At 41.1% G+C, this 135,041-nt stretch overlaps 1 protein-coding gene across 1 annotated transcript; it reads left to right on the top strand.

The window, feature by feature from the left end:
- Positions 1 to 28,003: 28,003 nt before the first annotated feature.
- Positions 28,004 to 114,730, top strand: CDK15 (cyclin dependent kinase 15). Its single transcript, XM_061147946.1, has 14 exons — positions 28,004 to 28,126; positions 28,841 to 28,990; positions 29,192 to 29,286; positions 38,298 to 38,377; positions 43,391 to 43,485; positions 44,656 to 44,718; positions 51,240 to 51,363; positions 53,185 to 53,305; positions 68,589 to 68,682; positions 76,108 to 76,171; positions 97,600 to 97,648; positions 101,530 to 101,669; positions 112,096 to 112,237; positions 114,643 to 114,730. Exons 1-13 carry the CDS (start codon positions 28,004 to 28,006, stop codon positions 112,203 to 112,205), a joined length of 1,308 nt encoding a protein of 435 aa, XP_061003929.1. The 3' UTR covers positions 112,206 to 112,237; positions 114,643 to 114,730.
- The last annotated feature ends 20,311 nt before the right edge of the window (positions 114,731 to 135,041 follow it).

Genomic DNA, 135,041 nt, shown 5'->3' with positions numbered 1-135,041 from the left:
GATGCCATCCAGCCATCTCATCCTCTGTCGTCCCCTTCTCCTCCTGCCCCCAATCCCTCCCAGCATCAGGGCCTCTTCCAATGAGTCAATTCTTCGCAAAACCGTTAGCCTGCAACAATTCAATCAAGCTTGTACACTCTTGCAGCAGTGCTGGAAAAAACATAACCCTGAGGATTCGTACCACTGCGAACCAAGGGTGTCCAACTTCAGTCAGGACTACCATGTGGCCGGGCAACCTTGATGAGCCCCAAACTGTCCTTAATATATTGCTACTCAGAATTTCTCCTGTCCTTATCTCCTGCTATTCCCAATTGTCACACTCTGCTAAGTTCTTACTGAGCTCTACCACCTACCCTTGCTGGTGCAACTTTTAAAAAATAAAAAAAGTTTGCTTCCTACATTTCTGAGGAAACTGAGACCAGTAAGGATGAATTTCCTTAGCTCCCAACTGCTACCTTTACAAAGACTACCTGCAGCCCCAGCCTTCCTTTCCTTCTCTCTCTTTCTCCTTAGAAGTGTTTTGTCCTCTCAAGGTTAATCCCTTCCAATCCCCTTAGAGGCTTGCTCAGTTACTTATCGCTTCCCTTTTGTGTATTTTCAATCTCCCTGTCCCTTGTTACCTTTATTCTTAAGGATATAAGCCTGCTCCTGCATATTCATCTTTAATTTCTTTTTCCTTTGTCCTCTGTTTTTACTTTCTGACCCCTCAATCTTCATCCCAATCTGCAATCTCTACTTTTTCAGGTCTAATGAAATCAGTAATTGCCTTCTAATTTTGAAAACTAAAGATACAGTCAAAGAATGGAACCATTTTATGCAACCATTTGAAAGAAAGAAAATGTTTTGTATGTACTGATGTGGAATGTTCTGGAAGTTAGGTTAAGAGAAAAAATGCTAGAGGCTGAATCATGTGAATTGTATTCTACTAATTGCATACATTAGAAGAGAGAGAGAGAGGATAAATATCCATGTCTTTGTATATTCATATTTTGGCTTTTAAAGGATGCATTAAGGTGACTGACACTGGGAAGGAGAATTGGGAACAAAGGTAGGGAAAAAACTCACTTTTCACTCTATGCCATTTCGCATTGTTTGAACTTGTAACTTTACAAATGTAGATTAAACATGCTTTTTTAAACTTATTTTTAAGGCTTTTAAATCTAAAAAAAAAAACGGAGTATAATTTTCATTCTTATCTTCCTTTCCCTCTTTTCTTAACCTCTGGGACACATTCCTTCTGGGCTTTTCTCCTACCTCTTAGACCTTTCCTTTACCTTTTGAGACTCTCACTTGTCCCTTAAGTACATGGACTAAGTAAATATTTGTTGTACATGTATTATGTGCCAGGCACTGCTCTAGGCACTACAGAGTCAATGAACAAACAGATGAGTCCCTTCTCTCATGGAACTTGCACTCTGTGGTGTGGAAGACAGTTTCCAGCGGTGGCAGCCATCAGTTTCTCCCTTCGTGTATACAAATGCCACTCTTGACATCAAGAGATGGAGTCTGTTTTCTCTTCCCCTGAATATGGGCTAGGCTTATGTTTTCTTCCCCAACTAATGTGACAGAAATGAAGATCTGATTCTTCTGAATGAAGGCCTTCTAAAGAGCTGTATATTTATTTAGTCCATGTATTTAAGGGACAAGTGAAAGAGTCTGAAAAGGTTAAGGAAAGGTCTAAGAAGTAAGAGGAAAGTCCAGAAGGAATGTATCCCAGAAGTTAAGAAAAGAGGGAAAGGAAGATAAGAGTGAAAATTATCCTCCTAAAAATAAGTTTTAAAAAGCATATCTAATCTACATTTGTAAAGTTACAAGTTAAACAGTGTGATATGGCATAAAGAGAAAATTGAATTTTTTCCCTACCTTTGTTCCCAGTTCTCCCCAGTGTCAGGCGCTTTAATGCAACTGAGTGAGTGACACCAGCCACTGTCAAGGGGAGCGTATGTAACAGCCCAGTTAAGCCCTGCATGAGTTTCTGAACCAAAGTTTCCAAGAAATAGTAACATTGCTTCAAGCTGGTAAGCCTGGGATGGTTGATTACACCACAATAACTGAAACATATGGGAAGAGTGAGAGATAATAAATAAATACAGTGGTGACTGGGGCTACAAAGAGGCAAAATAGTGGAGTAGCTAAAAGCACAGGCTGGAGCCAAACAGCCTGGGTTCAAATCTCAGCTCTTTGGACCTCTGTTTCTTCATCCATAAAACAAAGATAGTGGGACTTCGATAGTGGTCCAAATGGTTAAGAATCTGCCTTGCAATGCAAGGGATGCAGGTTCAATCCCTGATCCAGGAAGATCTCATGTGCCCTGGAGCAACTAAACCTGTGGGCCACAACTACCGAGCCTGTGCTCTAGAACCCGAGAGCTGCAACTGCTGAGCCCTCGCGCCACAACTAGACAATCCATGCACGCATGTGTGGTCAGTCATGTCCAACTCTTTGTGACCCATGGACTGTGGCTCCTCTGTTCATGCGATCATCCTAGCAAGAAAACTGGAGTGGGTTGCCATTTCCCCCTTCAGGGGATCTTTCCGACCCAGGACTTGAACCTGCATCTCCTGTGTCTCTTGCATTGGGAGGCAGAAATGGCAACCCACTCCAGTATTTTACCTGGAAAATCCCATGGACAGAGGAGTCTGGCAGGCTAGAGTCCTTGGGGTCTGAAAAGAGGTGGACACAACTGAGCGACTAAACAACAAAAGATGAGACTATGCAAGAATTTGGGCTCATAGAATTCCCTGAAAATTTCTAACTGTGTGAAATCCTGTTCTGCCCCTTTTTCCTAGTGCTGAGTGCTTCATTCCTGATCTCCTCCCTGGACTCCCTTTCAGGGTAGATCGATAAGATCAGGTAAATAATGATCTGAAAGTAGAGGCGGATCCTCTGGGCTGGGGAAACAATGGAAAGGACTTCAGGTTTATCTGAATGAGCAACCACTGTGGCTTTGAGCAGAGGGTGCTGTAATCTGGCGTCTGTTTTAAAGGAATGACTTCCACTCTGTGATCATAGTGATCATGGTATAGTAGTTTAAGAGCAGAAGCAGGAAGAGAGCAGTTAGAGGCTATTGCAACATATAGCCAGTATGCACTAGGCACTGGTTGCAAGACCCCTGTGGGTACCAAAATCTGCAGATACTCAAGCCCCTTATAGAAAGTGATGTATTATTTACATATAACCTATGCACATCCTCCCGTATACTTTAAATCATCTCTAGATTACTTATAATAACTCATACAATGTAAATGTTATGTAAATAATTGCCTGGCACAGCAAATTCAAGTTTTTCTTATTGGGACTTTCTGGATTTTTTTCCCAAATATTTTCAACTTATGGTTGGTTGAATCCATGGATGCAGAGCCCACAGACACAGGAGGATTAAGGCAAACAGTTATGATATCTTGGCTAGATTGGCAGTGGAAGAGAAGGTGAAAAGAAGTTGGATTTTGAAAGTGGAGTCATGACTATTTGCTCATGGATTAGACATGAGCTTTGAGATAAAAAGAGGAGTTAAGGTCTGATTTGGGCTTCCCTCGTAGCTCAGTTGGTAAAGAATCTGCCTGCAAGGCAGGAGACCCAGGTTCAATTCCTGTGTCGGGAAGATCCCCTGGAGAAGGAAATGGCAACCCACTCCAGTATTCTTACCTGGAGAATTCCATGGACAGAGGAGCCTGGGAGGCTCCAGACCATGGTGTCTCAGGCGTCAGACACAATTTAGTGACTAAACCACCACCACGGTCTGAGTTATTGGTAAAAATGCACTATTGTTTACTGAGATGGGAAAGACTGGAGAAAAGAGTATGTCTGGGAATATAGGGAGAAAGTACCAAATATTCTTTTTTTTTTTTTTTTTTACAGATTATATGGCTTATAAACATCTGAATGGAAATGCCAGGTAGACAATTACAGATACAGGTCTTGTGCTGGGAGAAAGATTACGGCTGGAGATAAAATTTAGGAAGCTGTCCATGGAAAAGATAAGCAGCCTTAGGTCCAAACTCTATCTAGAGATTAACAAGATAGGGAGAATCTAGCCCAGAATCCTGTGAGTTTCTTTGAGAGGAGAAATAGAAAGAAGGCAAAAATATCTAGCACAGAGGGATTGTTGTCATTGTCTCTGTTCAGTTGCTCAGTTATCTCTGACTGCTTGCAACCCCGTGGACTGCAGCACACCAGGCTCCTCTGTCCCCCACTATCTCCTGGAGCTTTCTCAAACATGTCCATTGAGTTGGTGATGCCATCCAACCATCTCATCCTCTGTCGTCCCCTTCTCCTCCCACCTTCAATCTTTCCCAGCATCAGGGTCTTTTCCAGTGCGTCAGTACTTCGCATCAGGTGGCCAAAGTATTGGGGTTTCAGCTTCGGCATCAGTCCTTCCAATGAATATTCAGGACTGATTTCCTTTGGGATTGACTGGTTTGAACTTGCTGTCCAAGAGACTCTCAAGACTCTTCTCCAACACCACAATTTGAAAGCATCAGCTCTTCTGCATTCAGCCTTCTTTATGACCCAACTTTCATATACCATACCATACCATACCATATGGAAAAACCATAGCTTTGATTGTATGGACCTTTGTCAGCAAACTAATGTCTCTGTTTTTAATACGCTGTCTAAGTTTGTCATGGGGCTTTCCAGGTTGCTCAGCAGTAAAGAATCCACCTGTGAAGCAGAAGACGCAGGAGGCCCCGAATTCAATCTGTGGGTTGGGAAGGAGGGCATGGCAATCCACTCCAGCACTCTTGCCTAGAGAATCCCATGGACAGAAGAGTCTGGCAGGCTGCAGGCCGTAGGGTCACAAAGAGTGGGACATGGCTGAAGCAGCTGAGCACTAGGTTCGTCATAGCTTTATTTATGTCTATCATAGGTTTTTGTGGTTTTTGAAGATAAAATACACATAGAAAGCACTTTGCAACTTTTACATTCTAAAATATATTTTATTGTAATAGTATTTAAATTAGTCCAAATATCATTACCTTCCAGTGGGCACGTCACCCACCTCATGAACACACACATTCACACACTCATCCATCGATTGCTTCAGGGCAGGTAAACCACTGCCTTCAATCCTTTTGCCCTTTGAGCCCAGAAGGGGCTTATCTTGTATGACTTTTGTTGATAGAAAAATTAATCAATAGCCAATCTAAGAAAGAAATAGAAAATTTTATTTGAGCCAATCTGAGTATTATAACCTGGGAGAGAGTCTTTGAGAAAGTTCTGAAGAGTGTTCCACCCATTCAAGTTGAGACAAAGGATTATATTATATACACCAAATGTTGTTGACAGTTTACACAATCCAGATCTACATGTACAAAGTGAGTAGTGGGTCATAGATTGTCACAGCCCCTTGCAATACTTAGAAGGAAGATTATTTCCTTAGGAGTTGTGACCATTAATGAGATTTAGAAGAAACGGTATCTTCTAAGGAGGTCTGGCTAATGCAGAAGTACAATACATACTAAAGGGGATGGAGGAGGGCCAAATGAGCAAAGAAAAATTTTATATTTTAGTTTTTCTCATCTTGCCATCAAATAGGAATTTTATTTTGTCACTTTTAAAGAGAGGAAAGTAGGAGAATCATGCCTCAATTCTTCCCAGTGGTCAGTCAGAGAACAGGAACAAGAGCCCATGTCAGTCAGGTTAGCTGGCCAAAGAGGCAACCACTTATATCACTTTCAATGAACTTCACTTCAACAAATTGTTAAATTGCTAGATCTCAAGAAACAATATTACTGAACAATTATTAAGTTTAAGGCATTGTAGCTAGTCTCTAGAGAATTAAAAAATAAGAAAAATATTGTCTGGGACCTTGAAATCTAACAAGAGAGACCTATGGGCTTGCAAATTAGTGTAACACATGCCATGCTAAAAGAATTTATGTTTATAAGTAGATTCAACTCAGGTTTTGTATTACAGTACTAAATCTGTGATGATATCTAGAAAGATGTGTTTGGATGTGTTTTCTTTTTTATCCTTATAGGATCAGTTTCTTTCCAATAGGAAATCTGGGTTTGCTATCATATCAACAATTTGCTTTTTTAGTGCTTAGGTTTTGGGTATCTATTCTTTACCTTAATATCACATTCCCTTCCAGCTACTACCCAGTTTTCTATTCCACTTCACAACAAAACTTCTTGAAGGAGATGTACCTGCTACCACATCTCCTATTCTTTCTTTAACTCACCCTTGATAGAACCTCTGTCTATTGTTCCACTGAACCTACTCCTGTCAATGTCTACTGAAAGAAAAATGCACAGCATAAAAGTTGTGAGGTAAGGTTTATTCAGGAACCTTTCTGAGGACAACAGCCTGAAAGTCAGCCTCTCAGATAGCTCTGAGGAACTGCTCTGAAGAGGTAAAGGAGGAGCCAGTATATACATATATTAACTTTTTTTTTTTTTTTTTTTTTGGCTAGGAAAAACATGGAGTCAAGCATCGAAAGACTACTGCCAACCACAAAGAACAGATATCTGAAGTTAATGATTTTATTTAGTGCTTTTCTGTTTATATAGTCATGTATGGGTGTGAGAGTTGGACTGTAAAGAAAGCTGAGTGCCAAAGAATTGATGTTTTTGAACTGTGGTGTTGGGGAAGACTCTTGAAAGTCCCTTGGACTGCAAGGATATCAAACCAGTCAACTCTAAAGGAAATCAACCCTGACTATTCATTGGAAGGAATGATGCTGAAGCTCCAATACTTTTGGCCATCTGATGCAAGAAGCCAATTCATTGGAAAAGACTCTGATGCTGGGAAAGATTGAGGACAGAAGGAGAAGGGGGAGACAGAGGATGAGATTGTTTGATGGCATCACCAACTCAATGGACGTGAGTTTGAGCAAACTCCAGAAGATGGTAAAGGCCAGGGAAGCCTGGCGTGCTGCAGTCCATGGGGTTGCAAGGAGTCAGACAAGATACACATGAAGGAATTGAAGCCCACTGACTTGTCCAAGTGAACCCAACAACTCTAAGTGGCAGAGGGACTCAAACCCACGTCTCCTAATCTAGATCTCCAAACTCCAAGTTCTTTGTTTTGACCCCTACTTCAACTCTTACTGGACCAATATGTTGGATACAGAGTTCTGAACTAAGATTAGAAAGTTGGGTTCTAAAAGAGGATGATAGAGGATGACAGAGAAGAAGTAACAGAGTCAGTGAAGGCCACTATTAGAAACTGAGAAGAACACTCATGGGAGGGCAGGCTGCAGGGACTTGTCTCAGAGTGGGATCAGTATGAACATAAAATAAACCCTGATCTTAGGCTCCCATCCCCTATATGTATGAGAACATGGGTGCGTGTGGCGGTACAGTCACACACATTTGTACATGTTATTAATATAACTACCATTTAATAGGAATCTGAAAGTTCACACCCTCAAGAATATACTTTTAAACTTGTTAGGAAAACATTAAAAATAGTGATTAGAATGTTCAGACAATCAGTGATTCAGGAACTCATCCTTGAAAGAGATGGGAGTTGGGTAGGGAGAATCAAGGAATCAAGGGAAGGTTTAGAGAGAGAAGATAGAACCTCAGCCACGATTTGGAGGATGGGCATGCACAGGGGAAGGAAGAATGTGTCAGATGGGAGACACATGAAAGAAGGTCTGTTGCACATTGAAGCTATAGGTGTGGCTACAGTAGGGGATGACTGGGAAATAGTGATGGGTGGAGCAGGATATGAGTCAGGTTGTCTAAAGCCAAACTGAAGAATTTAGACTTGATTTTATAGGTAACTAAGGGTCTATGGCTTCCCTGGTGGCTCAGACGGTAAAGCGTCTGCCTGCAATGCAGGAGACCCAAGTTCAGTTCCTGCATTGGGAAGATTCCCCTGGAAAAGGAAATGGCAACCCACTCTAGCACTCTTGCCTGGAAAATTCCATGGACAGAGAAGCCTGGTAGGCTACAGTCCATAGGATCGCACACTACTGAGCGACTTCACTTTGTACTTTTGTACTAACAGTCTATGAGGAATTTTAAAAGTATACCACAGGAACATCTACTGAACCTTCAAAGAAAAGTTGTAGCCTGTGTTTCTTACTTTACTTAACCATTAAAATAGAGGGTATGTGTGTGCATGTTATACCTTTTATTCTTACTGAATTATATTACATTTCTCTTCCAGGTCTTCCCAGGTGGTGCTAGTGGTAAAGAACCCACCTGACAATGCAGGAGACATAGGAGATGTGAGTTCGATCCCTGGGTCAGGAAGATCTCCCAGATTAGGGCTTGGCAACCTACTCCAGTATCCTTGCCTGGAAAATCCTGTGGACAGAGGAACCTGGTGGGCTGCAGTCCAGAGGGTCTCAAAGAGCCAGACACGACTGAAGCACTTTAGCATGCACACGTTCTCTCCCAAGTTCCATAGTTTAAAACGACTTGTGTTTAGCTGCTCAGTCGTATTTGACTCTGTGACCCCATGGTCTGTAGCCCACCAGACTCTTCTGTCCACGGGGATTCTCCAGGCAAGAACACTGGAGTGGGTTGCCATGCCCTCCTCCAGGGGATCTTACCCACTCGGGATCGAACCCACGTCTCTCACACTGCAGGTGGATTCTTTGCTGTCTGATCCACCAGGGAAGCCCTAAAACAACTTAGACCTTTGTTTTTTGAAATGCATCCTGAGATTCTAAGTGGCTGAGACTTTAAAGGGTCACCCAACTCTCTTTGACATCTGGGAGCATTTTACTCTATGGCCAAAATGCATGTAAGAAGATAATGACTGAAATGAGGAGCTAAGTCCTGCTGATGACGTACTATAAGTTGGGGGAATGGTTTAAAAAGAAATGCTTCTACTCATCTTGTACCAAAAATAATCAGTGAGTTAAATGACTAACCAGCAGATGTAGGTAAGCAGATGCTAAGTTGTTATTTTTAAAGTGGAAACACATAGCTGTATGAGACTTGTTGAGACATATATTGATAAGTCCCGTATTATGACGTAGAAGTGACCATTAGAACAAACGTAATAAAAAGGAGCTTCCCAGGTGGCACTAGTGGTAAAGAAGTTTCAGTCCCTGAGTTGGGAAGATCTTCTGGAACAGGAAATGGAAATCCACTCCAGTATTCTTGCCTGGAGAATCCCATGGGCAGAGGTGCCTGGAAGGGTATAGCCCTTAGAGTCAAAAAGAGTTAGACAGAACTGAAGTGACTTAGCATACACAGTGCATTGTAATTTAAAGGTATTTATATTTAAATGAAATGTTTTTTCTGGATCTGAGTTATTTTTATGTAATATGTGCCTAATAATGTTATACTTTTCTCTTTTATTCTTCCCTTGTTTCAGATTCTTGACAAAACCCATTCTACTGAGGTATCTGAGTCTTCTGATCTCAAGCTGGGCCGCACAAGTCACTGTTTTTCTTAAAAGTAAAGAGCAGTAGTCTGAGTTAAAAGGCATCCTTTGTTGGTGTGTATTACAAAGTGAAACTTGTAAATTGTTACAAATATTTAAAGAAAGCATTTAGGGCCCAACTTACAAAAAACATCATCTCAAATATTTATTTGCAAGTGAGTTCTTTGAAACTTAGAACTTGGCCTTCTCATAGTCATGGTGAGGTAAATAATGGATTAGTTCCTGGGCTAATCTACAAGTGTTATCTGATCTATGATGTCATTCAAATAATGTGCATTTGCAATTAAAAACGTACCCATAAGCAATACTTCTGCAATGCTTTACAATTTAAAAAATGAGAAAGAAAACCCCTCCGTATTGAGTGAGCAATTTTTCATGAATGCTGGTACTTAAAGAAAGGTGGGTTTTAAGGGTCAAGCATAAAAAGTTGGTTAGAAGTTGTGGAGTTCTGGGGGAGGAGCTAAGATGGTGGAGGAATAGGACAGGGAGACCACTTTCTCTGCTACAAATTCATTGAAAGAACACTTGAATGCTGAGAAAACTCCATAAAACAACTTCTGACCACTAGCAGAGGACATCAGGCGCCCATAAAATCAGCCCATCGCCTTCAAAAGGAGGTAGGACAAAATATAAAAGATAAAAAGAGAGACAAAAGAGCTGGGGACGGAGACCCGTCCCAGGAAGGAAGTCATAATAGAGGAAGTTTCCAAACACCAGGAAACCCCCTCACTGGCGGGTCTGGGGGAAGTTTTCAAATCTCGGAGGGCAACCTACTGGGAGGAAAAATAAATAAAACCCACAGATAACATGCCTAAAAGCAACTCCCAGCAGAAAAGTACCCCAGACGCCCGCATCCACCACCAGCAAGTGGAGGCTGAATGGAGAGGAGCGGGTGGCATTGCTCAGGGTAAGGACCGGGCCTGAGTGCCCTGAGGGCAATTGGAGGGAGCTAACATGAGATAGCAACTTAAACTGTGGGATAGCAAGAGAGAGAGAGAAAATGAACCGGCCCGAACACACTGTGGGCCCATTCGCAGAACAAAGGAAGGACTAAGCAATCCCAGAGAAGAGCTAGCCGGCAGCGGACCAGCCCATCCCCGGCGGAGGCAGGAGGCAGGGGGGAGGGGAAGGGGCAAACTCGGCCCCAGAGACGGCACCCCCTACCAAACTGCAAACAGGCCTCCAGTTTCTAACCAAAGACTTCCTGAGATTCTGGATGGTCAACATCCGCCGGGAGGGTCACGGCTGGAGACCAGCTCCCCAGAACAGACACAAGGCGCACTCACCCAACTGGCACGCAGAAACTGAGGCTGGGACCGCAGAGGGGAGAAGGCGCACCGCACCCGGGGAGAGTGCGCCCATCAAGCTCCTGGCTGCCTGAGCTGCTCGGGCGGGGAAGGCACAAAACGCAGGCTCAACTGAGTCCGCGCTTTTGTGGAGAACCCGAAAACTGGGACCGCACGCCACTCAGGGCCTGCTCCCTGGAGAGCAGCCTGGAGCCTAAGCAGTGTAGACGGGGAAAGCACACACCCATGAGCGGGGGCAAACCCAGTGTGGCCTGAACACTGCGAGTCCTCCCCACAAAGGCCAGTGACATTTGTCTGCAGCACGCCTCCCTCCCTGCAGCACGACTGAACTAGCGAACCTAAACAAGAGACCACCTCTGCCCGCCTGTGTCAGGGCGGAAATTAGACACTGAAGAAACCGGCAAACAGAAGCCAAATAAACAAAGGGAACCGCTTCAGAAGGGACCGGTGCAACAGATTAAACTCCCTGTAGGTAACACCGACTACACTGGAAGGGGCCTATAGATATTGAGACGTGTAATCTGGAACAAGGAGCTATCTGAAACTGAACTGAACCCACACTGACCGCAACAGCTCCAGAGAAATTCCTAGATATATTTTAACTTTTTTGTTTGTTGGTTGGTTTAATTAAAAAAAAAATTTTTTTCTTTTTTTTTTTTAATTTTTTCTCTTTTCTTTTAAAATTCCCTATTACTCCTCTATTACTCCTTAACTTTCATTTTCATTTTCATATATTTTTACTATTTTTTTAATTAAATTTTTTTTCTTTTTTTTCTCTTATTTTCTTTTAAAATCCTCTATTACTCCTCTATTACTCCTTAATTTTCATTTTCATTTCACTATAACCTTGCAAAAAAAAAGAGGCCCTATTTTTAAACCAAACTTCATATATATTTGTTAAATTTTTTGTTTTTGTTTTTGTTTTTAATATTGTATTTTTAAGAGTCTAACCTCTACTCTAGATTTTTAATCTTTGTTTTTCAGTATTTGATATCAATTTTGGACATTTAAGAATCCAATATTCAGTACCCATTTTTACTCAGGAGTGTGTTGATTATTCTCTCCCACTTTTGACTCTCCTTTTTTCTACCTCAGAACACCTCTATTTCCTCCCTCCCCTTCTCTTCCCAATCCAATTCTGTGAATCTCTGTGGGTGTCTGGGCTACGGAGAACACTAGGGAACAGAGAACTGCGTAGATCTGTCTCTCTCCTCTTGAGTCCCCCTTTTTCTCCTCCTGCTCATCTCTATCTCCCTCCTCCCTCTCCTCTTCTTCATGTAACTCTGTGAACCTCTCTGGGTGTCCCTCACTGTGGAGAATCTTTTCACCATTAACCTAGAAGTTTTATTATCAGTGCTGTATAGTTGGAGAAGTCTTGAGGCTACTGGAATAATAAGACTGAAATCCAGAGGCAGGAGACTTAAGCCCAAAACCTGAGAACATCAGAGAACTCCTGACTACAGGGAACATTAAGTAATAAGACAGCATCCAAAAGCCTCCATACCTACACTGAAACCAACCACCACCCAAAAGCCAATAAGATCCAGAGCAAGACATACCATGCAAATTCCCCAACAATGCAGGAACATAGCCCTGAGCATCAACATACAGGCTGCCCGAAGTCACACCTAACACATAGACCCATCTCAAAACTCACTACTGAACACTCCATTGCACTCCAAAGAGAAGAAATCCAGTTCCACGCACCAGAACACTGATGCAAGCTTCCCTAACCAGGAAACCTTGACAAGCCAATCGTCCAACCCCACCCACTGGGAGAAAACTCCACAATAAAAAGGAACCACAGACCACCAGAATACAGAAAGGCCACTCCAGACACAGCAATCTAAACAAGAAGAAAAAGCAGAGAAATACCCCGCGGGTAAAGGAACATGAAAAATGCCCACAAAGTCAAACAAAAGAGTAGGAGATAGGGAATCTACCTGAAAAAGAATTTAGAATAATGATAATAAAAATGATCCAGAATCTTGAAAACAAAACTGAATTACAGATAAACAGCCTGGAGACAAAGATTGAGAAGATGCAAGAAATGTTTAATAAGGACCTAGAAGAAATAAAAAAGAGTCAATTAAAAATGAATAATGCAATAAATGAGATAAAAAATACTCTGGAGGGAGCCAACAGTAGAATAACAGAGGCAGAATATAGGATAAGTGAGGTAGAAGATAAAATGGTGGAAATAAATGAAACAGAGAGGAAAAAATAATCAAATGAAATGAGGACAACCTCAGGGACCTCTGGGACAATGTGAAATGCCTCAACATTCAAATCATAGGAATCCCAGAAGAAGAAGACAAAAAGAAAGGCCATGAGAATATACTCGAGGAGATAATAGCTGAAAACTTCCCTAAAATGGGGAAGGAAATAGTTACACGGGTCCAAGAAACCCAGAGAGTCCCAAACAGAATAAACCCAAGGCAAAACACCCCAAGACACATATTAATCAAATTAACAAAGATCAAACACAAGGAACAAATATTAAAAGCAGCAAGGGAGAAACAACAAATAACACACAAAGGGATTCCCATAAGGATAACAGCTGATCTATCAATAGAAACCCTCCAGGCCAGAAGGGAATGGCAGGACATACTTAAAGTAATGAAAGAGAATAACCTACAACCTAGATTACTGTACCCAGCAAGGATCTCATTCAGATATGAAGGAGAATTCAAAAGCTTTACAGACAAGCAAAAGCTGAGAGAATTCAGCACCACCAAACCAGCTCTTCAACAAATGCTAAAGGAGCTTCTCTAGACAGGAAACACAGAAGGTTGTATAAACGTGAACCCAAAACAACAAAGTAAATGGCAACGGGACCATACCTATCAATAATTACCTTAAATGTAAATGGGTTGAATGCCCCAACCAAAAGACAAAGACTGGCTGAATGGATACAAAAACAAGACCCCTATATATGCTGTCTACAAGAGACCAACCTCAAAACAAGGGACACATACAGACTGAAAGTGAAGGGCTGGAAAAAAATATTTCACGCAAACGGAGACCAAAATAAAGCAGGAGTCGCAATACTCATATCAGATAAAATAGACTTTCAAATAAAGGCTGTGAAAAGAGACAAAGAAGGACACTACATAATGATCAAAGGATCAATCCAAGAAAAAGATATAAAAATTATAAATATATATGCACCCAAAATAGGAACACCGCAATATGTAAGGCAAATGCTAACGAGTATGAAAGGGGAAATTAACAGTAACACAATAATAGTGGGAGACTTTAATACCCCACCCACAACTATGGATAGATCAACTAAACAGAAAATTAACAAGGAAACACAAACTTTAAATGACACAATGGACCAGCTAGACCTAATTGATATCTATAGGACATTTCACCCCAAAACAATCAATTTCACCTTTTTCTCAAGTGCACACGGAACCTTCTCCACAATAGATCACATCCTGGGCCATAAATCTAGCCTTGGTAAATTCAAAAAAATTGAAATCATTCCAGTCATCTTTTCTGACCACAATGCAGTAAGACTAGATCTCAATTGCAGGAAAAAAATTGTTAAAAATTCAAACATATGGAGGCTAAATAACATGCTTCTGAATAACCAACAAATCATAGAAGAAATCAAAAAAGAAATCAAAATATGCATAGAAACAAATGAAAATGAAAACACAACAACCCCAAACCTATGGGACACTGTAAAAGCAGTGCTAAGGGGAAGGTTCATAGCATTACAGGCTTACCTCAAGAAACAAGAAAAAATTCAAATAAATAACCTAACTCTACACCTAAAGAAACCAGAGAAGGAAGAAATGAAGAACCCCAGGATTAGTAGAAGGAAAGAAATCTTAAAAAATTAGGGCAGAAATAAATGCAAAAGAAACTAAAGAGACCATAGCAAAAATCAAAAAAGCTAAAAGCTGTTTTTTTGAAAAAATAAACAAAATTGACAAACCGTTAGCAAGACTCATTAAGAAACAAAGGGATAAGAACCAAATTAACAAAATTAGAAATGAAAATAGAGAGATCACAACAGACAACACTGAAATACAAAGGATCATAAGAGACTACTACCAGCAGCTCTATGCCAATAAAATGGACAAATTCTTAGAAAAGTATAACTTTCCAAAACTGAACCAGGAAGAAATAGAAGATCTTAACAGACCCATCACAAGCACGGAAATCGAAACTGTAATCAGAAATCTTCCAACAAACAAAAGCCCAGGACCAGATGGCTTCACAGCTGAATTCTACCAAAAATTTAGAGAAGAGCTAACACCTATCTTACTCAAACTCTTCCAGAAAATTGCAGAAGAAGTTAAACTTCCAAACTCATTCTATGAGGCCACCATCACCCTAATTCCAAAACCAGACAAAGATGCCACAAAAAAAGAAAACTACAGGCCAATATCACTGATGAACATAGATGCAAAAATCCTTAACAAAATTCTAGCAAACAGAATCCAACAGCATATTAAAAAGATCATACATCATGACCAAGTGGGCTTTATCCCAGGAATGCAAGGATATTAAATATCCCAGGAATGTGGATATTAAATCCGCAAATCAATCAATGTAATACACCACATTAACAAATTGAAGGATAAAAACCATATGATTATCTAAATAGATGCAGAAAAAGCCTTTGACAAAATTCAACATCCATTTATGATTAAAACTCTCCAGAAAGCAGGCATAGAAGGAACATATCTCAACATAATAAAAGCTATATATGACAAACCCACAGCAAGCATTACCCTCAATGATGAAAAATTGAAAGCATTTCCCCTGAAATCAGGAACAAGACAAGGGTGCCCACTCTCACCACTACTATTCAACATAGTTTTGGAAGTTTTGGCCACAGCAATCAGAGCAGAAAAAGAAGTAAAAGGAATCCAGACAGGAAAACAAGAAGTGAAACTCTCACTGTTTGCAGATGACATGATCCTCTACATAGAAAACCCTAAAGACTCTATCAGAAAATTACTAGAGCTAATCAACGAATAGAGTAAAGTTGCAGGATATAAAATTAACACACAGAAATCCCTTGCATTCCTATACACTAACAATGAGAAAACAGAAAGAGAAATTAAGGAAACAATACCATTCACCATTGCAACAAAAAGAATAAAATACTTAGGAGTATATCTACCTAAAGAAACAAAAGACCTATACATAGAAAACTATAAAACACTGATGAAAGAAATCAAAGAGGACACAAACAGATGGAGAAATATACCGTGTTCATGGATTGGAAGAATCAATATTGTCAAAATGACTATACTACCCAAAGCAATCTATAGATTCAATGCAATCCCTATCAAGCTACCAACGGTAGTCTTCACAGAACTAGAACAAATAATTTCACAATTTGTATGGAAATACAAAAAACCTCAAATAGCCAAAGCATACTTGAGAAAGAATGGAACTGGAGGAATCAACCTGCCTGACTTCAGGCTCTACTACAAAGCCATAGTCATCAAGACAGTATGGTACTGACACAAAGACAGAAATATAGATCAATGGAACAAAATAGAAAGCCCAGAGATAAATCCACGTACCTATGGACACCTTATCTTCAACAAAGGAGGCAAGGATATACAATGGAAAAAAGACAACCTCTTTAACAAGTGGTGCTGGGAAAACTGGTCAACCACTTGTAAAAGAATGAAACTAGAACACTTTCTAACACCATACACAAAAATAAACTCAAAATGGATTAAAGATCTAAATGTAAGACCAGAAACTATAAAACTCCTAGAGGACAACATAGGCAAAACCCTCTCCGACATAAATCACAGCAGGATCCTCTATGACCCACCTCCAAGAATATTGGAAATAAAAGCAAAAATAAACAAATGGGACCTGATGAAATTTAAAAGCTTTTGCACACCAAAGGAAACTATAAACAAGGTGAAAAGACAGCCTTCAGAATGGGAGAAAATAATAGCAAATGAAGCAACAGACAAAGGATTAATCTCAAAAATATACAAGCAACTCCTGTAGCTCAATTCCAGAAAAATAAATGACTCAATCAAAAAATGGGCCAAGGAACTAAACAGACATTTCTCCAAAGAAGACATACAGATGGCTAACAAACACATGAAAAGATGCTCAACATCACTCATTATCAGAGAAATGCAAATCAAAACCACAATGAGGTACCATTACACGCCAGTCAGGATGGCTGCTATCCAAAAGTCTACAAGCAATAAATGCTGGAGAGGATGTGGAGAAAAGGGAACCCTCTTCCACTGTTGGTGGGAATGCAAACTAGTACAGCTGCTATGGAGAACAGTGTGGAGATTTCTTAAAAAACTGGAAATAGAACTGCCATATGACCCAGCAATCCCACTTCTGGGCATACACACTGAGGAAACCAGATCTGAAAGAGAGATGTGCACCCCAATGTTCATCGCAGCACTGTTTATAATAGCCAGGACATGAAAGCAACCTAGATGCCCATCAGCAGACGAATGGATAAGGAAGCTATGGTACATATACACTATGGAATATTACTCAGCCATTAAAAAGAATTCATTTGAATCAGTTCTAATGAGATGGATGAAACTGGAGCCCATTATACAGAGTGAAGTAAGCCAGAAAGATAAAGACCAATACAGTATACTAACGCATATATATGGAATTAAAAAGATGGTAACAATAACCGTATATGCAAAACAGAAAAAGAGACACAGATGTACGGCACAGACTTTTAGACTCTGTGGGAGAAGGCGAGGGTGGGATGTTCTGAGAGAACAGCATCAAAACAGGTATATTATCAAGGGTGAAACAGACCACCACAGCCCAGGTTGGATGCATGAGACAAGTGCTTGGGGCTGGTGCACTGGGAAGGCCCAGAGGGATGGGGTGGGGAGGGAGGTGGGAGAGGGGATCGGGATGGGGAATACATGTAAATCCATGGTTGATTCATGTCAATGTATGGCAAAAGCCACTACAGTATTGTAAAGTAATTAGCCTCCAACTAATAAAAATAAATGGGAAAAAAAAGTAAGAAAAAAAAAAAAGAAGAAGTTGTGGAGTTCTAGAATGGGAAGCAGCACCCCTGCCAGCCATATTGGAGCCTGGACAACAGGAAAAACCTGCACTCTTATTCAAACATGAATCAAAATATCCTCCCATATCTTATAATCAATTGGAAAAAGTTAATAAAGCCCTATAGTTTGGAAAAACATATATAGATGATGGATAGATAGATGAATGATAGGTATAAAATCTTGCATTGCCAATCTCTTGCATATCCCTGTCAATCAAACCTCATAAACCCACCCAACCTATTAGGGCTCCTGTTGGAGCCAAATATGGTGTACTCCATCCTAGTAACTGCTGGGCTTATGCATGTAATAAAGGCAGTTGGAAGATTAAGAAAAGCTTATGAACTAACTGGGTGAGGAAAGGAAATAATCTTTTTAAAGAAGGATGTGTACCCTATTGATACTATGCATGAAATAGTAATGAGAACTACTGTTTAGCTCAAGGAACCCTACTCAGTGCTCTGTGGTGACCTTAATGGGAAGGAAATCCAAAAAAAGAGGAAACATATGTGTGTGTATAACTGATTCACTCTACTATAGAGTAGAAACTAACCAATATTGTAAAGCAACTGTACTCCAATAAAAATAATTAATTAAGAAGATTTCTAAGCCTACAGCAAAAACAAAAAAGATGTGTGTAAATTTGAGAGAGATTACGAAAGTGGAATCACCTTGGCTGTGAAATGACAAAGTCCAAAGAAAATTGAGGTGAGTGTGTGGTGGAGGAGAGATTGGGGTTGGGGAGGGGCATTCTCTTGAGGAAAAAAGTTTGGAGGGAAGAAAAGTTCGTTTAACCTGTTTTCCATCCTGGCCACCTAGTGGTGCTGTTGGAACAGGGCTGGTTGCTTTCCAGAAAGAAGGACTAGAGGGGATCAGGCATCCTGGGATGGATGCAGGGAGAGGAAGTCTCAGACTCCGCCACGGAGTTTGTGGGCATCAGAAACTGACCACTCAGGTTTCTGTAAGTTGTGTTTATCTGTATTTACAGAACCATAATATACACATATTTTAAAGCGATAGTAAATTGCAGGAGAGGGTTTCAAGCATTTCTAAAACTAGTAATTTTAGTACTGTGGAGGGTGCTGTGCTTCAGCATGAAAAATGATGGGTTCTAAGGCTAGACCATTCTATTCTGACAGAGCAAGAAACTTTAGGGCAGTGTTAAAGAAGGTTACGAGAACATTTTAATCCATTTCACAGACATTAACAGTGATGAGCTATATAAAATTACCATTATTCTTTAATCAGCAGCATGAGCACTTCTGTAGTGGACTAGTTGTTCTGGTGTTACACTGACATTGTGAGGGGCTACTGGGAGGAGCTGCAGAAGGCTGTGGAGGCTACAGGAGGAAGACATCTCGGGCTCTGCTTTCAAGGGTGCATGTTTCCTGTCAGAGGGGAAGTTCTTTCACCTGGTTTAGGGTACCCTTCTGGATACCAGGAAGCATAATTCCCTCCGTGTACAAGAGAACAGTGTGATGAGTTGATGGGCCCCCTGTGTGTCAGGGAAAAGCATACCCATACCACCTGGGTGCTTACTGTGTGGAGAGGTAATTAAGCGCATGGATCCTAGAATCAATACCAGTGTGTTTAAATTCTAATTCTGACACTTATACTCTAAGAAATTTTGGGAAATTCTCAGTTTTCTCATCTAAAATTGGGAGAATAAATATCTCTGTCACAGAATTAAATGAGATAATGTATATGAAGTGCTTGGTTAGAACAAGTTTTTTAAAAATTGTAGCCATATTTAGCCATTGGGGATCTTCCCAACCCAGGGATCAAACCAGGATCTCCTGCTTTGCAGGCATATTCCTTACCAACTGAGCCACCAGGGAAGCCTGTATTAGGTGGCAGTGCCTAATAAAAAATGGAGACCAAGAGCAGATGTGGAAAGTCTTTGCTGTGACAGTATCTCCCAACTCTTAATTTAGATCAAGAAGGAAAATAGTCAAGTAGATTTAAAATATGGACATCAGAGCTGTGCTTTTTTTATTTAAATCCTGGTTCCATCACAAGCTGAAATCAAGATCGCTGGGAGAAATATCAACAACCTCAGATATGCAGATGACACCACCCTTATGGCAGAAAGTGAGGAGGAACTAAAGAGCCCTCTTGATGAAAGTGAAAGAGGAGAGTGAAAAAGTTGGCTTAAAACTCAACATTCAGAAAACTAAGATCATGGCATCTGGTCCCATCACTTCATGGCAAATAGATGGGGAAACAGTGTAAACTGTGACAGATTTTATTTTGGGGGGCTCCAAAATCACTGCAGATGGTGACTGCAGCCATGAAATTAAAAGACGCTTGCTCCTTGGAGGAAAAGCTATAACCAACCTAGATAGCATATTAAAAAGCAGAGACATTACTTTGCCAACAAATGTCCGTCTAGTCAAAGCTATGGTGTTTTCAGTAGTCATGTAGGGATGTGAGAGGTGGACTTAAAGAAAGCTGAGCACTTTTGATGCTTTTGAACTGTGGTGTTGGAGAAGACCCTTGAGAGTCCCTTGGACTGCAAGGAAATCAAACCAGTCAATGGTAAAGGAAATCAGTCCTGAATATTCATTGGAGGGACTGATGCTGAAGCTGAAATTCCAATACTTTGGCCACCTGATGCGAAGAACTGACCCACTGAAAAGACCCTGATGCTGGGAAAGATTGAAGATGGGATGAGAAGGGGATGACAGAGGACAAGATGTTTGGATGGCATCACTGACTCAATGAACTTGAGTTTGAGCTTGAGTTTGAGCTAGCTCCAGGAGTTGGTGTTGGACAGGGCAGCCTGGCATGCTGCAGTCCATGGGGTTGCAAAGAGTTGGACACGACTGAGCTACTGAACCACCTTCTCTTGTGTGGCCTTGGTCAAATTGTTTAATGCTTCTGACTACAGAATTGTTATGAGTAAATACAAGTAGAGCATGTGTCTGCCTTATTATTGTCATTTTGTCCCCTTCCCTTTAGCCTGAAGACTTAGACTAAATATATGAACAGTTGCCTCTTCATGGAACCTGATTATGGTATGAATACAAATCTGCTGTTTATAAAAAGAACGTGAAATCACTCCTCTTAAAAATTAAATATTGTTGGTGTCCCCCATTTCATTTGGCAGTAAATTATCAGTTCAAGTCATTTCTGGAATTTTCCTTTAATAAATCAAGACTCAAGAAATTAAAACAAGCAATCATAACAAATTCAAATTTGTTATGCATTAGTTATGTATAACAGGGAAACAGGGAAGCATCTAATCTCTAGAAGCAGGATTTTATTTTTTGCTTGTACTGGAAATAGTGTCTTTCTACTTTCCCTTCATCTACAAATATCCCAAGGATTCATGCAGTTTTTTATAAAGGATCCTCTTTAGGTATACCTCTATAGGTAGCCCACCAGGCTCCTCTGTCCATGGGATTCTTCAGGCAAGAATACTGGAGTGGGTTGCCATTCCCCTCTCCAGGGGATCTTCTCCACCCAGGGATTGAATCTGGGTCTCCTGTATTGCAGGCAGATTCTTTAACATCTGAGCCACCAGGAAAGCCCCTTAGGTAAAAAGTTCAGTGTAACTTGGTAGTTTCACAAGCTAAGCCATTCTGTCACAGGAATACCTTACAATTAAATTTTTTTTTTCCTACTTGTGAAATGTCTCTTAACCTGTCATTGCTTTCAGGTGGTTTTAGAATATGGGTCTGCACATATGGAATTGCTCAGCATTCTTCAGTGTTCTATCTGTAGCTCACCATTTTGATCCACAACAGGGAAAGCTGGGATGTGAGGAGAGCCTGAATGTGAGGCAGAGTCCAATAGCGTCAGAGTCAGGAGCACAGAACAGAATTTAAGTCTAGAAAACTGTAACTGGGTCATTGTGCATTACTGAGCTGAAATTCCTGAGCTTCAAAGTCGTCTTCTTAAATCAGTGAGAACTTGTGAAATTTGGAAAATGGCCATCTTGCTCCACAAACTTCCTCATGAATTCATCAGTTTTAAAATTTACTCTTTCTTGAAGAAAGTAGAAATAAAATGTAACACTGGGGTTTACACTATCAGCTTCCTTATGAAAACCGAGCATGAGGAAACAAACAACACTCTTAACAGGCAATGACAGTATGATGTAATTACAGATCACAGATGCACGTGAAGGTGCAAAGGAGACCCAGATGCCACGCGCTTGCAGTTCTGCCTGTTGTCAGCAGACAGCACTCTCAGCATGTGGAAGTGTCAGGTCAAAGAACTCCAGGAAGAACTAAGGCAAGAGATTCCAGAATCGTACTCTAGCTTGTGCCGGGACCAAAGATGATGTCACATGCCTCCTGATAACAAACTAGAGTCACTTACCTATTACTGATTTATTGTACATATAATAACTAATTTAAATATGTGTGTGCACAGTCGCTCAGTCGTACCCGACTCTTTTTGACCCCATGGACTGTAGCCCACCAGGATCTTCTGTCCATGGAATTTTCCAGACAAGAATGCTGCAGTGGGTTGCCATTTCCTGCTCCAGGGGATCGTCCCAAACCCAGGGATCAAACCTGAGTTTCTTGCATCTCCTGCATTGGCAGACGGATTCTTTACCACTGCGCCGCGTGGGAAGCCAATTTAAATGCAGGCCTAATAATTAATAATGAGACCAAACAGAGAGATTTTGTGCTCTTTATGCAAATACAATTATCAGTGTGTCCTCATTAAATAAAACCTGGTGAATTTAGTAGTCTTTGAGCTGCTTTTTAGATATTTTCTACTATTTGCAGTTTAGTAGTCTTGGGAAGGGTACTTCCCTCTTGGCTCAGTAGTAAAGAAGCCACCTGCCAATACAGGAGACTCAGGTTCAGTTCCTGGATGGGGAAGATCCCCTGGAGAAGGAAATGGCAACCCATTCCAGTATTCTTGCCTGGGAAATCCCAGAAGATTTCCTGGTGAGGAGCCTGGTGAGCTACAGTCCATAGGGTCACAAAGACTTGGAAACAGCTTAGTGACTAAACCCAAACCTAATCTTGGGAAAGTTAATTAAACTCTCTAAGATTCAGTTCCCTCATGATTAAGTGAAGATACTACTGGTACCTACTCATTGTCACGGAGTTGGAGGATCAGCCTGGAGTCTGGCATACAGTGAGCCCTGACATGGTAACTGTTGCCATTACTATTACTACTGTACTTTTACCTAAAGCCACCCCCTAGCCCCCACCTTGTTGAAAATAGGCAGGAATATAAGGAAATAAATAAATAATCAAAATGCATGCATTTCATGTGAATGTATTTTCAAAACTGTTATTCTTTTTCTGTCTTGTTTAGAAAATTGTTAAACACACAGAAATGAACCTCCCTATAGCCATCACTCAGCTTAACCAATGATCAACATTTTTACCAATTTTGGGTATTTTATCCTCAACATTATTTTTATGAAATATTTCAAAGCAGGGAAATTAAATCATTCCACCTGCAAATACTTGAGTATTCATCTTTAACCATATAATTGTTTTAAAAACATAATCATCATGCAACACTGAAAATGAATTCTTAATGTCATCTAATACCATATTTATATATCCATATTTGTCTCAGAAATGTCATTTTACAATTGTTAATGGGTTGGGAAGTGGGGGGAATGGGAAAATGTTGGTCAAAGGGTACAAAGTTTCAGATATGCAGGATAAATACATTCTGGAGCTCTAATGTACAGCAGGGTGACTATAGTTAACAACAGTGTATTGTGTACTTGAAATTTGCTAAGAGTAGACCTTAATTGTTCTCACTCAAAAGTTGTGAAGGGATTGATATGTTAATTAGCTTGTTTCTGGTAGACATTTTGCAAAGTATACATATATCAAAACATCACCTTGTACATCTTAATTACATGCAAATTTTTTGTCAATTATACCTCAGTAAAGCTGGAGGGAAAATCTGTTTTACAGTTAATTTATTTTTTAAAAAGAAACTGTTTTACAGTTAGTTTATTCAAATCAGGATCCAAATAAGTTCTACATATTGCATTAGTTTGTCCTGTCTCTTGACTTTTTCTTTTTTTGCCATTGCTGCTTTAAGAGAAATCAGGTTTACTGACATTTCTGATTTAGGGATTTGTTTCCTTGTGGCATTATGTAACTTTTCTGTTCTCTGTGTTTCTTGCAATCTGGTTTTAGATGTAGATATTTTATTGGCTTCAGGTTAGATTTTTTTTCCTTAGTCAAAAATACATCACAAGTGATGCTGTGCAATTTCTATTGTATCATCACATCAGGAGGCACATAATGTCTGGATGTCCCAAATTTAGTGGAGCTAAGATTGATCTGAGGACACAGACGGTGTCTACCTGACCCTTCATTGCAGAATTCCTTATCAATCTTTCACCTAGGGACTGCCCTGGTGGTCCATTGTCTAAGACTCCATGCTCCCAAAGCAGGAGGTCCTGGTCAGGGAAGTGAATCCCACATGCCACAACTAAGAGCTTGCATAGCACAACTAAAGATTCTGCATGCTGCAGCAAAGATCGAAAATCCTGAGTGCACAACTAAGACCTGGTGTGGCTGAACAAACATTATAAAAAAATCTTTCACCTAACTGTTTTAACATCCATTAATGATCGCTGCTTTGAAGTATTATCGCATTGCTGCTGCTGCTGCTGCTAAGTCACATCAGTCGTGTCCGACTCTGTGTGACCCCATAGACGGCAGCCCACCAGGCTCCGCCATCCCTGGGATTCTCCAGGCAAGAATACTGGAGTGGGTTGCCATTTCCTTCTCCAATGCATGAAAGTGAAAAGTGAAAGTGAAGTTGCTCAGTTGTGTCCAACTCTTTGCGACCCCATGACTGCAGCCTACCAGGCTCCTCTGCCCGTGGGATTTTCCAGGCAAGAGTACTGGAGTGGGTTGCCATTGCCTTCTCCATTGTTGCATTTGGGACTGCATAATAGTGAATTTCTTACTTCTGTCATTTCTTCTGGATTTATTAGTTGGAATTCTTCCATGAAGAAGAATTTCCCCCTCGTTAACTACTTGATAACCCCAGAAAAATAATCTGTATAGAAGAGATAAAGAAAGTACTTGATTTTCCCCTTTATTTCTCAATATCCTGAGTAATGAATTGCTGCAGTAGAAACCTTCAAGTGGTCCTTTTTACTTCAAATAACTATAAAGTTATGGGTTTTATGTATTTACTGTGTGCCAATCCTTTGTAGCCATTATTCTTTTTTGGTTTTCAAATCGTCCCCTCTTAAACCAAATGAGACTCTTTCAGGTTGGCTCCTATGTCCTTTTTGACGTGACTTCATTGACTTAAGATTAGCCTTTGATGAATTTCTTGATAACTTTCTAGATTTCACGCTCCAGATATTTAGCCACCACTCCTCCATGGATCTTTGGTTCTTTTTAATAGAAAATGGTATTTAGAGATCACAAATCGAGAACCAGCAGTGCTCATTGCTATTGAGTTGTCATTGTGTCTATATCTTTTTGGTTGAGAGAGGCTATTTTCTAAGAGAAAAAAATCATAATCAAATTCAAAACATTTATACCAATATTTCCAAATCAAATTGAAGATTACATAATTTTTATTTGATATCTTCAATCTGATGTTTATGTTTATTTTCTCGTAAGCTGAAAAGTTTGGTTTCTAATGACATTAAATAATCATTTACATGTTTAATCCTGAAATACACCAGTAACAATTTTAAAATAGTAACAGTAATATTGCAACTATTAGTAAGACTTACTATACTTTATTTCCCCACAAGTCTTTGCCACAAAAGGTAACACACAAAAGCATTTTCCACTTAACAATTTATTTTGATGATCACTGCATTTCATTACATAGAGACTTTTTAAATTATAGCTGCTTTCCATTTTACCTATGTGGATTATTTTAAATTTTTCTGACACAGACTTCATATTATTTCTCATGTTAATATCTGTTGAATGTTTATGATAATCTACATATTCTAGAAATGTTATAATTAGACCAAAATTCCTAATAATCTGGCTAAATGAAATAAAGATAGAATGCAATATTATTAGAAAAAGTACAAACACTCAACTAAACATAGCTGTTTAAATACACACCAATTGAGAGAGAAAAAAGGACTCCAAAATCGTAGGTGGGGGAATCTAGCCTGAAACCTATCATTTTACTGCTAATTTAAAAAATGGCTTCCATTTGTCAACATGGATTCTCTGCAAACAGAACCTCAAGCAAAACCTTATATACAAACACTTAATTTTGATGGGGAGGGGTCACGTGCAATCCCAGGGAAGTGGAAATGAGAGGGGAGGAAGTGAAGCAGGGAAGGGAGAGCATAAATGGGACGTGTTTCTGAGCTGGCTTCCACTCTACAAGGAACACCGCTGGTTTCATCGTGGAAGTCCCTGCATGGGGCGTCCTGTGTTCCTTGATTCTGTCACCTGGCCCTTGCAGAGTTGCCAGAGAAGCCAGAGCCTCTGTTGGTCCATTCAGACTGGTGACCAGACACAGGGGTTCCTCCTTGGCAGCTTCTTGATGGGGACCTCTCTGGACCACGAGGTGGGAGAGTGGCCATGCTTCAAGACAGCAGGGTGGGTTTCTGCCACTAAGGAGCCAACCAGACGCTGTGGTAGGTCCGACCCCCCTGGAGTGGCACATGAACTGGGTCTGATTCACAATTTTAAGTGAAATCATCCAAGTTTTCTATCTATATTCAGAAGTCTTTGGTAGAAAAATAATTTATGACACAGAGCTAGAAAGCATCTTAATGCATCTAATATTTTTTTCCTTGACTTTAAACAAGACCATAAATTATTTTATCTTTTAAAATTCTAAAGGGTATTTCACAATTTCCCTCAGTAGCCCTTTCCAGTTTCTAAACATACCATTTTAAACCTTAAAAAAATCTGACTATTCTAGTTTAGCAACTTGAGACTTTGGTGGATTAACCCCTAGGCTAATAAAAATACTAATCTTTTAAAAATTCTAAAACTTATGATAATTAGAGGGTGATAAAGGATAACTTTCTCAAATTTTGTCTGGGATATAACTTTTGTATAACAAAATTCATGATTTTTTAGGAAGAAATCAGAATTTCTGATAAAATTATTAAGTATTATAAGTGAATTATGTTAGATTCTAAACATTTTGAGAAACTAGCTTCTTTCACTATCTGTTGATTATCACGCAAAGGTTTAATCACTTAACCAAAGGTTTTTTTCTCTGTATTAGTGTAACCAGTCTGCTTTTGTTATTGTTTTCATCTCTAATTTGAGTGACTTGTTGACTTGACCTGTTCTAGGTCTCTTGTGGCATTTTTTAAATAAAGCCTCACACATGCTCATAATTAAATTATCTGAATAATTACAATAATTATAATTATTCTTGTAAGATTCAGATATCAAATATATGTAAATATTGTTGTGATAAAAGAAATGACTCCTATTTTCTCCTCAATGATCATGTGTGTATGTGCATGTGTCTTATTTTCCATCCTACTCTAATTAGCACGCTATAGTGGCAATGACCTTTAGGATTCTATGAGAGAAAAAAGTTCTGTTCAAAGACTGCAAACTAGCTTGAGATCGTGCCCTGACATGTCACTGTATTAATATATTGATAGTAAATGTTAATTACACTTATGTGGACAGAAGGAGGCCGGGAGAGGGAAGGAGAGAGGGAGAGAAAATATTTCTTGCAAACTCCTGTCTCTCCACCATGGGATAACATTGTTAAGAACATCACAGGTGCTCACTAGATAGTTTTTGAATCCCTGAATGAATGGGTACCCCTCTGGGATTATTAGTTACACTGTTACTTGAAGGCAAAGAGAGGAGTAGATATCTTCAGCTTTCTTGCAGGTCCTAGGGTTCTGTGGTTTCTTTGACTACTAAAAGTTGGTTAGGTTGCAAATTTATTCTGAAGTCTTAAAAACAAAATACCTTCACATAAAAGGCAGGGAAAAAATACTCCTCAACATGTCCAGGAAAGTCTAATAAATACTTTCAGTAACATAGAGAAGCAATGCAAATTCATTAAAAAGGTGTATACCAGTGGCACTAACTTGTGGCTGGAAGAACTTGAGTTCTGTCCAAGTCTATTCTATCCAACATTAACTGTCTTGGAGTCCCTTGTGCACCTATGAATGCAGGCGGCTGCCTTTCTGAGATATACTCTCATGCACTGATCAAGAAAAACTGCTGAAGTCATGAGGCTGCTCCAGACAGAGCTCTTATGCGAGTCACATGAAAGCTCCGGCGCTGCTGACCTCTGGCAAACAGGGAGTGAACAAGGACAGGGGAGACAGAGGGAGAGAGGTTCAAGCGCCGGTGTTCTCCTTGGACCTAGAAGATTATGGGTCAAGAGCTGTGTGCAAAGGCTCTGCAGCCTGGATGCAGCTGCCATCGCTGTTGGGAGGGAGGCAACGCACCCAGCTGTCAGAGGAGTGCGCCTGTGACGACGGAGGCTGCAATCGAGGTATTCGTATCCCAGGAGCATCTTCCTCTATTGATAAACAGAGTCCAGAGGCTCCCTTTCTGTAGCAGGGTCTGATTTTCCTGCACTAGAACTAAGGCAATAAGAAGAAAATTCTATTAAAGTCACCAAGAATGTGTGGCTGTTGCTATCAAATTCGGGGATTCTCTTTTAAGCCAAAAGGGAAAAATAACCCTATGCTTTGGGCTACACGAAACTCGCTTGCCTTGCAGTCAAGAAAGTTCTTCTCTTGAAATCCCTGAAGTATTAAATTAGCGAGCTGAACCTCAAAAAACAAGCTGCACTATTTGGTATCCTATGGATTAAAATTTTCAGTAATTAGCTCATGGCTATCAGCAATGCTGTACAAGAAAGTTATTCCCCTAAAGAGATAAATTAAAGGGACAAGAAAAAGAAAAGTCTAGGTTTAACAGAAAAATTGGAACCCATCCATCAGAGAAATTTAGGTTAACCTAAGTGTTTAAAGACAGATTTTTAGGTAAAGAAAGAATTGTGTTTTAGCAGTTGATATCATTATGGGTTTTTTGGTTTGTTTTTTTAAAGGAACTGATGTTCAAGAAAGGTACATTTTGGAAGTGTAGGAAGCTTAGAAAAGATTTGAAGAGTTAACACAGGCAAATTAAGAAAAAGTGGTTTAAGCTAGCCGTTGTCTTGACTTTGCATAAATTTTATTCCTGCACTTTCCTTTTTCTCTAGCTAACAGACCTAAAAGAAGCATCATATTCCATGACTTCATTTCACCCCAGGGGACTTCAGGCTGTGCATGCCCGGAAGTTCAAGAGTAAAAGGCCGAGGAGTAACAGCGATTCTTTACAGGAAGAAGATCTGAGGCAAGGTTTTCAGTGGGTGAGTGAGCAGCTGGGGTTGATCAAGAGGAATTTAATGTGTGCTTGTCTAGGAAGGCTGGTCCTTTTTTCCAAGACAATTACTGAGCAGACCTTCCCAAGCACATTCTGCAATGCTGTCTAATTTCTCTGGGGGGAATAGTCAGCACCAAAAAAATGCTCTTTTCTTTCCCACTCCTCACTCCTCATTCCCCTTATGCAGAGGAAGAGCCTCCCCTTTGGGGCAGCTTCATCTTACTTGAACTTGGAGAAGCTGGGTGAAGGTTCTTATGCTACAGTTTACAAAGGGATTAGCAGGTAAGTGACTCATTAGCTTGGAAAGAGTTTAGAGATGAGGATCTCACCCCCAGGATTTTACATTATGAAGCCAGCTGACACATGGCAGTAATTCAGGACCTATGCAAGACCCCACTGTCAATAGGGAAAGACATAATGACTGAAGTAGCCTTGAAAGAAGACAAACTTTCCTTGCCCCAATTAAAATCAGCCCGCTAAGATGTTTATCAGCCTTTCCTCCTTTTGATTCAATTCAAATTAAACTTTCTCAACTACTGACCATCACTTGGTGGGGAGTACAGTGGGTAAGGTGTCACATATCCTTCCTGAAATACGACAACGATTTCACTAACACCCTTGAGTTTGCTCCTTCCTTCTTCTACTTTGCCTTTTTAGAAGACACTGAAGTTGGTTTCTACAAAGTAAGACCTAGTATGCAAAGATTGATTTATCCTGGGTTTTCTACACTTGCAAATTACACAAAAATGGCTGGAGAATAAAAAAGACTGTTAATCCAGAAAGCGGATACCCATTTTGGTTAATAAAAACTGTGTTAAACATATTTGAGAGAGTCGTGAACTTCACTGCTTTTTCAAGGTGGGATAGTCAAGAAGGTCTGATTTCTTTAATTTATGTTACTGCAGTGGAGAAAAATAATGGCTCAAAGTGGTTAAATGTTAATTTTTAAAAATTTAATATAAATACTACAAAACTAAGTATTTATTATATATCTTAATATTTGTGGTATTGTTTTTACTTGTTATAGGGGAGTTTGGAGGAGATGCCATTTTAGATATATTATGTAGAAACAAGATTTAACTCACTTCCATAGACTATCGTAGGAACTAAGAATATAAAAAATTTCCTTCAAAAGATTCATCCTAGTAATAGAAAGAAAAATACACTAGAAATATGTACTCTGTCCAAGTTCACAGAGATGTATGTAACTGTATATTAATTGCAGCAAGATTTATAATAGAAGGGGTGAAAACCTGGTTACCAATATCCATTAATGGAGGACTGGCTAAATTATTACTATATAGTGAAATAGTATGCAAACATCTAGAGTATAAGATAGACATATATGAAGAAAAGCAAGTTACAGAACAATATATGATCTCATTTAGGAAAAAAAGCACTATTCATGTATAAATTTGTACGTGCTTAGAGGAATCTGGAAAAATCTAAAAGGAACTATTGAAAAGTAGCTAGTTTTAGTTGTTGAAACTGGAATGGAGAAAGATCACTCAAACTTTTCACTGTATTTCTTACCATAAAAGCATTATATTCATAATTTAAAAACAAATTAAAACACATCATAAAGATAGATGTCAAGAAAGCATTTTATTAAATTCAACATCAATTACTAGTTTTTAAACTCTGAAAAAAATAGGAATAGAATGATAATTACTCATTATGATGTAGAGTAATTTCAGATCAACAACTTATACACTTTTTCTTTGTTCAATACTAGTGACATCACCATTAAGTTAGAGATAGGGCAAGACTGCTCATCATTTTCTATTGTTAAAGATTATCAGAAGCATTCTAGCCAATGCAACAAGGAAAAAAGACTGAATATAATTTTTATGGATTATAGAATTGTCTACTTAAAAAACCCCAAGAGAATCATCTAAGAAACTTGAAACAGTGAGATAGAACAACTAGGTCATCAGTTATAAAATAAAAATATACTTATTAATAATTGTCTTATGTATTAGCAATAACCATTTAATGGAAAATGTTGTAGGGGAAATTATTCTTAAAATAACAATAAACAGTCACTAGTATTAAAAAATGGGCAGGATTTATATACAAGATTTACTGAAGGACATAAAAGACTTGAAAAAGCCAGAAAGGCATTCATTCTACTCGTATTTATTAAGCACTTACCATGTTGTTGCTGTCGTTTAGTCACTGAGTCGTGTTCATTTCTTTTGCAACTTCGTAGACTGTAGCCTGTCAGGCTCCTCTGTCCATGGGATTACCCAGGCAAGAATACTGGAGTGGGTTGCCATTTCCTTCTCCAGAGAATCTTCCTGACCCAGGGACTGAACCAGCATCTCCTGCACTGGCAGGGTGGATTCTTTACCACAAGCTACCAGGGAAGCCCTACTTACTATGTGCCAGGCACTAATTTAGCCAATAAGGATTCACTGGAGGAAAAAAGTGATAAGTATGGACTGTATGTTCTAGTGGTGATAAGAGAGGCAATAAACAAACAAACTCTTTGACCAAGTTTGTCAAAGAGTGAAAATGTTGGAAAAGAATAAAAGAGGGAAGAGGAATAGGGAGTGCCGGCATGGGGTGGTGAATTACTATTTTAAGCAGAGTGATGAGAGGCAGGCTCACTGAGACGGGAACACTTGAATGGAGATTCTGACAAAGGTGAGGCATCAACTGCGTGGGTGTGTAGTGGAAGAGGACCTCAGGCAGAGGGAACAGCAAGCAGCAAACCCCTGAGGAAGGAGCATGCCTGGCATTGGAGGCAGTGGGTGGAAGGACTTGAAGGTAGGAGGAGTTGCAGATACAGTAGGGCCATTGTGTAGGGTCTTGTAGATCATTCCAGGGACTCTGTAAGGATATTTAGATTAAAAAATCTAGTAATACAAAGATGTTAATGATTCTGTAATCTAGAGTTTTAATGTATTCTAAATACGTTCAATACCTCAGATATGCACTTTCTACCCTTATGGCAGAAAGTGAAGAGGAACTAAAAAGCCTCTTGATGAAACTGAAAGAGGAGAGTGAAAAGTTGGCTTAAAGCTTAACATTCAGAAAACTAAGATCATGGCATCCAGTCCCATCATCTCATGGGAAATAGATGGAGAGATAGTGGAAACAGTGTCAGACTTTATTTTTGGGGGCTCCAAGGTCACTGCAGATGGTGACTGCAGCCATGAAATTAAAAGACGCTTACTCCTTGGAAGGGAAGTTATGACCAACCTAGATAGCATATTAAAAAACAGAGACATTACTTTGCCAACAAAGGTCCATCTAGTCAAGGCTATGGTTTTTCCAGTGGTCATGTATGAATGTGAGAGTTGGACTGTGAAGAAAGCTGAGTACCAAAAAATTGATGCTTTTGAACTATGGTGTTGGAGAAGACTCTTGAGAGTCCCTTGGACTGCAAGGAGATCCAACCAGTCCATCCTAAAGGAGATAAGTCCTGGGTGTTCATTGGAAGGACTGATGCTGAAGCTGAAACCGCAATACTTTGGCCACCTCATGCGAAGAGTTGACTCATTGGAAAAGACCCTGATGCTGGGAGGGATTTGGGGCCGGAAGAGAAGGGGATGACAGAGGATGAGATGGCTGGATGGCATCACCAACTCGATGGACATGAGTTTGAGTAAACTCCGGGAGTTTGTGATGGACAGGGAGGCTTGGCGGGCTGCGATTCATGGGGTCGCAAAGAGTCAGACACGACTGAGCGACTGAACTGAACTGAACTGAACTGAAATATGTTCAAACACTACAATAATTAAAATAGTGTAGCATGAGTATAAGAAAAGACAGATCAAAGAAATATGATTTGGAAAGCCCCAAAGAGTCACAAATCCAAGTATTAGTAAGATCTAATATACAATCACTGTTCATGGGGTTCTCATGATTGCTGGGAGAAATATCAATAACCTCAGATACACAGGTGACACCACCTTATGGCAGAAAGCAAAGAGGAACTAAAGAGCTTCTTGATGAAAGTGAAAGAGGAGAGTGAAAAAGTTGGCTTAAAACTCAACGTGCAGAAAATTAAGATCACAGCATCTGGCCCCATCACTTCATGGCAAATAGATGGGAAACAATGGAAACAATGACAGACTTTATTTTGGGGGGCTCCAAAATCACTGCAGATGGTGACTGCAGCCATGTAATTTAAAAGATGCTTGCTCCTTGGAAGAAAAGCTATGACAAATCTAGACAGCATATTAAAAAGCAGACACTATTTTGCCAACAAAGGTCTGTCTAGTGAAAGCTATGGTTTTTACAGTAGTCATGTACAGATGTCAGAGTTGGACTATAAAAAAAGGTGAGTGCCAAAGAATTAATGCTTTTGAACTGTGATGTTGGAGAAGACCCTTGAGAGCCCCTTAGACTGCAGGGAGATCCAACCAGTCCATCCTAAAGGAAATCAGTCCTGAATATTCATTGGAAGGACTGATGCTGAAGCTGAAACTCCAATACTTTGGCCACCAGATGCAAAGACCTGACTCATTGGAAAAGACCCTGATGCTGGGAGGGATTGAAGGCAGGAGGAGAAGGGGACGACAGAGGATGAGATGGTTGAATGGCATCACCAACCCGATGGACATGAGTTTGAGCAAGCTCCGGGAGTTGGTGATGGACAGGGAAGCCTGGGATGCTGCAGTCCATGGGGTCACAAAGAGTTGGACATGACTGAGTGACTGAACCGAACTGAATATACAATCACGGTGGCATGTCAAATCAGCAGGGAAAAAAGACAGTTCAGTAAATGGAGTTGGATGATTGCTAGCAATTCGGAAAAGGTAGATAGACAATATGAATCCCCAGTGGATAAAGGAGTTGAAAAGAAACATGCAAGAGCTGGAAAAATAAACAAGGGCAGTCTATGTAACTTCTGGACTGGAAAGGTCTATCTGTGCATAGCTCTTAAGTCAGAACCTGTTAGGGAAGATTGGACGTGTTCATGGTAGCCCATCCATCCAAGCACATTCTAGGGACCCCTCGATTCTGAGATACTTTAATAGAGGTTCACTGAAACAGTTACCATGGTCAAATTGACATAGGTAACCCTAGATCAAAAAATAATGTGATCCTTCATCATAGGTGCTCTCAGCATCTTCAAAATGTTGATGTATAGCATGACTGTCTAAAAAAGATTAAGAAAAGTTTTAAAGTATAAAGCATTTTCTAAACATATTTGACTTCCCTGGTGGCTCAGACGGTAAAGAGTCTGCCTGCAATGCAGGAGACCTGAGTTCAATCCCTGGGTCAGGAAGAACCCTGGAGGAGGAAATGGAAACCCACTCCAATATTCTTGCCTGGAGAATCCCATGGAAGGAGGAGCCTGGAGGGCTACAGTTCATGGGGTCGCAAAGAGTCGGACATGACTGAGTGACTTCACTTTCATATTTGACCAGAAAATTTTTAGCGTAGAGGGTAGGGAAAACTTCACAGACCTATTCTCTGAGTAAAGCATTTTGGAAAATACTGAATGTCATAAGACATTTAAAGTTTAAAATTTCAAAGAAATGATAAGGCAAACAAAAGAAACTGGTAAGAGGTATATGCAAAATACTTCCCCAAAAAATGGACAAATAGGTGAACTATAAAAAAACATAAAAGACCAATAAGCTTATAAAAATTCAGTTCCACAAGTAGTTAAAGGAATAGAAATTAAAATGGAATCATCCTTTTCACCTTTTAAAAAGACCAAAACAGAAGATAAAAGCATGCACCTGATAAACAAGCCCCACATTTGTGGAAATATGTTAAAGGGACCCAGAAGCCAACTGAAAAAGCTCCCAAAGAACAAATGTGGAAAATTTTGAGCAACAAAATAAAATAGTATTGGGTTGTAACCCAAAGTATAAAATGAACATCTATGAGTTCAAACTGCTATTAATAAGTACTTTGGTTAATTAATAAATGGGAGAGAAGAGGCAATTTCCAGAAAATTTATGTAACTATTCTACCTTCAAGCTGGCAGAGCATAACTTTCTACTCTTGAAGTGTGGGCTACTGAGAGTGACATTCCCCCAAAATATCGTATGGAAAGGGATTGGGGGAGAATAAATTCACAGTGAAAAAACCTGAAAGATATTACCTGAGCCAAGTGATTAAGGCCACACCAAAAGTCATCTATTATGATGACAGCATGTGCCTCTAATATGATGTGACAAAACCAAAACCTATCACCATGGTCTAATCATAAGAAAAACATCAGAAAAATTCCAATAAAGAGGTATCCTACAAAACACTTGACCAGTAGTCCTCTAAATTGTCAGTGTCATCAAAAACAAGGAAAGTCTGGGAAATTGTCACAGCCAAGAGGTGCCTAAAGAGACATGACAACTAAATGCAATGTTGTGTCCTAGATGAGATCATAGAATAGAAAAAGGACATCAGGTAAAAACTAAAGAAATCCTAGTAAATCATATTGCAGTATGTAAATGTATCAAGTCAACCTGTTGCATACCTTAAACTTACAGGGTTTATATATATACAATGTATATATATTGTATATGAATATACAATGCTATATATCTCAGTTTTTGAAAAGACTAAGAGAGGTAAATTGATTTTCATAAATTTATACATATCTAGAAAGAATAGTTTCTGTGAGAAAGCATTTTGAAATGAAATTGGAAAGTTGTAATAAACTTGTAAATGCTATTTTAAAAGGCAACATACAACAGGAAATGAATTTTTAAAACTTAAAAATCATCTACTGTATAATCATTCCATCCCTTTAGCATAGCCATATGCACCTGTGCATTTTGTCTTCCACACGCACATAGATTATTTCGTTACAAATACGGTGTGTGTGCTGTTATGTATTCTATTTTTCATATTATCATAAATCTTTATGTTTTTTTTAATTTAATTAATTTATTTTTGACCATACTCAGTCTGTGTTGCTGCGTGGGCTTTTCTCAAGTTGCGGTAAGCAGGGGCCATTCTCTAGTTGCAGCGGCCTGTCTCATTGCGGAGCATGAGCTCTAGGGGATGCAGGCTCCAGTACTTGCGAGATGTGTAGCTCAGTAGTTGTGGTCCTCGGTGCTAGAGCAAGGCTCAGTAGTTGTGGTCCACAGGCTTAGTTGCTCTGTGGCATGTGGGATCTTCCCAGACCCAGGGGTCCAGCCTGTATCTCCCCCTGTACTGGCAGGCAGATTCTTTACCACCCAGCCACTGAAGCCTCATGTTTCTTTCTATATGCCTCTGGACTTAACTTTTGTTATGAATGCAAAATACTCTTCTATACTGATGTACCACAAATTTTTTAACTGTTTCTCTAATGTTGAACATTTCAGCTATTTCTATTTTTTTCTCTATTGTAATTAACACAACAGACAATGTCTTTCATTACTTGGAATTATTAAAAATCTTTGTTAATTAACATTATTGGGAAAAATCCTGAGGATGATGATCTCATGGCTTTTCATATGTGTGATCATGTTATGGTGGTGTTTAGTTGTTAGGTTGTGTTTGACTCTTGCGAGCCCATGGACTGCACCCCGCCAGGCTTCTCTGTCTGTAGGATTCTCCAGGCAAGAACACTGGAGTGGGCTGCTATTTCCTTCTCCAGAAGATCTTTTCCACCCAGGAATCGAATCTGGGTCTCCTGTATTGCAGGCATACGCTGCAGTACTGAGCTATGACGGAATCCCATGATCATGTTGAAAAGTGAAAGTCACTCAGTCATGTCCGACCCTTTGTGACGCCCCCATACAGTCCATGGAATGCTCCAGGCCAGAATACTGGAGTGGGTAGCCTTTCCCTTCTCCAGGGGATCTTCCCAACCCACCCAGGGGTCAAACTCAGGTCTCCTGCGTTGCAGGCTGATTCTTTACCAGCTGAGCCACAAAGGAAGCCCAATAATACTGGAGTGGGTAGCCTGTCCCCCTCCAGTGGATCTCCCCCACCCAAGGTCTCCTGAATTGCAGGCAGATTCTTTACCAACTGAGTTAGTTATACTCTCCCAAATTTTACCAATTTACAGTGCAACCCATGACAAGCAATACAATTTTACTGCAAAAATACCCTAAAGAATTTCTAATAAACTATGGACTTTATTAATAATTATGTGTCAATATTGCCTCATTAATTCAACAAATGTATGATACTAATATAAGTATGATAACAATAGAAGAAAATGGATGTCAGGTATATGGGAACCTTCTGTACTATTTCCCAACTTTTCTGTAAATCTAAAACTGGTCTAAAAAATGAAATATTGAAGCAACAACAACAAAAAGCAAAGAATCTGTCTGGTGTCAGTGAGTGGGTGCTAGAATGGCCAGCCTCATGACCAGTTAGTGGTGCGACCACTCTGTGACAAAATTTGGGAACATGTGTGCAAAACAATAAAAACTTGTGTGCTGCATACTCTGATTTAGCAATTCTACCTCAACCCTGGAAAAATAACAGAGGCTGTGTGAAAAGACTTGCCTGCAAATGCAAACAAATATGATTGTCAGGGTATGTTTACAATAGTCAAAATTTAGAGACAATATTAAAATATTTGGAACTGGCAAAACACATCATAGCATATTTATCTGATAAAATGTTATTATTAAATATCACATAATACAAAAATGACTAGAAGTTAAATGGAGAAAAAAACTAATAATATGATATAAAATCCACTGTATTAAAAAACAGTATAGTTACACTTGCATTAAAATCTTCTCTGTTTTCTGGTGTTTAGCTTACATCAGCAAACAGAATAATGAATAACTGGAGAGTAGGAGGTGATGAAGAGAGAGAGGATGGTGGGACTGGACAGGTTAGGTAGCACCTAGGATCCGATTTTAAGAATTTGACTTTTATTCAGGATGAGATGTGGAGACAATGTTGGGTTTTGAGCACAAAAGTGACTTGTTTTGACTTTCACTTTAAAAAGATTCCCTGAACTGCCATTGGGAGTAGATGGTAGGGCTACAAACATACAAGCAGAAATACTGTTAGGAGTTCATTACAATAGTTAAGACGAAAAATAAGGATGGCTCAAATCAGTGCACAATGGTAAATAAAAGGAACAATATACATTGAAATATGAGGATGGCTTTGTTGGGTTTGTCTTCTGTGCTTTCCTTTATTCTCCACATTTTCTGAAATGAATATATATCACTTTGGTAAAGAGAAAACAATGGTTTGATACATACATATGACTTCTAAAACTTTTTATTTTGAGAAAATTGTACATTTTATATGCTGGAACAAAATTTGAAGGAAAGTTACCTTTGTTAAGCCATCTTTAGTACAAATTGCTACTATGAGCCATGTTGACAAATGTGGGCCCTTCCCCCCAACCCTGACTCTTCCAGGATAAATGGACAACTAGTGGCTTTAAAAGTCATCAGTATGAATGCAGAGGAAGGAGTCCCATTTACAGCCATCCGGGAAGGTAAGAACAGTAGAATGGACCCAAGAGATGTTTTAAGTTTTTGATTCGATAAAAACACATTGAATCTATCCATTCAGCATCTAGCTTTTGATATTTATAGAAGTAATGTTATAATTGCAATTTTATTCTTCACACCAGTTTTCCAAATCATTTTATTACTTACTCTTGAAGAAATTAGAATTCAAAACTATTATATTAATTGACCAAAACTATGAATTCAATGAGTATTTACTAAATATCATCTGTGAGTTTGGTCCCATGCTACGTGCTAAGGCCATATCTACATAACCCTAGAAAGATCCATACAAAGGAGAGAATTAATATACTTACAAATCCTCGGTAAGCAACTTACCTGAAAATAAGTTCTTTAGATAGCATTTGAAAAACTCTCTGGGAAAACATGTATTTTTAGTGTTGTGCCTATATTTTCTCTGAACCTCAGGTTGGTAGAACAAGTAGATGAGAAGTCTGATGTCGGTAGGACTTGGGGCTTGAAACTTAGAGATCTACAGATTACTAGTGCTGTGACCATGGGTGGATTACTTTTCCTATTTAAGACTGTCTATTGCAGAAAGAGGATTTGTTGTTCAGTCTCTCAGCTGTGTCTGACTCTTTGTGATCCTGGGGACTGCAGCACGCCAGGCTTCCCTGTCCTTCACCATCTCCTGGAGTTTGCTCAAACTCCTATCCATTGACTCAGTGATGGCATCCAACCATCACATCCTCTGTCATTCCCTTCTTCTCCTGCCCTCAATCTTTCCCAGCATTGGGGTCTTTTCCAATGAGTTGACTCTTCCCATCAGGTGGCCAAAGTATTGGAACTTCAGCTTCAGCATCAATCCTTCCAATGAATATTCAGGGTTGATTTCCTTTAAGATTTGGTTTGATCTCCAATACCTATTTCTTTGAATTATTATGAGGGTTAAATGACAATATGCATATAAAACACTAATCACAGGGTTCATCTTCAGAGTTCAACATGTTGGCAAATATCATTATCTTTTTGTTCCTTTCTTTTAGTGATGTCTCGTTCACTATCAAGATAACTAAAAATTTATAATTTAAAAATCAAGAAGCCAGTACGGTGAAAATAAATAATTAAAATGCAACTTATTAGCCTTCTTACATGAGCCATTTGAAATAAAATAATATAATTACTATTCTTTTCATCAAAAACCCAGAGAAATGGCTCCTTTCTGGTCTTTCTTCTCCCCTTTTAACAACTTCATCTTCGCTTTTTTATGGAGCACATACTGTACACAAAGCATACTGCAGGGTGTTGTGAAAGACGAGAAGAAAGATCTTATCTTTGCTGTGTATCTTTTCAGTTGTAATAGAGCAGATGGTTCAGGTTGTAAGCAGTGTTATAATGAAGGTAAAAAAGACCTTGTCAACTGAGATGACAACCAGTCAGTCTCAGTATGGCTAATAGAGTCAATAGATTTTGAACTGTGCTTGGAGGATGGGTCATGCAAACAGGCTTGGGAAAAGCAATTCAGAAAATGAGTTTATAACTGAATTTGATGCCATTTTCAAAAGGCTTCCAGAGCCCCTGGGAAATGTGTCATTCTGAATTTCAGTAGAAAGACCAAATGGCTATCCGGCTAGCTGGGGCTTCAACCTGGTAGGATCAGGTGCATTCTGGAGGAAAGTGTGTTTTTAAGTGTTTAATATAATGGACGCTGTATTTACTGATGGACTTATTAGTGGTCCCCATGAAAGGATGATCAGATTTAGAAAGAGATGTGTACACAGGCTGAGGAGTATTTCTGAGCATAATAGACATCCAAGGTAACCAGCATAAGGCGTGGGCTCTAGGCCCAGGTTCACCCTCTTCTCACACCTCTTCCTTCCTTTGTGAGGTGCATTTGCCTGTTGCTACAGGCCTGCCTTGCTCAGATTTTCTCCACAGCCAAGTTTCTTTCAGGTTGACATTTGACTTTTAACAGTGAAAACTTTGCCGGTTTTGCTAACAGATGGTTCTCAGCATGGTTCAGAAATGCTGGATCTGCATTGTTCTGTATGCTAAATGTTTCCTTTATTTCTTATTTACTGAGGAATTGCCTCTCCATCACAGGTGTTTGCAATTACTTTTAGTATTCAACTGTGGACTTTCTTGGTTTGTTTTATGGACTTACCTTACTGAATGCTTTGCTTGTTTAATATGAAAAACCACAAAAGGATTTTTTTTGACACACTGGAGGTTGTCCGGCATCCAGTTTCCAACAACGCATGTTTCTTTTTCCACCAGGATAAGTGCTGGGAGCCCTTGATAGAGGAGCCCTCTCTCCTCAAGAAGACATGAGGCCTCATTTGAAAACTTTGGCAGTGTCCCATTTTTCCTGTAAGAACTTTAAGGATGTGAGGCCAGGGAGACAGGAGGTTAAACGAGAAGGGCTGGAAGGCAAAAGAAGAACAGCTGGAGTTCATTAGTTAAAATCCAGGGTCACTAGCTAAAAAGGCAACCGAAAGCCACGTGCAGAAAAACTAAATGAGCAATGCAGACTTCTTTAAAAAGCCTTGCAGTAGGAATTACTTTTCCTGAAGTTTGGCTGCTCTAACGGTGTATCAGCCAAAGATTCACTGAGTAGGATTTTACTGTATGTGCAGTCTCTATATGTATAGGTAGAAAGCCTGTGGCAATTTATTAATCTGGTCATTTGGAATATTATTTGATTGTAACATGTAATGTAATGTAATGAAATTAGCAAAAACATGCACAGCACTCAGGGAAATATACCTTAATACATGTGCCAAATATTTTTCATGTGTTAACCTCTTTCAGTCCTTTGGAGGTAGATATTGTTATGATTCCAGTACAGAGCTGCGAGTCAAGCAAAATCTCTCTGAGTCAAAATCCATACAGTCTTCCTGCATTCATTCCACGAGTATTCATTGAGCACCCACTATGGCCAGGTATTTTGCCGGCTGCTATATACACAGCAGCGGACACGATAGGCATGCTGCCCATCCTTATTCCTCTGCTAGTTAAAAAGATTAACCACCTTCATTGAAACTTACAGAATCTTTCCCAATGGGCTCTATATTTTAAATGTTTGTTTTTGCAACTAGGAGATAACACTTTCATTGGAATAGGCTAATATGAAGGTTTTATATAAGAACATGTGCCCTAGTTTCATTAACCTATGTATCAATGTCTTAATAATGTACATTATTTTAAATATCTTTCTGTAAAAATAGAAACTTTGTTTAAAAAGCACTTCCAGGACTTTCAGCCCATTAGCGGCATTCATTAGGAAGCATTCATAGAACTAATCTTTTTTGAGGACTGGGCACATAATATAATCTTCCCCTCACCTCAATCTTTTCTTTTGAACCTTTACATCAACTCTAGTTGGTAAGGTGTGATTTTTGTCGTAGTGATGAAGGAGTTTGAACTTCAGAGAGGTTAGATAATTGGTCAGAGGTCACAGAGCTAGTAATCAGAAGTATTGCATATTCAAATCCATTCTATTCTATTCTAAAGCCTTTCTACTTTATTACGGTAAAGTTAGGAATGCTTAACTCAAGAATTTTTTCCTTTTGCAAAAGTAAAAATAAAAAATAAAAATAGAAATCTTTTTATGAAGCATGTTGTATAAATATTAAGTAAATGCAAGAGAAACATTTTAAAGAAAATATACAATATTGTATATTTGTCAATTCTGATTCTTTCATATACTCTATAGCACTATAATTCCAAATCGTTAAGTTATAAAATGGTTTCAGCTGAGAATTTTTTAAGATCATTCTCTAGTAGAAAACATTATGGAGTAATTATTTTCAGTCCATATATAAGAAAAAGCCAGAAATAGACAAAGACCTCTGCAAGGTGAAAGAGTGAAGTGTTGTTTTTGTTCACTCAGTCGTGTCTGACCTTTTGTGACCCCATGCACTGCAGCACGCCAGGCTTCCCTGTCTTTCACCATCTTCCAAAGCTTGCTTAAACTCATGTCCATTGAGTCAGTGATGCTTAGTTGCTTAGTCATGACTGACTCTTTGCAACCCCATGGACTATAGCCTGCCAGGCTCCTCTGTCCATGGGGATGCTCCAGGCAAAAATACTGGAGTGGGTTGCCATGCCCTCCTCCAGGGGATCTTTCCAACCCAGGGATCGAACCCAGGTCTCCCTATTTGCAGGCAGATTTTTTACCATCTGAGCCACCAGGGAAGCCCAAGAATACTGGAGTGGGTAACCTATTCTTTCTCTAGGGGATCTTCCCGACCCAGGAATCAAACCAGGGTCTCTGGCATTGCAGGCAGATTCTTTACCAGCTGAGCTACCAGGGAAGCCCAGAGGGGCCTTTAGTGACCTAATAATAACCTGTTATTGAAGATGCAAGAGCCAATCCTCAGCCCTTCCCACTCATCTGGGCTCCCCAAGTTTGGCTCTCTCCTCTTTTTTAACTTTGAATTTCCTCCTTTCCACAGGTTTTCAATTCTCCCATTGTGAAATGGAAATCCCCTCCACTCTCTATATTATGCTTCAGCAATCCTTCATCCCATGCTCCTATCCCTGCCCTCCATCAATCACATCCACAGGCCCTGCTGACCTCCTGTGGGACTTTGAATTTCAGAGTGTGGTCACATCTTGCAAAGTCTTGCTCTGGAAGGCAGAACACCCCTTTCCCCACTCCTCCAGTGGCCTTTGTCTCTCCAGGCTTCCTCTCCTGTAGCTCTGAAGCAGAGTTGATAAGCTTTCCAGAGAAAGGCATGTTCAAAGCACTCTGAGTACTTTGGTGAAATTGATTGGGTATATGGAATCTTTTTTTTTTTTTTGCAACTGCTCTGGCCTGTAAGAAAAATAAGTTACATAAATGCAATGACTGACCATTTACTAAATAATGAAATTTTAAAAATAGTTTTAATTATTTCACAACAAGAAATTTTTTCCAGGCTTGAAAAATCAGAATGCTTGATTTGAAATGTTTAAAAAGCAAATAGTGCTTGATATTTTTAAAGCAGTACTTTCATGATCAATGATTTAATTAAATTTTTGTTTAATTTTTGTAGCTTCACTCCTGAAGGGTTTGAAACATGCCAACATTGTGCTGCTGCATGACATAATACACACCAAAGAGACACTGACGTTCGTATTTGAATATGTGGTGAGTTGTCCCAGCGTTTTACAAAGTGTAAGGGAAAAGCCTGGTGCTCGTATGAGGAATCTGTTAGTATTTTATGGCTGACCAAACTTTCATAACCATGTGAAAAGTGTTGTGGAAATTTTCATTATTGGAAATTTCACTATTCTTCTTATGCTTTTTTACCCACTATTTTTGTTGCCTTTTCTCCTCTTACCAACAAGAATAAACATTTTGAATTTGCCTCCTAAATAAAACTTTTGCACTTATTTTTAAACCTAGTTTTAATCACTATCTGAGGAGAGACCACAAATTTTTTCATTGACAATAGTGACATAAACCACATAAAATAACTCCATACAAGTTTACTAGAGAATAAATCATTTTGTATTTTTGAAAGATAAAAGCCATTCAAATATTAGCAGAAAGAAAGAATAAGATATGTGTACCTGACTTGCTTTTCAGGACACTTGGAGAGTACAAATATCCCCACATCACTGTGTTCAGTGGCAGTTGTTTAAAATGAACCTCTCTTGTATGATTTCAATACCTTTAGACCATGAAATTTTTACACCTTGTTTTATGTTCCTGGATATGTTCCAGTGTCTCCAGTTTACAGTCTATGGAGATTTGAATAGAATTTGTATCTTAGTGGTGTGTGAAAATTGTATAAATCTTAATTATGTTGAATTGGTTGACAGTGCTTATCAGGTCTGCTATATCCTACTGCTTCTCAGTATATTCATTCTAGTAATTTTTGAGTATGATATTGATACTCCAACTAAAAAATCTTAATTTACCTACTTTAAAACATAATATATAGTGGAACTATATGTAACCTTGTTCTGTATTTTCCAATGTCTCCGGTAAATGTGTTATCTTACTTTCATAATTTAAAAAATAAATAAATAAATAGGGAAAAAATAATAAAATAAAAAATAAATAAATAATAAAAATTAAATAACATGAGCCTTTCTTGTGTCAAGAAACAGGGTTCCTTCTAAGAGCAGCTAATTAGAAAGACACACTGCATTTAACTTTAACAGTGGTGTCTCAGAAAACCTGCTGTGTGCCTTTTGCACGTTATTCTCAAAAATCCTGAGCTTTGTAGTCCCTCTGAGAGTCCAGTCTGTGGCTTGCTTTGTGACCCTGACCAACCACCACTAACCTCACTCTCTCCTCCGTTTTGTGTAGCACACAGACTTGGCTCAATATATGTCTCAGCACCCAGGAGGGCTCCATCCTCATAATGTCAGGGTGAGTACTCTGAGGGCCGGGACTCCCCCCTGGCTTGCCCACAGCAGGAGAATTCTGAAACAGACTGCCATCACACACTGAAAGCCCAGGATACCAGGTAAGAAGATAGACACCACTGATATTCTAGAGAAAAGTAAAAAAAAAAAAAAAATCTGCCCTCAAGATATGGAGCCAAGTCCAGCTGCTTTCTGGGCAACCTAACCCTGTCAGTCATCACCATCAAGCAAATGTGTCTTTAAACGTATAACCCAATTAAAAAGAATTGCCTTAAAAGGAAAGAAGTGAAGTTAAGCTATCATAAAATAAATACTTTCTTCATAGCAGACTACTGTGCTCTGTGATAAAGTTCATGTTGCACTTAAAGTTCCCAGCTAGAGCTAGCAAACTACCTTGATTGGTTCTTTATCAGTTATCTTTTTGCCTGTTCTATAAGATCCTATTACATGTGGGACCAACTTCCATTTTTCCAGTTATTGGAATAGAAATAATATTAAACTCTTAACGAACTGTAATTCCACATTTGTTATAAATTTTAGAAACCATTTGTATGTCATACTTTTCATTCTCTAAGGTTTTATTGGCATTAATTGATTGGCCCTTAACATAACCATATGAGATTTGTATATGATGTATCCATTCATTTAGCTAATATTTATGTGTTCATTTATTCATTCATTCAAGATATATTTGAGTACTCAGTACCATATTAAATCCTAAGGTTTCAATAATGAGTAAGTTGTGTTTCTTATTTTCAGTAAGATATATGGACTTCAATTCAGTTCAGTTCAGTTGCTCAGTCGTGTCTGACTCTTTGCAGCCCCATGAATCACAGCATGCCAGGCCCCCCTGTCCATCACCAACTCCTGGAGTCCACCCAAACTCATGTCCATCGAGTTGGTGATGCCATCCAACCATCTCATCCTCTGTCATCCCCTTCTCTTTTTGCCCCCAACCCCTCCCAGCATCAGGGTCTTTTCCAATGAGCGAACTCTTTGCATGAGGTGGCTGAAGTATTGTAGTTTCAGCTTCAACATCAGTCCTTCCAATGAACACCCAGGACTGATCTCCTTTAGGATGAATTGGTTGGGTCTCCTTGCAGTCCAAGGGACTCTCAAGAGTCTTCTCCAACACCATAGTTCAAAAGCATCAATTCTTCGGCGCTCAGCTTTCTTCACAGTCCAACTCTCACATCCATACGTGACCACTGGGGAAACCATAGCCTTGACTAGATGAAACTTTGTTGGCAAAGTAATGTCTCTGCTTTTTAATATGCTGTCTAGGTTGGTCATAACTTTCCTTCCAAGGAGTAAGTGTCTTATAATTCATGGCTGCAGTCACCATCTGAGCTGATTTTGGAGCCCAAAAAATAAAGTCAGCCACTGTTTTCACTGTCTCCCCATCTATTTCCCATGAGGTGATGGGACCAGATGCCTTGATCTTAGTTTTCTGAATGTTGAGCTTTAAGCCAACTTTTTCACTCTCCTCTTTCCCTTTCATCAAGAGGCTCTTTAGTTCTTCACTTTCTGCCATAAGGGTGGTGTCATCTGCACATCTGAAGTTATTGATATTTCTCCCGGCAGTCTTGATTCCAGCTTGTGCTTCTTCCATCCCAGCGTTTCTCATGATGTACTCTGCATATAAGTTAAATAAGCAGGGTGACAACGTACAGCCTTGACGTACTCCTGTTCATATTTGGAACCAGATAGGTAGCGAGAAGCAAGGTGATGAGGGCTGTGGCCATGTTAATTAGGAATACTATGAGGACTTACAGTTAGGGGACTCCAGTCATGGAGGCAAGGGGAAAGGAAGGTTTGAAGACAGGGTTTTGAAGAGAATGAAAACATTTAAAAATATTCAGAGGAAACTGAAATAGAAAACTAACGAGGGGGACCAAGAAGGAATGTCTAGTAGTGTGTTAAGGACTCTGAGGAGGATGGAATCCATTAAATCATCTGCATGATCATGGGATTTCTTCTTTATTTTTTTAATGGCAGCACTTAGTTCATATAGAGAAGCGGAGAAAGTAGAAAGTTAGACCGATTGAGAATTGGGGCTGTGCCAGACATGTGAGAGGAAAAGACAGTTGGGTCACATATTTGGAGACTATCAAGAGAGAGGCTAAAGGGATGGTCAGGGGCTTCTAAACTGAGTCCAGTCTGAGGGAAGGAAGTGAAGACAGGCAGGTTACTGATAGCTAGGGAGAGAGCAGAAGAGTCAAGGAGTCAGAGGTTTGATTAAATAGAACAGTTGGAGAAGGAATAACTGAGAGAAAGATAGAAAATGTTCAGACTTGAAGGACTCCTGTAGCAAGCACTATGCTAAGTGTTTAGCAGGACAGAAAGATGCAGAAGACATGATTCCTCTCCTCGAAAGATGTAGAGCCGAAAACAGGAGGTAAGATAGACATCACTATTCCAGGACATCTGTGAATAATACCAAGTAAGAAATAAGACCTAATGCTGCAGATGTGCAAGGAAGTAAAAGATATCTTCTCATTGGAAGAGGTTTTGATAAGCCAGACCTTACAAGCTGCAATGCTTTTCAGAGGCTGGAATAGGGGAAGATGCTAGAGGAGGAAGGAATGTTTTCAGCGAAGGTTCAGAGCAGGGAAGTAGAGGGTGTGTTCAAGGAATAAGATCCCAGAGCCACATGGACTGTTGGGGTTGAAGGGACTATAGTGTTTTTCACTCTCCAGGTGCTAGTCCATTAGTGGGTTATGAAATCAACTGGTGATTAGCAACCAGCATTTTTTTTAAAAAATGAAATGGAGTGGGTGTGAAGGGAATGTGTATCTGCGTGCTAAATCGATTCAGTCATGTACGACTCTTTGCAACTCTATGGACTGTAGCAACCAGGCTCCTCTGACGATGGGATTCTCCAGGCAAGAATACTGGTGTGGGTTGTCATGCCCTCCTCAAGGGGATCTTCCCGACCCACAGATCAAATCCGCATCTCTTACTGGCAGGCAGGCTCTTTACCACTAGTGCCACCTGGGAAACCCTCTTGAGAAAGGAATAGAAAATATTATAGTATGCAACACTTAGTAAGAACAAGTTTTATTTTGTGCAGCTTCTTTTCCATTAGAAACTGTGCTTATATCTATGTATGAATGTGGAAACTGGAAGCATATCTATTTCTTATTGTGCAATGCAGTAAGGAAAAAAAAAACCTTAAAACACTGGGTTGGTCTAACTTACTTATTTTGCAGAATTAGAATTCAAGTTTGAAAAGAAATATTTTTCCTGAAGTTATAGAACCAGCTTTTGCCATTGCTCAAAGAGATTCTTGGTTGAGGTTCTTTTCCACTAGCGCCATCCTGAATCTCTGGTCCTGTTGGCCTGAAACAGATACTGTCTTAGTGACATGGAGTACATGAGTCTGGGGGAATAGATTGGGTAGGTGGCGGAGAGCCTTACTTTCTAAGATATGGACTTTATTTCTTAAACAGTAGAGTCATTAAAGGGGCTTGACTGAAAAATAATGGCATGATCAGAAGGAAACTTATGTAATTGTGGTCTGTGGGACAGATTAAAGAGAGGTGGCTGGAGTCAAGGATTTTAGTTAGGAGGTTATCAATGTGGGCTAGCCCAGTGCTTCTCAAGCTTCAGTGAGCATGCTAATGATCTGATTCAGTAAGTCTGATTCAAAGCTTGAGCTTTGCATTTCTCATATACTCCAAGGTGATACAGATGCTGCTGGCTGAGGACTAAACTTCAAGTGGCAAGGTTCTAGGTAAGAAGTGATAAAAGCCTAAATCAGGATAGTGAAGGTATGAACGGGAAGGACTGTGGAAAACAATAACAAAGAAGGGTTTGACCAGGACATGAGGACAACAGTGGTGTAGATGTGAATTGGTAGTGGAAGAAAGTGGACATACGGCAGTTAATTACTTCACCAGAACTGTTGGGAGATGGAAGGATCAGCAGTACTTTTCTAGTTTTAATTAATCATGTGGCTGATGGCGCCATTCACTGAAATAGAGAAATGGGAAAAATAGATTCTAGAGGGACACAAAGAGTTAAGTTCTGGTATACCGGCTTTGAGGTGCCTGAACTTCAGACTATATGACCCAACAGTTTAGGAAAGGTTTGAGGTGTCTGAACTTCAGACTATATGGGTCCAACAGTTCAGGAAAGAGATCTTAAGTGAAGCTAAAGACTTTCAAATTATCAGAATACAGTTGTTAACTGAAGAAATGTTAGTGGATAAGATGGGTAAGGGGAACATGTAAGGTGATAACAGAAGGTCAACGATGGAGCCCTGAGGAATATCACCACATTAGATATCAGTAGAGAAAGTAGAGCCTATGGAAAGCACATTCAGAGAAGTAGGAGAAAAATTAAGAGATTTTGGTACCAAGTTGGGGAAAGAGCATCAGGAAGGAAAACTGAAGCAACAAAGCCAGATCCTGTAAAGAGGAGTGAAAGACATCCATTGGATTTTTGTAGCAAAGGACACTGGTGGGACTTCCCTAGTGGTCCAATGGCTAAGATTCCAAGCTCCCAATGCTGGGGGACCAGGCTTGATCCCTTTCAGGGAACTAAATTTCAAACATCACAACAAAGATTGAAGACCCTGCATGCCACAACTATGACCTGGCGCAGCCAAATAAAAGAATATTTTTAAAAGACATTGGTGAGCACTGTGAAAACATTATGAATAAAGTGATTGTAGCAGAAACCATTTTTTAGGGGGAGGAATTTCACATTTCAGAGGACAAACAGTTCTATCCGATGGTGGGACCCAGTGTGTGACCATGGGCACAAGGGGCTGAAGTGGGTTGGAGAAGCAGATCGTTGGAGTGTGGAGGTTGGCTGGACATATTCACGTGAGCACTGACATCAAGGGAACAACCGCTGTGATCCAGGTGTCCAAGTCTTAAGTGAATGATGGAGAGTTGTGTGGATGACAGTGAGAAGAGGGGTAGAGGAAGATGGCATGGAAATCCAAGGACAAGGGTTTTTACATGAGGGTGGGTACACTGGGATCAAGTTGATGAGCACCATGGTCTGGTCTGAGAGAAGCAGGGTCCTGGGGAGCTTGCCTCCCACGGCACTACTGTGGCTGTTTGGGCTCCATACAGGTCCCATATCAAGGTCCCCAAGCCATTTAAGAATGTTAAGATTTTCTTGAGGCTCCTACTTCAGATGTTTGCTGGTTCTGTGAGTCTTTCTCATCCCAGTTCTTTCTCTTCCTGGTACTTCAAACACACACACTGTTATCCATTTTTTACCATTCACTTTTTATTCACTCGTTATTCATTTTTACCATCACTCAACTGTAAGGCACAAAAGTCCTATACTGACACATGCACACCTTCTTAAGTGGCTTGGGGACCTTGATATGGGACCTGTATGGAACCCACACAACCACAGCTGTGCCATGGGAGGCAAATTCTCCAGGATCCTCTATGCTCAGACCATGGCACATATTAGCTTGATTCCAGGGTGTCCAAGTCTTTGCTAGGTCATTACAGGTTCTATAAAAGCATCTCTGAAGTTCCTAGTTTCCAATATGTGATGGAAAAAGTGAATTTATCCGCACAACTTTGTGTCTTTCATTAGGTCCATGTCCCAGAAATGCTGGGGCTGGCTCTTTCTTTTCAAAACTGCCAGAACATGTTCTCAGTTGGCATAAGTCTTTGTAAACATTAACACTGGTGTTTGCGTTCTCAGTTGCCAGTTGCACTGGAAAACAGCAAAAGATACTTGGAATACTAAGCATTCTTTTTTTTTCCCTTAGGCTTCTCTATTGGTGGAACCCTACTAACGTCTTTGGTTTCTGTGCCTTATATCCACCAGCAATGTTTTAAAATTTGGATCCAGGGTGTATTTTTCCTTTTGCTTCCCCCGCACTTTTTTCTTCTTCTCTCTACTATTTATTCCTTATTCTCTTTTGATTTTTTTTCTTGGCCTAATTTATTTTGGTGTCTTTTCCCTCTGAATCTATACTGTATATTTCCCTTGTTTTCACTTTGAACTTAAGACTTTAAAAATATGTTTTAAAAGATAATGGTTCCTTTATTTCCTAACACCATCTAAGGATATACTTCCCAGTCTGGTCTCCCTGTGTTCTGTTTTTAAAAGGGTTTTATATCAGAGAGCCTGGAAAACTTAAGCAGTTGTAAACCTTAGAATATCATTTCCAGGTCAACTTTGATCTTGTATGCCAAGTTCATTGGTGGGAAAAAATTAAATCTTTCACATCTAAATCAATAACTAGTGTTCCAAAGGAAACTTCAAAGTTTCACTGTAGATTTTTAAGGAAGGGTAATTCCTTCAGTATCAAAGAAATGAGATGTCAGGAAAAACCAGAATCCCTTTGTTTAGGACATGGTCTACTTATTTGATTTTCCTTGTCCTTTTTTTTCCTGTCTGAATATAAAATCTTCCTTTTTTTTTTCCTTTGGTCTCTTAAGAGACACTTTTACTATATTCTTTCAGATGACTGGTTTTGATTTAGAGGAGAAATCAACACATAGTGGCTCAAATCTGCTTAGATAAGGTGTTCATTCCTTCCAGCTTTTCATGTTTCAACTTTTGCGGGGCCTGGCATACATCCACCACCAACACGTTCTTCACAGGGACCTGAAACCTCAGAACTTACTCATCAGTCACCTGGGAGAGCTCAAACTGGCTGATTTTGGTAAGTCACCCCCTGAGTCTCCTTCTGGGCTATGAACAATGATGCTTTTGTGTGCACATGTTTAAAGCATCAAATAGGCCCGGCCTTTGAAAAGTGGGGACCAGGGAATATGACATTTTTTAAGGATATCAAACAACCATACAGTAAGAGTGAGGCAAGAAACTGGGGGACATTGATCACTTCTCAGTGTTCCATCAAGCCTCAGTCTAATCAGATCCTAAAATGTGGGCACCCCTATTACCTCATTGCTGTTTTTGATGCAGAGACTTTTGTAGAGTGAATGGTACTTCTTACGTTTCCCTAAATCTGGGTGGATGTACAAATTCCATCAGACTAGATCAAAGTTATCCCGGGATGGCCAGATAAAGAGGTCAACCCCAGACTGTAGGATGGACTCTTGCTGGAATGGAGGCTCCAGAACACCTATGTATCTATACAGATGGGACTGCACGGTGTGTGTGTGTGTGTGTGTGTGTGTGTGTTCAGTCACTTAGTCCTGTCCAACTTTTTTGACCCTACGGACTGTACCCCGCCAAGCTTCTCTGTCCATGGAATTCTCCAGGCAAGAATACGGGAATGGGTTGCCATTTCCTACTTCAGGGGATCTTCCTGACCCACAGACCAAAGCCATGTCTTTCGAGTCTTCTGCATTGCATGCAGATTCTTTACCACTGAGCCACCAGGTACCTGAAGCTTTCATTCCCATCAAAGTGATGCAGATTTACCCTGAGTGTCACTGTATCTTTCCACTTTAGCAGTTATCACTGTTTGTACATATACACATACATATATACTTATATGATGGTTTTGTCTCCTCCACTAGACTATAAGTGTTATGAGGGCAGCCTGGATCCATTTTTGCTTATCACTATATCCCTAGTACCTGGCACCATCACAGGTGCTCAATAAATTTTTGTTGAAAAACTGGTTCCATATAAGCTGAGAAGACCCTCTTCACTGTTTGGCAGATGTCAAATGACGCTGCTATAACTGCAGTAAGCATGTAACAGACATTCGTTTATCAAATTCCCAACAAGAATAGACTCATCTATTGAGATTTCATACAGCTATAGATCATGTGATTCTATGAGATAAATAGCTAACTGACAAATGTACTGTTTTGCAGAGGAGCACTTGAGAATGACTCATCTAAGTTCCTGCCAAACTAGCTAATGTGGATTAACAGTCCCTACCCTTTATCTGCTAAACTGGGGATTCCTGAACTGCAGAAATGGAGGGTGGTCATATTAGTCATGAATTGATCTTCCCCTGCTGTTACAGAAACCTCCAATTACAGAGGTGTAAACATGCTTGAAGCTTAAAATTTTCTCTCATATAACATCTGACCTAGGCAGTCAGAGCTTTGCAGAAGCCCCAAAATGTCTTGGTTCACGCTCCTTCTGTCATGGAACCCCACCAACCCTAAGTGTTGCCCGTTGGCATATTTCAAGATGGTAGCCACCTCCTCCTCACCACAGCCTGGAGAAAGGAGAAAAGGGACCAACACTTAACTCCTCCAGGAAGCTCACATGTCACTTTTATTCATATCAAATAGGCAAAAATTTAGTTGCCTTGCAATACTTAGCTGCCAGGAAGGCCACATGTAGCTGCAAAGTAGGCTAAATTTAGAGAAATTAATGTGATGAAGAAGTATACAAGAATCAAGATAGTCAAGTAGCTCTATTAAAAGCACTGAAATTTTTGTATTATTTTTAAAATATTGTTTACTCTGCCAGTTACACTCTCCTTGGCAGACTGCATCACTGTGACTCTCCGGGAAGTCTCAGGACAACAAGTTCTGTGCTCTCCCCCTTCACTCAGGTCTCGCTCGAGCCAAGTCCATTCCCAGCCAGACATATTCTTCAGAAGTTGTGACTCTCTGGTACCGCCCTCCTGATGCCTTGCTGGGAGCCACTGAATATTCCTCTGAACTGGACATATGGTAAGAGCAAGTGCCAAGAAAATGTGAGTCATCCTACCCATGAAGATCGCTCTATTATCTGTGCTACATTTTAGGTAATCATTCTAATGGCTTCCCAGGTGGCTCAGTGGTAAAGAATCCATCTGCCAATGCAGGAGATGTAGGAGACCCAGGTTCAATCCCTGGGCTGGGACGATCCTCTGGAGAAGGAAATGGCAACCCACTCCAGTATTCTTGCCTGGAGAACCCCATGGACAGAGGAGCCTGGCGGGGTACAGTCCATGGAGTTGCAGAGAGTCAGACATGACTGAATGACTAACTGTGCACACACAAATATTCTAATGGTGACACTCACATTTGTATACAGAAATATAAAGTACTTTCAGTACATATCTCATTTGATTTTTACAATAAGTTTTAACAGTTAAAGAAGTTGAGGCTCATAGAGGTCTTGCCCAAGGCATTTTCTGGATTCCATCCTTTTTCATCAATGCTCCTTCTTCTAGCTCTTTCCTTTGTCTTTGCCTTTGTCCCCAGGGAAACATACATGTGCTCCCAAACCACAGATTTCACACACACACACACACACACACATACACACACACACACACACACACACACACCTGCTTGTCTACACATGGTCAAACACAGTTCAGAGCTTGGTGGAAAAAAAACATAAATACCAAGATCCTGTAGACCTGATTTTCATGCCCGTTCTATTTCTAATCAGTTCCTCTGGATTATGTTATCTTCAAAAAACCATGTACCCTCTCTGTGTTTATGTTTCTTTATTTTTAAAATAAGGGCAATATACTCTTCCCATGAAGGGTTAAGGAGGACTGTGGTGTGAATATAAGAAACCAGACAGACGCTGTCAAGTAGAAGCACATTGTTGGGGAGGCTCTGGGATTAAAGAGGTGCAGTGGTGAGTGTGGGATCTCAGTCACTCAACATCCCAGACCTTCAGTGTTACGGTGTCTGCTTCTGATTCCTGGAAATATCCCAGTCATTTGTGTGGTGAATTTACAGTCACAGCCAGCATCTCAAAGGTAACAAAGTATACAGCCTTCTTTCAATTCTTTAGATGGTCTTATATACACTGAAGGCCCTGTTTAAAAAACACTAAGAGGCTAAACTAAGCTTTTGAATTTCCCAAAGTCTTGAGAAAAGTTGGAGAAAATTTCCTCCAGTGTATCTGGAGTCATTGATTTCCCGACACCCGGTACCATTTCTCAGACTATCACCTGCTAGTCAAAACCCCCCTGAAACTGTCAGCACTCGCGGCTCCATGCCGTCGCTTCAGAGGCTTTCAGCGGGCTCTGGTTTTCTCAGTTCTTAATGATCACTTCCTAGTTGTGCTTCACAGACAGTGAAACTTCTGCTCATCACTTTTAAACTTTGCTTTATTATAGAGCATTTAAAACATTCAAAATACATAAATATATACATCAGTGATTCTTCCCCAGGATCAGTTTTACTTTCCAGGGACTTTGGCAATGTCTGAGACACTTATTGTCACACTTGGGTAGGGGCGGTGTGCTCCTGGCTTCTAGTGGGTAAAGCCTGGGGTTGCTAATAAATATCTTACAGTGCTCAGGGCAGCCCCCCACAACAAAGATGTATCCAGCCCCAAATGTCAATAGTGTCAAGACTGAGAAACCCGATGTAGATTAAGAAGCATAATAATAATAAAGCGAACTCCTTGAACCCACTACCCAACAAAGCAACCAGAACATGGTCAGTATTGCCACATTGGATTTCCCTGGTGGTCCGGTGGTTAGGATTTTGCTCTTCCAGTGCAGGAGGTATGGGTTTGACCTCTGCTCGGAGAACTTGGATCCCACATGCTGCGTGGTGTGGCCAAAAAATATATTTCCACATTCGCTTCCGTCCCCTTTCCATCCGCCAGAGCCTGCCTCTCCCCCAGAGGGGCTCTGCCCTGAATTTTTATTCTTCTTGTCAGTCCCTCACCTTTTTTAAAATAATACTTTTACATTTTTATGTATTTTAAAAATATTATTTTACCTACTTCTGAGTTTTTATAAAAATGGTACTAAATTGTTTTTAGTTTTCTGTGATTTGCTTTTTTTCAACTCTGTGTATTTATAGGATTCATCCATGTCGGTCTAAGTTACACTTTATTTTCTGTTGATGAACATTTCAGTTATCTAATTTGATGTTTTTGTTTTTGCTATTTTGAATATGCTTGGTACTTATATTTAAGGATTTCTGGAGAAGGAAATGGCAACCCACTCCAGTACTCTTGCCTGGAAAATTCCATGTACTGAGGAGCCTAGTAGGCTACAGTCCATGGGGTCTCAAAGAGTCGGACATGACTGAGCGAGTTCACTTCACTTCACTTCACTTCTAGAGTACTTCAAAGTAGATTTGCTGTGTCTTGGGGTATATGAATGTTCAACTTCATGAAACAGTATCCAGTTGTTCTCCAAGTGGTTGTAACAATTTATGCATCAGCACTGTATCATAGTCCCTTATCCACATTGGCACTAGCTTTATAAAATCAGATTTCTTAATTTTTGCTAATCTTGTGGGAAGAATGGTAGCATGCTGTGATCCAATGTGCATTTCCCTAATTACTAATGAGGCTGGAAGTCTTTTCATGGATTATTCGTGGGTTTTCTCCTATGGAATACCTCTGTGTGTCTTTCATTTATTTTCTTTTGGTCTCTATGTCTCTGACAGTCTCTCCCTTTCTTTCTTTATTGATTTATAGGAGTTCTTATACTCTGAATACTAATCTTTTATCAGTTATGTGTGTTGCAAGAAGCCTCCCCAGCTCCTGGCTTCTATTTTTGTCTTAATGTTGTCTTTTTAAGCAAGAGTGCTTTGTTTTAATTTACTGACCTTAGCAGTCTTTTCCTTTATGGTTAGTCTTTTTGTTCCTTGTTTAAAAAACCCTTCTCTCCCAGAGACCAAAGTGATATTATCTAAAACATCCTTTTATAAAGCTATAAAATTTTTCCTTTCACTTCAAGTCTTTAATATACGGGAAATTGACTTTCTCCATGCTAACCAATTGTCTCACCCCAATTTCTTCAGTGATCCGCCTTGCCAAATAGCTCATGTATCAGGTTTCTAAAGATGCAAGGTCTGTTTCTGGGCTCTCTACTCTATTCGGCTGGGGTCAGTGTATCTGTCACTGTACCAATGTTCCTGTGTATTAATTTCTGTAGCTTTCTAATAACACTTGATTTCTGCTGGGACAAGTCTCACCACCTACTTCATCTTCTTCCTCAGGAGTATCTTGGCTATTTTTCCCTTTTGGTTCCCCATATAAATTTTGCTGAATGTAAAAACCCTAGTGGGACTTTCGTTAGAATTGCATTGAAATTATAGGACATTTTGAGGATAGTTAACACCTTTATAATACTGTCTTCCAATTTTAAAGCAGTATAGTTCTCCATCTGTTTAGTTCATCTATAATACCTTTTAGTAAAGTTTTATAATTTTCTCTCTAAGCTCTTACATATCTAAAGTAAATGTTCTTTTCTTGTAAGTTGATTTCTGTTGTTTATTGTTACTTTTGGTTCTTGCATATGGTATCTTTTTTCCATACATATTTAGTTGTTTTTGACAATGATATGCTAATTCTCCTTGGAATTTTATTTGTGGGATTTTTTTTTTTAAGGCCTTGAATAAAGTGCTGTCTGTCAGAGAGGATTTGCATTTGATTCTGCTAGGTACATTTAAAAAAATTATTATTGTATTTTACATAAGTGTGGGTCTCCTACACAGACATTATGTCTTAATACCATTCCCTACTGAAAATAACTAGGCCTTTTTGGAGAAGTAGCCAGTACCAAGACTGGGGCAGGAAAAGTTTAAGATGAGCTAAGAACATCTTGGTAGGCCAGAATATTTTCTAATAAAGTAGTCAAAAAATGATGGGAATATGTCAAAAGGATGTGGGAAGCAGCTTGAAGAGACCCACTGGCCAAAGCTGATACGTTCTGAGCATCCTAATAAATAGTGCGAGTAATGTATTTTAACACTGAATAACACAAGAATATATGTCTATATGGAAGATAGATAGATAATAGATGGATAGATTGGATGGCTCGCCGATGCAATGGACATGAACTTGGGCAAATTCCAGGAGATGGTGAGGAACAGGGAGGCCTGGCTTACTGCAGTCCATGAGGTTACAAAGAGTTGTACCCGGCTTAGCAACTGAGCAACAACAGATGGATGGATAGCTGGGTAGATGGATGGATGGATGGATGGATCCATAGACACATAGGAAGGGAAGCTCCTTTTTACAGTAGAATGCCAACTGATAACTGGGGAAGAAATGATATAATTAGAAAAATCACTATTTTGTAATATATATAGTAGTAATCAGTTCAAACAAGAATCATCAATCCTAAACTAGTGGGGAAGTTTTCATGAGAAATAAAATATTTATTTACATAGTCTCAAAGTACCTCTATACAAATTACTTATAACAAAATAAAAAATAGCAACTTTATACCAGAGGAACTTGGCAAACACCACCTTAACCAAGTGGTTAGAGTCAGTATCATTAATAATGGGACTGACTACAGTCCATAGGGTCACAAAGAGTTGGACATGACTGAGCAACTGAGCATACTGACATCGTTTGCCTCCAAATATAAATCAGAGGAGACAGTATCACGAATGTGGCTTTCCTGAAAAAAGAGCATAACCTGAGTCAAATCATGAAGCAGCATCAGATAAACTCATTTTGAGGAACATCCTATACGATACTCTTCATTTTATTTTTTAATAATTTTAGTTACTTTTTTGGTTGCACTGGGTCTTCACTGCTGCTCCTGGGCTTTCTCTAGTTGAAGTGGGCAGGGACTGCTCTCTAGTTGTGATGTGTGGAGGGCTTAGTTGTGTTGTGTGGCAGGCTTCTCGTTGCGGTGGCTTCTCTTGTTGTGGAGCACGAGCTATAGGGTACATGGCTCAGCGGCTGCAACTCTCGGGCTCTGGAACACAGGCTCAATATGTGAGGCATGCAGGCTTAGTCACTCCCAAGCATGTAGGAGCTTCCCAGGCCAGGAATCAAACCTGTGTCTCCCACACTGGCAGATGGATTCTTTATCACTGAGTTACCAGGGAAGCCCTGAGACTGTACTCCTTCAAAGAGTTGTAGAGGAAGAAAAAATTTTCTTCTGTTCTCTGAGATTCAGTGGATGGGTCTGTGAAATAAGCTGACAAAAGACAGATGAACAGAGGAAAAGCATACATGTTTTATTTTATGTTAAAAGTTTTATGTGACATGGGGTAAGTGGCTTCATAAAAAGGAGAGAAAATCCCCAAAGAAACAGCTAGACTTGGAGACTTTTATACCATTCTGACAAAGGATGATATACTCCTCTGTAAAAAGGAGTAACAAGAGAAAGGAAAGGGGCTTCTGAACTCTTTAGGGTGATAGCCGTGGGAAGGTAAGTATGTGTATGGGGAACCCTAGGGGTGGATAAGGGTGACTTATCAACAACTGTTTACATACATTCTTCTTGGTGCCATCTCTGCATCTGGTGATAAGATTTTTCTCCCCTCTGGGGCTGGGAAAGGGGTCATCTTCACAAGGAGATTTTATGGACATGGACCCCTTATGGGCTTCCCTGGTGGCTCAGATGGTTAAGAATCTGCCTGCAATGCTGGAGACCCAGGTTCAATCCCTGGGTTGGGAATATCCCCTGGGAAAAGGAATGGCAAACCACTGCAGTATTCTTGCCTGGAGAGTTCCATGGACAGAGGAGCCTGGTAGACTACAGTCCACTGTGTCTCAAAGAGTCAGACAGGACTGAGCACCTAACAGCTCAGTCACTTTGACTGAGTCAGTGTGAAGTCACTTCACACATTCAGACAGCCTAGGAGAAGCAGAAGCTCATCGTGTGTCCACTTTTTGTCAATTGCCTTCAGCTCATACTAATCCTTATACCAGAACGGCATATTTTTGGGGTGGTATTTTCTGTTTCTATATAGAGTCAATGTTTGAAAAGACAAAAAAAAATTAGGGAAATGTTCCAGATTAAAGGGACTAAAGAAGCATGTCTCCTAAACACAATGCATGGTCCTAGATTGGATACTGGGGGAGAAGGAGCTAAAGAACCCTCCTGGGACAATTGGTGGAACTTAAATAGGGACTGTAGATTAGATAGCGGTATTGAGATCAGTATTAAATTTCCTGATTTTGATAATTGCATTGTTGTTGTGTAAAAGAATGGTTTTGTTCTTAAAAGATACATGTGGAAGTATGTAAGGGTGAAGAACCATGATATCTGCCACTTACTCTCCACTGCTTCAGAAAAAAATAGATAATAGATAGATGGATGATAGAAAAAATGATAAAACCAAAAAGGCAAAGTGTTGGCAACTGGGAATCTGTTTGAAGTATACAAGACAATTCTTTATACTAACTTTGTAACTTTAATTTTGAAATTATTTCAAAATTAAAGGTTAGCAAAAAAAAAAGTTGAGAAAAACCTGGTGTTTCACCAAAGAGAATGAGGTAGCACTGGCTTTGTTAGAAGCACTGGCCCAGTACATAGTCAGTATTTTCAGTGATTTCCTGTGTGTTTGAGAAAGATGTGTATTCCCAAATTGTTGGGTACAGGATTTTACATATGTTCAAAATTTCAAGGTTGTTACTCGTGTTATTCACAGTTTCTTTATATAATCTTTGTCCATTTAAGCTATCAGGGAAAGATATATTGAAGTTGTTGATTTGTCATATTTCTATTCATTTTTGCTTTATTTACTTTGAAGCTATTTTTATCAAGTGAAAATAAATTTAAAACTGTTCATCATTCCCTCATGCACTTAAAATGTTACCTTGGAATAATTTTCCTCTTTTGACATAAACCTTTTAGAGCTTTCTTTAGTGTTGGCCTGGTGGTGTCGAACTCTGCTTTTTAAGACGCACTCTCATTGTTAAAGGCGTCCCCTTGCTGGGGATGTAACTCTGGATTGACATTATTTCCTCTCAGACCTCGGGAGGTGTCTCCCCAGCTTCATCTTCCAGCGGGACTCTTGTGAAGATTGCTTTCAGCCTGACTGTAGGGGAGTTTGCTTTTGGCCTTATTGTCTTTCTCTTTTACAGGTGAGCTCCCATTTTCTCTGGATATTATAAAGAACTTTTTTTTGCCTTCATTGTTAGGCAGTTTTCACTACAATGTGTCCAACGTGGACTTCTTTCTACTTACCCTGCTTGGTGTATATTGCGCTTCTTCTAATCATGAATTCATGTTTTCCATCAGCCATTTTCTTTTGTGTGTTGCCTCTATTCCAGTCTCTCTTTCTGGAGCTCCAATGAAAGATTAACTTTCTATCATCCTTGGCTCTTATCCTCTCTTTCATATTTTCAGTCTCTTTAACTCTCTGTGCTACTTTTGGATAATTTCTTCATCTACCAGTTCTTTTAAACCTCTCTTAAACTATGTATCCCTTAGTTTTCACTGAGTATACTAAAGTGTATGTTATTCCACTGATAAGTGTTTCATTAATTTAATCATGAATAACGATGTGATGCTTACAGAAAAAAAACTCAGTCATAAGTTAAAATTATTGTCATTACCTTATTAATTTGATGATTGTTGTTTGTCCAGTAAAACTCAAAAAGTATTGTAGAAATAGAATAATTATTATCTTTCAGTATTTACTATAATGGTTCACTCTACATAACTGTTAGATATTAGGTGTTTACATTGGGAATCCTCTTCTATTTTTTTTTCTTTTCAGGGTGAGGAAAATGAGCAGGGAAAAGATTTCCAATTCACAATGGAAGAAAAGGCCAGGCAGCCCCATAGGGTACAAACTGAATGCTTTTGTAGGGAGGCAGGTGACAGTGGTTAAGCATTAGAGCCTTTGTCCTAATGAAACTAATTATAACAAGAGCCTCTCATTCACGATAAACCCTGGGAGCAGCAGAGTCCGTGGCCCAAAGCAAACACTTAAAATATGGAAAATATACCAGTAAAACACATTAGTTATTCCCAGCACTTACAACTAGCATCCTCTAATCTCCCATCATCTTTTCCTCTCTGTCTGATACTTTTTCAGAGCTGAAAATATTCCATTAGCAACTTCAGTGAAAAAAAACCCTCAATGCTTTAGGATGATTATACTTTTTGTTTTTACTTTTTGTATTGTGTTAAAATATATCTAACAAAAAATACCATTTTAACTATTTTCAAATGTACAGTTCAATGGCATCAAGTACCACCGCCGCACTACCCACCTCCAGAACTTTTCATCATCCCAGTATGATTCTTTGTAGCCATTAAACAATCACTTCTCTCTGCTCCCTCCCCTCAGCCCCTGACAACCACTATTATACTTCTTCTCTCTGTGAATTTGACCACTCTAGTACCTCACATAAATGCAATCATACAGTATTTGTCCTTCCATGTCTGGCTTTTTTCACTTAGCATAATATTTTTAAGGCTCATCCATATTATGATAAGCTGGGTTTTAAAGAAGAATTTCCTTTGATAGTCAAGTCCTCTATTCAAAACTAACTGCAGGCAGATGCTGGATTTAGAACTACAGAAAGTTATCAGTGCCTGAGAGATTCTTTATGGTCAAATCTCTTGCTGCAAACTTCCAAATATAAAGAGTGGCCCAGGGAAAAGCAAATAGAAATATCATGTCGCTGCCATATATCAGGCTGCTCTGAATTAACTTCAATAGTGAAAAGTGAAATATTGACTCACTTCTCCCAACAATGTTCTTATAGACTCCTTGCACCTCCCCAAACCTAAAACTCCTGAGATGGTTTATTTCTCCAGAGACTGCCTGAAGAATTTGAGGAATCTTTTTCTCTCTTATGGGAAGAATTTGTTCATGCTCAGAATAGAGAAAAGACCAGGAAGAAAGCCAGAAAAAGCAGAAAACATGTTAGCTGTTTCTTCTAACTTGACTGAAGAACCACAGTTGGAGCAATAAAATGACCCAGTGCATCTCTCCCTTCTGGAAGGATTCACTGTTTGATGTCACCAGGGCTTTTTTCCCCCGCGTGTGAAGTTTCCCTTCATCTACATGGGCTGCCCCAAGGGTATCTCCACACAGCAGAAATCCTCTGAGAAGCCTAAAGATATGTAGGGTAAGAAGAGCCACAGGAATGAAGATTTAAGAACAAAACAGAGGAATAAAAGGAAATAGGAGCTGGCTCCCTATCTGGACATGAATGTTCAGAATACTTAAAATGTTTGCTTTAAGACTAGTCTGGGGTGGACAAAATAGGTGATAGCCACACAACTTGCTTAAGAAACAAATAAAAACTATGAAAGTCACACAACTTGTTCACAAAGCAAATTAAAAAAAAAAAAATACCAGTTCTGAGGAATAAATGAAAAAAATAAGAAAGTGAGTTGTACATTTTTTAAAGAACAGTACTGACCTGAAAAAAATCTTTCCTTCTTTAAACTTAAGGTGCACAGACTTATTTTCTTTCCAATGCACTGATATTTATGATACAAATAGTCCAGCTTCTGAAATACAATTGATTTAGGAATTTTGTTTGTCTTGTAAGTATTCTAAGTGTTAAGTGCATTGCACGTGCACACACAACACACACACACACACACACACACACACACACACACATATTTTATTAGCCTGCCAGGCTCCTCTGTCCATGGTATTCTCCAGGCAAGAATCCTGGAGTGGGTAGCCATTCCCTTCTACAAGGGATCTTCCCCACCCAGGGATCAAACCTGGGTCTCCTCATTGTAGGCAGATTCTTCACCAATTGAGCCCCCAGGGAAGCCCTTATAAAAAACCTTAGACTCCAGATTGGTAGGTGAGGAAGGTTTAACCTGCCCCTAAGTGAATCTTAAAAAGAAAGACTCAAGAAAATGCCTATATGGCACCAACCACACAAATGCAGATATAAATGGAATTTCAACCAATATTAGCATTTTAGTCTTTTATGCAAACATCTCGTGTGATTTTGTAGTACTTGCACAATAGTCTTAGAGTCCAGCTTTCTCCAGTATACTTTACATACTTGTGCCCACTGTCCTAGTAGTGTAGAAATAAAGGCCACTAAGAAATTGTATAATGAAAAGGACTTCCTTTTTGGGTCTTCACAGCCACCGTTGTAAAAGGATATGAGAAGGCAACAAGCTCTTTCTTAGCCATGAAAGCCCTTTGAGGGGAGGAAGGCTCAATAAACCAGCAATGACTATGGTTTGAATCTCATTTAGAACACCCTCAACCCTTCTGGTGATTTGTGAGCTCCTGGGGTTTCTGGAGGTGTTGTGGTACTGCATGGAAGGTTGGTTCAAATCTTCAAAAGCCTGTATATTTTAATTTCTATTTTGTGTCAGTTAATAAATAATCACTTGTATTTTATACCCACAGATACATAAATATATATATGTGTGTGGTTTTTCTTTTTCACTTCAAATTGAAATGGTTTGAGACCTTTCAAGAATGCACAGAGAAAGCATGAAGGGAAGTAGATGGAGACCGTTTGATGGTATTCACCATCTCAGTGTTACAGCTGGGTTGTCTCACAGCTGACATTGCTAGCAACCAGGATGTTTTTAAGACATTTGACAGTTTGCTATTACTTTCATTATTCTCCATGTGTTGTTTAATTTACACCTTTTGTATCTGTTGCTTTAAAGACAAGAAGTAAAAAGAATATGAATATTTAAAAACAAGCCAGTAAAATGATAATAAAGAAACAGAGGAAAACAATAGAATAAGGAAGACTAGAGATCTCATCAAGAAAACTAGAGATACCAAGCATTTCATGCAAAGATGGGCTCAATAAAGGACAGAAATGGTATGGACCTAACAGAAGCAGAAGATATTAAGAAGAGGTGGCAAGAATACACAGAAGAACTATACAAAAAAGAACTTCGCAACCCAGATAAGCAGGATGGTGTGATCACTCACCTAAAGCCAGACATCCTGGAATGTGAAGTCAAGTAGGCCTTAGGAAGTAGCACTATGAACAAAGCTAGTGGAGGTGATGGAATTCCAGTTGAGCTATTTCAAATCCTAAAAGATGATGCTGTGAAAGTGCTGCACTCAATATGTCAGCAAATTTGGAAAACTCAGCAGTGGCCATGGTATGGGAAAAGGTCAGTTTTCATTCCAATCCCAAAGAAAGGCAAACCCAAAGAATGCTCAAACTACCACACAGTTGCACTCATCTCACACAGTAATAAAGTAATGCTCAAAATTCTCCAAGCTAGGCTTCAGCAATACATGAACCATGAACTTCCAGATGTTCAAGCTGGTTTTAGAAAAGGCAGAGGAACCAGAGATCAAATTGCCAACATCTGTTGGATTATCGAGAAAGCAAGAGAGTTCCAGAAAAACATCTATTTCTGCTTTATTGACTATGCCAAAGCCTTTGACTGTGTGGATCACAACAAACTGTGGAAAATTCTGAAAGACATGGGAATACCAGACCACCTGATCTGCCTCTTGAGAAACCTGCATGCAGGTCAGGAAGCAACAGTTAAAACTGGACATGGAACAACAGACTGGTTCCAAATAGGAAAAGGAGTATGTCAAGGCTGTATATTGTCACCCTGCTTATTTAACTTATATGCTGAGTACATCATGAGAAATGCTGGGCTGGAAGAAGCACAAGCTGGAATCAAGATTGCTGGAAGAAATATCAGTGCCCTGATATGCAGATGACACCACCCTTATGGCAAAAAGTGAAGAAGAACTAAAGAGCCTCTTGATGAAAGTGAAAGAGGAGAGTGAAAAAGTTGGCTTAAAGCTCAACATTCAGAAAACTAAGATCATGGCATCTGGTCCCATCACTTCATGGCAGATAGATGGGGAAACAGTGGAAACAGTGTCAGACTTTATTTTTCTGGGCTGGTGACTGCAGTCATGAAATTAAAAGACGCTTACTCCTTGGAAGGAAAGTTATGACCAACCTAGACGGCATATTAAAAAGCAGAGAGATTACTTTGCCAACAAAGGTCCGTCTGATTAAGGCTATGGTTTTTTCCAGTGGTCATGTATGGATGTGAGAGTTGGACTGTGAAGAAAGCTGAGCACCGAAGAATTGATGCTTTTGAACTGTGGTGTTGGAGAAGACTCTTGAGAGTCCCTTGGACTGCAAGGAGATCCAACAAGTCCATCCTAAAGGAGATCAGTCCTGGGTGTTCATTGGAAGGACTGATGTTGAAGCTGAAACTCCAATACTTTGGCCACCTGATGTGAAGAGCTGACTCATTTGAAAAGACCCTGATGCTGAGAAAGATTGAGGGCGGAAGGAGAAGGGGATGACAGAGGATGAGATGGTTGGATGGTGTCACTGACTCGATGGACATGAATCTGGTTAAACTCCGGGAGTTGGTGATGAACAGGGAGGCCTGGCGTGCTGCAGTTCATGGGGTCGCAAAGAATCAGACATGACTAAGCAACTGAACTGAACTGAACTGAATTCTAAAAATTCACCTCAAGATACTATTCACCAGATTTTTAAGAGACATTCATCTCATCAAAATTCTGTTTTCTTTCTTTGGCCTCGTAAAACAGCTTGCAGGATCCTATTTCCATCACCAGGGATTGAACCCAGGCCCTGGCAACAGAAGTGTGGAGTCTTAGCCACTGGACCACCAGGGAACTCCCAAAATGCTTCTTTCACACATCAAGATGTCTCTTGTACATGAGAAATCAGTAAAACACATACAGTGGACATTTTATCCAATTACTTTTTTAGCAACTGGGGATAAAGACAACCTATTGTTTGAGGGGAAGAATAAAAACCTGCAAAACTCAGTCTGATACCTCTTATTTATATGTACACAAAATTCTAAGACTAAGTTAACAGATTATTTTACATGCAAACCAAATATTAAATCATGAAAATTGTCTCTTGAAATGGTAACATATAGTTAAATTTATATATTTTTAAAAATATATATTCTCTCCCCAAACTAGACACAACATAAAAATTATTCTTAAGCTTGTTTATCAGGAAATCTTTCTCCTACACAAGATAAATTAAATACCATGTATCTACAGTCAGATGGAAAAGTGAAAATTTATCATGAAAAAGTATTAGTCACTCAGTTGTGTCCAACTCTTTGAGACCCCATGGACTATAGTTCACCAGGGTTCTCTGTCTGTGGAATTCTCCAGGCAAGAGTACTGGAGTGGGTAGCTATTCCCTTCTTTAGGGAATCTTCCCAAGCCAGAGATCGAACCTGGGTGTCTTGCATTGCAGGCAGATTCTTTACTATATTAATATGAATAATAATAAAACCATTTAAAATTAATTTCATAATAAACCTTTAATAATATGATGATAATTAATCCTGAATATTCATTGGAAGGACTGATGCTGAAGCTGAAACTCCAATACTTTGACCACCTGATATGAAGATCTGACTCACTAGAAAAGACCCTGATGCTGGGAGAGATTGAAGGCGGGAGGAGAAGGGGACGACAGAGGATGAGATGGTTAGATGGCATCACTGACTCAGTGAACATGAGTTTGAGTAAGCTCCGGGAGTTGGTGATGACCAGGGAAGCCTGGCGTGCTGCAGTCCATGGGGTAACAAAGAGTTGGACATGACTGAGCAACTGAACTGAATATGATGATCTATACTAAAATGTTTTACTTAAATTTTCTTCTTTATCATGCTACAGCAAAACATCAAGATGATTAAGGGAGTTTGCAAAATTATACGTTACAGTAAAAGAGATTTGGAGTCAAAAATCAGGGAGTATTAGACCATGGGGATAATCTCTGTAATCAGTTATTTGAAGTGAAGTGAAAGTCGCTCAGTCCTATCCGATCTTTGTGACCCCATGGACTATACAGTCCATGGAATTCTCCAGACCAGAATACTGGCGTGGGTAGCCTTTCTCTTCTCCAGGGGATCTTCCCAACCCAGGGATCGAACCCAGGTCTCCTGCATTGCAGGCAGATTCTTTACCAGCTGAGCCACAAGGGCAGCCCCTTGAAGCATTCTCAAAAAAGGTTTGTGAGAGTTAAAAACGTGCGTTACTAGCAAAATCTTACTTCTTACTGTTCCTTAGGAATTACCCTCCAGTTTGACTAAGCAGGAAAGACAATTTAAGATGCACGTGCCTGAGTGCTAAGTCATTTCAGTCATGTCTGACTCTTTGCAACCCTATGGACTGTAGCCCGCCAGGCTCCTCTGTCCATGGGATTCTCTAGGCAAGAGTACTGGAGTGGGTTGCCATGCCCTCTCCAGGGGATCTTGCCAACCCAGGGATCAAATCCATGACTTCTGTGTCTCCTTCATTGGCAGATGGGTTCTTTACCACTAGCGCCACCTGGGAAGTCCTTTAAAATGTGCATTCTCTGTTTAAATCAGGATGCATTTCAGTCAGTAACATCTTAGGAGAGCCATCAACCATGCTGCAGTTGTGACTACAGTTATCCTTGTATGTGTGTGGACATCAAACATGTCAGCATCAAAACTTGCTGAATGGGAGTCAGTGACTTTGAAGACAGGAGAGCTTTATATCTTTATTTATTTTTTAACTCTTAGGAACCAAATGGTTGTGGAGAATAAGTGAATCAGATATGTTTAGCAATATTTTTTAAGCTGGAGTCAAAAATGTAACTTGTAATTGCAAGGTCAGCCTAGGAGCCCAGCACCAATAACTCTTAGTTCTTTTATTTTAAGAAATAAGGATTATTTTAAGAAATGCTATATCATCGAACTCCTGGACAATACCATCAAAGGACAATATCATGAATAAACACAGACATTAAACAGTCTGAGTCAAATGCTGAATGTGAGAAAGTTTGACGAGTACCTAAATCAATTTCTTTCATTTAACATTTTTCATTGTACAAGTATGATAGTTGATGAAATAATCTGTCTGATTAAATTTGTAACAGCTCTTTCAGTGAGTATAAAAGAAACATTCTGATCGTGTCATAGTTTAACTTGTGGGTTTTTTTTTTTTTTTTTTTGGTTTCTTAAAAGTACATACAATAATGATGCTTCTTAGAATGATAGCTCCTTAGATTCAGTGAAAGAAGGTATTCAGTTTGGAGATTCAGTACTTTCTCCGTCTCTCATAAAATAGTTAATGAGCTTGAATGAACTAAAATGTTTGCTATCTGTACTGTGATCCTAAATGCCCAATGCATTCCATTTTAGCAAAAAGCTGCCAGCTGTTCTTATCTTTGTTTAACATAGGGACTTTTTCTGCCAAGACTTTTCATTTGCATGGCCCATATTTAATTATCCTCAAAATATTTCTTAAGAGAAGAAATGCTAGTAGTTCAGTTTTGCATGTATGGTTTCCTTGAAAGTATTGGGTTGACTCTTATTTCCTTTGTTAGGGGTGCAGGCTGCATCTTTATTGAAATGTTCCAGGGTCAACCCTTGTTTCCTGGGGTTTCCAACATCCTTGAACAGCTGGAGAAGATCTGGGAGGTAAGAGAAGAATTCCTCTTAGGAAAAAAAAATATATATGCATATAAAACTTTGAACCAAATTTGCGTTAGAAACAAATGAAGCAGTCCATCTGCTTTGAGAGATTAAGCCATATTTTGAGGTTGTGGAAACTGTGGTGTTTGCCAGGGGCTCAAGCACCTGGGGAATGAGTGGTCAGGAACCCACCCCTTTTGTCCAATGGATGCCCTTGAACCCTCCTGCTCCCAATGACTATTACCTCAACATCCCAGGGCAATTTCTGCCATTACTAATTAAACACATCCCTTCCCTGCAACCCCCAGGTCTAATTCTGCCACATATTTGGCCATGGATCTTTGTCAACTGAAGATAAAACACTAAATTTTCACAGAGCCCTGATAAAACAAAATATTAGCTTTCCATGTTAGTGTGAGAGAAATATACTACTTATGCTGCTCCTCCAAAACTAGATTTCTAAGGTGACAGGATGCTTATGTATGTGAGTTTCCACTTCTTTATTCATTATTTATCCCTCCCTCTGTTGCACCATTGGGGCTTCCCTGGTGGCTCAGTGGTAAAGAATCTGCCTGCAATGCAGGAAACCTGGATTCGATCCCTGGGTTAGGAAGAGCCCCTGAAGGCTGACGTGGCAACCCACTCCAGTATGTGTTCTTGCCTGGAGAATCCCATGGACAGAGGAGCCTGGCGGACTATAGTCCATAGATACGGTTGCAAAGAGTCAGACGTGACTGAAGCAACTTAGCATGCACACGCATGCAGTTGCACATTATGTGCTTCATTTTTATGTCCCTCGTAGCTTATAGTTTTGGGTTTCCCTGGTGGTTCAGTGGTAAAGAATTCGCTTGCCAATGCAGGAGATGACAGTTTGATCCCTGGGTCAGGAAGATCCCCTGGAGAAGAAAAGGGCAACCCACTCTAGTGTTCTTGTCTGGGAAATCCCAAGGATAGAAGGTCCTGGCAGGCTACAGTCCATGGGGTCACAAAAGAGCTGGACACAACTTAGCGACTAAACAGCAACAGCGATAGCCATTTACATATGGCTCTCTTTTTCTGATGATTTTTAAATTGTGGTTAAATATATATAGAGCATAAAATTTACCATTCTAACCACTTTTAAAAGTACAGTTCATACCATTAAATACATTCACCTTGCTGTGCAACCGTCACCACATCCATTTCCAAAACTTTTCATCCTCCCCAACAGCAGCTCTGTATCCATTCAACCAGCCCCCCATTTTCCTGCCCCTAGCCACTGGTAACCTCTCATCTACATTCTGTCTGTATGAAATTGCCCGTTCTAGGTTTTCATGTAAGTGGAATCATACAGTATTTGTCCTTTGTGTCTGGCTTGTTTCACTTAGCATAATGTTTTCAAGGTCCATCCATATGGTAGCATGTATCAAGTACTTTAAACTGGGGTGGGGAGGGTATTCCTTGTATCCTGGATTCTGCTTCCTTTCAAGTTTGCTTGTTTCAAGCAAGCATCTAGAGCATTCTTGCTAACAGCCTCCCAATCAGGTATCTTGGGAAATAATGCAAAGCGGGATTTTTGTGTGCAGATGAGGAAACTTATCTTTTCTTGAACTCTTCATGATTTTGATTTAATGTCACCAAACATTTTGCCTTGCAGGAATAATATAAAATTTCATTTTTGAATTATGTTTCCACTGTGGAGTGCTTCATTTATTAAAAATTTTAAGAAGCTGGGGATTTCTCTGGTGGTCCAGTGGCTAAGACCCTGTGCTTCCAATGCAGGGAGCCCAGGTTTGATCCCTGTTCAGGGAATTAGACCTCACATGTCACAACAAAAGATCCATTGTGCTGCACCTAAGACCTGGCACAGCCAAATAAATAAAAATAAGTAAATAAATATTTGTTAAAGCTCATGTGAAAAACGCTTATATCATTTTTTTTAAGTTGAATTTTACCAAATGAAGGTGAGGATAATCCTCAGGAAACTTTTAGGAAAAGGGAAGAGTTAGTTGCTAGTGTCTGGAGGGCCAATGACTCATATTTATGAAGATATTCTGTGCAAACCAGGCTAGTGCTACAGATTCATGACCCAGAAAACACAGTGGTTTGTGAATGCTAAAATAAAATGTCCTTCTTGAAATTCAGATATTTTATAGAGACTAATCACTGCCATTAAGCTTTCTTTTGGAAACATGGAGGATATAGCGGAGGAACACAGGACAAATTGGGAAACATTCACAAACTAAAAAACATTTCAAACCAGAAGATTCTTTATGAAAATTTCCCTGCAAGACTGATAAATGCTACCTTCCAAAAGTATCATTGGATTCCATAACATCATCTAAGCTGGAGGTAGCCTAATGTAAATAACAGCTTTCAAGTTGAACATTTGAATTCTAGCCATTTTTCAGCTACATGAACATGTGCAAGTTACATAGTCCCTCTGAGCTTCAGTTTCCTCTTTTGTTACATGGGGCTAGTGATAATGATTTTATAACCTTGCTGTGAGAATTTTAAAAGACCACATGAATATCAAGCACCATGAGACATAAGTGCTCAACAAATGTTTGCTGTCTTTCTCTCTCGGAGAAATTATTTTTGTAGCGATGTTTCAAAGACCAACCAAACTGTTGACAGGCATTTCCTAATATTTAACCTAATTGTTCTATTCTCTCTGTTAGTTTCTTGTCCACATTAGAGGAAGCACAATTAACACTGCCTAGATCTGACCCTGCAGTGATCTTTTACACACTTGAGAAGTTTTTCCCATTCATTTAATCAGGAAGCAATATCATTGGGTACTCATTATCTTATAAGATGTTACAAGACATTGGAAAGATGGAAAGAATAGGAAAAATGCATCATCTGTGCTTTCAACTGTTGTCCAGTCTAGGTGGGGTGATGGGTGGTACATAAGTAAATACATGCAAAACAAACATGAACTATGTGTAGGTGCAAAAGATGTATGTTTAACTAGATAGTAAATAACAATTATAATAGTGAGATAAGGTATACCTTGAGGATATTTGAAAAGTTGTATATAAATTGGTTTTTTAAGCATGATTTCCTGTTTTTAAATGAACTGTGTTCTTAAGGCAGTCATTTTATAGTTCTTTGCATAGTGCAGCCCTTAGAGCATAGAGCAGAAAGAACGAGTTACGACACTTCCCAGAATCTGATGGTTTTCTAGGTATGGGTTCAGATTTCCAGGACTGGTCTTGGTGACTGTCCCTGGCCATCTGAAGGTTGTTCTAGGTATTAATAACTCAGTAAGTGAGAAGTTTGGACTTGTATCTGGACATAAAACACCCAAACATGAGTGATGCAACCAAAACAAGCACGTCTTAACAAATGGGTCCCACAGGTCTTACCCAGGAAGCCATGTTCATGTCTAACATTATGCTTATCACACTGCAGTAAATCAGAAGGACTTTATTTTGACATTTATGACAACTCATTACCAATTTAAAACTAGTAAACACATTAGAAATAACACTGGCATGATGTTAGAGTCACAAGTTCAGAACTCAGCTCTAACTTCAGGTTAGGAGGTAAAGCAAGTCTCACAACCTAACTTATTGGGTCTTTAGTGTCTTCTGGTGTATTTGGTTTTCTGACTCCTGAAATTGTGACCTCTTGGAACAAAGTGTTATGAGAATATTGTAGCTCCTATCATTTTTAATTTTAACATTCTTCTCTGTTTATTAAGTCTCCCCCTCCTCCATTTCTGAAGTCATTTCTCAAGCTTAGAGACTATGAGGTCGCACAGAGTCAGACACGACTGAAACGACTTCGCAGCAGCTCATTGTTGAGCTTCAGACTGTGCTTGCTGATCAGGAGATAGTTCCATATTGCTTAGCTCTCTTTACTGGGCACCAGGAGGTCAGATTCATTACATCTCATTTCCCCCCTTCTTCTGTCCAAGCAGGAAAAGACCCCAGTTTTGTTACCACATCTATAGTTTCATGGTCTGAGAACAAGGAAGAAACATATTCATCAGTGTGTTGTCTATTATACTATTACATCCCAAGTAGCTTGGAAATTCAAACACTACAAATGGCTCCTGAATTGTGTTTTACTAAAAATAGTATACATAGACAAAAAAGGAAAGCTGCTTCAGGCTCTGTGATAGATGTTGATGTAGGGACTAGTGGATCTCTCCCAACCTCTAATCACAACTTTTCTTTACATTTATTCTGAGATCTCATTCTTGAGAAGTCCTGAATCTTTATTTTATCTTCTTTCTGAAATACCCCTAGGTGTGTGTGTATGTTTACACCTGAATGGCTGTCATCAATTTTTGATCAATTTTTTAGAAATCTAATTCTTTCAATAAATATTTTTAGCAAATAATACCAGATGTAGCTCTAAAATCAAAATAAAATAAACTATGCAGACTTTAAAGCCATTAATCAAAATGCCTTCAGTTTCCATTTCAACAAAGGTGGAAAACAGCCTCTGCAGCCCATGGTGGTTTCAAACAGAGCACTCACTAACTGCCTTTTAAGAGCCTTCAGGGAGTGAGTAAATCAACTATTTTTGGTTTTCGGTTTCCCAGTCAGTGAAGCGGAGATTTAGTAATTTTCTCAAGTGAAAATGAACTCAATAATTTTCAAATAAAAACTGAGCATCAAATTTCCAAATAAAGGATATTGAATTTTTGTTTAAACTTTTAAAATCTCAAAGCTTAAAGCTTTTAGCACAATATTCTAAAATTGTTGGTGTCCATTGTTGGCTTTAATTACACAATAATACAAAGTAACCAACAATTCTGGTAACTTTCGCCTTAGAGAAAAATATGGATGTGGTCATTATTTATTTCCTTTATTGCATTCTTTTCATTATCTTTGCCTTCATGTCATTTTCTTGCCAGCCAACAGAAGATGTAGGGGTATTTTTGAGTCATTCTGCCCACTTGTTTACACACACATCTGTGCAAATACATAAGATGGCAGTTTCGCAAAGAAGAATTAACCCCCCATCCTTTGGCCCTCTCCCACAAAAGAAGAATTAGTCCAGTTGGTTTTTCAAAATGGATTCCAGGATTCTCAGCGTTCCCTCTGGCTCAGGGTGGCTGATAGGAAAAGCTCATAATCCTCTCAGTAGCTTTTCAATTTGTTTAGGGAATGGATCAAAGAAAGAAGCTTCTACTAGGTGGCTTAATTTTTTTTTTTTTTTTTTTAATTGTATGAGGGAAAATGACACTTTGGTGTCTTTTGTTTGAGGACAAGCTTAACAAGCACTACAAAGTATACTTCTCAGCCAGAGTCCTAGTCAGCTAACTGGTAGATATTAAGAGGCTTCCAGATTCCTCATCAGTTTTTATCAGTTGAGGCTTCCCAGGTGGTGCAATGATAAAGAATCTACTGCCAGTGCAAGAGACACAAGAGACACAGCTTCGTTCCCTAGGTTGGTAAGATCACCCGGAGTAGGAAATCAGTCACTGTTGGGCAGTTGACTTCCTGCCATAACAATTGGGCCAGCATTTGTCTCCAGCATTTTACAAATGGATTCCCTAGGCTTCTTCTATGACAGATGCTAATAAAAAGACTTGTATCGAGGTATGCTTCCCAGAAGAGCTATATTGTAGTGGTGTATGAAAGCTACTCATGTTTTATTAGTATTTCACAAAAATAATATTATTCTAGCTCCCAACTGACATTGAGCATTTATGATTATCTTAAAAGAATGGTAAGGTTTTGTCTATAAGGGAACTCAGAGTAACAGAATCATTTAAAATCTGAAGTATTTTGACTTTAAATTCCAAAAGATTTTTCTTTTCATAGCAATTAAAAAGTAAAGCTTCAGTTTAGTAATTCAAAGCATAAGTGAGCCCTTTTTCAAGCAATGTTGTTACTATTATGATCCACCAGTTAAAAACCAAATACTATATTCCAAACTGCTGGGCCACAGAGAAGAGAAGCAGATAAGATGAATTCAGTAGAAAACACTAGAGTTAGGTTTAGGATCATTTTTAGCCAACATTCCACTGCCTAAAGGTCAGTAATCTGAATCCCTTTTAATTTGAGCACATTGGTGAACAGCTGAATGCCCATGCTGAGGCATAATTTAAACAACCAAGTGTCTCCCTGTTGAGATATATATATATATATATACAGAGAGTTATCTGATGTAAGGCCAAGGGACACTTTGCCACTCAACGTCTTTCTATTATTTCCAAATCCAAAGATAGCATCCCAGTGTATGGTGATCATGCACTACATGCAGTAGACATACTTCGTTTTACTGTGCTTTACTTTATTGCTCTTTGCAGACATTGCTTTTTTAAAACAAATTGAAGGTTTGCAGCAATGCTGCTTGTCAGATGATGGGTAGCAATTTTTTAGCAAGGAAGCATTTTTTTAATTAAGGTGTGTACATTAGTTTTTAAATGAAGGTATGCACATTGCTCTGTTACACACTTAATAGACCATAGTATAGTGTAAACATAACTTTTATATATCCTGGGGATCCAAAAAGTTTGTGTGACTCACATTATTACAGTATTAGCTTTATTGCCGTGGTCTGGAATTAAACCCAAAATATCTCTGAGGTATGCCTGTAGATATTTAGGGATAAGAATATGACTTTAAGTAAGGTTATATGATCTGTATTAGGGTTCTCCACAGAAACAGAACCAGTGGGAGATATAGAGGGGTGTGTGTGTGTGTGTGTGTGTACACATGAGCCAATTCCCATGATAAATCACTATACACATATATATATGTATATAAAATATTATGTATATAAAATTTATTATGTATATAATATACATATTATATATGTATATAATATTATATACACATGAGCCAATTCCCATAATATTTTATATACATATATATATATGTGTATAGTGATTTATCATGGGAATTGGCTCATGTGATTTCATGGAGGCTGAGATATGTCCTCTGCAAGCTGGGAAACCAGGAAAGCTGGTGGTATAAGTCAGTTTAAGGGGGCCACTGGTATAAATCCCATAATCTGAAGACCAGAGAACTAGGAGCTCCAAAGGCAAGAGAAGATGGATGTCCCAGCTCAAAAACAGAGACAAAAAATTTGTGCTTCCTCCACTCGTTCTGTTCAGGCCCTCTACCAATTGGATGATGCCACCCAAATTGGTGAGGGCAGTTCTCTTTATTCCGTCTACTGATTCAAATACTAATCTCTTCCAGAAACACTCTCACAGTCACACTCAGAAATAATGTTTTATCGACTGTCTTGGGCATCCTTTAGTCCAGTCAAGGTGACACACAGGACCATAGAAATATACTGCAATTTTGCCTGTGAAACAGCAAATGTTGGCAACCCTAAAATTTCTTTCTTGCCCACATCAGCTGGCACAATGTGGCATACATCCAGCTTTTCCCTGTTCCTCCCCGATGTGTCCTCCACGTCTCCACACCTGCTCCATCCACTCCATCTCTCCCCGCATCTTTCTTTGTCTTTCTATAGGTGCTGGGAGTCCCCACAGAGGATACCTGGCCTGGAGTTTCCAAGCTACCTAACTACAACCCAGGTAATCTTGATTTGAGCTTCCAAAAGCTCTGTGAGTTACCAGTGTGTGAGCGCTGGCCACACGAATGAGGTGTTTTCCTTTAATTGTTAACAGTGTAGACAGATTTTTTTAGACTCTTATATTCCCTGACTAATCTTTTTATGAGGAAAACATTGAAATAGTAGTTGAGGTTAGATCAGTTTTCCAACTCTGTAAAACACAAGTAACAAGCGGAATAACAACTGGGAATGACTATTACTGTGGACTCCACATCCATTTCCAAACACCCAGTGGTTTAAGTGGAAAACTCAAAAGAGGGTCTCATTTTTGAGCCCAATGACTATCATTGAGTCTATTTGCTAGATTATTGTACTTCATAAAGTATAAAAAGAAAGCTAGAGGGGAAGTAGAGGCTCCCTGGGCCTAGGACAGGCCAGGTAAGATGTCTCTAGATTATACAAGAATTCATTCACTGTCTCTAGACCTAACACTTTGTCATTTTCTGTCACATATTTGGTCCTCCAAGACTGGCTCCTGGGGGTGGATTTGGAAGTGTTGCAAGTATTCCAAGGAGGATGTTTTTGAGAAAAGGTCCCAAGGACATGCCAGAGAGGTCAGATTACCCAGTTGTCACTTCAAGGACGTTGAAACAAAAAAGAGGAGGCAAGCAGTGAGCTATAGGATGAAGGACCACATCCCGGCCATACCAGAGCTGGACCCTTGCAGGCAGGATTAAAGGGGAGGTAGTATGTACCATGCGGAAGACCTGGGTTTGATCCCAGGGTTGTGAAGATCCCCTGGAGAAGGTAAAGACTACCCACTCCAGTATTCTGGCCTGGAGAATTCCATGAACAGTATAGTCCATGGGGTCACAAAAAACCGGACACCACTGAGCGACTTTCACTTTCACTTTCAGATATGTACACGATTAGGGAGAATGTGGCCCAAGTTTGCTTTCCCAGTCTTGATATCCTTCCATTGTCCCATGACTAAAAATGGAATTTCCCCAAATTGTTGCCATTACTAACTTTGGTATGAGGTTATCCTGGAAGGACTTTTATGAGAGTAAGAAATTGTAGGAAAATTTAAAAAGCAATTAAAGCGGAAAACAAAAGACATAGGAGGCTAGGAATTTTCTTTTTTCCTCCAGTATCTAATACTTTCACTCAAACAGCTGTACATAAGGTTCAGTCATCTTCAACTGACTAGGATTATGGAACACCTACAGCAGCTAAAGACCAACTCTAAAATCATTTCAGTTGCTTTGTGAATGATCTATATGCATTGCTAGATGAGGTTTGGGTCATTTACAAATAGTTTGCCATTTATAATTAGCACTTGAGAAAAATGTCACTCTCTCACCTCAGGGCTTGGAATAATGCCTTTTCCATTTGGTCTGAGACAGAGAGAAAAGAGACCAGGGTCTCAGAGAGATGATGGTCCAGCTGACAACAGAGCCTATCTCCAGGTGCTTCAGTTTCTAGGAGAACCTGGGTCGCATCTTTTTCCACCCTGCCTGTACCCTCTCCCTATCTACTCTGCTCTCCAGGTGAAAATGGGACCCCTCAGCTTCCTAACGTAGGTGCAGGCAGAAGTTTAGGGTCACAGGTGGGTTGTAGAAAATAATTGGAATGATCTCAAGACAAAGCTGTCACGGTGAGCATATGCTATTCCTTCAAACTTGAAGTATTTGGGTTTCAGGTTGATTCCAGCAATAAACAGTGATCCTTGGTGAGAACAATAATGAAAGGAACTTGTCCAAAATGCTTTCCTGCCAGATTCTGTACGAAATAAGATAACTGGGTTCCAATAAACCAGTGAGAAATATGTTGCATTTTTCATTTTGTTGTCATTTCAAAGTAATATGCAATTTTTTATTTATGAAGAGAATTCTCCAGGCCCAGCATCAATAGGGTTCATACTTTGCATTGTTTTTCTAGTAAGGATTCAATTTAATTCAAATAAGTCAAAAATTTTTGAGTACCTACTATCCGCCAGGCATTGTGTTTTATGCTGGGCCTGCATAGATGAATTCGGCACATTCCTGTATCTCTAAGAGGTTGGGTTTGTAGTCACTCAACTGCAGTCTTTCACCAGCTCACCTTATGAGAGGGTGCTCATTTGCAAACCCACTTCCATGGGCTTGGACAGTGTATAGACCATGGGCCTGGCTAGGCTTATGGAGGGAAGCAAATTGTAACGTTAGTCACAGCCAAGATGTGTAAACTTGAGCTTGGAAATCTTAGAAGTCCAGCATATCCTGAACGTGGGGTCAGTACTATTGATAGGTCAATCATAAGGAGTATCTTTTAAAGCGACCACCCACATATGTGTTCCAGGAACATCCCCTCTGTGAATTAAGAAGTCCCTTCAAGCCATCCCCCACCTACTTCTATTCACAAGCCATTGCTGCTACTTCCAGGCACTTGAGCTCCAGTGATTAAGGGACCAGAATAGGGGATGGGAGCCAGATCACAGAGAACTCTTAACACCATTCTTGATGAGATTTCCATCCCTTTCCTTTTCATTCCATGGGCCCCCAAACTTTGAATTCAGCAGTACAATCACGCTGAGGGAGCTGGAGAGCTCAGAGCCTAGAGAACCATCCAGTGTCCATTTGTGTCCACTCTGCCGTTTCCAGACCTTGTCTGGACTATGTACGAACAACACAGTTTCTGTTTATACAGGTTTTTTAAAAAACACCTGGTGCTGACCCAGCTGGACAGGTTTCTCTGACCAGTCCCCTCTTTTCTTGGGGTGCTGATGAGCAGGGCTGTCAGTTTTCTCACCATCAGCTCAGACTCCCTTGCCAGGTTAAATCTGGCCGAGGAAAGAGAGGCATATAATTTTATACCCTAGTCTTTCTTTCCTTCTTTCTTTCCTTCCTTCTCTCCCCCACCCCCACCCCCCATTTTAAGCAAGCTGGCTGAGAACTCTGTGTCTTCCACTTCAAAGGGCCAGTTGTCTTATTTTGATGTGGGCAGATTGAGAAGTAGGCTTTGAAAAGTAGGCTTTTTTTGTTTAATCTTTTCTCCTGGGATAGCTTTCAGAGCAATATATCCAAGTGTCAGTGAGGGGGTTCTGACGAGCACGGATTCCCAGACTCTCAGCAGGATCATTCTCTAACAGAAATATAAAAGTGAAATATTAAAAACCCTGGAACGTGAACTCCATCTGCAGAGTAGCCAGTCTTGCCTTGCTTGCACCATGGGAAAAAAAGATCTCCTTGAAAAAAGAGGGAGGAGGAAAAAAAGTGCTTTGAGTAAGAGGTTTACAGGTTTAGTAGAGCATAGTAACATCCCCTCAAAGAAGTGGGTGTTGCTCCGTGACCCCCCAAAACGCTCCTCCTTTGACTCAGCCGCCAGAACACTCACCCTCCCCGGCAACACACCCCCTTTTCACATGCTAACTGAGGCGCCTGTGATTGGCTGAACAATAAACTGGTCACACTTGCTAAAGGCCTGCCATCTTGCACACAATCAGCCAAGACACATTAATCAAACTGGCGGGAACAGGGGTCTGTGCTGGCCTCCTGCACAGGGGGAGGGAGAAGTTCCATGACCCTTAGAGAGAGTCCACAGGAAGCAGTGATAAAGAAGGCATGCTGGAGAAAGTCTGAAAACGCTTAAAGCCCCAACTGATGCCATGTCTGGGACGCACTGGGTTTTTGACACAGAGGATCCCAGAAGCTTAGCACAATCTGGATATTGGTCTTGACTGAAGTCTGCCAATGCAACAGTAGTGTGAATTTAAAGGGTGGACCCCAATAGGCATTCTTACAGAGTTTTCTCAGGCCTCTTGGCTTCCCCTCCTGCTCCCAAGAAAATGACCCTCCCCTTTTTAGTCTCAAATACTTTGGGCCCAACTGGACCTGGTAAGAATAAAATGTACATAAGGGGTAGAGATCCTGGGTCGGGAAGATCCCTGGAGAAGGAAATGGCAACCCACTCCCATACTATCGCCTCAAGAATCCCACGGACAGAGCCTGGCAGGCTATAGTCTATGGAGTTGCAGAAGTGTCAGACACGACTTAGCAACTGCATGACGACAGCAAGGAACGATGAACCTTTCAGGAATATTTAAGAGAAAGTATTGACTGGCAAAGTATTGGTCCTAAACTAAATATTGGGAGGACATTAAAAAGAGTTAATTTTGAGAGGAAGAAAAAAGTTAACATTTGTACTTTCAGGGGTAATGTCTTCTGACTTTTCCAAATTCCCTTTAAAAAGCTCTGCCAATGGCAGTATAGAGCCAATAAGATCATACCTTAAAGACCAGTTTGCTAGAGGCTCACATAAGGCTTTTAAGAGAATCAACTAAATATTTAGACATTTCTTAGGTAAAGTAAACGGAGGCCTTACGCCTCTGGACCTTGTCCAGTCACCATCTCGTTAGATGCAAAGATCCTGTGATAAAGAAAAACTTTTTTTCTGCCCACATGATTGCAGCCCAGTTGTGGTTTTTTAATGTGTCATTGATTGTTTCATCCAACTCCTTTTGCTCCCCTGAAAGGGTCTGTCGTGGCTCTGTTTGCTTCCTTAAACATGGTTTTTGAAAGCACTCACGCTGTGTGAGCTCAAATCCTAGCATTAATGTACTGCTGGGTTCATTTCACCACGCTCAAAAGCGCCTAGTTTAAATCCCTCTCAATTCCATTTGAGGCACCAGAAGACTTTATCCTTCTCCACTAATGGTTCCAAGTTTACATCTAGATACTGGGGGTCAAGGACAGGAGAGGATTTAGAAATAACAGTGCATGACATTAGTCAATGCATTTGCCAAATTGGCAATTAGTTCCCGATGTGCGTGCAAAGCATTTTATTCCTGTCTCTTTGATGCCTGTTCCTGTTGAGAAGGGAATAGAATCCACAGAGGCCTTCAAACTTTTAAAGAAATATCTGCTGAAAATCATGCCTGATTTGTGACATGAGCTCAGCTGCAGGGAAGCATCCGGGATTATCCTGGTTCTTTCAGCCCCAGGAAAGAACGCCCCACATGGAAAGACTTTCCACTGGAAGAACTTAGTAGAAATCAAAAGGCAGGAAAGCGGTTCTAAAAGCCCTGCAGGGACCCAGATTCAGATGTCCTATAAACGATAAGCAAATGGATCCTGCTGACACCTAGTTATTTTCAGTACGTCTGCTTTTTCAGTTTTTGACCACCAGGTGGAAGCAAGAAATAACATGGACGGAATACTGGCATCAGACAGCATTAAAACACAGCAATCTAGCCCCACCCTGGGAATGTTTGCTTTTGACCTGAAATCCAGCGTAAGCGTTTCACTTCGTGCAACACCACTACAGGACAGAGGATGATTAAGAGTTTAAAATGATCTTTGTCCGTGTTGCGGTGACCAAGAGCTACCATGCTTTGGGCTCAAAGGGGTCTGAGTATGTCTTTGTGTGTTTGCCGTGAACACAGCCTCAGCTGTGTGCATCAGCATCCACTCGATTCAATGAACTGTCAGACAAGGGAGTTCCTCAGTGGGCTGAACTAAGGGGAAGGATACTGATAAGAGAGATTTTAATTATCGGCATCAATTCCAGGAGTGGTAGGTCCATGCTCCATCTGGCATCCTCTGGGGGTGCTTGAGGAAGTTATTCTTTTCCAGTTCCCTAATCTGTAAAAATGAGAAAGATCCTATGATTTAAGATATGTTCCCCCTGGGTTGGGAAGATCCCCTGGAGGAGGGCATGGCAACCCACTCCAGTATTCTTGCCTGGAGAATCCCCATGGACAGAGGAGCCTGGCAGGCTACAGCCCATGAGGTCGCGAAGAGACAGAGAGGCGAAGCACAGCATGGTACAGCGTACTGCCTGCTGGGGTCCATGCTGGTCCAAACAGCACAGTTTTACACCTGAGGAAAGAGAAGCTTTCTCCCAGGTCCACCCAGAAGCATTTCCTAGGCTGGGAAATGGGTCCATCCAAAGCCAAACCTTGTTCTCCTCCTAATGACTATGTTATGTCCCTGTCTCATTGTGCAGCCAACATAATGATTTGATATATGTATATATTGCAAAATGATTAGCACCATAAGTTTAGTTAACATCCACAATGTCTAACTTTTAGGCAGTGCCCAACAAAAGGTAGTTCCCATCCTTTTTTTTTTTTTTAACACAGTGTGGAAGTTCATTGAGCTGCTCCGTGACCCGCCAGGGTTTGGACTCAGTGACGGGTACGTGAGAGACAACGCTGTGCCAGTTTTCTGTTTGCATGGGTTCCCAGTTGCTCAGTCGTGTCCGACTCTTTGCGATCCTGTGGACTGTAGCCGGCCAGGCTCTTTTGTCCTTGGGATTCTCCAGGCAAGAGTACTGGAGTGGGTTGCCATGTCCTCCTCCAGGGGATCTTCCCAGACCAGGGATGGGACTCACATCTCTTATGTCTCCTGCATTGGCAGGCGGGTTCTGTACCACTCACGTCACCTAGGAAGCCCCTTCTTTCTGTTTAGCTCCCTTAGAACCCTTGACTTCCTTCTAGATGTCAGACACACCTCCTAGGCCAGAACTGATTTGATTTTTGCTTGCTTGGGCTTAAACACTGCCTGAATTTACATACTCTAAGAGTTGACCTGCCATTTTCCAACACCTACCTGAGTCAGTCTGAGCACATAAGGCTGTCCCTTCTGGTGAAGGCTCTTTTCTCCTCACCTTGAACCACCGTGAGACGCCAGCCCATGCTGTGGCCACAGGGCTCTCCCCCTGGAGACCTTTATTATCTTCATGGTGGGTGTCCAGTAAGGACTGCTACATCACAGACGGCAATCGTGTTGTCGTTGTTGGTTTCACCTAAATCTTGATACAGTGGAAAGAGCACTAAAGGTTTCTGCAATGCAAACCTGACCACTTCCAGTGTCTCTAGTATCTTACACTTGCCCATGTAACTGTCACATAAGAGTAAATAGATATCCGTTAAATGAAATCAATAACCAGAAGTGAGGAAACCTGGGTTCCAGTTCCAACTGTATCCTCTGAACTAATCATCCTTGTTCTGCCTGCTTTATCAAGAAAGTACATGTAAGTTACTATTCACCTTTTGCTGGGTAAAATAACTGTTGTTTATCTGCTAACATGGTTAGCAGAAGGAGAACAAGGTTTGGCAGTGGACTGACCCATTTCACAACCTAGGGAATGCCTCTGTGTGGACCTGAGAGAGAGCTTCTCTTTACTCAGGTGTGAAACTGTGCTTCTCTGACCAGAATGGACCCCAGCAGACAACATAAGTTAGTATGAGTTAGGCACTTTACTGTAATACTGAATGGTTTGCCTTGGAAAAGACCCAAGATCATTCTGTCATTTTTGAGATTACACCCAACTACTGCATTTTGGACTCTTTTGTTGACCATGAGGGCTACTCCATTTCTTCTACAGGATTCTTGCCCATAGTAGTAGATAGAATGGTCATCTGAATTAAATTGGCCAATTCCCATCCATTTTAGTTCACTGATTCCTAAAATGTCGATGTTCACTCTTGCCATCTCCTGTTTTACCACTTCCAATTTACCCTGATAACGTAGACCGAACATTTCAGGTTCCTGTGTAGTATTGTTCTTTTACCACGTCGGACTTTGCTTTCACCACAAGACACATCCATAGCTGGGCATTGTTGCTACTTTGGCTTAGCCTTTTCATTCCTCCTGAGAAACCTGTATGCAGGTCAAGAAGCAGCAATCAGAACCGGGCATGGAACAACAGACTGGTTCCAAACTGGGAAAGGAGTGCATCAAGGCTATATGTTGTCACCCTGCTTATTTAACTTTATACTGAGTACATCATGCGAAATGCCAGGCTGGATGAAGCACAAGCTGGAATCAAGATCACTGGGAGAAATATCAATAACCTTAGATATGTAGATGACACCACCCTTATGGAAGAAAGTGAAGAGGAACTAAAGAGCCTCTTGATGAAAGTGAAAGAGGAGAGTGAAAAAGCTGGCTTAAAATTCAACATTCAAAAAACAAAAGTCACAGCATCTGTTTCTATCACTTCATGTCATATAGATGGGGAAACAATGGAAACAGTGACAGACTTTATTTTCTTGGGCTCCAAAATCACTGCAGATGGTGACTGCAGCCATGAAATTAAAAGGCACTTGCTCCTTGGAAGAAAAGCTATGACAAATCTAGACAGCATATTAAAAAGCAGAGACATCACTTTGCCAACAAAGGTCTGTCTAGTGAAAGCTATGGTTTTTCCAGTAGTCATGTATGGATGTGAGAGTTGGACCATAAAGAAGGCTGACCATTGAAGAATTGATGCTTTTGAACAGTGGTGTTGGAGAAGACTTCAGAGTCCCTTGAACTGCAAGGAGATACAACCAGTCCATCCTAAAGGAAATCAACCCTGAATGTTCATTGGAAGGACTGATGCTGAAGCTGAAGCTCCAATACTTTGGCCACCTGATGTGAAGAGCTAACTCCTTGGAAAAGACCCTGATGCTGGGAAAGATTGAAGGCAGGAGGAGAAGGGGACAACAGAGGATGTGATGGTTGGATGGCATCACTGACTCGATGGACATGCGTTTGAGCAAGCTCTGGGAAATGGTGAAGAACAGGGAAGCCTGGTGTGCTGCAGTCCATAGGGTCGCAAAGAGTTGGACATGACTGAGCAACCGAGCTACAAGGCACTTTATGTACATAATTCTACTTGGCTTGACTACAGCCCTATTGGATAGGGGCAGTTTTATCATTTCTACTTTATAGATGAGAGAGCTGAGGCTTGGGGAGGTATGAGCTTTGCCCAGGGTTACCTGGCCAGGGTGACCCAGAATATCCAATCTGTTGGACTCCAAGTTGGTGCTCATAGGTAATTCCGTAAGCAAATATAATTTCCAAGGGCAAATATAATTTGGTAATAAAGCAATGCCCTAGGCTGGCATTAGCCAATAACATTTTTCCATGTTCATTTTCAAATGATTATGTCCTTTAACCCAGATTTGCTTTTAGAATCTGTGAGCTTGGCAACACGTTTCTGGAGTGTAATGTGAGTGGAACCCCTGCCCTGGGACCCCAGCAGGCAACCCCTCCACCCCTCACTGCAACTAATGAATCCACGATGTTCACGGAGTCTGAACCACCATCAGACTCATCGCTGTCACACTTCTGGAGTGTGGCAAAAGCTCTTGGGAGTTACAATTAACATCTTTATTAACCTGTCCCCCAAATAAGGCAGTGAGATTTGTTATATACATGGCCCGCTTTGATCTTCATTAATAGTCTCTACATTTATTTTTAGTTTTCTCATCTTTAATTTATTTTATTTCAATAATTAGTTTTTTGGGGGGAAACTGGATGATCTCAAAGTAATTAAGATTATGAAAAATTGCAAATGAAAGAAAGCAGGTTGAAAAGAATCTTTTTCCAAGTAACATCCTGCTGTGTTTCTTCCCAGTTCAAGAAAAAAGCCTTAAGGTCATAAGTATCTTGGATCTGGTTCAAAACAGCCTCCTTCCCCATAGCCAGTGCCTGGCATCATGGATCTCTGTAAGATATACAGTGGGAATCACAAGTGGGCTGTCTTGAATTACTTTTACATTTTAAGAATAAGATTTAGTAAATTTATCTCATTTTTAATTTTTTCACCCAAGCATCAATTTTTCATTTGTTCAACCAACAAATATTTATTGAATGCTAGATGCTGGGACTGGGATTCAGAAATAAATAAGACATTGATACCTGCCTTCAAGGCATACAGTCTAGAGGGAGAAACAAATAAATAATACAGTGTGGCAAGTATTATTATATCAGGGTCCCCTGAGGACCTCTAGGACCACTAGGAAAAAGTGCTTTGGTTGTCTGGGGGAATCTAGGGACTGTTTGGGAGAAAGGGACATGCACAGGGTTTCAAGAATCATGAAGTGGGCTTTCTCTACGTGAGCAAGAGGGGAAGGACATTCCAGACAAAGGAACTCAACAGAGGAGGAGGGAAGCAGGTTTACTAAATGTAAAAGCAGGTAAATTGCTCAGGGAAGCTAGAATGTTGGCTTTGTGGTGACTATTGCTAGAGGCTGGGGCTTCCCAGGTAGCTCATTGGTAAAGAATCCACTTGCTAATTCAGGAGACAGGTTTGATCCCTGGGTTGTGAAGATCCCCTGGAGAAGGAAATGGCAACCCACTCCAGTATTCTTACCTGGGAAATCCCGTGGACAGAGGAGCCTGGGGGGGCTACAGTTCATGGGGTCACAAGAGTCAGACACAACTTAGTGACTAAAACAACAATTGCTGGAGATTAACCTGGAAGGGTAGACAGCAACCAGATTGGAAAATTATTTGGAAACATCCTAAGGATTAGATTTGACTGATAAGCAAAGGGAAGGCATTGGATGGTTGTTAGTAGGGAAGAGATATGGCAGGATTTAAATTTTAGAAAAAATTGCTTGGAAGGCTTTATGTAGAGTTAAATTGGTGGTAGTCAGTATGGCATGCTCTAGATTCTGGATGATAAGTAGGAAGTGTCAACCAGAGCAGTGGCAATGGATGAGGAATGTTGGAGCAAATCTAAAAAGCAAGAGGGTGATACAGTCAAGGGAGGTTGTAGCTGACTGGATTTGACCTGTGAAAGAGAAACTGAAATCCAGTGGGTGAGAGAAGTATAGTACCATTTACTGGCACAGGAAACAAAGTGGGGGAGGAACAGATTGTGGGGAACATAATGAGTATAAGCTATCTGTGAGACCACCAAGTGGGGATATCTAAAAAGCAATTATGACAGAAAGACAAGCCTGTGGGGACCTCCCTGGTGACCCAGTGGTTAGGACTCCGTGTTCTGACTGCTTAGGGGCTGGGTTCTATCCCTGATAGGGAAACTAAGTTTCCCACAAGCCATTCAGCATAGCAAAAAGAAAGAAAGAAAGAAAGAAATAGAAGCCTGTGATTGTAAGGGTCTAATATAAAAATACAAAATTGGAAGTCATCTGCTTAAAGTGGTATTTTTAACTCCAGGTGTGAATTCAGTTGCCCAAGGGAGAGTATGTAGAGAAAGACTACAATGCAATTCATGGGAACCAATACTGAAGGACCTGGTAGAGGGAATGGGTTCTTTGAAAGCTGAGAAAGAAGAGCCAGAGGGTCTGGCAAAGACCATGATTCCATGAAAATCATAAATTAGGGGAGTGGCTCAGACGGTAAAGCATTTCTCTGCAATGCAGGAGACCCGGATTTGATCCCTGGGTTGGGAAGATCACCTGGAGAAGGAAATGGCAACCCACTCCAGTACTCTTGCCTGGAAAATCCCATGGACGGCGGAGCCTGGTAGGCTACCTTCCATGGGGTCACAAAGAGTCGGACACGACTGAGCGAGACCTCCAGTACCAAGTACCATGTCTGTGCATTTCCAGCACTAAACACAACAGCTGCATGCGGGGGCCGTAAACATTTGTAGAGACTACAGGGGAAATGATACATGTTGCCAAATGATACATCATTAAATACCATAAACACCGAATAGCATGATCAAGCTATAGTTCAAACATCGACTTTGAAGGTGGACAGACATTAAACGAAGCACTGCCTCCAGGAGAGGGGAGACTCCTGACATCTTCTGTCTCCTCCACCCTCTCCATCCACGCACCAGGAGCAAAGCCTAGCTTCCCCTTCTGCCATACAGAACATTACCTTAGGAACAGGCTTCTGAGGATGGAGTACTTTCTTAGAGAATCCACAAAAAGTTTTGACGCACGGTTAGAATAGTGGGTGGGGCTTCCCTGGTGGCTCAGGCAATAAAGAATCCGCCCACAATGCTAGAGCCCTGGGTCTGATCCCTGTGTTGAGAAGATCCCCTGGAGAAGGAAACGGCTACCCTCTCCAGTATTCTGGCCTGGAGAATGCTATGGACTGAGGAACCTGTCAGAGGACCCCTGACAGTCCATGGGGTCACAAAGAGTTGGGCACAACTGAGCGACTTTCTCTCTCTCTCTCTAGAATAGTGGTAAGCCTCCAATGCGGATTGAAGTGCCAAGTAGCGCCCTGCATGAGAGCACTGACTTTTGGCGTCCCAGTAATACTCAGAGAGGAATTGAGAGCCTGGTAATGCAAAGCCAAGTTCAGATGTCTTGAGCAAAAGACTAAGGCAATTTCTAAGCCAGCCGTCTGAGAAAGGAGGGCGAGCAGCTGGGAGGATGTGAGTGTGTGTATATGGGCTGAGGCTGAGGGTGAGATAGAAGAGCTACAGATTTTTTGCAAAGCCACTTTAAAGTTCCTGCTGGAGATACCAAAATAAGGCTAACAGCATTATCGACTATCTAAATATATGATATCTTAAGAATGCATTGGTTTTGGGAAATTCCAGAGGTGTAGATCAGTAGACCGGGCTATAAGATAAGCATAGGGTAATTGTGCTAAGACTATAGTAACTAGAAAATGTTTCACTTTGAGCTAAGGCTCCAAATGGTCATGGTGATATTTTATCAACCAACCAACAAACCTCTATTGACTTGAATCACCTGTGAAATGAGCTTTCTTAATGGTTTATGAAAAATGCATTATTTTACTGTGGTAGCAACAGTTGGGCCCTCATTTTACTTTTACTCCATTCAGTTGGGAAATTATTTATTTGCCACTTTTATTTTATTTGCCAGCTTTTATTTATTTATTTATTTGCCACTTTATTTTTTAATTGAAGGATAATTGCTTTACAGAATTTTGTTGTTTTCTGTCAAACATCAATAAGAATCAGCCATAGGTACACCCATGTCCCCTCTCTCTGGAACCTCCCTCCCATCTCCCTCCCCATCCCACCCCTCTAGATGGTCACAGAGCCCCTGTTTGAGTTCCCTGAGTCATAGAGCAAATTTCTATTGGCTGTCTATTTTACATATGGTTTGTAAGTTTCTATGTTACTCTTTCCCTATATCTCGCTCTCTCCCTATATCTCGCTCTCTCCCTCGTCCCCTTCCCCCCGTCCATAGGTCTGTTCTCTATGTCTATTTCTCCATTGCTGCCCTGCTAATAAATTCATCAGTACCATCTTTTTAGATTCCATATATATGCAGCAGTATACAATATTTATATTTCTCTTTCTGACTTACATCACTCTGTATAATAGGCTCTAGGTTTGTCCACCTCATTAGAACTGACTGCATTCATTTTTATGGTTGAGTAATATTCCATTGTCTATATATGTACCACAGCTTCTTTATCCATTCATCTGTCAATGGACATCTAAGTTGCTTCCATGTTCTAGCTATTGTAAATAGTAAGAATGTAAATGTTACTATTGTAACATTTATATTACAATTACTATTACTGTTACAGTGTATTACAATTACATTACCATTGTAACATTACTATTGTAACAATGTAAATAGTAACAATGTAAATGTACATGCAATTCAATGTAAATAGAACATTGAGTTACATGTGTCTTTTTCAATTTTGGTTTCCTCAGGCATATGCCTAGGAGTGGGATGGCTGGGATAATATGGTAGTTTTATTCCTAGTTTTTCAAGGAATTTCCATACTGCTTTCCACAGTGGCTGTATCAATTTACATTGCCACCAGCAATGTAACAGTGTTCCCTTTTCTCCACACCCTTTCTAGCATTTATTGTTTGTAGACTTTTTGATGATGGCCATTCTGACGGATGTGAGGTGATATCTCATTGTAGTTTTGATTTGCATTTCTTTAATAATAAGTGATGCTGAGCATCTTTTCATTTATTTGCTATCCATATGTATGTCTTCTTTGGAGAAAAGTCTGTTAGGTCTTTTTCCCACTTTTTGATTAGGTTGTTTGTTTTTCTGGTATTGAATTGTATGAGCTTGTATATTTTGGAAATTAATTCTTTATCAGTTTTTTCCTTTGCTATTATTTTCTCCCATTCTAAGAGTTGTCTTTTCACCTTGTCTGTAGTTTCCTTTGCTGTGCAAAAGCTTTTACATTTAATCAGGTCCCACTTGTTTATTTTTGTTTTTATTTTCATTAGTCTAGGAGGTGGGTCATAGAAGATCTTGCTTTGATTTATGGCATTGAGTGTTCTGCTTATGTTTTCTGCTATGAGTTTTATAGTTTCTGGGCTTACATTTAGGTCTTTAATCCATTTTGAGTTTATCTTTGTGTATGGCATTAGGAAGTGTTCTAATTTCATTCTTTTGCATGTAGCTGTCCGGTTTTCCCAGCACCACTTATTGAAGAGGCTGTCTTTGCCCCATTGTATATTCTTGCTTCCTTTGTCAAAAATAAGGTACCCATAGGTGCACAGGTTTATCTCTGGGCTCTCTGTCTTCTTCCATCAGTCTGTATTTCTGTTTTTATGCCAGTACCATACTGTCTTGATGACTGTAGCTTTGTAGTATAGTCTGAAGTCAGGAAGGTTGATTCCTCCAGTTCCATTCTTCTTTCTCAAGACTGCTTTGGCTATTTGGAGTCTTTTGTGCTTCCAAATGAATTGTGAAATTTTTTTGTTCTAGTTCTGTGAAAAATGCCATTGGTAATTTGATAGGAATCACATTGACTCTGTAGATTGCATTTGGTAGTATAGTCATTTTCACAATATTGATTCTTCCTACCCAGGAACATGGAATATTTCTCCATCGGTTTACATCACCTTTGATTTCTTTCACCAGTGTCATAATTTTCTGTATACAGTTCTTTTGTCTCCTTAGGTAGATTTTTTCTCTAGATATGTGTTGTTGTTGCGGTAGTGAACAGGATTGATTCCTTAATATCTCTTTCTGATTTTTCATTGTTAATATATAGGAATGCAAGTGATTTCTGTGTATTGACCTTGTATCCCATGACTGCTGATTTCACTGATTAGCTCTAATAATTTCATGATAGTTTCTTCAGGGTTTTCTATGTATGGACTTCCCTGGTGGCTCAGATGGTAAAGCATCTGCCTACAATGCGGGAGACCCGTGTCCAATCCCTGGGTCGGGAAGATCTCCTGGAGAAGGCAATGGCAACCCACTCCAGCACTCTTGCCTGGAAAATCCCATGGATGGAGGAGCCTGGTAGGCTGCAGTCCATGGGGTCACAAAGAGTCGGACACAACTGAGCGACTTCACTTTCACTTTCTTTCTATGTATAGTATCATGTCATCTGCAAACAGTGAGAGTTTACTTCTTTTCCAATCTGGATTCCTTTTATTTCTTTTTCTTCTAATTGTCATAGCCAGGACTTCCAAGACTACTTTGAATAACAGTGATGAGAGTGGACACCATTGTCTTGTCCCTAATCTTAGAGGGAATGCTTTTAGTTTTTCACCATTGAGAATAATGTTTGCTGGGGGTTTATCATACCTGGCCTTTACTATGTGGTGAGGTAGGTTCCTTCTATGCTCATTTTTTGAAATGTTTTAATCATAAATGGGTGCTGAATTTTGTTGAAGGCTTTTTCTGCATCTATTGAGATGATCATGTGGTTTTTATCTTTCAATTTGTTAATATGCTGTATCACATTGATTGATTTGCATATACTGAAGAATTTTTGCATCCCTGGAATAAACCCAACTTGATCATGGTGTATGAACTTTTTAACGTGTTGTTGAATTCTGTTCACTAGAATTTTGTTGAGGATTTTTGCATCTATGTTTATCAGTGCTATTGGCCTATAATTTTCTTTTTTTGTTGTCTTTGCCTGGTTTTGGTATCCGGGTGATTGTGGCCTCATAGAATGTGTCTGGAAGTGTTCCTCCCTCTGCAATTTTTTGGAAGAATTTCAGAAAAATAGGCATTAGCTCTTCTCTAAATGTTTCATAGAATTCCCCTATGAATTCTGAAGCCATCTGGCCCTGGGTTTTTGTTTATGGGAGAGTTTTGATCACAGTTTTGATTTTGTAATTGGCTTGTTCATAATTCCTGTTTCTTCCTGGTTCAGTCTTGGGAGGTTGAACTTTTCTAAGAATCTATCCATTTCCTCTAGGTTGTCTACTTTATTAGCATATAGTTGCTCATAATATTTTCTTATGACCATTTGTATTTCTGCATTGTCTGTTGTAACCTCTCCTTTTTCATTTCTAATTTTGTTGATATGATTTTTCTCCCTTTTTTTCTTGATGAGCCTGGCTAGTGGTTTGTCAGTTTTGTTTATCTTCTCAAAGAAAATGTTCAACTTTCAAACTTGCCTTTTGCAATGTACTTTGCTCCTCCTGCCTCAAATACCAATTGAACTCAAAGGAGAACCCCTTTAAAGAGAATGCAGAGGAGATGGAGAAAAGAAAAGTGAAAGTGAAGTCACTCAGCTGTGTCTGACTCTTTGCAACCCCATGGATTGTAGCCCATGGAATTTTCCAGGCAAGATTACTGGAGTGGGTTGCCATTTTCTTCTCCAGGGGATCTTCCTGACCCAGGGATCAAACCCAGGTATCCCACATTGCAGGTAGAGGCTTTACCTCTGAGCCACCAGGGAGATGGAGAAGAATCTGGTCTAATGATTTACCATCATCTTTGAAAGGAAAAGGATAATAAGCTACCTACAAATCTATGATTTGAGAGGTTACTGAAGCCAGAGAAACAGACTTGTCTTGAAATGGAACTGGGTAAAATGACTGTTTTCCAGTGGTCATGTATGGATGTGAGAGTTGGGCCATAAAGAAAGCTGAGCACCAAAGAATTGATGCTTTTGAACTGTGGTGTTGGAGAAGACTCTTGAGAGTCCCTTGGACTGCAAGGAGATCCAACCAGTCCATCTTAAAGGAGATCAGTCCTGGGTGTTCATTGGAAGGACTGATGTTGAAGCTGAAACTCCAATACTTTGGCCACCTGATACAAAGAGCTGACTCATTGGAAAAGACCCTGATGCTGGGAAAGATTGAGGGCAGGAGGAGAAGCGGACGACAGAGGATGAGGTGGTTGGATGGCATCACCGACTCGATGCGCATGGGTTTGGGTGGACTCTGGGAGTTGGTGATAGACAGGGAGGCCTGTCGTGCTGCAGTTCATGGGGTCGCAAGGAGTCGGACACGACTGAGCAACAGAACTGAACTGAAAATGACTGTTTGCAGATCACTCTTTCATTGATCGCTTGCAGTTTAACTACTGGGAAAAATCAATGGGGGCAAGGCAAGGTCACTCAACAGCAAATTATCTGCATAAGTGTGGAGGGCTGGTCACAGACAGGCACAGGGCTTGCCTTTATAACAGCAACCTGGCTGACCCTGGACCCCTCAGACCCTCTATCTGGGCTCACGTAGCTACAGAAGAGATGTGGAAAGAGAGTCAAGCCCAGTCTACACAAGACACAGAACTTGAAGTTCAACGTTGTGTCATAGCCTCCTGGGGCCACTCTTACAAGTCATCCTCTGCTTTTTAGGGGCTGATTTTTCTCTCATCATGCTTCCTTTTTCACATCCTTGAAAAACATATGAAGTAGGCATCAGACATGATGTTCTGCAATTTTTATGTCTATTGATTAATTGAATTTTCACAAGCCCACTTGAGGAAACGGGCCTCAGAGAAGAGTGTGGGAGTTGCTGGTGAGTGGTCCACCCTGACCCTTGTTAGACCAGTGTCCTCTCCCTCATTTAGTGCCACTCTGTAAACATCTGGAGGTCATTAAACATTGTGCATTTTTGCATGCTAAGTCACTTTAGTTGTGTCCAGCATTTTGTGACCTCATGTACTGTAGACCACCAGGTTCCTCTATCCATGGGATTCTCCAGGCAAGAGTATTGGAATGGGTTGCCATACCCTCCTCCAAGGAATCTTTCCAACCCAGGGATTGAACCTGTGTCTCTTATGTCTCCCGCATTGGAGGTGGGTTCTTATCACTAGCACCACCTGGGAAGACCCCATTAAATATCATCATGACACAATAATGGACCAATGTGAGCCTCCCCAGGCTCATTGAAGCAGGCTCTGTGGGGTGAAGCTGAGGTTTCTTTTTGGTTAAAAACTCTCCCAGATGATACAAGTGTGCTGCTTGGCTTGAGGACCACTGTGTAAGACTAGGTGTCTCTCCAAAATCAAAGGTAGAACCAAGGAGAAAAAATAAAAGAAATAAGACTGACATTGATTGAGCACCTACTATAGGCCAAGTGCTTAATCTTATCTTATCCTCCCAGGCAACTGGAAAAGTGTTCCCACTTTACAGATGAGAAACTTCTAAGTCACTTAACTATAGAGGTGAAGTAATTTCCCCCAAATCCCAGAGCTCAGAAGTGGCAGAAAGGAGATGTGTGAGCCCAGGCTATGTTCATGTTGCTACACCACACAGCTAAGGCACACAACTCTGGCCCACACCAAAGACTCAGAAATTAAGCCAGGCTTGTAAGAACTCAAGCTTGGAAGACATTAGAATTTCAGCAGAATGAAACAGCAAGTTATGGGTTTCCAAGGAGAACAATGAGGCAGAGACACCTGGGAGGAAAGAGAAAGATGTGATCTACCACATGAGAGAAAGAGGCAGAAAGAAATGCAGCAAAGGGTAAGGAAATACTTATACTATACTCATTGTTCTAATTTTCACAACAACCCCATGCAGTAGGAGCTATAATGGTCTCCTTTCTGCAGATGGGAAAACCAAGACCCAGTGAGCAACACCCTCAAGTCACACCGCTGGTTAAGTGGCATGTTGCTCAGTCACCAAGTTGTGTCCAACTCTTTGTGATCCCACGGACTGCAGCAGGCCAGGCTTCCCTGTCCTTCACCATCTCCCAGAATTTGCTCAAATTCATGTCCATTGAGTCGATGATCTATCCAACCATCTCATCCTCTGTCGTCCCCTTTTCCTCCTGTCCTCAGTCTTTCCCAGCATCAGGGTCTTTTCCAATGAGTCGGCTCTTCACCTCAGGTGGCCAAATTATTAGAGCTTCAGCTTTAGCCTCAGTCCTTCCAACAAATATTCAGGGTTGAGCTCCTTTAGAATTGACTGGTTTGATCTGGTGGCATTAGTGTGGATTCAAAATGCAAGTCAGAGCCCCAACTACATACAGTTTACATTGTCCGTCACTTTTCAAAGGAAGAGAAAGAAGGAAAAGCCAAGAGGATTTATTTTGTTTAATGCTGAGGCCAGCACATTCCATTCATTATCTTACTATATCCATAAATTCAACAAATCACTTGGTCCTTGTGAGGTAACCATGACCTCCAACTTGAGGTACAGAAACAGGCTGGCCATAGTGAGTGTCTTGCTTAAGGTCTCCATGAACCTGAAGCAGCAGTTTCAAACCCATGCTCAACAAGAATACTAAAGCCAGCAGTTGCATTAAAATACTAAATGCCCAAACCTAGGGCTCGTCGAAGGGATAACTGAAACATGGGAAAGCTTTGAACCGGATTTCACTACAGTGATTGGAAATTGAGATATGACTGGATGAGGACATATTTTAATTTTGTTTGGCCAGGGAAAACTGTCAATAGGCAGCAGAAAGTGGTTTGGAAATGAATGTTCTGAATGAATGCCAGGTATTCTGATCTTTACTGGTTATTTGAATTTGGGCAGTCACCCGAAGAGAAAGTAAATAGCCAGTATAGACAAGGACTTCCCTTAGTGCCCACCTGGGACTGTAAAATAACAGCAGAGTGGGTCACTTTTCTTTGAGGGGGGAGGTATCCTTGCTTTGTAATGTTGTGTTAGGTCTCTGCTGTACAATGAACTGAATCAGCTGTTTGTATGCATAGTTCTCCTCCAGCTTGGACCTCCCTCCTACCCCCAGCCCCCCGTCCCACCCCACCAGGTCAGCACGGGGCCCTGAGCTGGGTTCCCCGTCCCACCCCGCCAGGCCAGCACGGGGCCCTGAGCTGGGTTCCCCGTCCCACCCCGCCAGGTCAGCACGGGGCCCTGAGCTGAGTTCCCCGTCCCACCCCTCCAGGTCAGCACAGGGCCCTGAGCTGAGTTCCCTGTGCTATAAGGCAGCTTCCCACTTGTGGCTGGTTTTACACCGACGTCTGCGGCAATGCACAGAGGTCAATCCCCATCTCCCAAGCGGCTCACATTTGATTGCATCTGATCCTGAAAACTCAGCTTAAATCATGTTCTTTGATCATGCCTTTCACTCCCCAGCTCTTAACTCCATAAAGTCCATCTTTAATTGAACTTACTTTTGAAGTTACACAGTAATATGTGATTTTTGTTTAAAAATAAATGTAAGAAAATAAGTGTAGAACTGAAAAGGGGAAGTGCCCATAACCATTATCACAATCAGGTGAGTGGTCTTCCAGGGTTCTTTTCTGTACACTTACAGACACCAATAGGTTGGTGTTATCAAAACCATTTTTTGCCCAGCTACATTAGATTCTTTGTTGAATAAACAGTCTTGGTGTATTCCTATAGGAATACATTCCTATAGGAGTTGGAAGAAGAAAGCTCTTAAAACCAAAATGATTACATTTCAGGCCCAAAGAAAGTATAAGGCAAAGATACCATTTTGGATGAGAGTTGAAATACTCTTTTCTCAATTTGGAGTCAGAAAAAGGATTGAAGCAGCCCCAGCTTGTGTCACTGCAGCCCCTTTTATCACTTTACACAGAGGAAGCATTTAACTAGTATTTCTTGAATGAATACAAAATCGTCTCCTTTTACAGATTTCATTTTGGATTAAACAGAGTCAATATAATTTTAAAAAAAAAGAAAAAGAAAAACATGCGTCCCCATGTAAATGTTGTAAGGAGTGCTCCAATGAAAATTAAAAATCTTATTATCACCCATGTTGGAGTATTCAAGCCAGGATTCACTTCCATTTTTACTGTAAGTGACGTATAAAATTAGTCCCGTTCCTTTTTACCATTTTTGAGTCTTTGAGACCTTGCCGCCTCACTTGCCACATGAATTTTCTTGGAAGGGAGCACTTTTGTTTTCTCAAATGAATTATAAGCTTGGTAAGAGTGGGGAAGTTTCTCACGATTACCTGTGTGTTCTCCCAGCACGCGCACGTGTTCTGCACACAGGAGATGTATTGTGACTGTATTAGTTTAGTTTGCTAGGAATGCCATAACAAAGTGCCACAAACTGGGTGGCTTAAGCCAGGGAAATGTATTATCTCACACTCTGGAGGCTAGATCTGAAGCTGAGGTGTTGGCAGGATTCCTTCCTTCGAGGCTCTGACAAAAGGATTTGTTCAGGCCTCTCTTCTTGGCTTGTAAATGGCTGTCTTCTCCTTCTGTCTCTTTGTATTGTCTTCGTCTTCCTCCATACATGTCTATGTCTGTATCCAAAGCTTCCCTTTTTATTTGGACCCCTGTCATATTGAATTAAAGCCCACTCTAATGACCTCATCTTAATTAATTATATCTATAACAATCCTATGTCAAAATAAGGCCTAATTCTGAGGTATCAGGGGCTAGGACTTCGGCATATGAATTTGGGAGAAGGACACAATTCAACCCAGAATAGTGACCGTCCACAGAATCATAAAATTTCAGAGGGAGACAAGCCCTTAAACTCATTTAGTTTGCCCATCTGATGACTGGATTCTGTCTTACCCCAAGCCAAGAGGAGCATTTAGAATTTTAATAGTATTTTTGGCAACAGGATTTTAGGGTTGTTTTTGTCTTTTAACATGTCCGTGTATGTTTTTCAGAATGGTTCCCACTGCCTAAGCCTCAGAGCCTTCAGACTGTCTTCAACAGGTAAGAATTGCCTTGGAAAGCTTACCTTTCAGCAGGGCTGAAGGGACATTTCACTCAGCCTCAGTCCACTGAACACCCAGCCCCTGAGTACCTTGATCTGGGGGCCCAAACCCCATGAAGATGCCTCTTGAAGAGGCAGCCACCTGTGAGTCTGTTAGTTTTTCTCTATGAACCATTTTACTTTCAGTGAGTTTGGTCATTAAAATTGTTTTGTGCCCCTCAACCATGCCCAAGGCCCTGAGAACGAGGGAGTGTTGGCCTGTAAGAAAACCTAGTGGGCTTATTATTCTTCGACACAGAGAAACCAAATAACATCATTGAGCGGCTATTGGAAGAGGGGGGCAACGTGATTCATGGAGGTCATGCTTTCCCAGGCCCTCTCTACGCAGTCTCAGCTCAGACCAGGGCAGACTTTTATTACCAGCTTTCAACAAATCCCTAGTTTCTTTTGCAAAGTAAAACAGATAATAGAGACATTCCCGGAATAGTTAGCTAACTAAGCTGTGCCAGGCAACCTCAGGGCTAAGAAGAACTCAGTGTTTTCGGACAATGACCAATTACAATAACCAGTATTATTTGATCTGAGAGTAATTAGCCAAGGCTCTGTTCTTTTTTGCTTCAGTGAGGAGGCAAAAAGGACAGTGAGGAAAACATCAGAGACAGGGGAAAGAAGCTCAAATGTCAAAGAAAAACACACTCTCACAGGTGGGGAGAAGGGAAAGACATCCCAACTGAATGTTTGAACGCTATTCTTCCCTGAAAATGTGGTAGGGTTTAACCCAGTCAAAGTTTGTTTGATTTTTTTTTTCATAGTTACTGTTCATGTGCTTTAAAAAAGCCTCCATGGAGAGTGAATATCAGAGCACAAAGAGTAAAATAGGTCGGAACACAGAACTGTGGACTAGCAAAGGATCTTTTTTTGGGAGGGACGATTCTCACCAGGGTATCCCCACGCTCCACTCTTATTTTCAAACGCACTATATCACCTGAAACTCTCCTGTTTGGAGACAGGTTCCAGGGAACTGCTGTTTATCATTTCATCCAAGAAGTGCAAACTTTCTCTTGCTAGCATAGTCAGGCTCCCTAACCTCTAGCTAGAGAGATCTGGACTTTAGTTCTGTCCTGTGGCTTTCTTCCCTTTCACCACTGGCTTCCAAAATAATGGTAGCTCCAAACCTGCAGACCATCTTACCACTCTATGCTGCTGCTGTTGGCAACGTCACCTGGCAGGAAAATCACTGCAAGCCCCCCGCAGTTACCCTACCAGCCCTTCCTTCCAGGCTGAGTGGGACTTGGATTGGCCCAATATCCCTCTGGCTTTTCTGACCATATGCAACACCTCTGCCGTAGCCTAGCGGCCTTAGCTCAGACTCTTTGCTCAGATTCTCAAAGTAAGGAGTAATGTCTAGAGATGTGCTATCTCATACCATAACCACTAATCACACGTGACTATTTCAATTTAAATTATTTAAAATTAGATTAAAAAATTGAGTTACTCTACAGATTGGTTGTATAACATGAGAAATTATATCCAATATCTTGTAATAAACTATAATGGAGTAAAATCTTCAAAAGAAAACCCCCCAAACTGAGTCACAATGCTATACACCTGAAACAAGTGCAATATTGTAAATCAGTTATACTTCAATTCAAAAAAACAAAATCAGTTGTTCAGTTGCACTAGCCACATTTGAAAGGCTCACAAGGCACCTGTGAGTAGTGGTTACCATATGAGATGGGGCAGGAACAGGCTATTTCCATCATCAGGGAGCAGGTGGCACTAGCAGTAGAAGAACTTGATTGCCAATGCAAGAGACACAAGGGATGTGGGTTTGATCTCTGAGTCGGGACGATCCCCTGGAGAAGGACACGGCAACCCACTCCAGTATTCTTGCCTGGAGAAGCCCATGGACAGAGGAGCCTGGCAGGCTACAGTCCATGGAGTCGCAAAGAGTTGGACATGACTGAGGCTACTTAGTTCATCATCACCAGAAGTTTTGTTAGACAGCACTGGCCTAGATTATCACATGAGAAAACTCTTGACTTTGAGAAGGGTTTTGTCATTGAAAGGGGACTAACGTTAGGAGGGATGCCCTGGTTTGGGCATATATCCAACTCCACCATTCTATAGTGCAAATGGACTGGCTAAAAATTTTTTCAGATTTCCCGATTCTCCTCTGAGACTGATACTGAGTCCTACTGATTTGTACCCGGTAACCCACTCCAGACTCCTATTTCATTGGCCTGAAAACCTGTGCCTGGGCAGGGCACCCGTGATGGAGAAAATATCCGCCAGCCCTTTGGGTTACAATCCCTTAAATCAGCCTCCACCTCTGGTTCCCTTCTCTCCTAACTGGCCTGGAAATTTGCAAAGACTGGGGATTTGCAAATTTCTTCTCTGCCTTAAGTCTGTGAAGCAATTACTCTTGAGTTTGAGGGTAAAGTTCTCTGTTTGCAGAAACAGTGTTATGTCATGGGAATCAAATACCTGAAAGTTTTTATGCAAATCTTATGCAAAAATTAGGCAAATTCCGAGTCAGGGTCAGGGCTTCCAGCATCGCTCATTCATGGTACCTGGGGAGGAAAGGGTATCCGTTGAGGCTTCAGGTTGGTGTGTATATTCAGCATTAAGAAAGCCCATCTGTTTTTGTTTATTTGGGGAGTTGCATGGCAATGCAACTTAGTTCTGAAAGTCAGGCATTATTTCTGCAGTTAACTGCCTCTCAGAATCAGCAGTTTTCTGTCTTGTGCTTCCACTTGTAAACCTGTGTGTGGCCTCTAGAGATGGGTGTACTTGAATGATTGGCACTAGATTAGCAAAGACTTTCAGACTTTGTAAGTAAATAGGAAGCATGAAGACCCACTGGGCTTGCAGGGTCAGCCCCTGCCACCCTCCGTGGCTTCATAGCAAGCCCCTCTTCTCTTTATCCCAGGCCCACCAGCTGGCCTTTCTTTCTTTCTTTCTCTAAAATCACTTTTCTCCCTCTCACCCTGGGGGTCTGCAACACCTGCCCCTCCCCCGCCCCAGATCCTCAGTTCTCAGCCCAAATGCTGCTTCCTCAGGAGAGTCTTCCCTGACCCCCTCCTAAGTCAAGTATCTAGACCTTCTTCACAGTTGTGTTTATGCATCTGTATGACCATTTAATTAGTGCCTGATTCCTCTACTAGATTAAGCTGCCAGAAGATAGGATTCCTGTATCTCCCAGATCCAACCACCTACATAGTAGTTGCTCAACTAATGGATTTGCTCTACTCCAAATTTATAATTCAGCATAAGGTCAACTTGAGGATTTGTCCTTACTGTAACTTGGGTATTTAATTATCTTTCTTGCTTATGCTATATCTCAGGGGAAACCAATAGAGCTTCTTAGAGAAAGCCCTGGGAGCTGAGCTTCAAAAATGCTGCATACAAGGCTTTTTTTCCCACTCAAGTTTCACCTTCCAGGATCTCTTCTCTCCTTCCTCCCATTCCAGAATTCTGTGCTCACCACCCTTGGAGCCTGTTTCCAACTGGGCTTTTCTGCTTGCAAGGGGCTGCTGTATCCCTCAAAGAAAGAATCCTTAATTATATATTTCTGTTTCTATAATTACAATTTCCAGGTCTTTTATGTATACAGGGTACCCAGAGCCATGGCAGAGGGGGTGGGCTGGGGGCTAAATGATGGAATGCTGAAGTTTTCCCTTCATCTGAGTCACAGGACAGGTAACAGTTTCAGCGTGGGGGTTATTTTTCCATTGCCATCAACTTTACTAGTCCCAGGAAAATTCTATTTGAAATTTTTTTAGCCCTCTCCTTTTCTTTACTTCTCTTCTTTCCCCCTTGACTTTTCAGAAATGAGGCCTCTGGAGAAATTCTCTGTCTCTCTGTCTCACTTTTCCAGGCTGGGCAGGGCTCCCGAAGCTGAAGATCTGGCCTCCCAAATGCTGAAGGGCTTTCCGAGAGCCCGTGTCTCAGCCCAGGAAGCGCTGGTTCACAATTATTTCAGTGTCCTGCCGACTCAGCTGCACCAGCTTCCAGACGGTGAGCGAAGGAGTGTGTTGGGGGGGGCGGGGTAGGTATACATGGACACACATAAGTCTTGGTGTCTGTTTTCCTGAAGCACTGGAGAATCATAGAATTTGCAACCAGAAACATGCTTAGAGCTGGGAAAAGCAAGATGGGACAAAATCTTTCCCAAGTTTTGTCTGTGGCTTTCTAAAACTCAGAAGTTGAGGGTTGAGGTGACACAGGCCTCCTTGTAACCATCCACACATTTCCCCTATACGCACACTTAGAAAGTAGGAGAGATGAAAGTTGCCTTTGAGTTTGCTTTTGCTAGCATCTGCCAGGAGAAGCCAAACCAAAGTTTCTAACAACCCCCTTTTCTCTTTCCGTGGAGTAAGATGATAGGTGACATGGATACATCAGGAGAGGAGAGCTGGGCCTGTCTTGATTGGTAATGTGATGCTGCCCAAGGAAGTGCGGGTGGGGCATGGGAAGAGGGGAGCATCCTCCCAGGCTGGCCGCCCACGGGAAGCACAAGTTACTCTGAAATCAGCCTTGCTGCCTGGGCCTGAAGTCATCCTCCAAATCTGAAAACTGCTGAGGGGTCATGTGGCTGGAGCGCTCCTCATGTTTCTCAGAACGTGGCCAGGAAGGGCTGTGCGGAGGTCGTGGGTAGTGCAGCCATGGCCCTGGCTGTTCGCCTGGGACCCTCCTTAGGTGGGGGTGCTTTCAAAACACCCACCATTCAAGTGATAACAGTTTTTAGAAGTCCTGAGCCAGAGAAAAGAAAGCTGAGGAAGGTGGTAGGGGCTCTGATTGAGAGGAGGGAGCTGGGATGGGGTGTGGTCAGGAACTACTGTCCAAGAGGCTCAGACGCAGGATCTGACCGATGTCTCCAGGATTTTCAGGTACAGCTCCACCGTACCTGGGATGTGATTTTGCATCTGTCCAAAGCTTTTAATTTGGGGCTTCTTGAGGTATTTTATTATTAAAGTGAGTCATTTAGGATTTCCAAAAATAACCATAATCATACAACCGGGGTTAATGTCACACTTAACCCTGTAAGAAGAGTCGGTCATCAGTATTTATTAAGTTGCCGTCAAGTGTCAAGAACATATTAAGTGCTATAAAATTTAAGGGAAAAAGGAGCCTTGTCCTTGACCTCAAGGAGCCTGTGAAGTGGGAGGAAAAGAGGGTGAGGAAGAGGAAACAGGACACCCTCGTACACATATTAGCACAAATCATATCTAAACAGCTAAAGTCTGTGCATAATCAGCTACAGATGTTCAGAGAATATGTGGGCACTGAAGGCGGTGCTCGGAGGAACCGCTGTAGAATAACTCCAGTAAGACAGATGAGACTGGAGGTGACTCCGGAGAGGAATTTGGAAGGAGGGGAGGGACACGGCTTGGCCTATGGGTAGACTAAGAGACAATCCAGGCAATTTAACAATTCTTACTCCCTTCTTGGTACCTCCTCCCAAGCTTTATCCCCACCCCCCACTCCTATCTCAATACCCTCAGCCCTGTCTGAGCCCCAAGACCCCCCTCCTTAGACTTTTCCTCTTGGGACTGGGACTTGTCTAACTCCCCTTTCATGCAAATATACGCACTGGGGGTGTGCACACATACATTCACACCCCTTCTCTCCACTTAACAATGTATCTCCCATGGAGAGACATATATAATAAATAAATATAAATAAATCCTCCTCCAGGATTTATTATTCTAGGTCCTGAGAACCACTGAGGACCTTCAGAGTTTTCTGGGTACCAGCTTTTCCTTTAGAGCAATTAGCAGGAAACAATCACTGTGCAAACGGGATGTGTTTGTTAGAAACTCAGGTTTTGATTCTTCCTGGTCATCTGGAGCAAAGCCACCAACAGAGGGGCTCCATTGTGTGTGTGTCTGCCTGTGTGTGCGTGCACACACGGGCACAGGAGAGGGATCCATCTGTATTCCTTCTCTGTTCACCCAGCCACAGAGCCCAAATCTACTTTGACACTTAGAAAAATGAAAAGATGGAATCTTGCAGGAGCCTGCCTGCGCTGAGGGGGGAGATGAGGAGCTCTCCCAGCAGGAGGGAAGTTGACTTTTCTTTATACATATAGGGGTTTTTCCATGCAGAGTTTAAATTATGCCTGATAAAAGGAGTTTCGTTGATGTTTCAGTTCTTTCAAATTCTCCTGGCTTCCTCCCAATTAAATGAGGTTTGTCAAAGCCACAGGGCTCTGCTGCTGCTGCCTCGGCCGACAAGCACTTCCTGCAGCGACATCTCGAATCCCCAAGGGAGAAGATGAAAGGGCCAGTGCCAAGAGACAGGGGAAGGGGGGCAGATTGTGTGTGTGTGCGCGTGTGTGTGTGTGTGTGCGCGCGCGCATGCTTGGGGCGGGGGCGGTGTGCAGAAACAGGTTTAGATACGGATTGACAGATAGGACGCGGACAAGAAGATGGGGAAGCACAACTACCACGGAAACTGGAGAGAAAAACAGAGGAAGGCAGAGCAGCACTGAGTCCAGTTTGGGCACCTTTAGGACCGTGGCCATCACCACGTGTGACATGATGCCACCGTGTCTTCTAAGGGCGCCCTCTCTTGGCCTGGCAGTGCCAGTCTAGTTCTCATTGTTCATGGCAATGAGCCTTTATTAAGAGCCTCCTTTGCAGACAGGATGCAACGGGTCCTCTCAGTTCCCAACCCTCAGGGACTCAGAGTCTCCACCCCAGGGGCGGGCTGCTCCAGGCATAAGGACTGTGCAAAAGTCAGATATGCTCTTGCGAGTGCTTGGTTAAGAGAATTTCCCTGCCATAATTATGCAAAAAATTTTGCTCTCTGGTGGCAGTTTGGAATCACTTAGTGGGTTATATTTGTATCATTTCATTATTCTGGCTTTATTCCGGTTGCAGGATAACAAAGTTGTCACTTTAAAACATATTCTGTTTCCCCTTTGATCGGGGAGATGCCAGCTCTTATTGTCTGCCCTCTGACGAAGACAATTTAAGCATGAAGCCTGAGTCTGGGAACGGTGAGGAGTGGAAGGACAGCCTACATCCCAGCAAAAGCGTGGCACACAAATATGCCCCCTGAACGCCAGGGCTGTTCCTACCCATCCATGTGCGTTTTCATGAAGCTGAGAGGTCCCAAATACCCCTGTCCCGAGGGTGTGGCAGTAAGCTTATGCCCGGAAGAAATCGATGGGGAAGGAGTCACTTGCCACAAAAATCCAGGAATTCTAGGCTTAGTTCCCCTTCGGAGAGTATTCTTAAGTGGAAAAGCACGGTTACTAGAATGGCAAGCATGCGGAAATTTCTGCCAAGCACTGACATCCTCCCTTATTGACTCTTGAACACCTGAAGAAACATTTGTGGAAGGAGAAATTATTGGTAGTCTCTCTCAAAACACACCCAACAGCAAGCTAATTGCTTTTGCAGATGGCCAGGGAGACGTTCTACCCACACAGCCATCGGCTTATGGCCACACTTGTGGTCCTCACAGCTGAGCCAGCAGTGCAGGACGTCAGCTGGGGCAGCTAGGACCTAAAATTAGGCCCTTGGCAACTCTCTAATCTTAGCTGCAGGTTCAGCTTCTTCGTTTAATTCCCCTTGCCCTCAGCATGAACTTGGGCTCTGGGAAAAGAACGCTGCTTAATGATTTGAAAGTGAGGGGAGTAGAAAATCATTAAGCTGCCCCTTCTAGAAACTGGCTCCACTCAGTTCTTGCCAGGCTTCCAAATGTTACCCTTGGAAAGTTAAGACTAATTTTGGAATGATGCCATTTGGAGTCACAGACACTGATCCAGAAAAGTATTTTTTTTCATCTCGGGCAGTAAATGCCACGTGATTTAAGAGTCTGGTGCTTAAGCCGTGGTCCTTGATCGTCAGAACATCAAAGGCTGTCTCTTTCTGTGGGTTGGTCCCATTTTGCTTTCCAAATCCCAGGCTTGAGCCTCTCCCATTCCTTCCTGGACTAAATCCCCCTTCTCCTTTAAAACAGGTTTCAGCATCTTAAAAAAAGTTAAAACTTAAAAGCTTGCAATATTTCACAAGTAATTTTGCAAAAACAATTTACCAGAGTCCTTTCTGTCATCACATACTTTGGTACCTGTAGGCAAGGCATTGACCTCTACCCTGAAGAAGGAAATGGCAACCCACTCCAGTATTCTTGCCTCGAGAATTCCATGGACAGAGGAGCCTGGTGGACTACAGTCCATGAGGTCTCAAAGAGTCGGACTCAACTGGGCAACTAACACTTCATCACATCACTCTACTATCTATACTCTGGTAATTCATCAGCAGGCCTTATTCATTTTGCCCTCTTAAAATTGAGAAATTTTTTGTTTTGCTCCAATAAAAGAACTTCCAGCCTTCTTTTAATAATATCTCCTTAATATATTTGAAGGTTCCTCAATATCACATTACAAAGCTGGGTTCCCTTGACCTCTCCCTCCACATACAGAAACCGCCAATATAGATTCTGTTTCTTTTACCTTTTAATTATTTTGTTTCATTATTCTATTCTGAACCTATTCCAACTATTCTGCTTATCTCTGAGACTATGAACCCACCATAGGCTCAGGTTTCTAACAGAGTGGGAGAATTGTTTTCCAGTTCATTCATGGAAGATTTGCTGAGGGTCTATTAGATATGAGGGGCTTCTCTGGTGGCTGGGTGGTAAAGAACCCACCTGCTAACACAGGACACATAAGAGACTTGGGTTCAATCCTTGAGTCGGGAAGATCCCCCGGAGAAGGAAATGGCAACCCACTCTAGTATTCTTGTTGGAAAAATCCCATGGACAGAGGACCCTGGCAGGTTACAGTCCATGCAGTTGCAAAGAGTCGTACAAGACTCAGCGACTTAGCACTTGAAGATTAGATAGGAGATTGAAGGACACAAAAATGAATTAGTCTTAGACTCTGTCCTCAAAGAGCTTACAGTCCTTAAGGAAATGAGACAAGAAGATAAACAGCCATAGACCAAGTGTGAGGTGCCCTGGGAGTTAAAAGGAGGTGAGACTAACCTCCAGCTGGGGGCCCAGGATGGCTTTGTGAGGTCTCGAAAGATGATAAAGTGAAAGCTGCTCAGCTTTGTCCAGCTCTTTGTGACCTTGTGGACTATACAGTCCATGGAATTCTCCAGTCCAGAATACTGGAGTGGGTAGCCTATCCTTTCTCCAGGGGATCTTCCCAACCCAGGAATCAAACTGGGATCTCCTGTATTGCAGGCAGATTCTTTACCAACTGAGGATCAGGGAAGCCCTGAAAGATGACGGGGAGGAAGGATATCCAGGGAGAAGAAAGTCATCCTCCTCTGAATGCCATCTAATGTCATCCAAAGGTGTCTTCTTTGTTAAAATAGCGCAATCCTGACTCATATTCCATCCTAAGTTTTACTCTTTGTCATTGTAGGCCTTCTTGCAATGGCATTCAATTTAAACATTCTTTAACATGTACTAGGAAAGCTTAGTTTAACTGTTTATGTGCTAATAATATCAAATCTTACTCTGTTTATTGCTTTTATTGTCTAGCCTAGTCAAAGTTTAACCAGAATATTTTATTATTCCACAGGTCAGGTTTTGGAGGTTGGGTTTGGTGGGGAAGGGAGATTCCAAACCAAGTCTCTCAATCCTAATCTGTTTCTAGGAGTTTGTAATTTAACTCAGACCGCTCTGTCTATTTTTCAAGTCCTCCACTAATCAGTACTTAAGAAGCAGGTTAGAAAGTATCCTCTATGACACACTTCTTCACCTTCTATGCTCAGTGCTGTCCCCAGCCCATTTTAATACACTAGAATACAAGTTGCTGGGCTGTGATCTGGCTTATGTGTTGTGTAGAGCTGCCTTGGTAGGAAAAGTCTGAGTTAACCAAGTTCCCCAGTGCTACCAAGCTCTTAAGTTGGTTAAATTTGTTAGCATCATGAACTAAATCCCCAAATAAAGATAAATGCTTCAGAAAGGAATTAGAGACCGTTTGACAGGAAAAGGATCTTAGGACTCACTATTCCATATTTTCATTATATGGATGAGTCCCTAACACCCATAGAAGAAGAATAGTATCTGCTATTTCTTGGACATCTATGTGTTTGACACAAATTCTCATTCAGTATAGATAGTAACTGGCAAGGATGGAGCTGATTTCCTAATATTACATATTAAAAAATTGGGGCCAATTACTCCAAGTTATATAGCTAGTAAGTGGGAGAGGCAAGATTTGACTGTAGGTCAGACTCCCAAGTCACTCTCTTCCGCTCCTCATCCTAGGGAATATGTCACATGCCCCCAGGTAACATATTTAATATCTCACAACTAAGAGGACTCAATCTTATCTTTAATAAAGACTCAAACCCCTGATCTCTTCCTTAATCTTTAATGTCATCTTGTCTTTGTTAGGGTTTTGTTTTGTTGGGTATTTTGGCGGGGGGGAGGGGAGTAATACAGTCACCCTTGGGTTTTAAGATTTCTTAATCAGTGGTGGTTATTATTTTTTCCTTACTATTACTTATTCAGTTTTGTCAGAAAAATATCAGGAATCCAGTGGAAAATTGGGCAAACATATAAAATAGCAAATTACACAAAGGAAATGAGAAGAGCACAGTAACACATGGGATAACTAGGCAGTCTAACTAGTGATTAAATAAATACAAATAACTGTTAAAGTAGTTATTTTTCCCTTCAACTTAATGACTCCCCATGCTGGGGAGGTTATGGTAAGATGATTCTCTGCAGACGGTGGTTTTAGTTGGGGCAACCTTTGCAAAGCATTTTGCCATACCTACCAGGAGCCATAAAAATAACATTCAACCTTATACTTAGGTTCCTGGGAATCATCCAAAGAAACAATTGAACAGGGGTAAAAAATAAAACCCTAGATGCATAAAAATGTTCATTGCAGTGTTGTCTATAATTTTTTAAAATAAAGAAACTAAATATTTAACAAAAGAACTGGTTGGATAGATATTATTATATTGACTCAGCATACAGTACTATGTAACCATTTTAAATGGTAATTCGCAGGAGTGTGGGGTAGTATGGAAATGTTTATGCTATGACACAAGCTAAAAGCAAGTAGGATACAAAATTGCATATTATAAGGCACCAGTGAAAATGTATTATGCATATCAACAAAACTGGAATGTAGAGTACAAAAATAAAAATGCTCTTCTAGTTCAAGGGAATGGTGGGTAATTTTTTCCTTTTTTCAGTTTTCTTTCATGTAGATGTTACATCGCCTTTAGTGTTTAAAGGAATGAGGTAAGACGAATGGTACAGGGAGTTCAAGCTCTGAAGTGAGAGTTAAAGAACCTACGTCTTCTTCTTTTCTCCTCCAGCATCACCTGCATTATTGGCCTTCATAAACCTCAGTTTCTCATTCTGCACAATGGGTTAACGTTAGTTTCCTGGACCCCAGATTGACAGAATGTTTATTTTATACAGCTTTTAACTCACTGATTTCAAGAGTTCAATGTAAATGTGGTCCTGGGAGAATGAGAGGAGGGAGGCAGAGGAAAAGATAAATAGGCACTAATTAATTTTAAAAGGAAAGATCATCTGCTTTAATCGGAAATGCATATGTGCTGTGCCCCTAGTCAGAGTTTTAAGTGCACTCTGTGTTAGTTAGCAACTTCAATTTAAAGTACTGTGTGATCCTTTGGGCTTTGAAGATATGAAGCCTATATACATACACATGAGCTAAAATTACCGCGCAGTCACGGAGGCTGTGTGCACTCTGAATAATTAAATGCACTAAGCAACTCCAGCTGATGGACTGATGATGTGTAAGAGCAGTGCAAAAACCACGTGACAAGGGAAATTACAAGACATTTAGCAATGATGGTTTAATTTCCAAGCTTTCTTTTCTATTTGTGCTTTCTCTTTCAGCCATCACAGGCTAGTAGAAGAGATTTGATTATCTTGTTTCCTGTGAAAGGTTATTTAGCCCCTCAATCCCATTAAGTCACTCTCTGCACTCCAGTGCACTGAGACTCCACCAGGTTATCAGCCCAGGAAGAGTGAATGGAGACACCAGGATCAGATTTCTAAAGGAAGGAAAGTTAAAGCAAAGTTTGAAAGCGGTGACAGCCAACAGCCAGGAGCTTAGAACTCAATTAGACTGAAAGACAACTATCTCATTATCTCATTCCGAAATGATCTAAATACATAAGAATCTAAAAGTTTTTAAATAAACTTGTCCTACTGACTGTCTAGATGACTGAATTTCCCTTCTCAAAAATTTTTTAAACACTCACTTTTATATTTATTTATTCTAAGCGCAAAGCAGCTGCGATAATTATGCTGTCAGATTCAGTAAGCTAATGAGCAGTCAGCGAATGGAAGGTTTTGCATTTGTGAGATTGCTACAGGAGAACCACTCAGCTGCTTTTTTCCTTCTTTCTTTTTTTCTTCCCTCTTGTTTTCTTTTTCTTTTTCTATGAGTTGGGAAGGAGAGTCGGGCAGTCCATGGCCAAATTGGAATCCCTTTGATTAACTGGTTGCTTTCCCAGCACTGTTCTGCCACACGTGTTCCCCCCCCCCCTCCGCCCGCCTCTGTCATCCTCCTCCCGGCTCCTCCCTCCCTCTCTGTCTCTCTCTTCCTCTCTCTCCCTTCCTCCCTCTTTTCCCACTCTCTCTCCCCCATCTCCCTCACTGCTGCTGGGGAACTGTTGCTTTTAAGGGACATTTTTGTGTCACTGTCCCCAAGGCAAGAGGATGTATCTCCCTTAGGGAAGTTCCCAAAATGGTTTGGACTTGAGCCAATTTGAGAGTTACCTGTAAAGTTTAATATGCACTGCTTATTTGAACTGTTTGTTTATGCTACAACAGGAGCTAAAAAGAAAGTAGAATACAAAATTGCACATTATAATGTACCTGGGAAAATACATTATGCATATCAACAAGACTTGATGCCTCCCCTTTCCAGTCTAGCAAATATGTAATTCCAACCCCAAGGAGTCAGGGTTTACCCCAGGCAGCCAAGACAGAGCAGGTTTATTTCTCCCCTTTTGGTGTGAGGAGCTTTCAGCAAACAATATTGATGCATTTTATGCTTGTGGTGCAGCAAAGCTGGGGCTTCTCTTTTTGTGAAATTGTGCAGTATTTAGAGCAATCAGTTTGTGCAGCTTGTGAGCCTTGAAAAAGTGGTGCCCAGGTAGAAAGATGTCCTGAGCAGGTTTTATCGATGTGCTTTCGTGACAATGCGGCTGTTGTTCCTGGATGTTTTTCTCAGATGGTATCTGTGCTGATGCCATTAGCTAATAACAGTGGCTAGTTAACTAGTTAATAACAGTGGCTACTAGTTATTAAAAATATATGGTGTGTGACTTACTTGTTGCCCAGTGATAAAGACTCCATGCTTCCACTGCAGGGAGCCCAGGTTTCATCCCTGGTCAGGGAGCTAAGATGCCACAAGCAGCAAGGTATAGCATGTGTATCTTATTTCACTACTCTGGAAACCCCAATAAAAACTATAATAAAGGAATTTAATTAAATTAATTATATATATAAATGGGCTTCCCAGTGGTCCCAGTGGTAAAGGACCCACCTGCCAATGCAGAAAGACGCAGGAGACGTGGGTTCAATCCCTGGGTTAGGAAGACTCGCTGGAGGAGGGCAGTATTCATGCCTGGAGAATCCTGTGGATGGAGGAGACTGATGGACTACAGTACTTAGGGTCACAAAGAATTGGACATGACTGAAGTGACTTAGCGTACACACACACACACACATATAGTATCAGAACAACCCAAGATGTTTGGCATGTATTATCTTCTTTAAACTTACAGCAATCTGCCCAGAAGTTTTATTATCCCCATTTTGCAGGTGAGCCCCTTAAAATGTTAACTTTTAGAGAACTTGGCCCTTATCTTTAGCATAATAAGCACCCAGGAATAATACCCATTTAACAAACAAACAAATAATACCCATTTAACCCATTTATAAAAATGCAAACTGCCAGCATTCTGAGCTAACCAAATGGATAATATACATATATTCCGCCCCCCCCCCATTTTTTAATTTACAAAAGTTGCACTTTAGAGTCTATTTAAATAGGTTGCCAAATGAATCTAATGTAACAGAAATTTGAAACTTTCCAAAATGTATCTGACCTAGCACTACACTCACTGCCTGTTGTCACTGGCACTCCCCTGCTTGATTTTGGCCCTTGTTGTTAATGTGTGTGTGCCTCCCAGTTCTAGTCCTATTTTTACCACCTTCAACACCAGGCCTAATGCCTTACCCAAGGGTTCATTTGGTAAACATGCATTGAAATGAATTGAATCGAACATAAGGCACTTAACAGCTATTCAGTAAAGTGAGTTACTCATGAGTCAGTATAAGTTATTGGTGGATAAATCCGGCTCACATTTTGACATCTCTTTGGGTGACAAATATTACAACAGACATAAAAAAACAAACCGTGAAAGATCCCAGGAAATAATATGTTGGTGCTGTTCTCTTTTGTTCCCTACAGAGGAATCGTTGTTTACAGTTTCAGGAGTGAGGCTGAAGCCAGAAATGTGTGACCTTTTGGCCTCCTACCGGAAAGGTCACCACCCAGCCGGGTTTAGCAAATGCTGGTAAAAAGAAAGGACGAGATTACCAAGATCTTCCAGGTAAGTGGTTCCAACAGTGTGGGTCCTTATGGATGGAACTGAAAGTTACTCACTATCCAGTGAAGCCCTGGTTCCTGGGTTCAGAGACCTCTGTCCTGTGCCTGTCTCTTCATTCTCCCTCTGGGCACAGAGGCCTAGGCTCCACAGGCCGTGAGAAGAGGTGGCATCAGCGTGCATCAGCTCCCCCTCCCAGGGGAGGGACGAGACTCCTAAGATGACCCTTACATGTCATTGCAAGGCCTTGAGCAGATGCACTGGAACACAGGACTCCATTGGCATGTGACGTTCCCTTAACTATGTGATTCTCACTGTCAGCCGACAAGACAAAAATCAGAGGTCAGGGTGACCAGCTGTCCCCATTTGCTCGAGACCAAGGGGTGCCCCAGGATGTGGGATGTTCCGTGCTAAAACTGACACAGTCCTGGACAAACCAGGATGGTTGGTCGGTGCAAATTACCACCTGGCTTGCCCCCAGCTGCCAGAGAAGACCTGACTCAGAGTCTAGCCCCACCTAGGAGGTGGTTTTGGAGGATTGTGAAAACCCAGTCATCACCGCTACGGGCTTTTGCACCATTGGTTACAGAGTGTCCTCTCCAGGGTGCACGCTGGGAACCACCAGGACCTGATGGTCCTGGGAGACAGGAGCCATCCACGAACGTCACCGACTCAGCTGCTCTCAGGAGTCTCCTCCATCAGCCCAGGGCAGCCCAGGCTTCCAAGGCAATCCTGAGGGGGAAGGGTGCCGTGGAGGTTTTTCCCAAAGCTTCCAAACCCTAGCGTTCTGCTGGCAGGCACAGGAAGCCAGGAGGGACAACTCCTAAAGCCACCATAGTCCAGCATTCGTAGATCTTATAAGAGCATTTCCATGGTGAGTAGAGGGGACAGTCATCCAGACAGAGGAGTCAAGGTGAGACCCACGCGCAGAGCCAGCCATCCCTGTAGGTGACTCTGGCTACATCCCAGACCACAAACGCGCCTGAGGGCTGGTCATACTTCAGGCAACTACAGCTTCTCATGCTTCCCAGCAGAACTTTTGGGGTCTAGATGGCAATGACTGGCACGCTCCCCGCACCACCCTCTCCCCAACGTCATTCACATAGCAGGATTCAGTTCTTTGCCAGTTTCTTCTGTGAAAGACATATACACATCAAGAATGTCTGCCTTTCAGATTTTCTAAGATCATCGTGTTTAGAACTTTGGGGAGATTAGGGAAGTTTAGAATTATAGTTCTTCCTCAGCTATAACTCTGAAGTTTATATTTTGACAATATACAACTGGAATTACAATGGGCAATACAATAATAATATGGTATTTCCCAAGTAAAATATTTTCTAGAGCAGAGATTTGACTATGTAATTATGCCATTTTTAAACCCACTAGTTATGAGAGTAGGATATTCTTTAGCTACATCCTATAGCATGAAGGATTTGCCCTTGACAAAATTATCAAAGACATTGATGGAAACGGTCTTGGATGGTAGTGCTGCATAAGAATTAATAATTATCTCTATTGAGTTGTTATTTTGTTTTACTAAGCAGCCAGAAGGTAGGGAGACTACCCGCCTCTCTGAACTACAGTCAGAGAATCGTTACCTGTAGGTGTAAATTGGTCACAATAGAAAATCAATTAAAAGCAGCATGACAAACGTGATGCCTATGCCAACAATTGAAGAAGGGAGAAGGCACAGTGAGTGTGCACTGGAGTAATCTGATGTCCCTGGGCCTTCGGTACTAATGTAAGGAGATAAACCCGCAGGAGATGAACCACAGTGAGGAAAAGCTGCAGCAATTAAGCTGCTTAATAAATGGCTTGGGATGATCAAAATCTGGGAGTGCCAGAGTGGGGGACTAAAAGTGGTTATCACATGGACACTTGGGGCCTGTAAATCTTTTCCACTAAATTGAATTTATGTTAAAATATTCACTTTTCAGGAGATTCAAAATGTAAATTGGGATATTAGGACTTATAACTAGCAGCAATGCCTGAAAATTAAGACTCTGAAAAGATCCTCAAAATGTCAGTTTCAGGTATGGAAAAAATGTACACTAACATCTACAATAGAGAAATGGGACTAAAATTTACTGGGTACATAACATGTGCCAAGCACTTTACAAATAGTGTTTCAAAGCTTGGTGTGTTTTGAACAGTCAGGGTGTGGTGAGGTATAACTATAGTTGGTACATTTGGAGATAAATTTTGATTATTTTTACAGCTTTCTTAGGGAAAGCTTTCTTAGTTCTTATTACTAGGATAACATGCTACCTCTGTTCATATCTATTATCAAGCTTTCTAGCAATATCTATGTAATTCCATCAACTTTGCAATAATATTGCACAGAATTTCCCCACTCAATCTGTAAGATATTACTCATTATTTTCATTTTTTTATTCTTCATTCACTTCCAGGGCTAGTTTACTGTTGCTTCAGCTTACTAAGAAGCTTCAAATCTAACTCCACACTGGACCAAGGGTTTTATACCATCACCTGTGATGTGGAACATTTTAAATACTATGTCCAAGGCAACAGCACATAGTCCTTGAAGAAAAAGCAGTAAACAGTTATTGCTATCGTCATTTGCCTAGAATTTAACAGTGATTGGCTGAAAAATTAGACATAGACGGAAATCATCTGAGAAGAGGACTTCTGAATAATTTAATCCATTTCATTATTTGATAGAGAGATCCGTGGGCCAGAAGGAGAACAGGACAGATGGAGACAACAATTGAAAGACTTTGGAGACAGAGCTCATGCTTCTCAGAGGCCTGTCACTCCTGTGTTCACTTACGATTTTCCCCAACAAAAGGACTTCTGTGGCCAAGGAGAGGATTAGGCTAAAGTTTAAAAAAGCCTCCAGGGAAGGTGGTTTCTTGGATATAGTTGTCAACAAAAGGACTTGCTTAAGACTCTTTGTTATGATTTCCTAGGGGTCGCCTCTTCCTCCGCTAACTGGATTATCAAAACACATTACCCCTCCATCCTAGCCAGACTTCAGTAGGAGTTTGGATTGAGCTGCTGGTTAGAATTAAATTTCAGGCTGTCCTCTTCTACTGAACTCTATTGTCTGTGATGATAGCAAAAGTGATGAGGAATCTCAGCTCTGATTTGATGGCAGAGATACTGAATAGATAGATAAAGGCCAAGAGTTCCAAAGTAGTAATTCAAGTCCTATTGCACCATCAGACACACATGCATGTCTGCACACACATAAGCCTCAAATAAAATGAGAGATCTGTCTCAGCGAACACGTGTTTCATTTTCTACAATGGGTCCTTCTGAAAGAAGCTGGGGAAACTCAAATGACTTCATCTGAGGATCATCTACTCAGGAAATGTAGTAGCCTAGAAACCAAAGACCTCTATATGGCCTTTAGAAGAACAAGGAGGAACTAATTAAGAATTTAAAAATAGTACCTATGCACTCAAAGTCTGAGATGAAACTACATACAGATAGTCCAAAGAAATCTTCCTTACTGAGTATTCGATTTTAGTAAGGCATTTGGCAAAGCCTGTTCAGATATACCTGAAAGAAGGAACTGTATTGAGGGCTGGATGAGGGCTGGATAATGGGGTGTGTGTACTCAAAGAACAGTGGCCTTGTTGGAGAAAGGCTGTTAGTGGTGTGGTATGAGGTTCAGCCCTGAGTTCTATTCTGTTCAAACGTTTTTATTAATAATTAATAATAAAATCAGAGAAGGCAAGCAACTTATTCATACAACTCATTAAAGTAAGTACTTTCGTCATTCATTTATTACTTCCATTTTACAGAAGAAGGAAACTGAGGCTCAGAGAAGTTAACTAACTCCTCCATAGTAGTACACCCGAGTTAAGGTACAGATCTTAGGCCTGGCTCTCTCCAAGGTCTATGATCTTTCCAGTCATCATATACCTATCAAATCTGTAGAACACACAACTCTTGGAAGAAGCAGCTGATGTTTAGCATTGGATCATGATTCAAAAGCCTGAGATATTGCTAAAAGCTGATGTGTACACTACACATTCATTCTGGAATGGGAATGATCAAATTCCAGAACACCGACAGCACCCAATGCTGCCAGGGATGTGGAGCAACAGGAACTCTAATTATTGGTGGGAATGCGAAATGGTAGACGCCACTTTAGAAGACTGTTGGGCAGTTTCTTACAAAACTAACCACACTCTTAGATCCAGCAATCATGCTCCTTGCTATTTACCCAAAGGAGTTGAAAAATTATATCCACAAAAAACCTGCACACAGATATTTATAGCAGCTTTATTCATAATCACCAAACCTTCGAAACAACCAAGATGTCATTTCAGTTGAGGATCATCTACTCAGCAAATGTAGTAGCCTAGAAACCAAAGACCTCTATATGGCCTTTAGAAGGCCATATGCCGTTCAGTCACAACACATGAATGAGCAGACCGTGGTACATCCAGACAATCAAATATTATTCAACAGGAAAAAGAAATGGAGCTGTCAAGTCATGAAAAGACATGGAAGAAGCTTAAATGAATATTACTAAGTGAAAGAAGCCAATCTGAAAAGGCTACATAGTACATGATTACAACTGACAATCTGAAGAAGGCAAAACTAACTATAGAGACAGTAAAAAGATTGGTGGTTGCCAGGGGTTAAGAGGAAGGGAGTGATGAATAGGCAGAGCACAGAGAATTTTTAGGACCAGGTAACTACATATGATACCATAATGGTGGATACATGTCATTCATTATAAATTTGTCCAAACCCATAGAATATCACCAAGACTGAATGCTAATGTGAAACAGACTTTAGATGACAATGATGAGTCTATGCAGGTTCATATAGTGTGACATATGTAGCATTCTATGGGGTATGTTGATAATGGGGGAGGCTGTGCATGTGTGGGGCAGGGTGTATACAGGAAATCTGTAACTTCTGTTGACTATTCTCCAAGCCTAAAGTTGCTCTGAAGAATAAATATTAAAAAAAAATTGTTTAAACAGAAAATAAAGGCTAATGAACAGCAAGCCAATACATTTCTACCAAATTTCATGGTTTAATTTCTTATACTTTAGGTTTAAAATGTCAACAAGTTAAATAAAGTTGTGACTTAGTGGATATTGGGTAGTGGACATTGGCCTAGTGGATATTCATATTTAAAGTACAATATGAATTAATAGTATGTTTGTGTGTTTGTGAGCTCAGTTGTGTCTGACTCTTTGTGACCGTATGGACTGTAACCCACCAGGATCCTCTGTCCATGGGATTTTCCAGGCAAGAATACAGGAGTGGGTTGACATTCCTACTCCTGAGGATCTTCCCAAGCCAGGGATCAAACCCGTGTCTCCTCTGTCTCCTGCATTGCAGTGTATTCTTTACCACTGCGCCACCTGGGAAGCCCCAGTAGTAGGTTTGACTGACCCCAAAAATAATGCTAATACTTGTAGGTGATTGGAGAAGGAAATGGCAACCCACTCCAGTACTCTTGCCTGGAAAGTCCCATAGACAGAGGATCCTGGCAGGCTACAGTCCATGGGGTCGCAAAGAGTTGGACACGACTAAGCGAATTCACTTTTACTTTTGTAGGTGATATAAATGAAGGAATAGGATGGTGTCCCAGAGAAGGGAATTAGTCAGATCACATCTAAATTATTGTTCAATTTAACTCTATCCATCACACTTTTAAAAAAATACTAATTTGGCTGCTTTGAGTTTTAGTGTGGCACATAGGGCATCATTGCATCATGCGGGACATAGGGTGGTAGAATTTTCATGAGAGTCAGTAATGTTGTCTTCTAACATTTCTTGGTATTTTTAGTGCACATCTAATACCTCCTTGGAGTTATTCTCAAAAATTTTTGCCTTTTTTATAACAAAATATCTGGGAACATCCAATAGAGGTTACCTCCTGAAAGAAAATAAATTACTCTGAGAAGGTACATTTCTTAGAACCGAAGTGCTCAGACTTTCCTGAAGGTTCTTTTGACTGACACATTTTTGTTATTCTCAATGCCTTTCATAAATAAATTCCCACAGTAGTTTTATTTTAGTTCTCTTCTCTAAACCTATTCATATTTTCTACTTCTAACTCCTCTCCATCCCTAAGTAGGTTCATAGGCACCTGGTATGTGATCTGACATACTAGATAATGACTTCATCCAAGTTTATGAGCATCCTTGTAAACAATTGTTTCTTTTGAAAGAATTTTCATTGGGTATTACAAGAAAATCTTGTGGGAGCCCCAGACTGAACCAAAATATAAAACTGAACCATCTATTCATTGATTTATCCCACAAACATCTGGACAATAGAAATATAAAAACTAAAGTTCCCCCAAGGATCTTGTAGTCGAATGGGACATTAGCTGGAAATAAATACAAGGTCCAATGACATTTCAGTCTTCCCTGTCATAAAGGAGATGACAGTTAATCTTTGTCTTCAAATAAAAGTTGGCCAGGCAGGCAATTGGGAGTAAGGGTGAAAAGAAGATGGGACAGATGGTTTGGGCTATAAGGAAGAGGAAAACCCCATTCATTGGCTTAATCCATGAGAATATTAGTTCACATAAGATGTCCGGAAGTATATGGTTCAATGATTGGTGAATTGATGGGTCAATGACATTATCAACAACCCAGTTTCCTTCCATCTTTCATTAATTCTCTTCATGTCCTTTGTTGCCGTAATTCTCGGGCTGGTTCCTATCATGGTTTCAAGATTCTGCCACGCTCCCCAAGGATCATATGTAGATTTGGCAATGCCCAGCTGAAGAGAGGGTGTCTCTTCCTCTCTGCTTCTTTTTCAGAGAAAGCAGAACTCTCTTCACATCTTATTGACCAAACTGTCACATACCCACTCCTAAACTGCTAGCAACAGAGATTAGATGACGGCTTTAAAATTGTCAGGATTTGCTACTCATCTGAAGCAGCAAATCACCTTTCCTGAGAGGCAAGTTCCTGAATAATCAGTTTTCTTTTAACTGGAGAGGAGGGGAGAATGGCTGTTGGACAGTCAACCAAAGAAGCTGCCATAGCAGCTAATTGTCTGTGGGGTCTAGTGGGGCAGGCAGCAGTAGGAGAGGAAGAATGATTGTAAGGCTTCCAGTCTGGGAACCTGGATGACTTGTTATATCATCTTAAGTCAAGCAGTTAGTTCAGCAGAAGAGGCTATGAACTCATTTCTGGACATCTTGAGTTGTAGGTGTGCATCCGATAATTGGAACTGCTGACCTGGGACTAACGAAATGAAGAGTGGCTACATGTGTACATGTGGCTACATGCATGTCCCTGAAGTCCTAAAGATATGAGTACCCCAAAGAACATATACAAAGAGAAGAAGCACAAGGGTGGGAGAAGGAAGAATCTGCAAAAGAGATAGGGTAGTTAGTAATGGCTAGAAACTGGAGGGGCAGGGCAGGCAACTAGATTCATTCCGAGTGACAAGAGTCAAGAAGACTGTTCCAGTGTACAGTTTCTCTGTAGACTGTGGGGCCTACAGAGAAAATATCAGGAGAGTGTAATCCAAGGCAGTCCATGGATTTTATGGCTACTGGTCATAGGTTACCTCAAAGGGTGAGGGGGGGGCAGTTTCCACGGAATTGTGGTCATAGAAAAATATGATGGCTTAAAGAAGAAGTGATAAGAAAGTAGTAGCAGGACATATCTTTCAGAAACTCCGTCATGAAAAGATAAATAAGATGGAGTACTAGGTAGAATACGGAAGCTCTGAGAGGGTCCTTTTTTTTCTAAGCACAGCAGAGATCTATGCACTTTGTGAAGTGAAGGAAAAAGAAAAAAGTTGGGAGAATCAGCAGCTAGTCTAAATACACAGATGTGCTCCCTCCTTAGGCTTCTGCCTGGCTCCTCTGTCTGGCACTCTTTCCCGCAATTATCCGCATAGTCAGTGTTCCTACCAGTTTCAAGCCTTTGCTCCAATGCCCTCTGTCAGTGAAGCCTACCCCAGCCACCCTGTTCAACACCCAAGCCGCCTGCACACAAATCCCTCTGACCCCGTCCGGTTTTCCTAAAGCAAGTTATCACAGGATTTCACACTCTATAATTTATGGTTTACTTATTTACGGTGTTCATTGTTTTTCTCACCACTGCTAAAATGTAAGCTTCACGAGGACAGGAGACTTTGCTTTATTCACTGATGTATTCTGATCACCTTGAATAGCCCCTTGTACGTAGTAGGTCCTTGATAAATATCTTTTGCATGTATGAACTCCTCAGCCACTTGTTTACTTGTGACCCTACCCTTCTTTACCCCTTTGACTCTGGGTTTTTTCCTTATATATGACATATTGATGTTTTATATTTATTGTTTACAAGTGACCCTTGAACAACTCAGAGGTTAGGGGCACTGACCCCCCACACAGTCAAAAATTTGAATAAAACTATAGTCAGTCCTCTGTATTGGTGGTTTCTCCATATCCATGGATTCAACAAACCGCAGATCTTATAGCACTGAACTATTTACTACTGAAAAAAAAAAAACAATCTGCATACAAGTGGACCCAGCTTCGAACTCAGGTTGTTCAAGGGTCAACTGTATTTTCTCTCTCCCCCTACTAGAAAATGAGTCCTGCAGGAGCAAGGATTTTAATGTTTTGTTCACTGATGTATCACAAGCATCTAGAATTGTGCGTGACACAAAATCTGTGTTTAATAAATATTTGTGGAATATATAATGAATGAATCAGTGAAGAATCAGAGATTGAAGGAAATGAGATTAAGAGCTTACGTTTGCCTGGAAGAGGATAAGAGACATGAATCCACTATGACAGGGAAAAAGAAAAGTGCATGGGTAAAGACTGAGGAAAGACTGAAGACTCCTCCATGTGCAGCAGGATTAAGAGCCAGACTGCTTTTGGACCTGGCTGTGTGACCTTGGACAAGTTACCACACTTCGCTATGCCCTCATTTCCTCCTTTGTAAAAGGGGGATAATGATAATGTCTATGTGACAACGTTGCTTGTGAGGATCAAATGAGGCGATACATTTAAAGTATTTTAAACAGTGCCTGGCAGACAGTAAGCACTATAAAAATCAGCTAACTGGTGCTGCTGCTGTTGAGGGACGATGGTTGTGATGGATGTCAGGTTGGTTGCCATCATGGTCATAAGAAAGTGGTAAAAGGACCAGGGAAACGAAAGGTTCAAAGCCGTAGGGTTCTAGCCAGCAAGGTGATGCAGGAGGCCAGAAGGACAGGAAGAAACCAGGTAAAAGAGGTTGCTTATTCCTCTTCCCTGAAGGTCCAGTGGCTAAGACTCCGAGCTTCTAATGCAGAAGGGCTGGGTTCGATCCCTGATCAGGGAACTAGGTCCTACATGCAGCAACTAAAAGACCCCACATGCTACAATGAAGACCAGGTGCAGTCAAATACATAAATAATTAATAAATACTTTTTAAAAGAAATCAAGTAAAAAAGTAAAAGAGTTAAATTGGGATTTAGAATGAAGCTGGGGGAGGAAAAGCCACAACACCCAGCGCTGGTTGGTTGTGACTGCGGTTCTCTGTGGTGAGCCTTGCTAGTTAAAGTTGCAGGCATTCTTATAAGTGTGTGTATGTGTGTGTGAGTTGCTCAGTCGTGTCCAACTCTTTGTGACCCCATGGACTGCAACCTGCCAGGTTCCTCTGTCTATGGAATTCTCCAGGCAAGAATATTGGAGTGGGTTGCCATTCCCTTCTCCAGGGGATCTTCCCAACCCAGGGATCGAACCCAGGTCTCCCACGCTGCAGGCAGATTCTTTACCATCTGAACCACCAGGGAAGCCCATAAACAAAGTGCACTTGGGTTTTATTAACCCCCTGCTCTGATAAACATTCAGAAATGAAGATTAGTGTTCTACAATTTGTTTCTCTCCAAATTCCAAACCCTGCAAACTTGTATGAAATATAATAACATCACTGATGTGTTTTGCCCTCCCTGAGATTTTTTTTTTTTTTTTTTGGTCTTTTAGGTTTGGAGGGTTTTTGTGATTTATCATATTTAAATAAGGTTTGAGGAGACATCTAGGGGATTCAAGGCAGGAAATGCAGAAGGCCAGGCTGATAGCACTGACAGAACCCACTACAATGGCCACCACAGGCCACACATCTCTGGAAAAGACAATTCCCCACGAGGGTGGCTGGGGAAGGCAGATAAAAGACGGAAGTTGGGTCATGTGACAGGTGTCACTTGAGTAGCAGTACTGGGGCCAGAGATAAAAGCCCACTCCTCTTGGTCACATGACGCAGCTTCATTACGCTCCCAGCGGGGGGTTAGAGAGTCTGGTTGCCATTTTTACTTATTTATTTATTTGTGTTTTTTCCCCCCTTATTCTGTGATAATGAGAAAATGTTTAAACTCCCATCTCTGTGTTTAAACATTCTCCCTGCTGACAGCAGCGGGATACCCCTTGATCAACTGTCAGATTGGAAAGTGCAATTTCTCTGGAAAGTAAACAGCATGTTCGCTGGTTGGAAATAATTTTCTGTTTATTGGTAGCTGTTAGGCCAGGAGTGATGGAGCTCTGTGACAGCACTTGTCAAGTAAGGAATAAGAAACAAGTTTGGAAATACCTTTAAGGACAGAGCTCTGACAATAGGGCCTTACTATTTTTTGATAGAAATGTACTCTGAAAAAGTTAAATTCAAATGGGCAAAAAAAAAAAAAACCAAAAACTTTACCAGTGTTACCAGCTCCTGGAGATCCTTCTGGTAAAACTGACACTGATGCAAAGGAAAACTGGAGGAACACTGGAGTTGGAAAGCATCCTTGGCCATTGCTGGGCTTCCCAGGTGGCGCTAGTGGTAAAGCTCATGCCTGCCAATGCAGGAGACATGAGACGTGTGTTTGATCCCTGGGGCAGGAAGATCCCCTGGAGAAGGGCATGGCAACCCACTCCAATAAATCCAACCCGCTGAAGAACTGAGGCTCAGCCAAGGGCCCTGGATTCTGCTCGCAAATGAGAGGAAAACATAAAATTACCAGTATAATAGAGAAATAAAGGGTTTTGGTGGGCTTTTTTGGCTTTTCACATTCACGTGTGAAGATAAACGCCAAAAAATTGAGGGAGGTGGTTTTAACTTTTGACTTACCTATATTTAACTACCAGGTTTAATGGGTTTTGTGTAATGTGGATCTTTGTTTTTATAGAGTGGCTCCAAAGACATCACCACAGTCTTTTATTGATTAAACATAACCAGAAAAAAAGTGGCTCCAATAGAAGTAGTATATACTCTCAGGCAATATAGAGTCAACAGTTCATAACTATCTTGAATTAGGTTAAATCTGAGGTCCTGATTTGTCCCAGAATTTGCCTCACTTCTTCCAAATAGCTAGAGAAGTATTCCCAGCTGCTGCCTGGTTGCCTTCGCCTAGATCTTCCCAACAAATAAGTCTAGTCCTCCATGTCCAATCATCTTCTCCCCCATATCATAAACAGAACAAAAATGCCTTCTCCGCTCCCATTTTGGTCAGTATCAGTGCCTCACCATTCAGCGGGTTGCCAGATCCCCCTCTCCCTGCCTCCAAAATACCTCCCAGCCCTTTTCTCCTCTCCATCCCACAGCCTGGCCACAGACCTGTGGTTCTCAAAGTGAGGTCCCTGCACCAGCAGCTTTGGCGCCACCTGGGAAATGGCTAGACGTGTAAGTTCTCTGGTCTCACCGTAGACCTCCTGAAGCTTGAGGCTGGGGCTCAGCAAGTTCACCAGGCTTCCAGGTGATCCTGATGCACTGAAGTTGGAAAACCATGGCCCTGGAGCAGTTCTCCAGGCCTCCAGTAGTCCCCTGACTGGCCTTCTGGTCACAACATCTGTCTTCTTTGGAGTCATTCTCCACACCAGTGGTTTTCAGCCTTGGCTGCGCATTGGAATCGCCTGGAGAGCTTTTTAAAAACTACCAAATGCCTGAATCCTACTTCTGGGAATTCTTGTTTAATTGAACTGATGTGCAGCATTTGGCATCAGGATTTTTTTTTTTTTTAAAGCTCCCCATGTTATTCTGATGTGCAGCCAGGACTGATAAACCCTGCTCTGCACTGAAGCAAATCCAATGATGTCACCATCCCCCCAGGGAAAGACTCCATCAGTCAAAAGATAAATTCTGAACGGGACCCTTCAACACCAACACTTCCGACCTATCCATCTGGCTCCTCCATCCTCAAGGCCCATTCAGTCCCTCTATGCTCAGCCAAACAGAGTTGCTCATCGTTCCCCAGATGCTGAGTTCTGTTCACATCACTAGGCTTTCTATTTTCTGTTTCCTCTGCTTGAAGCATCCCACCTCTTCCTTCTGCCTAATGAATTCCTATCTATCCTTCAAAACTCAGCTCAAAGGTCACCTTCCCTGACTACTCCAGCCCTGAGTTAGTTGCTGCTCTCTCCTCTGGAATCCCAGAGCACTCTGTTCCATTTTGGTGTAATCACTAGTCCCATTTTGGTGTAATCACTAGCTGACATTTCTTTTTCTCCTTTGCTAAAACCATCTGCACCAGGAGCAGGAGAGAAGATTACTTAGTTTTAAAATTTTACAGACACTGAGAAGATGCTCAATAAACATTGATTAAGCGAATGAATTGAAAATAAAATCAGCCACGCTTGCTGCCTTTCACTGAGATGGAGTTATGCTATCATTTGGCTCTTCTTTCCAGAATCAGGAAAGCTCATATAGCTCTTCTCACATCTGTGGACAGGTTCTTGACCTTTGTTTTCTAACCTTTAATAATAATACTTTGAAAGTGAGTATGAGGACTCATTGTACAACACCCGTCAGATTGCTTGATGCAGAGAAGGCATGAAATAAATTAAAGTGTTTATTATCATAATAAGTAAAACTAACTGAAAAGAAAGTCGAACTGAGCAGCACATCTGTTTACACATCTGTCTCCCCCTTCAGAGCATGAGCTCCTCCTGACAGGCAGAAACTGTCTTATTTATCTGTGTGTTCCCTGGGGCTGCGAACTCAGTAGGCATGCATTAATTAATTCAGTCCCTCACTCAACAGCATTTATTAAGCTAATGAATGCAATAAATGGTATTTGGGTTAGAATGATGGCTTGCTGTGTGAGGGCAGAGAAGACTCACACATTTGCCCATCTTATAGAACAGAATCACAATCTTGGCAGAGGGAAGGTATCTTAGAAATCACTTTAAAGCTCCTTATTTACAGATGAGGAAATGGAAATAACACCACAGGGAAGCCATTGTCATTTCAATATTTAACAAAGACGTCCTGGGTTACAAATTGATGCCGACCACGTAGGAATATGTCTGTATTCATAAAAGTTGGTGCTCACAGTGACTTGTTGAGGGAGCACCATGACTAGCACAGCACCTGACTTTCCATGAAGTGAGAAACTGACAGACGGAGAAGAATTTCAGAAAAAAAATCACGGGTGGCACCTCCGAGGATGGTCAGTTCCAGATCATATAGTTGCGCTCTTGGAAAATAAAGCACATTTACTCAATAGTTTGTGACTCTGTCCTTTCAAAAGGCAGGTAGAAGGTCCAATTTGGGTCATTTAACAGGTTCTTATTCAAGCAACAACAAAGAATGGATAAAAGCAGTTAGCAGCTAAGATCATGTAAATAAGCCTCTTTTTGTAAAAAAAAAAATAATAATAATCACTTCAGTAGAGCATCCTCCTGGTCTGAGTCACTCCCAGGAAGTCTGAAAGCCACTTTTAGTTTTCAGGGCAGTCTAGAGTGGAGTTAAGCCGCCTTGGACTGGCTTGCATGTCAAGAAGGCTGCTCAGCGGGTACAGACGGAACAGCCAGGGCATTGGTCACAGATGTGCAGATGGAAAACCCAGGAGGCCCTTCGTACCAAATACCCAGCACCACTCGGCCTTGGCACCCAGACCTCCTGGAAGCATCCCTGTGCAGGACTCTTCTGGGAGGCCTCCACACCCTCCCCGACCCTTGTGTTCAGGCCCGAAAATGAAGCTTAGGCCTTGTATTCATTTGCTCAGGATGCCCTAACAAAATATCACAGACTGGGTAGCACAAACATAGGAATTTATTTTCTCAACAGTTCTAGAGGCTAGTAACCCAAGATCAAGGCATCTGCAAGGTTGGTTTCTTCTGAGGCCACTCCTTGGCTTCCAGAAGATACCTTCTCACTGTCTCCTCAGCCTGTTATCTGTGTCCTAATTCCCTTTGCTTATAAGGACACCAGTCATAGTGGATTAGGACCTACCTATATGACTTCACTTTACCTTAATTACCTCTTCAAAGGTCTCATCTCCCCGAATACACATACATTCTGACATACCGAGAGTAGGACTTCAACTCGTGAATTTGGGGGAGACACAGTTCAGTCCATCATAGGCCTCTTAGATGCAAGATTGTTTGCTGACTTCTCTCCCGCATAAGATGAATGAATGAATGAACAAATGAAGACCAGCGGGACCATAAGCTGCGACCGATGCTGTGTTTCCTCTGGCCACTCAGGGTTTTTCTGAAGTCACCCTGTGAGAAGGGGCTACGTGAGGAGGTGGGGGGCAGTTCCAGGCAGGAATGGGGGTGGGCAGCCAGCAGCCTCCTCCACCCCAGATAACAAACTGCTCTCCAGGAACATGTGTTAGGAAAAGTGCTCGATCAGAGTGTCAACTTGTGGGCCGAGAAGGAACACTAAGTGGTTCTGTCTGTCACCTCCTCCGCCCCCGCTGGAATTTGGCCACAATCTGATGGAAACACTTTGCCCACTTTCAGGAGAATTTCCCACTATCAGTGAGGCTGTTTTCCATACTTAGGCTATCACCAGAGGCTTTCAGAGCAGCGACACTGCTCTCTCCCTGGAAGCTATGTGTATCTTGAGGGTAGCCTCCTATTCAGATGAAGAAAATGAAGCTCAGAGAGGATAAGTGACTTGCTTGAGGTCATACAGCTGAAAAATTATGGAGCTGAACTTTGGTTCCAGGATTGTCTGCAGAATCTGCGCTTTTACTCACTAAGAAACAATGTCTCTTTGAAGTAATAAACTTTAAGACAAATTCTAGAAGTTACTACTCTCAACTGTGCACAATGTCTTAAGGAAATCACTTTGAAAGGTGCCAAATAACCCCATCAATGAGGCCATTGTTCTTATTCAGAGCCATCTACAATCCTCAGGAGAAAACTAGTCTCATTCAATTATATCAGACTCATCTTTAATCTAAAATGGTATAACTTCATTTGATTATCCACCTGATTTCCCAGACTTTGACACAAATGAGTTTTGACTGTTGGTAAAAATCAAATCTACCTTTAAAGGATAAGCATTTGCCTCCATCAAGATACTCCAAAGTACGCACTTAAGTGTCTAAAAAGAAATGATCCAGATTGTATTTAACAGTATCTTTGGAATAAGTGATTCATCTTCCAAGGGGACTGTGTTAAAGGGGAGAGTCATGTGGGATACATATGCTCTGGTATGTTTATTTAAAACATACCTTAGATTTCCTTATATATATTCACAAGTAACTTGCCTGGAAGCCCCAGACATTCAGCTCTGCTAAGGCAGAGGAAACTGATCAGATCATCCAGCCTTTTTCAACTGCATCTTGCCTGGACTTTTAAGCTCTTATTTAGTGGATTATAAATGTGAACAAAAGAGTTCACTGAGGAAAAGGACACCATCCTCATATGCACCTCGAACCCACTCTCTGTCCTGCGATGCTGAGCCCTAATAGATGGGGAAACAATGGAAACAGTGACAGGTTTTATTTTCTTGGGCTCCAAAATCACTGCAGATGGTGACTGCTGCCATGAAAATAAAAGATGCTTGCTCCTTGGAAGAAAAGCTATGACAAACCTAGATAGCATATTAAAAAAGACATTAATTTGCCAACCAAGGTTTGTCTAGTCAAAGCTATGGTTTTTCCAGTAGTCATGTATGGATATGAGAGGTGGACCATAAAGAAAGCTGAGTGCCGAAGAATTCATGCTTCTGAACTGTGGTGTTGGAGAAGACACTTGAGAGTCCTTGGACTGCAAGGAGATCAAATCAGTCCATCCTAAAGGAGATCAAGCCTGAATATTCACTGGAAGGACTGATGCTGAAGCTGAAGCTCCAATACTTTGGCCACCTGATGCCAAGAGCTGACTCATTAGAAAAGACCCTGATGCTGTTGAAGGTGGTTGAAGGTTGAAGGCAGGAAGAGAAGGGGATGACAGAGGATGAGATGGTTGGATGGCATCACTGACTCAATGGACATGAGTTTGAACAAACTCCAGGAGATGGTGAAGGACAGGGAAGCCTGGCATGCTGCAGTCCGTGGGGTCACAAAGAGTAGGACATGACTAAGCAACTGAACAACAACAAGCCAGAGATGGCAGTTACTAATAGTAACTAGAGAGTCTTGGGCTCTAAAGACACAAATAAGAGTATTGGAAGTCAGCAATTCTCTCACTGATGGAGCTACCTTGAATTTAAATGCCTCCCAATTGCTGGAAATCTGGTGTTGCATTTGATCCCAAACAGTGCTGGTTATATTTAGACAAAATTTCTTCATGTGATTTTCATGTGGGCTGGCCATATGACAATCAGTTTCATGTCAGACAAAGGGTGCCATCCTTCCATAGCCTTTCTTGGCCTCCAAGTTTTGATAAGTCAGGATAGCTAACATAGCCCAAAGACATAACTGGGCTTAGCCATTACATCAGACTCTCCTTTCAAATATATTCAAAGCACAACCTTCTAGTTTTTTGCATTGCATAAGTTAGGTACCATCAAGCTTTTGTCACTTTTAGTTTTGCCTATGCTACTGCCCAGTTCCTCCCAAAGCTCCCCCTCTCACCAGACTCTGCTTCCCAGATGTTCATAACCTTGAAATATCCCAGACAACAAAATGTATACACATTGTAATTGCCCAAGTAAGTCCATCTTGGCTTACTTTGCTCTGCTTCCCATTTGTCTTATCAAGTTAAACAGTAAAACTTTGATTGGTGTGGTAGACAGAATAATGACCCTCTAAAGATGTCCACATCCTAACCCAGGAACCTGTGAATATGTTACTCTACATGACAAACAGGAATTAAAGTTTCGGATGGAATTAAGGTTGCTAATCAGTTGACTTTAAAACGGGGAGATAATCCTGGATTAACCAGGTAGGCCTAAATGTTATCCCAAGGTCCTTAAAAGTGTAAGACAGGCAGAAGAGGAGTTCAGAGTGATGTCAGATTTAAGTAGATCCACTACTGCTGGCCCTGAAAATAGAGGAAGAAGGCCAAGAGCTAAGGAGCCTGGGCAGCTGCTAGAAACTGGAAAGATCAAGGAGATAGATTCTCCCCTAGAGCCTCTGAAAAAGAGCAGAGTCCTGCAGAGACCTTGATTTTAGCCTGGCGAGACCCGCTTCAGACTTACAGACTATAGAATTTAAGATAATAAATGTGTGCTGTCTTAAGCCACTAAATTGAGGGTGATATGATTTGTTACGGTAGCAATAGGAAACAAATACAGATAACTGAGACCTAAATAACCAGAAAATACAATTTACTAATATTTTTCTCTGCTTTTAAGAGAGACATACAAATCTCAAGAAAAATTTAAATCAACAATGTACTTTCAAGCAAGATCTTAGATTGAGATAGACTCTCAACTGGAAACGTTGGGGGCCGCAGGTTTCCTGGGGAGAGCGCTCAGCAAGTGCACCTGTGAGGGGTAAACTCACAGCAGAAGGAGACACTGGCCTGCATCTGAGGCCTTAGCTGATCCGACAGGCAACTCAGGAGCTGGGGCAGCCCTTCAAAATTGTACCAAACTGAGGCAATGGGACTGAATTTTTGTCTCTAGGTCATCCAGCCTGGGAGGGAGTATAACCTTGGCCCAGACGGTGTCTGATGGCTATGGGCCATACCCAGCTAAGAACACAGCTGTGAATGGTCAGCAGCTGATGTTTCCAGCTGCTAAGGGCAGGTGGCTAAACCCTGAGGAGGGGATCTGGGCAGGCATAATAGTACTCATTACCAGCAGTCAATATTTCTAGGGTAGGAGAGATCTATCTGAGCTCTACTCACATCCCATCCTATCTTGACACAATGGATAAGAACTCTTATTGGTTTGGTGCTTGAAGGCATAAAAAGAAGAGGTCGGCAGAGGATGAGATGGTTAGATAGCAGCACCGACCCAGTGAACATGAATTTGAGCAACCTCCGGGAGACAGTGAAGGACAGGGGAGCCTGGCGTGCTGGAGTCCATGGGGTCAGAAAGAATTGGACACAACTTAGTGAGTGAACAACAAATGTAGCAGATACTATGATTAAGGATCTACACTCATCATCTCTAATCCTAGCCAAGGAACTACTATCCGTTCCATTTCACAGATGAGAATACTAAGGCTCAGAAGCTCAGCCTGGTGCCACAGCTTGCCCCAAGCCACCCAGTTTGTTAAGTTAAGCAACGGAGCCATAAGCAACGGAGCCAGGTTTTGACATCAAAGCCAGTCGCCTTAATCCCCAGTCCACCACGGAGTTCAAGGAGCAAAAGAACATTTACAAACATCAGTCTGACACCGCAAGATCCTCGGCCATCAAAGAAAGATAAGATTATAATTGGTAAACTCTGCTTCCTAAATAGGAAAGGGGGCCCAAGACCGATCTATAAGATATTAAATGACTGAAACAAAAAAGAACTTCTGGTGGCCCAGAAAGGTTGAGTAGATCGAGGTTTGTACTACACGCAATAAATCAAAGTTAATTACATTTTTGCTCCACACTGCACATGGTGAATTGGGTCATAATTTTTACGTATGCTTCAGTGTTCACTTTCCAAATGGAAGCTCCTAAGGGAAAAGTCTCAAGATGGTCTACCTTTCCTCATATGGCCCCTAGCACCGTGTCAACACAGGACCGCACATCATAAATACCATTCGATGATTTTCTTGCCTCACTGCCGAGGCCCAGACCCCATCTAACGGCCTCTAATGCAATACCACTCCCTGTAGCGGTCTCCCTGTGGGTTGGGTCTAGAAAATATGGTGCTCTGGAAAATGCTGTAAAAGCTCTCTCTTTAATAAGGAGCCCGGTGTCCCGTGATGGATGCTATAAAGTTTGGACCGGCTGGTGTGTTCATAGCCGTGTGGGCCCATTAACAGCGTCTGGTTCTGCAGTAACGTACTTCATATCCTGGGAAGGGGAAGGTGGTCACCAGAGAGCAAAAGCGAAAGCATTTATTATAAATAACACTAGGTGACCCTGGAGTAAACACAGCTGTGCCCTCATGGTGTCTTGTCGGGCTGCTCCCTCAACAGATTAAAGAAATCCATGTTTTATGGGGCCATCACTTATTCTGTATATACACCACAGAAGGCAGCTTTTCCATCAGACCTTGCTGGCTGTGTATAAGGTTTCAATCCCTGGAATTGTATGAAGCAGAGAGGCTTCATGAAAAAAAAACTCATTCTTACATGTTCTAATATTTTAAAAGGGGGATGAGGATCAGTTCCTATTTGTTCCTAAATGATTTACATGGCATCTCTGGCTCTGGACAACTTGTAGGTGTCCTTCTGATTTCTCAGACTCTTCTCACCCACCTCTTGCCCCTGTCCCAGCGCCCTCCCCTGCAGCCAGGGTAAGCAGAGTGAGCAGGAGACTTTATCTAGGAGGGGTTGGGGGAATGGGTCTGTCATCCCCCAGCTGTGGGGCTTGGATGATTCCTTCAACTCCCTGAGACTTATTCTTCTCATACTCAGGTTGGGAGAAGGAAAGTCTGCTTCCTGGAATTGTCCTTAGTTAGATCAGTTGTCCCCAAATTGGAGAGTAGATTGGGAAGGGAGTAGCAACACAGAGAAAGGCTCTTTAAACTGCTGGGAAGAAGTAGAGTCACAAATTTAAAAAACAAGCTTACGGTTATGGAGAGAGGAGGGGAGACGGGGAGGATAAACTGGGAGACTGGGGTTGACATGTACACGCTGCTGCTGCTGCTAAGTCGCTTCAGTTGTGTCCGACCCTGTGCGACCCCACAGACGGCAGCCCACCAGGCTCCCCCGTCCCTGGGATTCTGCAGGCAGGAACACTGGAGTGCATGTACACACTCCTATACTATATACAAAACAGATAACTAATAAAACCTACAGTATAGCACAAGCAACTCTATAAAAATGCTCCGAAATGACCTATGTGGGGAAAGAAACTGAAAAAAACAGTCGATATATGTATATGTGTAACTGATTCACCTCGTTGTACACAGCACTGTAAAGCAACTATACTCCAATAAACTGTTGAGGAAAAAATTTAAATGTACAACAATGTTATTACATTTACGTAACATTACTATATGATTATATACATGTTAATAAATATAAATATTTATTGGGCTTCCCTGGTGGCTCAGATGGTAAAAAAAACTGCCTGCAATGCAGGAGACCCATGTTCAATCCCTGGGTTGGGAAGATCCCCTAGAGGAGGGAATGGCTACCCACTCCAGTGTTGTTGCCTGGAGATGAATTTAAAATCACACAAGGGCTATATAGATATTGTGTGTGTGTATGTATATAAAACATATAAATGTGTGTGTATAAAACCCTCAAGTGATTTCACACATATGCAATTAGCACAGCAGTACACACAAAACTTAGCACTATACACGCCCTGGGGTTAGCTGCCAGGGCGGCCACACGGCACAGATGTGGCAGGACACTTTCACTGCCCACCGTGGTGGTGAGTCAAGGTCCATATGGGGGTTTTCTCTCACGTTTCCATCACTTCTCCAACCACTTCCTCCTCATTGGTCAGAATTCGGCCCAGAGAAGCTGGACTTTTCACTGTCTTCTCCACCTTCCACAAACTGTGTCAAAAGGAGGACACAACCTTAACTAGGTATGTGAAAGTGAAAATCTTAGTCGTGTTCAACTCTTTGGGACCCCATGGACTATACAGTCCATGGCATTCTCCAGGCCAGAATACTGGAGTGGGTAGCCTTTCCCTTCTCCAAGGGGATCTTCCCAACCCAGGAATCAAACCCAGGTCTCCCACATTGCAGGCGGATTCATTACCAGCTGAGCTACAAGGGAAGCCCAAGAATACTGGAGTGGGTAGCCTATTCTTCTCCAGGGGATCTTCCTGACCCAAGAATCAAACCGGGGTCTCCTGCGTTGAAGGCAGACACTTTACCAACTGAGCTGTCAGGGTAGGTAATGTGTCTATAATTTCACACAATTGGATTTTTGCAGAAAAAAGTCATCAGAGATCACTGGAACAAAAACGAACTCTCAAAGGTTCTGTTGATGCTTGAATTAGGTTGCCTCTCCTCCATTCCAAAAGAAAAAACCCAGCACATCATCTACTCAGATAATGCACTTTCACTGTCACGAGCCCAGGGCTATCAAGTGTTATCAGTCTGTCTGTGCTCTGAAGGCCCACTCTGTGTCAGGCATGCTGCTAAGCCCTGGGATTTCATAAGTCTCCGCAACATCACCCCTGCCCTTGATGGGGAGGAGGCAGACAAGTCCATAAAGAATGTGTCAACGATGAGATCTGTACAGAGTTATGGGCGTAAGTCGGTTGTCTAGAGATCCAGAGAAGGCTTCATTTCCTAAGAAGTGAGTTGCATTTTACCAGATAAGGAACAACAGAGTGGATGGAGCAAGGTGTAAAGGATGGGGGAACCTCATCTCTGAAGGTACAAAGGTGTAGAATTGCTCAGGTGGACTGCAGAGCAAGGGCGCACCATTCTGAATGACGAGAGAACAGAGGGTGTTAGGGAAGGCGTCAGGAGATGCCCTACTAAGTTGAGTAAGGGCAGCTTGTTGAGAGCTGCATATGTTCTGACTTTATCTGACAAGCCAAGGAGAGGGATTAAAGTCTTATAAGGAGGAGACAGGGATGATGTTGGGGGTTAAATACATATATTTCCCATTTCTTGTCAATAAATGAAAGGCATTGGGTATGGATTGGGACCCATTAGTCAAGCCTTAAAAAATCAGAATAGTATCTAGCCATGTTAATTACTGGAAGACCATAGGACATTTTGTAGGATGCTATTCTATTATTGGGCTTCCCTGGTGGCTCAGTTGGTAAAGAATCCTCCTGCAATGCAGATGATCCTGGTTCGATACCTGGGTCAGGAAGATCTGCTGGAGAAGGGATAGGCTACCCACTCCAGTATTCTTGGGCTTCCCTTGTGGCTCAGCTGGTGAAGAATCCGCCTGCAATGCGGCAGATCTGGGTTCAGTCCCTGGGTTAGAAAGAACCCCTGGAAAAAAAAAAAAAAGAAAGAACCCCTGGAGAAGGGAAAGGCTACCCTCTCCAGTATTCTGACCGGGAGAATTCCATGGACTGTATAGTCCATGGGGTCGCAAAGAGTCAGACATGAGTGAGCGACTTTCACTTCACTTCATTCTGTTGTCACTGTTAGGACACATAAACACATCAACGCACAAACACAACCTTTAACTTGCCACATGAAGATTCCTCAAAACTGGAAACTGCTAATTTTATTAAAAATAATTTTTTAATATGACAGCTTTGCTTTTTAACAGCTTTTTTGGATATAATCCACATACCATACAATCCACTCATTTAAAGCATACAATTCAATGGCTTTTGACACATTGACAGTGTTGGACAACCAATACCACAGTCATTTTTAGAACATTTTCATCACCCCAAAACCTTGTAGCCCTTAACCATCACCCCCAAACCCTCCAGCCCCCTCAACCGTAGGCAACCACTAATCTTTCTTTGTAGATCTATCTATTCTGGATATTTCATATAAATGAAATCACACAGTTTGTGGTGTTTCGTGACTAGCTTCTTTCACTTAGTATGAGGTTTTCAAGGTTCATGCATATATATACTTAATTTCATTTTATAGTTGAATAATATTCCATCTATGGATATAGCACATTTTGTATTTATGCATTCATCGGTTGATGGACATTTTGA

Source organism: Dama dama, chromosome 8 (genome assembly GCF_033118175.1).
Source record: "Dama dama isolate Ldn47 chromosome 8, ASM3311817v1, whole genome shotgun sequence".
NCBI lineage: Eukaryota > Metazoa > Chordata > Mammalia > Artiodactyla > Cervidae > Dama > Dama dama.
Note: the sequence above shows the minus strand (reverse complement) of the source record. Positions and strands in the feature narration are given on the sequence as shown.

Bases quoted from the DNA above. Each gene is read 5' to 3' on its own strand.
- CDK15 (XM_061147946.1), top strand. From the start codon at position 28,004: ATGGGTCAAGAGCTGTGTGCAAAGGCTCTGCAGCCTGGATGCAGCTGC. The intron at 53,306-68,588 runs GTAAGAGCAAGT...TTCCTTTGTTAG, and splicing joins TCCTCTGAACTGGACATATG to GGGTGCAGGCTGCATCTTTA. The intron at 97,649-101,529 runs GTAAGAATTGCC...TCACTTTTCCAG, and splicing joins CTTCAGACTGTCTTCAACAG to GCTGGGCAGGGCTCCCGAAG.